The 144,179-nt window shown below is 41.0% G+C and overlaps 3 protein-coding genes across 11 annotated transcripts; 1 reads left to right on the top strand and 2 right to left on the bottom strand.

Moving 5' to 3' along the window:
• Positions 1-12,556: 12,556 nt before the first annotated feature.
• LOC112260605 (microtubule-associated protein RP/EB family member 2) lies at positions 12,557-25,072 on the bottom strand. Of its 3 annotated transcripts, none has more exons than XM_024435853.2 (7): positions 24,967-25,072; positions 17,839-17,966; positions 17,128-17,273; positions 16,696-16,915; positions 14,975-15,138; positions 14,338-14,496; positions 12,557-14,044 (listed from the first exon to the last, which is right to left on the bottom strand). In XM_024435853.2, the coding sequence occupies exons 2-7, from the start codon at positions 17,957-17,959 to the stop codon at positions 13,958-13,960; spliced, it is 897 nt and encodes a 298-aa protein (XP_024291621.1). In that variant the 5' UTR covers positions 17,960-17,966; positions 24,967-25,072; the 3' UTR covers positions 12,557-13,957. The 3 variants fall into 3 exon arrangements, with proteins under 3 accessions (XP_024291621.1, XP_024291620.1, XP_024291622.1); XM_024435852.2 differs by lacking the exon at positions 24,967-25,072 and adding an exon at positions 19,538-19,799; XM_024435854.2 differs by lacking the exon at positions 24,967-25,072 and adding an exon at positions 18,838-18,857.
• A 15,733-nt stretch (positions 25,073-40,805) lies between these two features.
• Positions 40,806-78,743, bottom strand: LOC112260604 (dystrobrevin alpha). 7 transcript variants are annotated; one of them, XM_024435847.2, is made up of 22 exons: positions 78,520-78,743; positions 72,736-72,803; positions 72,329-72,409; positions 71,590-71,803; positions 69,486-69,571; positions 68,744-68,898; positions 68,419-68,524; positions 67,827-67,993; positions 67,329-67,453; positions 66,667-66,675; positions 65,962-66,045; positions 54,734-54,821; positions 54,234-54,328; positions 53,770-53,883; positions 52,340-52,436; positions 51,611-51,631; positions 43,608-43,767; positions 43,420-43,509; positions 43,225-43,324; positions 42,981-43,110; positions 42,827-42,865; positions 40,806-42,651 (listed from the first exon to the last, which is right to left on the bottom strand). In XM_024435847.2, exons 2-21 carry the CDS (start codon positions 72,800-72,802, stop codon positions 42,848-42,850), a joined length of 2,007 nt encoding a protein of 668 aa, XP_024291615.1. In that variant the 5' UTR covers position 72,803; positions 78,520-78,743; the 3' UTR covers positions 40,806-42,651; positions 42,827-42,847. The 7 variants fall into 7 exon arrangements, with proteins under 7 accessions (XP_024291615.1, XP_024291613.1, XP_024291618.1 ...); XM_024435845.2 differs by lacking the exon at positions 78,520-78,743 and adding an exon at positions 76,662-76,898; XM_024435850.2 differs by lacking the exons at positions 43,420-43,509; positions 78,520-78,743 and adding an exon at positions 76,662-76,899.
• Positions 78,744-82,446: 3,703 nt separating this feature from the next.
• LOC112260603 (coiled-coil domain-containing protein 178) lies at positions 82,447-123,025 on the top strand. The gene is made up of 20 exons (XM_024435844.2): positions 82,447-82,655; positions 82,827-82,910; positions 83,713-83,849; positions 83,964-84,022; positions 84,702-84,787; positions 85,048-85,251; positions 85,451-85,671; positions 85,765-85,907; positions 89,078-89,231; positions 89,450-89,545; positions 89,660-89,796; positions 89,912-90,095; positions 90,806-90,868; positions 91,043-91,204; positions 91,305-91,418; positions 91,680-91,825; positions 92,107-92,266; positions 98,046-98,195; positions 118,073-118,207; positions 121,148-123,025. The coding sequence occupies exons 2-20, from the start codon at positions 82,853-82,855 to the stop codon at positions 121,322-121,324; spliced, it is 2,586 nt and encodes an 861-aa protein (XP_024291612.1). The 5' UTR covers positions 82,447-82,655; positions 82,827-82,852; the 3' UTR covers positions 121,325-123,025.
• The last annotated feature ends 21,154 nt before the right edge of the window (positions 123,026-144,179 follow it).

The raw sequence follows: 144,179 nt of genomic DNA, 5'->3' as shown, positions 1-144,179 counted from the left end.
ATTGAAGTTACTCCACAATACTAACCTAAATGACAGAGTGAAAAGAAGGAAGCCTGTACATAATACAAATATTCCAAAACATGCATCCTGTTTGCAATAAGGCACAAAAGTAAAACTGCAAAACATGTGGTAAAGAAATCAACTTAATGTACTGAATACAAAGTATTATGTTTGGGGCAAATCCAACACAACACTTTACTGAGTAACACTCTTCATATATTCAAGGATGGTGGTGGCTGCTTCATGTTATGGGTGTGCTTGTCATCGGCAAAGATTATGGAGTTTTTTAGGATAAAAAGAAACAGAATAGAGCTTAAGCACAGGCAAAATCCTAGAGGAAAACCTGGTTCAGTCTGCTATCCAACAGACACTGGGAGACAAATTCACCTTTCAGCAGGACAATAACCTACAACACAAGGCCAAATATACACTGAATTTGCTTACCAAGACGGTTTTCTGATCCAAGCCCCTACATGTTTTTAAGGTATCTGTAACCAACAGATGCATATCTGTATTCCCAGTCATGTGAAATCCATAGATTAGGGTTTAATGAATTTATTTAAATTGACTGATTTCTTCAGTATACTTACAGAGAGCACCTCAAGAGGCTTGGCACATTTTGACTTGTCAACACTGTAACTGAACATACCCAAAGCCAAATAGTAGAATATTCTGGAACTTTAGAAAACAATGGATTAGGGATTAACACCGGTAACCATCCTGTCCCAGGCCCATTCTTCACATTTTACCAAAAAATTAAATGTCAAGACCCGGGAAATTACAAAGTTAACCCCCCAATGTCACACTAATGCAATTTCACAAAATACACAACAAGCATAGCAGCATTTTGGCAAAAAAAATAAAACAGCATATTATCCAAACAGGTTGTTGGAAGTCTTTAGCCTATCTTATTTACTTTACACAAAGTCGCCATCAATTCAACCCACACTCATAATTGACACTGCCAGGCTGCACATGAGACCCGAATGCTGTTCTTCACATGGTAGAGGGGGTATATGAGGGGTATATGAAGGGGTATTTTGAAAACACAGCATACAGTGCATTTGGAAAATATTCAGACCGTTGACTTTGTCCACATTTTGTTACATTACATTCATCATCAATCTACACATTATACCCCATAACGACAAAAAAACAGGGTATTAGAAATTGTTGATCATTTATAAAATTTAAATAACGGAAATATCACATTTACATAACTATTCAGACCCTTTACTCTGTACGTTGTTGAAGCACATTTCGCAGCGATTACAGCCTCGAGTCTTCTTGGGTTCGCTACAAGCTTGGCACACCTGTATTCAGGGAGTTTCTCCTATACTTCTCTGCAGATCTTCTCAAACTCTGTCAGGTTGGATGGGGAGCGTCGCTGCACAGCTATTTTCAGGTCACTCCGGAGATTTTAGATCAGGTTCATGTCCAGGGTCTGGCCACTCAAGGACATTCAGATCCTTGTCCCAAAGCCACTGAAGCGTTGTCTTGGCTGTGTGCTTAGGGTCGTTGTCCAGTTGGAAGGTGAACCTTCGCCCCAGTCAGACATCCTGAGCACTCTGGAGCAGGTTTTCATCAAGGATCTCGCTGTACTTTGCTCCATACATCTTTTCCTCAATCCTGACTAGTCTCCCAGTCCCTGCCTGTTGAAAAACATCCCCACAGCATGATACTGCCACCACTATGCTTCACTGTAGGGATGGTGCCAGGTTTCCTCCAGACATGAAGCTTGACATTCAGGCCAAAGAGTTCAATCTTGGTTTCATTAGACCAAAGAATCTTGTTTCTCATGGTCTGAGAGTCCTTTAGGTGCCGTTTGGCAAACTCCAAGCGGGCTGTCGTGTGCCTTTTACTGAGGAGTGGCTTCCGTCTGGCCACTCTACCAAAAAGGCCTGATTGGTGGAGTGCTGCAGAGATGGTTGTCCTTCTGGAAGGTTCTCCTATCTCCATGGAGGAACTCTGGAGCTCTGTCAGAGTGACCATTGGGTTTTTGGTCACCTTCTCCCCCGATTGCTCAGTTTGGCCAGGCAGCCAACTTTAGGAAGAGTCTTGGTGGTTCCAAACTTCTTCCATTTAAGAATGATGGAGGACACTGTGTTCTTGGGGACCTTCAATACTGCAGAAATGTTTTGGTACCCTTCCCCAGATCTGTGCCTCAACACAATCCTGTCTCGGAGCTCTATGGACAATTCCTTCAACCTTATGGCTTGGTTTTTGCTCTGACATGCACTGTCAACTGTGGGACCTTATATAGACAGTTGTGAGCTTTTCCAAATAATGTCCAATGAATTGAATGTACCTGGGTTGTTCTGTACAGAATTAGCCTATTTTTGTTTATTGTGAAGAACATGTGTCGGGCCACACACACCTGAATGCACACGACTCCTTTCTATGCGCACCAAAATTACAATATGTTTCTCTGAAATGCCTTGTGGAGGCCTAACACTGTAAGATCGTATTTTATAACTTATCTAGTCATATTGGCGATAGAACACGCTTTCAAATCATGCCCACCTGAACCAGATAGCAATTTATAATGGACTGTTTTTTGGATTGCGTAAACACCAACAGTAATTGTGTGATGGCGGGGATGCAGGGTTGTGTTCCAACGGAAACAACTGCAAGTGTGCTTGCTCTAGTTCCTCAACGGCACAGCTAGGAGAGCTCAAAAAGCACCTTATAGTTGAAGATTGTTGTTTGAGTCATAAAAATGCATTGAAATGTCTTAGGAACTGTGAACACTTCGGAGAGGTGTGTCCACTTGGAGACACCTGTTAGTCCTTTCACACAAATAGAAAATGATTTGTCTTGTAATTTAGTACTTTAAAGAAAACATTATTTGTTATGTTGCACCTACCTCACATTTTCCAGGAATAGTCTTATCATGTTACTGAATGTATCCAGAGTATTTTCAGATTTTGTTATCAACAAATGCGACGGAAAGTACAGTAAATGTAAAATGCACATAAAATGTACAGTGTAATGTTTGGATTCAGTCTTGTGTCAGGTGCACTTTTGTGTCCTCACCTTTGGTCTAATAATTTTCACAATCTCCAAACTGTTCTCTTTCAATTGCTACCATGGTTATGCATATGCTTATCTTAATTATTATTTAAGGAACATTTCAATGTAGCCCTATCCATATAGGCCAATTCCCATGAGTGTAAAGGGTTAAGTGGCTGATTGCTATTTTGGAATGTGCCCTACCCTCTCCCCACATAAACAGTGCTCCATTCAGCAACACCACTGGGACAATTTAGAGCATGACCTGAAGATATAATATACAGTATGCCATTTAGCAGATGCTTTTATCCAAAGCTACATATAGTCATGCGTGCATATATTTTACGTACAGGTGGTCCGGGGAGTTGAACCAACTATCCTGGTGTTGCAAGAGCCATGCACTCCCAACTAAGCTACAAAGGAAAATGCACTATGTTGTACTGTGTTGGTATTGGCCTGCCAGACTTAGACTGTCAGTTTGTTTTTGAATAATCCTCCCAATGGTAGAATGTCTAAAAAGGTCTAACATATAAATATAACTACAGTGCCTTGCGAAAGTATTCGGCCCCCTTGAACTTTGCGACCTTTTGCCACATTTCAGGCTTCAAACATAAAGATATAAAACTGTATTTTTTTGTGAAGAATCAACAACAAGTGGGACACAATCATGAAGTGGACCAACATTTATTGGATATTTCAAACTTTTTTAACAAATCAAAAACTGAAAAATTGGGCGTGCAAAATTATTCAGCCCCTTTACTTTCAGTGCAGCAACCTCTCTCCAGAAGTTCAGTGAGGATCTCTGAATGATCCAATGTTGACCTAAATGACTAATGATGATAAATACAATCCACCTGTGTGTAATCAAGTCTCCATATAAATGCACCTGCACTGTGATAGTCTCAGAGGTCCGTTAAAAGCGCAGAGAGCATCATGAAGAACAAGGAACACACCAGGCAGGTCCGAGATACTGTTGTGAATAAGTTTAAAGCCGGATTTGGATACAAAAAGATTTCCCAAGCTTTAAACATCCCAAGGAGCACTGTGCAAGCGATAATATTGAAATGGAAGGAGTATCAGACCACTGCAAATCTACCAAGACCTGGCCGTCCCTCTAAACTTTCAGCTCATACAAGGAGATGACTGATCAGAGATGCAGCCAAGAGGCCCATGATCACTCTGGATGAACTGCAGAGATCTACAGCTGAGGTGGGAGACTCTGTCCATAGTACAACAATCAGTCGTATATTGCACAAATCTGGCCTTTATGGAAGAGTGGCAAGAAGAAAGCCATTTCTTAAAGATATCCATAAAAGTGTCGTTTAAAGTTTGCCACAAGCCACCTGGGAGACACACCAAACATGTGGAAGAAGGTGCTCTGGTCAGATGAAACCAAAATTGAACTTTTTGGCAACAATGCAAAACGTTATGTTTGGCGTAAAAGCAACACAGCTCATCACCCTGAACACACAATCCCCACTGTCAAACATGGTGGTGGCAGTATCATGGTTTGGGCCTGCTTTTCTTCAGCAGGGACAGGGAAGATGGTTAAAATTGATGGGAAGATGGATGGAGCCAAATACAGGACCATTCTGGAAGAAAACCTGATGGAGTCTGCAAAAGACCTGAGACTGGGACGGAGATTTGTCTTCCAACAAGACAATGATCCAAAACATAAAGCAAAATCTACAATGGAATGGTTCAAAAATAAACATATCCAGGTGTTAGAATGGCCAAGTCAAAGTCCAGACCTGAATCCAATCGAGAATCTGTGGAAAGAACTGAAAACTGCTGTTCACAAATGCTCTCCATCCAACCTCACTGAGCTCGAGCTGTTTTGCAAGGAGGAATGGGAAAAAATGTCAGTCTCTCGATGTGCAAAACTGATAGAGACATACCCCAAGCGACTTACAGCTGTAATCGTAGCAAAAGGTGGCGCTACAAAGTATTAACTTAAGGGGGCTGAATAATTTTGCACGCCCAATTTTTCAGTTTTTGATTTGTTAAAAAAGTTTGAAATATCCAATAAATGTCGTTCCACTTCATGATTGTGTCCCACTTGTTGTTGATTCTTCACAAAAAAATACAGTTTTATATATTTATGTTTGAAGCCTGAAATGTGGCAAAAGGTCGCAAAGTTCAAGGGGGCCGAATACTTTCGCAAGGCACTGTACCTAGACCCTGTTGATGTTAAGATGAAATAGTCATTTTGTCTTAAATGTATAAATGCAAAGTCATGTTTCCTTAAAGGTATATAACAGTGTTGTGTTGTTGTGTACATCCCTGTTTACGTTGTGTCTTGATATGAGCTGCATAGGGCATATGCCAAAAATGTATCAGTTATAGCCTAATGGGGAAACCATGTGGCCCTGCTGACATCTAACATGTGTTACAGGAAACCACTAATTACATGTTGCTATACATGTGCACATGTTTACCATTATGCTCATACTGAGTGAAGGAAGGATATTTACAAATAGATTCAACTGGGATAGATAATGATAAATCCAGCACTGTCACACTGTTATATAAACACAGAAGGAAGAAAACAATGCACTGGAAGGTGCATAGCACCACCTAGTGTCATTGAACATGACTGAAACTTAGAATGCCATTGCCTCTTCATTCACCTCTGTATATTTCTGTGGTCTGTACTGTAAAGTTTGTGTATCATTATGGATTTTTTGAAATAGTATATTTGTCTTAAACCACTATGTGAAATGTCTGCATTTTTATTTATTTAAATAAACATGATTTAAAAAAAATCTAGATGTTTATATATATTTTATCTTACTGTTTTATGTAGCATTGGTAAGTTTTTTTTGAGTAAATCTCTAGTTTACTCACCGTCGTACGTTTAGGTGATGATTATTTTGGTTCCTCAGCGTAGGACTCTGACTCACAGTCAGAGATTTTCCCCACACCGTCCCTCTCATCTTAAATCTTCAGCCTCATCACTATCTATGTCTATAGTCGGAAGCTCATCTAAAAATACAATTTAAAACATTATCATGTGCGGCTGATGAAATGATGAACATACGCAGTATATTCTATTCTTAATTACAAACTTTATTCACTGCAGTACTTGCACTGATGAAGGAGCAGTGATGAATGTTCTCTGAATATCATTCAAAGACAAATACATCATGAAAACAAAATACCAACCACAGATTGTGTCATATGATGAATAAATCCTTGCAAGTGATGCAAGCTGAATGCAAACAGAGCACTATAAACATTGCACCCATGTCTTAAGTTCCTGTTCCAGTGCTGAGCATGCATAGGGCTCTGCTGTAGAACTGAATGGGGGCTGCATGTCTCAGGGTCCAGGTGTGTCCTGAGCCACATTGCTGCTGGGGACGGTGAACGCTGTTGGGCCTGGGCTTCACTGTCAGACAGTTCACTCACTGGAGCTCCAGGTGATGTGCAATGGGTCCTCATCACACAGCACTACATTGGACACACACAGGGGTGGACAAGGTGAAAGACGGTCAGTCTCAAGCGATACAGAGCGATAATGGATTTTCATGAATAATGGATAATAATGATGCATTTTCAAAACAAATGTATAGTAAGCAAGTATAAACACCATGGGACAACGTCATACCACTCAGGAAGGAGACGCGTTCTGTCTCCTAGAGTTGAACGTACTTTGGTGCGAAAATCAATCCCAGGACAACAGCAAAGGACCTTGTGAAGATGCAGGAGGAAACAGGTACAAAAGTATCTATATCCACAGTAAAAAGAGTCCTATATCGACATAACCTGAAAGGCTGCTCAGCAAGGAAGAAGCCACTGGTCCAAAAACGCCATAAAAAGGCCAGACTACGGTTTGCAACTGCACATGGGGACAAAGATCGTACTTTTTGGAGAAATGTCCTCTGGTCTGATGAAACAAAAATAGAACTGTTTGGCCATAATGACAATTGTTATGTTTGGAGGAAAAAGAAGGAGGCTTGGAAGCCGACAAACACCATCCCAACCGTGAAGCACGGGGTGGCAGCATGCCTGGTGCACTTCACAAAATAGTTGGCATCATAAGGAAGGAACATTATGTGGATGTATTGAAGCAACATCTCAAGACATCAGTCAGGAAGTTAAAGCTTGGTTGCAAATGGGTCTTCCAAATGGACAATGACACCAAGCATACTTCCAAAGTTGTGGCAAAATGGCTTAAGGACAACAAAGTCAAGGTATTGGAATGTTCATCACAAAGCCCTGACCTCAATCCTATAGAACATTTGTGGGCAGAACTGAAAAAGCGTGTGCGAGCAAGGCCTACAAACCTGACTCAGTTACACAAGTTCTGTCAGGAAGAATGGGCCAAAATTCACCCAGCATATTGTGGGAAGCTTGTAGAAGGCTACCTGAAACATTTGTCCCAAGTTTTAAAAAATTGAGGCAATGCTACCAAATACTAATTGAGTACATGTAAACTTCTGACCCACTTGGAATGTGATAAAATAAATAAAAGCTGAAATAAATAATTCTCTCTACTATTATTCAGACATTTCACATTCTTAAAATAAAGTGGTGAACCATACCGACCTAAATCAAGTCATTTTTACTGGGATTAAATGTCAGGAATTGTGAATAACTGAGTTTAAATGTGTTTGGCTAAGGTGTATGTAAACTTCCGACTTCAACCGTATATCACAGGAGTGTCCAAAAAGCTGGCTATACATCTTTCCCAGGACTTGGTAGCAGAAGTGGCAGTGATTGAAGGATCTCTCCTCACTTTTCTGACACTAACCACAGAACATACAATTGATGTCCTTGTAATATATTTTGCACCTCCATTTTGCTCTGAAAAATAAATGACCTCCTTTGTAAAATACTGCAAAGTATATAACTAAACCAACCAACTACACTGAAAAAATATAAATGCAACATATAAAGTGTTGGCCCCATGTTTCATGAGCTAAAATAAAAGATATAAGAAATTGTCCATATAGACAAAAAGCGTATTTCTCTCAAATTTGTTCACATCTCTGTTAGTGAGCATTTCTCCTTTGCCAAGATAATCCATCCTCCTGACAGGCAAGCATCCCAGAGTCACCTCTTTACTGTTGATGATAAGACTGGTGTTTTGCGGCCACTATTTAATGAAGTTGCCAGTTGAGGACTTGTGAGGCATCTGTTTCTTAAACTAGACACTCTAATGTGCTTGTCCTCTTGTTCAGTTGTTCACCGGGGCCTCCCACTCATCTTTCTATTCTGATTAGAGCCAGTTTGCGCCTTTTCTGTGAAGGGAGTAGTACACAGCGTTGTACCAGATCTTCAGTTTCTTGGCAATTTCTCGCATGGAATTGCCTTCATTTCTCAGAACAAGATTAAACTAACAAGTTTCAGAAGGTTATTTGTTTCTGGCCATTTTGAGCCTGTAATTGAACGCACAAATGCTGATGCTCCAGATACTCAACTAGTCTAAAGAAGGCCAGTTTTATTGCTTCTTTTTTTTAAATTAAATTGTACCTTTATTTAACCAGGCAAGTCAGTTAAGAACAAAATCTTATTTTCAATGACAGCCTAGGAACAGTGGGTCAACTGCCTGTTCAGGGGCAGAACAACAGATTAGTACCTTGTCAGCTCGGGGGTTTGAGCTAGCAACCTTCCGGTTGCCAGTCCAACGCTCTAACCACTAGGCTACCCTGCCACCCCTCAGACCAACAGTTTTCAGCTGTGCTAACATAATTGCAAAAGAGTTTTCTAATGATCAATTAGCCTTTTAAAATGATACACTTGGATTAGCTAACACAACTTGTCATTGGAACACAGGAATGATGGCTGCTGATAATGGGCTATGTACACCTATGTAGATATTCCATTAAAAAATCTGCTGTTTCCAGCTACAATAGTCATAAACTACATTAACAATGTCTACACTGTATTTCTGATCAATTTTATGTTATTTTAATGGACAAAATTTGCTTTTCTTTCAATAACAAGGACATTTGTAAGTGACCACAAACTTTTGAACGGTAGTGTATGTGAGAATGCTATTCATTGACTACAGCTCAACACCATAGTGCCCTCAAAGCTCATCAATAAGCTAAGGACCCTGGGACTAAACATCTCCCTCTGCAACTGGATCCTGGACTGCCTGACGGGCCGCCCCAGGTCGTAAGGTTGGGTAACAACAAATCCGCCACGTTGATCATCAACACAGGAGCCCCCCAGCGGTGCGTGTTCAGTCCCCTCCTGTTCTCCCTGTTCACTCATGACTGCATGGCAAGGCACGACTCCAACACCATCCTTTAAGTTTGCCGATGACACAACAGTTGTAGGCCTGATCACCGACAACGACGAGACAGCCTATAGGGAGGAGGTCAGAGACCTGGCCATGTGGTGCCAGGACAACAGCCTCTCCTTCAACGTGATAAAGACAAAGGAGATGATTGTAGACTACAGGAAAAAGAGGACCGCGCACGCCTCCATTCTCATCGACAGGGCTGTAGTGGAGCAGGTTGAGAGCTTCAAGTTCCTCCATGTCCACATCACCAACAACTAACATGGTCCAAGCACATCGAGACAGTCATGAAGCAGGCACGACAAAACCTTATCCCCCTCAGGTGACTGATAAGATTTGGCATGAGTTCTCAGATCCTCAAAAGGTTCCACAGCTGCACCATCGAGAGCATCCTGACTGGTTGCATCACTGCCTAGTATGGCAACTGCTCGGCCTTCGACCACAAGGCACTACAGAGTGTAGTGCGTACGGCCCAGTACATCACTGGGGCCAAGCTTCCTGCCATCCAGGACTTCTATACCAGGTGGTGTTTTCAAAGACTCCAGCCACCCTAGTCATAAACTGTTCTCTCTGCTACCGCATGGCAAGCGGTACCGGAGCGCCAAGTCTAGTTCCAAAAGGCTTCTTAACAGCTTCAACCCCCAAGCCATAAGACTCCTGAACAGCTAATCAAATGTCTACCCAGACTATTTGCATTGCCCTCTCCCCCCTCTTCAACACTGGTGCTACTCTCTGTTTATTATCTATGCATAGTCACTTGAACTCTACCTACATGTACACATTACCTCAATTACCTTGACTAACACTTTAGACACTTCTTCACTTTGGTGATATAATGTCACTAAAACAAAATTGATTATCTATGAAAGAATCAATGGAGCATTATTGTCGCCGCGCAATGGAACCAGAGCAAGATAGAGTTAGCCAACAGTTAGCTAGAAAGAAAGCAGACTAGTCAGAGAAAATGACCTTTCCTTGAAAAGTAATGTTGGCAAATAGCTATATGACGTTTTGTGTGAGTGGTATAGGACATGATAGGTCTAATCATACCTCAATTTTGTGAGATATGATAGTTTAGCCAGTAGAACTATATGAAATAGTGCTGAGCGATTAATGCTTTTTGAGGCCGGTTCAGTTTCGCGTTGGCTTATTTAAAAAAATAAAGATTTCCGTATCAATTATTTGAGTTGAATGCTTGTAACACAGAATAAAACAATTAGTAAAAAGTCCCATGATGGTTGTGACTGCCCATTACGGCTTATTACTTATTAACCATTATTTATTCACATTACTTTAATAAAACATTTCTGTCGTTGTGTATATTGCATTTGTTTTATTTATGACTTCATTATTGCATTCCAAGTCATATCATATCTACTGAGCTACTGCTTATGATTTCTGACTAAATCACAATTTTGTCGTTTTTCTAAGTAAATAAGGCATATTTTTATGATTGCTGAATACCAACTTTCAATCACTTAGATAATGTATTTTCAGGTAGGGATACAAAGAAAAAAACGACGAGATTTGTGGGGATACCTCGCAAAGCAACAGCTGTTCCATCATGATAGCGCATTCTTCTGGCTCTTCCTTAGCTGGCATAAAATAAAAACAGAACCTGCAGATGCGCAATGGGATTAAGGTCATTGTAGTTAATAACTACGTTTACTGCTCTAAACTATGTACAATATTGGTCTGTTGGAAACTACAACTCCCCACTAAATCGCAGAGTTCATGATGGATTAGATTTTTCTCTCGAGAAACCAAACTGTGCAATATGCGCATTAAATTTACATTAAACAAACGAACGAAACTGAATTCAAATAATTGAACCGACATCGGTCAATTAGTTGTTTAAAAAACAATTCAGTTAATCGCCCAGCACTAATATGAAATTACCAGCTGGCTGTCCACAATTTTTCTTATTGGCGCACCATTTTCAGGAAGTGGTTACATTTTCTAATGTCCCATCAAATATATTTATAACTAACCCAAGACAGCTCATCTGTGTCGTTTACAGTGGGAGCAAATGAAGCATGGTGGGCAAAACAAGCATGGCAAGCTTGCGAGAACCTATTGGCACGTTGTAGCATGTCTTTGCATTTTTCCGTTAGGGAACGCCTTATCGGTGAAGTGCGCGTGTGCACAAACTCAATTCGACCTTGCTCTCTTTCAAAAACCGCGCAATTTTTTAAAAACGTTGGCCAAGCGTAAAGTCTATAAAACATTGTGCACTGTGCTGTAAATATAAACATTTATTAAGATCAGATGTTTCATCGATGAGAAAATTCACAGACTTCCTCTCACTACCACATTTGGTGGTGAGAAAATGTTCTGAACAGATGCGTCAGTTTTATAGCCCCTGTGACATGTCTGGGTTACCCCTTCTGTTTGTTGTCCCACAACCACGAAGTCATAAACCCTGGCAATTATAGTTTATCTTCTTAAAATCAGATTTTAAACCTAACCTTAAACACACTCGTAACCTTATGCCTTATGCCTATGAAGACCAATAAGCACAATTTTGTTTTCCTGAATTTTTACGATATTGACTTATTGACTTCTGGGAAATGTAGTACTAAAGGTTGGTGACGCACCTTGTACTACAGTCATTTGCTTGTTGAACAGTGCTTACGTTCATTAAATAGAAAATGCTGGAAGCAGTTCGACACTGAAAACCTCCATTATTTGTTGATTTATTTAGGTTTAATTACTTAGTAGGTAAATAGCAAGAGGCTATATATCTACCACTTGTCAGGCTTCTGAGTTTGCAGCAGAGAACTTGGTTCTAAGCTGACAAATGTTAGAGGATTCATTGAGGAAATGTAATTTATGACTTCAATCAACTCTACAGTGCCTTACGGTTAATGCAATACATCATTGTAAATAAGAATGTGTTCTTAACTGACTTGCCTAGTTAAATAAAGGTTAAATAAATAAAAATAAATAGACTGGAACAGAAACACTAGACAAAGTGTACTATTTTGGTGCAAAGCAAACCCAAATGGAGTCGGTTCCTTCAGTAAACACATCAAATAGACAGAGCCTGTTTTGGGCATCAATACCTCATTGACCACTGCACTGCCAAATCCAAATGAACAGTTTTCGTTCCTTACATTTAAAAAATATATATCAACTGTCGCAGTGAATAATATTGAAGGTTGGATATTTGATGGATGATACGACAACATAATGAAAAACTCAATTTGACTGAAAAGGTGAAAGGTTTTATTACAGTAAATCCATTCAAATCTCAGCTTTCAAAACGTAGGTTAAAACATACAAAAACACATCTCACTTAACATAGTTATTTTTTATTATTAAATATTTAAAAAGCAGGTCAAGTTATTCACAAATAAAATGCAAACATGCAACACGTTTTGGGGAATGCATAATGAGTGGGACATCAGAAAAAAATATATATAATTATTGACAGCACATGTTTACATTCCTTTTCATTTACACAATATATGACTAAAGCATTATGGTGCACTGCCAAGTTCAATAAGAATAAATGCAACATTAAAAAAAGGTATACAATGTACGTACTTGGAATATAGTATGTCAAATTACTCAGTGAACTGACTCACAACTTTCCCTAAGACATGTGGTTCAAAAGTCATATGAAAACATCTGAAATATACCTGACTTCCACTGAATATGAAGGTGGTTAGTTGCTGTTAAAACTAAAGTTGAAAATAATGTTCATTGTGGTCATACTAGTCTACACTAAAATGAGCTCCCTTCCCTTATGATACCGAAACAAACTTGTTTCTGTCACTGACGCACCAAATCTGGTGCAAATTAGGCATTTTTGAGTACACTGATTAATTTATCAGAATTCTTAGAATTCATGAAGATAGACAAATTATGACTAGTATGTGACTAACTCACTACTGCTTTTCATTCATGATTCTCATGGACCATACTGCCTCACTTCATGTAGAAAGGCAATATCAAGTCTTCTAAGCTTTAATTATTGTTTTTGTAATTAATTTGTAATTGTGTGAATTGAGAGTCTATGGACATACAGTATTATCCATTCCAGAGTCAAATGTCAGTGCAACATATGGAGGAAGGTTATTTAGGAGATACTACGAGCCCTTCAGGGCATTTTCTTATTGCATTCTCATGATTAATATGGTTGATATGTAATAAAAAAAAATCAAATAAACAATAACTTTGAAACAACGTACATAATGGAAGGATCATGGGACCGACCGAAGCTGGCAACATACATAACACTTGCTGACAGATAAAAACACTATCTGTCCACTCCATACTACAACATTTTGTCACATCTAGAATTTTGGATGACTTATTTTTTTCACCCTTTGTCACTGTCCTTGGAAACTTCTGTGATGTTCTGAACTTGTCTGCATGTGGCAGTATGTAATAACAGCCACCTGCCCACAGCATTTCACAACAGTCACAATAACACACAGAATGTAGAACAGCAGAGGAATATTATATATATATATATATATATATAATAAAATAAACTAGGGTCATGTTTCTTTGCATGAGGTTGTTTCATGTGCTCAGTCTTCAGGAGAACAAAAAAAAATAAACAAACCACGAGGGGAAGAAAATACAAATGAGAAAAAAAAATTAAAACCTGTAACAAAATTCTCACAAAACAAAAGGGCATGGTGTTGTGGTGGGGCCAGGGGCAAGGACAGGGAGTGATGGCAGTCAGTACTCATCCTGCTGATCATCAGGAACATCCTCTTCATGGACCCCTGGATCCACATCTTCTCCATCCACCTCTCCTGCACCTTCCTGAAGGGACACAAGCAGTCATAACAAAATGTCAGGGCCAGAGCCACCATAGGTCTTTTCAAGTAATTAACAGCACCAGCAACCTAAATCAATTGATCAATCAAACAAAGGCCTGTGATTACAAAGAAAATGAGGTCCTTGAACGATTAGCAAAACCTTTGCTATCCAATCCAGTACCAACCTTCTAGAACCTAAAACAAACGTTGCACAACAGCAACCCACACCCAATCGCCTCTGGGAAATTCCTATGAATGATCAATCATTGAAGAGCCAATCAAATACAGCCAACTGACCTGTTCGTCTGCAGAGTACAGAATCTCCATTAGCCGCTCCACGAACTGGGCGCTCTCCTGACCTTGTTCCTGTGCCAGCACTTCCACATCCCGCAGCTTTCCAAAGTAAAAGTCCCTCTCCTTCTCCACACCCTCAAGTGCAAGTTTTAATGTGTTCACCTGTACACAAAATGAGGAAAAGTAGTATTAGTATCATACAGACAAGTTGATATTCCTATCATCTATTTGTTTTACTTCACACACCACAATTTTCTTTGTGTGGAAACTGTTTTGTATAATGATGTGCAGTATTAATGATTTTTCCATTATCAATAAAATACAAAGTTGGACAGCGCACCATCTTAAAAATCTAGCTGTAATACACCACTGTTCCTCTGATCCCCAACTGCTTATTACTTGGATCGTTTTCATGTTTAGGGTTTAACAGTAATCTAATCCTTGGAAAATCAGGATTATGGAATGATCATTCAATGCCGTTTGTAATTACTTGGCATATTGGTTTTGCCAAAAACAATACATACATATCCTTCTTACAAATCTAAACAGGGAGTCCAACTTAGATATATTAAATTGTAATGACGCTGTTGTAGTAACATATATATTAAGTTGTAATTATTCTGTAGTAGTGACTTTATACCTGGTCGTTGAGCCCTGTGACCTGCGCTTCCAGTTCCCGCTCTCCTTTGGCCGGAGTTGTCGTTGGAGTTGCAACTGGGATTCTTTTCGCTGAAGAGGGTCTGGAGGATGGATGGGGGCTGCAGGGGTTTTGTTTCGGAGTTGTTGCACTTGCCCTGGTGGCTCCTGATCACAAAGATGTTAGAAAATGTAAATAATCTGGTCATGTCAGGGTGTTCACACGTGGTCCCTTTCAGCCAATTTTTGTGAACTCCCCTCGGTTTGTTAATTTTTCGTTCAGTGTGAACACTGACTTGCCTAGTTGAATAAAGGTCAAATTTAAAAAAGGAACTCAGACCCTTAAAAGAGCCGCTGAAGTGAACCAAACTAAGACCATCAAGGGGTGGTCTGAGTTCGGTTCGCTTGAATTCCGTGGTCCGGTTCCCGTTTTTAGGGCAATGCGAACCCAAAGCTTCCCAGGTTCGCTACTGCACTACAGTAATGCAACACCGTTTCCCCTGCCATAATCCCTCACATTGGTGCTACAAAAGAGAAAAGATAAGGTTAGTGGAAAAAAATGTGCGCCGTTTTTGGATATTGATTAGCGATTGTCAAGAACGCAGAGAAATTCCAAATTGTGTGGAGTTTTGTACTGACACGACGTTCAGATTATTTGTTTGCACTATGTGATCTATATGCTAAGAAAGCTTCATACGCTGTTTATTTCGTTTGTGGGGTTTGAATAATGTGAGAAGACAACATACTTGGCAATAATCACAAAATAGGATACAAAATCAAGAGACGTGCTATCCGGGATCGTTGGGACGTCACAACTCTGACGTTACCCCATGGAAGTTAACCCTTGCCTTAACTATTTTAAATGTTAAGGTTAGGATTTAGGGTAGGAACGTCCCAAAGAGCCTCGATAGCACTAAGCATAAAATCAACGCTAGCTCTTTTTTATTTATTTAACCTTTATTTAACTAGGCAAGTCATTCGTAAAGGGCCAGTGGCCTATATTGGGTGTAAAATGTTCAATTACAGCATTATTTAATCTGCAGAATTCTTCTGCTATTTATTCTGTTACCAATCATTTTTACATGTTAATATTATCTTCAAATTATAAATCTCATCTTTTAACTAAATGCAATCTATTAGCTTCCAAAAAGTATATCTAGATGTCCAATAACATGATCTGATAGAACGGCTTTGTAAAAACCCAGAGTGCATTGAGTGAATGTTGGAAAAAGATCTTGGTTCCTTTATAAACATAGCAATGTGAATGCGAAGAGGACTCAGACCAGGTCAAGTGAACTGGCAAAAGAGTTGAGTCCTTATTCAAAGGCATGGGTAGTGTGAATACAAAAAGAACACAGTTATTTTGCTTTTTACCTCAGAGTAAAGAGGACTGATATAGGTTCATTAAAGAGGACTATATGTGAAAACACCCTCAGCCAGTTTCTTAATCTACATAAACATGTCTGTTGTCCAGAGGGGTGTCCTACAAAACAGGATCAATGAGTTACCAGGCTAACTTTGATAAACAACCAGAATTAAACAAATGTTCTGGTTCATTAAGAAAGCTAAACTTGTGTGTTTTTGGTTGTTGTCAGTTAGACCATGCTCATTTCAAGCACATCTTTAAAAAACAACAACATTATTTCCTAATATTTAGGCAAGTTATCTGGCTAACACATTGATCCTGCTTTCTATTAGATAGACCCCTCAGGTAGCTGGTCTTACCTGCAGTGGGGGAGCTGGCTGCGTGGTGTTGGGACTTTTTTGGCAGGTTGAAGATCTGCTCACCGGGGTCAGGTGGGGGGATGGCATCCTGACCCTGTCTGGCCTGAAGTGGATCGTAATCCTTACCGTCATAGTTGGCATCAAAGAACCTCTTAAACCACTGGATGAAGTCAAGGTTGTCCTGAAATCTGGCTTTCACAAGCTTCTCCACAGGAATAATCTTTAAAGAGGAGAAGTGGAAATAAATGATCAAGATAAACAATTACCCCAATTATTTTAATAATCTGGACTTCATGTGACTTGACAAATTAGAAGGAAAAAATGAAGGAACTTTGTGTGTGTTCTACCTAATATAGCCTTGCCAATGCAACTAACTGTCATTAGCAGCTACGGTAGGTCACATCAGGACACTACTTGGCCTCATCCTCTCACCTTGTCCACATTCATTCTCTTGAAAGAGGCCTGCAGCAGCTTGAAGTTATGAATGTACTCATGCTCAAATTTAGCCTGGAACTTAACCTTCTTAAGATGGACGCAGCCAGGGAATAGCAAATCCATGAACTGGCAGTAGGCTGCTCCTAGAAGGGAATTGAGATGTGTGACAAAAATTACTGCTTGTTTCTCTTCTGATACAAGTGCAAACTAATTATATTTTTCAGGCACATGCTTGATGGAAATGTTTCTCCGTACTGCCATTAGCAAACCTGTGCACAACACATCCTTTCAATTAAAAGACGTAGACTAGAGACCATGGAATTAGTACCATTAGCACACCTTGCGACAGGACTGTGTGTGGTTCAGGAGAGATTGGATTACTTGGGGTAGCCATGGCATGGTAGGCACAGCAAGTGCGCAAACTAGTTTTATTAATAGCACAGTCCGTCTTCTCTGTCAGAGCAAGGTTAGGTTAGGAGCAAGGTTGGGGTTACACCAGGTTTCTTTGATTATACATATTACTATGCTTAGAGGGTTATCAGCAAAAGTTGGGCATATAAGAGAGGAAAAGAATGGCCATCTGTTTCTCATCCAATACCTATAGTATCATCCTGCATCTCCCTTCTTATGCTAGGCCTATATCCTGAGGTCCTTGGTTCTGGGAGGAAGCACAGTTTGCAGCAGAGTTAAGAGGGTAATTATTCTTACCTGAGGAGAGCTGCTCCACTTTAGTGTAGTTCAGACCGAGAAGATCGTTAACCCAGGCAGTGATATCATGCCTGCTCATAGTCTCCTGGGTTATTGAGGTAGAATATACGTTGACCGCCATCCCCCAACTGCAAAAGACAGGAAGGCATCTCTGTCAGTTATAATTCACTTTCTACAAAACATTACCATCTTGTATCCCTTTTACATAATGGTTAGCCAACATTCTGTACACACAATTGTTGACCAACAGATAAAAACCTGCATATCATTTTCAACTACTGCCATTAAACAGAGATGCAGTAGCAAAGACACACTCATAACAGGAGAGGGCTCAAACAAATATGGAAAAAGCATTCAGGAGAGTATTGAATGAGTGAAGTTTGAGTATAGTTGTACTACAAATCTACATGTGATGAGGAGACATTGCATGAGGATATAAAAAAATGTATCTTCATAATGAAGCTGGCTATTGTGAGTTAAGAAACATCAATGGAGCAGAGTGAAATGAACATGGTGTAAGCTCTCACAGTGCAAACAAATAGCATGAATAGTATAATGTGTGAAACTGTTGATAACCATAGTGATCACAGTAACTTCAAACATGGTCTTTGACGAGTGTAGCCTACATTATGCAAGAACATTGTAAAAGTGCAACAAAATAGCGATTTTCACCGCTTTGGTATTATTTCATTCTAAATGATGAGGCTGGAACACAATGTCAAAATGTAAGACCCGAGTTGTTATCGCACAATTTCATATTCTCAGATGGGTATCAGAAATAAAAAACGGGCCTACTAATGTCTAGTGTTCTATCGCTCCACCATACCAAACACTTAGCTAATAATCTTACATCCCACTGTCACAGATAACAAGAAACAGATAACAAGAAGGGCTGGCCACTTAGCGGCAGACGGACAATGCATTTCCATTACGGTAACAGCTAACGTTAGGCTACAAATTACATCAAGCGCATAATTTATTCCAATGACCCAAACTGACCAAATTTGGACTGAAGTTTCGGTTTCGAACTATCCTCTTTCATTGATTTCGCACTGATAAAAAGGACAGCCGTTCTCGTGTCAACAAAGCGGATGTACTGCTAGCTTTGTTAGCTCATTGGCTATACTTGACCCAGACAGAAGAGCTTATCATTTGAACAGACTGGTTTTATAACCATGTCATATAATACAAGGAATAGCTAAGACAATAAAGGTGCCCCTTTTCCCAGAACACACGATTAGGTAGGGTTTGGACCAACAAAAATAGTATAGCAGCTACTTGCAATTAACGTTATAGTCAAGACAGTGACTATGTATGTGATAATGGAGCAGGCTAACGGGGTAGTCTTTTTGACAACGGTCTTATTTCCAACTCGCCACATAAAATGTGCCGTTTTATCACTGTAAATGTAACGTATTTCGCTTTGGCAGAATTGTTAACTTGCAGAGGCCTCCTCAAAACGATTTAACCCATGATTAAGAAACAGCACGTACATGTTGGATTTGATAATGACAAGTCACCAAGGCAATACATGCACTATTGCACGAGCCGATTCATTGTAACGGAATCGAAATAGCACTAGACCGTGGCATGGAAAACATTCAATGCTCGTGAAACAAATGTTCAGGGTTTTGCAGCAACCTTGTGCTCAAAGCCTTGCTATGAAACCACGCCAACTGCGGCATTTGCACTGATTTACCTGTAGGCGCGCTCTCCTCTCACTGTATTTTTTCTGTAAGGAATGCAGTTGGATCCGTCCGTTGGGATGATGTCGTTGTTATTCTCTCCATTTGGGGACAGTGCTTGGGTGGGACCAGGCATTGGGTCTCTAAAATATTGAACAGATTATCTGCTCTCTCTCTCTCTCTCTATGAAAGGACGATGCAATATAAAGTGACGCACCTCGGGCTCGTTCTCTAGTCTGCTTATTCTTCACAAATCTGTCTCTGGTGACGTCACTGCACCCTAACCAACCACGTGACTGATGGGGTGGCGGTGCGCTTCTTGGAAGGTGGACGGCGAATTCCACTAATATAAACGAAGGAACATAGGGACCCTTTCTCACTCAAACGCAAAATGTTTTGTTTATTTCGTGCCTCGGAGTCAATAGCAATAGTTGGCCTACTTGAAGACATTTAAATGCCAGGCCTTTATTATAAAATTATGCTTCTATATTCTCACTATTTGGGCGAGTGAGAATATAATTGCTTGTTGGATTTAATTTACATAACAATATTAATGGTTATTATATTGCTGAAATGCAGAAGAATAATAGTGGATCTGTGACTGGGACATATAGGACCAATTCTAGTTAATTTTTTTAATTTTGCATACTGGTAAGCAGTTTCATTAATGTTGCACTGAAAACCAACCCTCTGATGGCTAGTGCTGAGTATTAACCAATTTATTTATTTTTGGTTTCCAAAAACAACTAATTGATTGATGTTGGTTCAATTACTTAAATTCCATTTTGTTCTATTTTTCTGTGAGCTCAATACTTTAAATAACATGCCAACAGTCTACATAGTTTAGCTGTGGTAATTAACTACAATAGCCATCATCTATTGCATACCTACTTGTCCAGTGTGTTTATTTTATGCCTGCTACATTAAGTGGGACAGACACTGAGAAGAGAGAAAAATGTGCAATGGAGAAGTATAGTGAGCAGTTGCTTCACAAGGTATCTCTCCCTAAAAATACATTATCCAAGTATTTGATAGTTGGTATTCAGCAGTTATAAAAGTATGCCTTATTTACTTTGAACTACTAAAATAGTGTTGTCAGACAGCATAGGCAGTAGCTCTATAGAGATGAGATGACTTAAAATAAATAATAAAATAAAGTCATTGACAAAAACAAATACAATATGCAGAACTGAAATATTTTATAAAAGTCATGTGAATAAATTATGGTGAATAAGTGATAAGCAGTAATGGGACTTTTAATTTTTTATTCTGTGTTGTTACAGCATTCAACCACATAATGCATAGGGCATTTCACGCAAAAAAAATAGAAACCAAAAACCTGATTTTTAAAAATATTGATAATCGAACTGACCTCAAAAAAGGACTAATCGCTCCTCACTATGGCTTAAAAGGATTGCCTTCTAAAGTGTTGTACTACAATCACAAGTAGCAGAACAAAAGCCTTTGTTGTTAGCCATACTATAAGGTACAGGACCAACCTTGGTCCTGGAGAGCTACTGAGTGTATGCTGGCTTCCGTTCCAACCCAGCACTAACTCTGATTCATCTACTGGTAATAAATAGATTAGTTGAAACATAATACCTGTATATAGGCCAGTTTATCAATTAGCTCAACTGAAACTTGTCATTTTGCTGAGACAGTACCTACCACAACTAATATATATATACACACACACAAGTCAAAATTAGGCTCAGTAGTGTGTGTGGCCTCCACGTGCCTGTATGACCTCACTCATGCTCCCGATGAGGTGGCGGATGGTCTCCTGAGGGATCTCCTCCCAGACCTGGACTAAAGCATCCGCCAACTCCTGGACAGTCTGTGGTGCAACGTGGCGTTGGTGGATGGAGCGAGACATGATGTCCCAGTTAATTTTGAGTGGGACTCCAAATCCAGATCTCCATGGGTTGATAAATTTGATTTCCATTGATAATTTGTGTGATTTTGTTGTCAGCACATTCAACTATGTAAAGAAAAAAGTATTTAATAAGAATATTTAATCCATTCAGATCTAGGATGTGTTATTTTAGTGTTCCCTTTATTTTTTTGAGCAGTGATATATATATATATATATATATATATATATATATATATATATATATATATATATATATATATATAGAGAGAGAGAGAGAGAGAGAGAGAGAGAGAGAGAGAGAGAGAGAGAGAGAGAGGAGAGAGAGAGAGAGAGAGAGAGAGAGAGAGGGCTGCACTGTCCCACTAACACACCACATGGCAGGCTGTACCCCTACTTCCGCCAGATGCCTCTATTAATTCTTACGTCATTTGTCAAGTTGGTGTCCTACTGTAATCTGCCGAGACGGTGAGACACTCGTGTCCCCCGGCGACCAGTTCGTTCGTAAAACATCCTCCATTCAGGTTGCAAATGCGTCGGTTACTTAGTTTCCTCCTTGACTTGATTTAATGGTGCGCCTGTCTAAAAACAAAACTGGGAAAATATACATACACTCTTAATAAAACTCCTTTTCCCACCACCATATTAATGCCACTTCCTGATGTTGCGTACACTGTCCAGCCATGGGTAAACAGACTGTTGAATGCGGTACACAACATCCGGAAGCAGCATTAACCACTAACATGGTGGTGGAAATAGTGTTTTAAGACAGAATGCATATTTTCCTGTTTTTTTTAAACTGGTGGCCCATTAAATCGACTTGAAGTGGAAACCGGCACCTTTTCAGCCTGGTTTAAGATGTACCTTGCTCTAGGGCACAACGGTTGTAGGTTGTATCAGAGATAGTGATGCCAGAAACCTCTGGTTGCCAGTTGACTGATTACTGTGAATCCCGCAAGATTCTTCAAGTGTCAGACGTAAGCCATGATTGCAACCCTCAGATTACCAGCCATTCTCTAACTGCCGCCCTGCCAAACCCTCAGGTGTTAGTGCTGGGCTAGAACAAAAGCCTGCTGGCTTGAGTCTCCATGACAGAAACACACTGTTACAGTCATGCAGAATTTATATACCTCAGGGAACAATAAACCTTTTTATTTTATTTTTGTATACAGTACCAGTCAAAAGTTTGGACACGTACTCATTCAAGGTTTTTTTTATTTTTACTATTTTCTACATTGTAGAATAAAAGTGAAGACATCAAAACAACTAAATAACACATTTGGAATCATGTACTAACCAAAAAAAAGTGTTAGAGATTCTTCAAAGTAGCCACCCTTTGCCTCGATGAAAGCTTTGCACACTCTTGGCATTCTCTCAACCAGCTTCATGAGGTAGTCACCTGGAATGCATTTCAATTAACAGGTGTGCCTTATTAAAAGTTAAATTTGTGGAATTTCATTCCTTCTTAATGCACTGGAGCCAATCAGTTGTGTTGTGACAAGGTAGGGGTGGTATACAGAATATAGCCCTATTTCGTAAAAAGACCAAGTCCATATTATGGCAAGAACAGCTCAAATAAGCAAAGACAAACAACAGTCAATTTCTTTAAGACATGAAGGTCAGTCAACTTGGAACATTAAGAACTTTTAAAGTTCATTCAAGTGCAGTCGCAAAAACCATCAAGTGCTATGATGAGAGGAAGGAAAGGAAGAACCAGAGTTACCTCTGCTGCAGATAAGTTCATTAGAGTTACTAGCTTCAGAAATTGAAGCCCAAATAAATGCTTCACACAGAGTTCAAATAACAGACACATCTCAACATCAACTGTTCAGAGGAGACTGCGTGAATCAGGCCTTCATGGTCAAATTGCTGCAAATAAACCACCACTAAAGGACACCAATAAGAAGAAGAGACTTGCTTGTGCCAAGAAACACAAGCAATGGACATCAGACCAGTGGAAATCTGTCCTTTGGTCTGATGAATACACATTTTTCATTTTTGGTTCCATCCACCTTGTGTTTGTGAGACGCAGAGTAGGTGAACGGATGATCTATACATGTGTAGTTCCCACCGTGAAGCATGGAGGAGGAGATGTGATGGTGTGGGGGTGCTTTGCTGGTGACACCATGTAATTTATTTAGAATTCAAGGGACACTTAACCAGATTGGCTACCATAACACCTCCAGGCTCTGTAAGGGCTATTTGACCAAGGAGAGTGATGAAGTGCTGCATCAGATGACCTGGCCTCAACCCAATTGAGATGTTTGGGATGAGTTGGACTGCAGAGTGAAGGAAAAGCATCCAACAAATTCTCAGCATATGTGGTAACTCCTTCAAGACTGATGGAAAAGCATTCCATGTGAAGCTGGTTGGGAGAATGCCAAGCGTGTGCAAAGCTGTCATAAAGGCAAAGAGGGGCTACTTTGAAGAATCTAAAATATATTTTGATTCGTTTAACACTTTATTGGTTACTACATGATTCCATGTGTGTTATTTCATAGTGTTGATGTCTTCACTATTATTCTACAATGTAGAAAATAGTAAAAATAAAGAAAACCCTTGAATGAACAAGTGTGTCCAAACTTTTGACTGGTATTGTATATGAATGAAATATAAGCCAGCCTGAGTAGTAATCCTTTAACAGTGCACACACTGTTTATTATTGGTACAACTAGAACAGTGTCCTCTGCGCACTGACTGAAGAAATATTCAGTCAGTGTACATATGCCCTCAAGAAAAGCAGGAATGAAAACATTGCCAAAGACACAACATGAAAACTTTCTGATGATTAAACACATAGCTGTTCTCCATCTCAAATCAACACCGGGCAAATATGGATAATGATGACTGCAGAAATCATAACATAAGGAAGAAATGCCAAGTTGAATTGGCCATTTCAGATCTCTTTTGCAGCTGCTTAGGGCATCAGCTGTCTTGGACACCTAGCTGGCTGGTACTGAATTACTGTATTGATTTGCACTGTACCATTGTGGTGCCATGCTGTTCAATGTTGTGTTAAACCAGAGCAGCAGTCAGCACAGTGTACAAATGAAGAAGTTTCTCTCTGGTGGCTGAGACTTGTCAAAGGACTTCATAGCTGAATATCTTTTTTTTTTACAAGCATTATCTTGTTTTTTGATATCCACGTTGTTGTAGAGAGTTTTGGTTACAATTTGCAGTCCCCTTTCTCGCGGGAAGTGGTTCAACTGTGCAAAGTGTCACATACTAAAAAGACACACACAAACCAAAGTGAAAGTGGAGTAGTGAGTGAAACTTCCAAACTAGTAGCTGTCAAACCAAACATAGTTAGCATGCTAGCTAGCTGGCTAATCAATGTATACCGGTAGCTAGCACTACCACGGTAACGTACACTGCTGGACTAGCAAGCTAGCAATAATTACAAGCCCACTTTGACAGAAACCGGTAGCCAACACATACAGTATTAACCACATTACATCGAGTACAATTCAACAATATACTGAGGTGTACAGCCCGCCATACATGTCCTAAAACATGTTCAACAAGTTTGACAAAAAAATTCACATTGCAACCGTAGATTTTTTGACTCACCAGTGAACTCAGATTTCAGGTTATTCGGTGTTCAAAAGCTGCTATTTTCCTGAGTCACCCCACCCTCTTTCCACTCATTGTAGGAGCTGATGACGCCGATAACGTACACATGTTTCATTCGACAAAGAACCAGCGTTGCTGAAGCCGATTGGCTTGATTGTAACATCTGGTGTGATTTCGACCAGTCATAAGGTGATGCGTTGCTCATTGTGTACAACTGACAGCTACTGTACTTGGGCATTGGAGTTGCCTCTGCACTCTCCTTTTTTAGTAACATGAAAATGCATTCCTGCATTCCTTTTAGTATTACACAATAAGACAATATGCAATGTATACAGAGAAAATGCAGTATGTCATTGAATTTCTAATTCTTCTTTTTATACATTTCATTTTTCTTTTAAATTATCCAACTTGAACTTTTGTACTTCAAAAAATGAAGGGGTTCACCTTCAAGATTCCTATACCACATTGGATATGATAAGACTTATCTTGTTTCCAAATGTGCAAAATGAAGCTCTAAGACAAGCAACTTTCATGTGCTTGTTTAAAATGTATAGTATGAGGCTAGGAATACCATATATAGATGTTCCTCATCATAAATCAATCTCTTTGGAGAGAGAAGCTGTGGTCCAGAGCAAAAGGGCTATGATTTGAGGCTTGTAAGGAATTTGGTTTCAGGCCAAAAAGAAAACATTCACCAGAGCTGACTTGGTCAACTAATTTAATATATCAAAATATGTCAAACAAAACAAATGAGATATTCCCACAAGTGTGTGCAAGACATAAGGTCCACAGTTCCTTGGTTGAGATCTTATCTACAAACCATTTCCATTATATGTGTAGGTTAATACGCAGACTTGCTAGAGATTTGAGTCAAAGAGCATATTTCATCATTCAGCATTGACTGTGCTTGACTGCAATAAGTGGTCTGCATACTGAGCTCCTTGATTTGTTTGTAAGAAGCTAACAGTTTAGCAGTTCAGATTTCCCCTTAGCATTTCCCTTAGCACACAGCAATTATATAAGGGGCACTAAAAATATATCTCAGATATTTGGCAAGTCATGATGTATCATTATCGAAATGATGTAGTCTTGGTGCCAGTTCATAGGTACAAATTAAGGTCAATGAATCATCTCCATTAAGAATGCTTTTTAGTCGTTTTTAGAATTTGTATTGTACCCAACTGGTTGGACCACTGCTTGTAGGAACAGCCTGGTTTCAAGACTAGATGTAACATAGTACATGTAAATCCGGGACACTCAAATTAGTAAGATTTGTTATGTTTGGTATGGTTACATAAGACAGAAGGATAAGGCAAAAACAAAAATGTTGGGTAATTAGCAACTTTGGAACTTCTTGCTACTTTGCAACTAAACTCAGGACCATGTATTTCAAAGATAATTAGTAAAAATCCAAATAACTTCACAGATCTTCATTGTAAAGGGTTTAAACACTGTTTCCCATGCTTGTTCAATGAACCATGAAAACTTAGGATACTAAAGAGCCCTTTCTACTAACTCTGAAAAACACCAAAAGAAAGATGCCCAGGGTCCCTGCTCATCTGCGTGAACGTGCCTTAGGTGTGCTGGAAGGAGGCATGAGGACTGCAGATGTGGCCAGGGCAATAAATTGCAATGTCCGTACTGTGAGACGCCTAAGACAGCGCTACAGGGAGACAGGACAGACAGCTGATCATCCTCGCAGTGGCAGACCTCGTGTAACAACACCTGCACAGGATCAGTACATCCGAACATCACACCTGCGGGACAGGTACAGGATGGCAACAACAACTGCCCGAGTTACACCAGGAACGCACAATCCCTCCTCAGTGCTTAAACTGTCCGCATAGGCTGAGAAAGCCTGGACTGAGTGCTTGTAGGCCTGTTGTAAGGCAGGTCCTCACCAGTCATCACCGGCAACAAACGTCGCCTATGGGCACAAACCCACCGTTGCTGGACCAGACAGGACTGGCAAAAAGTGCTCTTCAGCGACCAGTCGTGGTTTTGTCTCACCAGGGGTGATGGTTGGATATGCTTTCATTGTCCAAGGAATGAGCGTTGACACAGAGGCCTGTATTCTGGAGTGGAATCGATTTGGAGGTGAAGGGTCCGTCATGGTCTGGGGCGGTGTGTCACAGCATCATCGGACTGAGCTTGTTGTCATTGTAGGCAATCTCAACGCTGTGCGTTACAGGAACGACATCCTCCTCCCTCACGTAGTACCTTTCCTGCAGGCTCATCCTGACATGATCCTCCAGCATGACAATGCCACCAGCCATACTGCTCATTCTGTGCATGATTTCCTGCAAGACAGGAATGTCAGTGTTCTGCCATGGCCAGCGAAGAGCCCGGATCTCAATCCCATTGAGCACATCTGGGACCTGTTGGATCGGAGGGTGAGGGCTAGGACCATTCCCCCCAGAAATGTCTGTGAATTTGCAGGTGCCTGGTGGAAGAGTGAGGTAACATCTCACACCAAGAACTGGCAAATCTGTTGCAGTCCATGAGGAGGAGATGCACTGCAGTACTTAATGCATCTGGTGGTCACACCAGAGACAGGTTGTTACTTTTGAATTTGACCCCCCCCCCCTCCTTTGTTCAGGGACACATTATTTAATTTATGTTAGTCACATGTTTGTGGAACTTGTTCAGTTTATGTCTCAGTTGTTGAATCTTGTTATGTTCATACAAATATTTACACATGTTAAGTTTGCTGAAAAGAAACGCAGTTGACAGTGGGAGGAAGTTTCTTTTTTTCTGAGTTTACTTAGCATGTTAGCTAACCCTTTAACCTAACTCCTAACCCTATAACCTTAAGCAGAACCTAGGCACCTAGCTAATGTTAGCAACACCATATTAGAAATTGTAACATATCATACATTTAGCAAATTCATAACATATTGTACAAACTGCAATTTGAAATATGTTGTATGAATTGCAATTCGTAACATATGTGAATTGTAATTTTCATAAACATATACAAATTGTAATTCATAACATATCATACGAAATTAATGATGGACACCCACAAATTAATACATACCATATGGTGTATCCTGCCTGTTTGGCCCTGTCCGGGGGTATCATCGGATGGGGCCACAGTGTCTCCTGACCCCTCCTGTCTCAGCCTCCAGTATTTATGCTGCAGTAGTTTATGTGTCGGGGGGCTAGGGTCAGTCTGTTATATCTGGAGTATTTCTCCTGTCTTATCCTGTGTCCTGTGTTGCTCCAGTTTCTACTGTTTCTACCTGCGGCTATGGAACCTTGACCTGTTCACTGTGATTACTATTATGTGACCATGCTGGTCATTTATGAACATTTGAACATCTTGGCCATGTTCTGTTATAATCTCCACCCGGCACAGCCAGAAGAGGACTGGCCACCCCTCATAGCCTGGTTCCTCTCTAGGTTTCTTCCTAGGTTTTTCCTAGCCACCGTGCTTCTACACCTGCATTGCTTGCTGTTTGGGGTTTTAGGCTGGGTTTCTGTACAGCACTTTGATAAATCAGCTGACGTAAGAAGGGCAATATAAATAAATTTGATTTGATATGAAACGTAACAAATCATACCAATTGAAGTCCATTTCCCCCTCGTCACTTAGCCTACTGTTCTGACTTGGTGGTGCACCTGTAGTCTATAGCCTGTTCTAGAGAAATGTCATCATCGAATATTATAAGACCTTGCATTGTTTTCTTATATTCCCACTTTATTTATCCTACAGGACTGACTTGGTGTTCAGGCAGAATACTGTAAGAATAGCCCATGTTCCCATGTTCTGAAATCAGATTTACCAAATTTCTATCAATTTCTACCGACAAATCATCAAACAGGCAAAGCGTCAATACAGGACTAAGATCGAATCATACTACACCGGCTTCGACGCTCGCTGGATGTGGCAGGGCTTGCAAACCATTACAGACTACAAAGGGAAGCACAGCAGAGAGCTGCCCAGTGACACGAGCATACCAGACGAGCTAAACTACTTCTATGCTCGCATCAAGGCAAATAACACTGAAACATGTAGCTGTTCTGGAGAGCTGTGTGATCACGCTCTCCACAGTCGATGTGAGTAAGACCCTAAACAGGTCAACATTCACAAGGCCGCAGGGCCAGACAGATTACCAGGACGTGTACTGCGAGCATGCGCTGACCAACTGGCAAATGTCTTTGCTGACATTTTCAACCTCTCCCTGTCCAAGTCTGTAATATCAACATGTTTTAAGCAGACCAACATAGTCCATGTGCCCAGGAACACTAAGGTAACCTGCCGAAATGACTACCGACCCGTAGCACTCACGTCTGTAGCCATGAAGTGCTTTGAAAGGCTGGTATGGCTCACATCAACACCATTATCCCAGAAACATTAGACCCACTCCAATTTGCAGATCCACAGATGATGCAATCTCTATTGCACTCCACACTGCCCTTTCCCACCTGGACAAAAGGAACACATATGTGAGGATGCTATTCATTCATTACAGCTCAGCGTTCAACACCATAGTGCCCTCAAAGCTCATCAATAAGCTAAGGACCCTGTGACTAAACACCTCCCTCTGCAACTGGATCCTGGACTGCCTGATGGGCTGCCCCCAGTAGCTAAGGGCAGGTAACAACAAATCCGCCAAGCTGATCCTCAACACAGAGGCCCCTCAGGGGTGTGTGCTCAGTCCCCTCCTGTACTCCCTGTTCACTCATGACTGCATGGCCAGGCACGACTCCAACACCATCATTAAGTTTTCCAATGATGCAACAGTGGTAGGCCTGATCAACTACTGCGACGAAACAGCCTATTGGGAGGAAGTCAGAGACCTGGCTGTGTGGTGCCAGGACAACAGCCTCTCCCTCAACCTGATCAAGACAAATGAGATTATTGTGGACTACAAGAAAAGGAGGACCGAGCACACCCCTATTCTCATCGACAGGGCTGTAGTGGAGCAAGTTGAGAGCTTCAAGTTCCTTGGTGTCCACAACACCAACAACTAACATGGTCCCAGCACACAAAGACAGTCGTGAAGAGGGCATGACACAACCTATTCCCCCTCAGGAGACTGAAAAGATTTGTCATGGGTCCTCAGATCCTCAAAAGGTTCTATAGCTGCACCATCGAGAATATCCTGACTGGTTTCATCACTGCCTGGTATGACAACTGCTCAGCCTCCGACCGCAAGGCACTACAGAGGGTAGTGCGTACAGCCCAGTTCATCACTGGGGTCTAGCTTCCTGCTATCCAGGACCTCTATACCAGACGGGGTTAGAGTAAGGCCCTAAAAATTGTCAAAGACCCCAGTCACCGTAGTCATAGACTGCTCTCTCTGCTATTGCACGGCAAGCAGTGCGGAGCGCCAGGTCTAGGTCCAAGAGGCTTCTAAACAGCTTCTACCCCCAAATCATAAGACTCCTGAACATCTAATCAAGTTGCTACCCAGACTACTTGCATTACCCTCCCCCCCATCTTTTACGCCGCTGCTACTCTCTGTTATTATCTATGCATAGTCACTTTAACTCTACCTACATGTACATATTACCTCAACTACCTGGACTAACCAGACTAACCACATTGACTCTGTACCGGTACCCCCTGTATATAGTCTCGCTATTGTTATTTCACTGCTGCTCTTTAATTACTTGTTCCTTTTATTTCTTATTCTTATTCGTATTCATATTTTTAACTGCATTGTTGGTTAATGGCTTGTAAGTAAGCATTTTACTGTAAGGTCTACACCTGTTATATTCGGCGCATGTGACTAATAAAATTGGATTTGATTTGAATTCTGCCGCTGTACATTTCAAAGGTGCTGAACGTATAGTTATTGACTATGTCCATCCTAGCTCGCTCATTAATGTCTTAATGGAAATGACAGATTACCTCTTATTCGCTCGTCCTCCCCTTATGCTATAGTTTTTACATCTCAATTGTCAGTAGAAACCACATTTGTTTAAGCAAGTCAGCCATATCAGCTATGTTTTTTTGAAAAGGCAGTAAATTAGGCTGAATTAACTGTTTCGCTGCCAGACATGGCTCTGCTGATAGTCAGGTGAAGAAGTGGTAAGGATTAGTTCAAAGGTGCTGAAAAGAAAGCTCTGCTGTTGGGGCAGCTTTAGGTAGGCCCTAACAGTTTGTGGGCATATTTGTCACCATTATAGTGCAATTAATGTATTGTTCAGTGTTGTGTAATGGCTTTGCTGGCATGCATCTAAAAAAAATTGGGAAGTTTGCCCCACCAAGATTTACATGCTAAAATCGCTACTGGTTAGGATAAGGGTTAAGGTTAGGGTTAGGATTTAGGGTAGGTACGTCCCAAGGATTGTAGATAACACTAACATGACCTCCGATATAAACAGAGAGGAAGAGGAAGAGAAGCCCAACTCTGGGTAAAATCTGTCTCCCTCCAGCAGGTGACTCGTTGTTTCGGCCAAGCAAGGAGTATGTATGGCTTATTTGCTACATGATATTTATTTGATTGAATGAAAGTTTCGTAATGCTTAAATTGTTGCTAGTGTAATATAAGTAGGACACGTGATGTCCCGGAAAGTTTGATAAACATCCCTTTATGTGGGAGTTGTCTAGAGATGGCTATGCATATCCATGGTGGCTAGTAGCATAGCATCTCTCTCCATTGAATACAGGCGGTTGATGTCAACAACCCTCATTGAAAATTCAAAAAAGGGAGGAGAGACATGCATCTTGTCAGTATGTCCATATTCTTCGATATAAAGTGTTTTTTTCTCAAAGTCTCCGGGATGTCATGTATCTTACTTATATCAGTACACGCATAACAACGTAAGCATTAGGAAAAAGTATATTCGAGCAAAGAAGCCATTACATTTTTTGTTGACCAAATTTGACACCCTCATTGACCTCCATACATAATCTCCTAACTTGGTGAGCTAACGCTAACCCTTTTTCTAATCTTAACCTAATTCTCCTAACTTGCTAGTTAAGTAAGTACTCCTAACCTGTATCCCATCTGGTTAAAACCCTGTTGGTCTCTCGTGACAGACAATATTTGGTTCTGGGGGCTGAGATACTAAATGTTTGTCCCTCTTTGGGTCTTGTCATTAAACCCACGTAACGGAGAGTCGTGGTTGACAAGATGGCAGGTACGTCCCCGAATGGTTGTCGGACTTGGGGATGGAGTCAGGGGAACCCATAGAGGTCGGTAAGAAGGCAGGCAGGAAAAAAAAAAGACTATGGTCCATATTAAGAATAAATATGGAGTCCTGCAGGAAAAAATTTAACATGACAAGAGTGAGGATGAATTAACTATGGTGGCGGGTGCAGTGAAGACCGCCAAGTTCGAGCCTCGTCCTGATGGTGATAAAGATGTTTTTGCCCAGTGCGAGTGAGATGTTTGGAGAATATGGATCCTTGCCTTATGGCTGATCCATATGTGGTGTTAGGTTGGGTGGAGAAGAGGTTGAGCAATGTTGGGTCAGTGAAAGTGACTCAAAGTTGAATCGTGTAGAATTTTTGCATTTCTGCCATCCAGAGGGAGCAAAAAATGTGGGATTTTCTACACAATGCTTCTTATAAAAACAAGAAGTGATGCAGTCAGTCTCTCCTCAACTCTTAGCCAAGAGAGACTGGCACGAATTGTATTTATATCAGCTCTCTGATTACAATGAAGAGCAAGACATGCTGCTCAGTTCGGGCCAGCTGCAGCTTAACTAGGATAGACCTCTCCCCATCTTTACAACCATTGAATCTATATGTTTTGACCATGACAGTTTACAATCTAAGGTAACACCAAGTAATTAAGTCTCTTCAATTTGTTCAACAGCCACACCATTCATTACCAGATTCAGCTGAGGTCTAGAACTTAGGGAATGATTTGTACCAAATATAATTATCTTAGTTTTAGAGATGTTCAGGACCAGTTTATTACTGGCCACCCTTTCCAAAATAGACTGCAACTCTTTGTTAAGGGTTTCAGCAACTTTATTCGTTGTGGTTGCTGATGCGTATTTGGTTAAATCACCAGCATACATGGACACCCATGCTTTGTTCAATGCCAGTGGCAGGTCATTGATAAAAATAGAAAAGAGTAGAGGGCCTAGAGAGTTGCCCTGCATGTGCCCTGCACTTTACATGTTTGACATTAGAGAAGCTTCCATTAAATAAAACCCTTTGAATTCTATTAGATAGATAGCTCTGAATCCACAATATGGCAGAAGTTGAAAAGCCATAACTGTCATGTTCTGACCTTGGTTTATTTTTATGTCTTTGTTTTAGGTTGGTCAGGGTGTGAGTTGGGGTGGGTTGTCTATGTTCTTTTTTCTATGTTATATTTTCTACGTGTTTGGCCTAGTATGGTTCTCAATCAGAGGCAGGTGTCGTTTGTTGTCTCTGATTGAGAATCATACTTAGGTAGCCTGTTTTCCCCATTTTAGTTGTGGGTGATTGTTTTCTGTTTTGTGTCTTCACCAGACAGGACTGGTTCGTTGTCGTTTCGTTCTTTCACTTTGTTGTTTTTTTATTCAGTGTTCAGTTGATTTATTCAATATTAACATGGACACATACCACGCTGCGCATTGGTCCGATCTTGACTACTCCTCGTCAGAGGAGGACGACTTATGTTTCAATAACATATACATCTTTACCACTCTTGGGCAGGAATTACGTTGGCTCTGTAACGTTCGTCGTCTTCCTCTGATGAGGAGTAAGAGAGGTCGGATCAATTTGCAGCGTGGTATGTGTCCATTTTAATAAGACAAACTGAACACTACACAAATACAAAGTGAAATGTGACAGGCTCCCTCCAGGCCTGAGGACAAAAACTTTCCTCTAGGCTCAGATTAAAGATATGACAGATAAGAGTGGCTATAGAGTCAGCTACCATCCTCAGTAGCTTTCCATCTTTTATTTATTTATTTCACCTTTATTTAACCAGGTAGGCAAGTTGAGAACAAGTTCTCATTTACAATTGCGACCTGGCCAAGATAAAGCAAAGCAGTTCGACACATACAACGACACAGAGTTACACATGGAGTAAATCAAACATACAGTCAATAATACAGTATAAACAAGTCTATATACGATGTGAGCAAATGAGGTGAGACAAGGGAGGTAAAGGCAAAAAGAAAGGCCATGGTGGCAAAGTAAATACAATATAGCAAGTAAAACACTGGAATGGTAGATTTGCAGTAGAATAATGTGCAAAGTAGAAATAAAAATAATGGGGTGCAAAGGAGCAAAATAAATAAACAAATAAAATAAATAAATACAGTAGGGAAAGAGGTAGTTGTTTGGGCTAAATTATAGGTGGGCTATGTATGGTGCAGTAATCTGTGAGCTGCTCTGACAGTTGGTGCTTAAAGCTAGTGAGGGAGATAAGTGTTTCCAGTTTCAGAGATTTTTGTAGTTCATTCCAGTCATTGGCAGCAGAGAACTGGAAGGAGAGGCGGCCAAAGAAAGAATTGGTTTTGGGGGTGACCAGAGAGCTATACCTGCTGGAGCGCGTGCTACAGGTGGGTGATGCTATGGTGACCAGCGAGCTGAGATAAGGGGGGACTTTACCTAGCAGGGTCTTGTAGATGACATGGAGCCAGTGGGTTTGGCGACGAGTATGAAGCGAGGGCCAGCCAATGAGAGCGTACAGGCCGCAATGGTGGGTAGTATATGGGGCTTTGGTGACAAAACGGATTGCACTGTGATAGACTGCATCCAATTGGTTGAGTAGGGTATTGGAGGCTATTTTGTAAATGACATCGCCGAAGTCGAGGATTGGTAGGATGGTCTGTTTTACAAGGGTATGTTTGGCAGCATGAGTGAAGGATGCTATGTTGCGAAGTAGGAAGCCAATTCTAGATTTAACTTTGGATTGGAGATGTTTGATGTGGGTCTGGAAGGAGAGTTTACAGTCTAACCAGACACCTAGGTATTTGTAGTTGTCCACGTATTCTAAGTCAGAGCCGTCCAGAGTAGTGATGTTGGGCAGGCGGGCAGGTGCAGGCAGAGATCGGTTGAAGAGCATGCATTTAGTTTTACTTGTATTTAAGAGCAATTGGAGGCCATGGAAGGAGAGTTGTATGGCATTGAAGCATGCCTGGAGGGTTGTTAACACAGTGTCCAAAGAAGGGCCAGAAGTATACAGAATGGTGTCGTCTGCGTAGAGGTGGATCAGAGACTCACCAGCAGCAAGAGCGACATCATTGATGTATACAGAGAAGAGAGTCGGTCCAAGAATTGAACCCTGTGGCACCCCCATAGAGACTGCCAGAGGTCCGGACAGCAGACCCTCCGATTTGACACATTGAACTCTATCAGAGAAGTAGTTGGTGAACCAGGCGAGGCAGTCATTTGAGAAACCAAGGCTGTCGAGTCTGCCGATGAGGATGTGGTGATTGACAAAGTCGAAAGCCTTGGCCAGATCAATGTATACGGCTGCACAGTAATGTTTCTTATCGATGGCGGTTAAGATATCGTTTAGGACCTTGAGCGTGGCTGAGGTGCACCCATGACCAGATCTAAAACCAGATTGCATAGCAGAGAAGGTATGGTGAGATTCGAAATGGTCGGTAATCTGTTTGTTGACTTGGGTTTCGAAGACCTTAGAAAGGCAGGGTAGGATAGATATAGGTCTGTAGCAGTTTGGGTCAAGAGTGTCCCCCCTTTGAAGAGGGGGATGACCGCAGCTGCTTTCTAATCTTTGGGAATCTCAGACGACATGAAAGAGAGGTTGAACAGGCTAGTAATAGGGGTGGCAACAATTTAGGCTTATAATTTTTAGAAAGAAAGGGTCCAGATTGTCTAGCCCGGCTGATTTGTAGGGGTCCAGATTTTGCAGCTATTTCAGAACATCAGCTGACTGGATTTGGGAGAAGGAGAAATGGGGAAGACTTGGGCGAGTTGCTGTGGGGAGAGTGCAGTGCTGTTGACCAGGGTAGGAGTAGCCAGGTGGAAAGCATGGCCAGCCGTAGAAAAATGCTTTTTTAATTCTCAATTATAGTGGATTTATCAGTGGTGACAGTGTTTCCTATCTTCAGTGCAGTGGGCAGCTGGGAGGAGGTGTTCTTATTCTCCATGGACTTTACAGGGTCCCAGAACTTTTTTGAGTTAGTGTTGCAGGAAGCAAATTTCTGCTTGAAAAAGCTAGCCTTGGCTTTTCTAACTGCCTGTGTATAATGGTTTCTAGCTTCCCTGAACTGCTGCATATCACAGGGGCTGTTCGATGCTAATGCAGAACGCCATAGGATGTTTTTGTGTTGGTTAAGGACAGTCAGGTCTGGGGAGAACCAAGGGCTATATCTGTTCCTGGTTCTAAATTTCTTGAATGGGGCATGCTTATTTAAGATGGTTTGGAAGGCATTTTTTTTAAATAACCAGGCATCCTCTACTGACAGGATGAGATCAATATCCTTCCAGGATACCCCGGCCAGGTCGATTAGAAAGGGCTGCTCGCTGAAGTGTTTCAGGGAGCGTTTGACAGTGATGAGTGGAGGTCGTTTGACTGCTGACCCATTACGGATGCAGGCAATGAGGCAGTGATCGCTGAGATCTTGGTTGAAGACAGTAGAGGTGTATTTAGAGGGCAAGTTGGTTAGGATGATATCTATGAGGGTGCCCGTGTTTAAGGCTTTGGGGAGATACCTGGTAGGTTCATTGATCATTTGTGTGAGATTGAGGGCATCAAGCTTAGATTGTAGGATGGCCGGGGTGTTAAGCATGTTCCAGTTTAGGTCGCCTAGCAGCACGAGCTCTGAAGATAGATGGGGGGAAATCAGTTCACATATGGTGTCCAGAGCACAGCTGGGGGCAGAGGGTGGTCTATAGCAGGCGGCAACGGTGAAGTAGAAGTTCAAATTGTTTGGGTACAGACCTGGACAGTAGGACAGAACTCTGCAGGGTATCTTTGCAGTAGATTGCAACACCGCCCCCTTTAGTTCTATCTTGTCTGAAAATGTTGTAGTTTGGGATGAAAATTTCAGAATTTTTGGTGGTCTTCCTAAGCCAGGATTCAGACACAGCTAGAACACCCAGGTTGGCAGAGTGTGCTAAAGCAGTGAATAAAACAAACTTAGGGAGGAGGCTTCTAATGTTAAAATGCATGAAACCAAGGCTATTACGGTTACAGAAGTCATCAAAAGAGAGCGCCTGGGGAATAGGAGTGGAGCTAGGCACTGCAGGGCCTGGATTCACCTCTACATCGTCAGAGGAACAGAGGAGGAGTAGGATAAGGGCACGGCTAAAAGCAATAAGAATTGGTCGTCTAGAACGTCTGGAACAGAGAGTAAAAGGAGGTTTCTGGGGGCGATAAAATAGCTTCAAGGTATAATGTACAGACAGAGGTATGGTAGGATGTGAATACAGTGGAGGTAAACCTAGGTATTGAGTGATGAAGAGAGAGATATTGTCTTTAGAAACATCATTGAAACCAGGAGATGTCATCGCATGTGTGGGTGGTGGAACTAATAGGTTGGATAAGGTATAGTGAGCAGGACTAGAGGCTCTACAGTGAAATAAGCCAATAAACACTAACCAGAACAGCAATGGACAAGGCATATTGACATTAAGGAGAGGCATGCTTAGTCGAGTGATCAAAAGGGTCCAGTGAGTAGTGATGTTGGTTGGGGACACGGCGATTTAGACAGCTAGCCGGGCCATCGGTAGCAAGCTAGCATAGGATGGAGGTCTGTTATTAGCCACCTCGTGCAAATTGTCCGATAGGTCTATTCAGATAGCAGCCGATAAGACAGCTAATGGTTAGCGGACCGCACATGGGCGTTCAGGTAACGTCGCGACGGAGGAGCCAGCCGGATAACTCCCTCGGGTAGATAACGTCGGTAGTCCAGTTGTGAAGGCCCGGTGGGGCTCCGCGTTGGCAGTAAAACGGGTCCGGATAGGTGATTGTAGCCCAGGATTGACTGATGGAACTCTTCAGCTGGCTAGCTCCGGAATAATTTATGTTTGCTCCGGAATTGACGAAAGACGATAGTCACACGGATAGCAGCTAGCTAGCTGCGAGATCCAGGTATAAATGTCCAGAGTTAGCGGTTGAAATCCGGGGACATGGAGAGAAAAATAGGTCCGGTATGTTCCGGTCCGAGCCACGCCGTGCAAAACTGGCGATAGATTTTCGAGCTAAAGGATAGCTGATGACCACAAACCGTGGTTAGCTGAATACTAACGATTAGCCAGTAAAGAAGCTAACTAGCTTCTGATTAGCTTCAGGCTAGCTTCTGGCTAGCTTCTGGATTAGCTTCTGGCTAGCTTCTGGTTAGCTTCTATGGAGGATTACAGATTTGAGGTAAATAATACTTTCTTTTTAAAAAATATATAAATTGGTGAGGTGGGTTGCAGGAGAGTGTTTTGAAGATGAGCTTATGGAAAATAAAAAATATATATAAAAAGGTATGCGAAGAAAGTTGTAAATATATATATATATACGGGACACGACAAGACGAGGACAAAAGACATCTGAACTGCTATGCCATATTGGAGCGAATAATAATAAACATCTAAATTTTCAATGCCAGGAGGATTGTCATTATTGTTCTATAACGATAATTTTTCTACCTCTCCCACACTAACTTTACAACAGTCAAACTTGAACTGCTTTTCTTTCTTATTTGTTTTTCTATGCATGAATACGAAGGCTCACTGTTCATTGTTGGAATTTCTTGCCTAAGTTTGCCCACTTGAAGTAATCATTCAAATAATTGGCAACATCAAATGGTTTTGTGATGAATTAGCCATCTGATTCGATGAAAGATGGAGTTGAATTTGTCTTTCTGATCATGATTTAATTGAAATACTCCAAAGTTTTTTTATATCATTGATCTTGGCTTCATAATAGAGTTTCTTGTTCTTTTTGTTGAGTTTAGTCACATAATTTCTCAATTTGCAGTAAGTCAGCTAGTCAGATGTGCAGCCAGACTTATTAGCCACTCTTCTTTCCACCATACAGTTTTTCAATTCCTCATCAACCCACCGTGCCTTAACAGTTCTAGCAGTCAATTTCTTAATAGGTGCATGTTTATCAATAATTGGAAGAAGCAATTTCATAAATTCATCAAGTGCAGCGTCTGGATGCTCCTTATTAATCACATTAGACCAACAAATATTTTTAACATCTCTTTCTACCATACAGACCAACAAATATTTTTAACATCATCCATGTAAGAGTCACAGCAAAATTGACTGGGGACAAGAACTGTGACATGTTTTTCTCTCCTGAGGCTCTGTTGAAAGGAGTGATAACTGGACTGGCATTAAGGGTTGAGGAGGGTTTGGTGAAGTTGATGATGAAGTTGAAGATTCCCGGTGTCTGTGACAACCACTGTTTGGTGCGACACAGACCCGGTGGAGAGTATGGTGAAACAGAGAAGACACTGCCTGTACTACTGAATATTGATGCAGAGTTTTTGACCAGATAAAGTCAAGTTAGGATGTGCGAGTTATCCCGTGAGAGATTTTGTCCCAAACCCATTGCAGTGTTTTAGATGTCAAGCTTATGGTGTTGCCAGCAGTCTGTAGGAGGGAGATTTCTAGATGTGAGAAGTGTGTAGGAGGACACGAGGCAAAGGAATTTGTAGTAACGGTGGAAAAAGTTGTGTGTGTAAACTGTAGGGTTACGCATGGTGTTGGAGATCAGAGGTGTCCGATGAGCCAAAGACATGTTGAGGTGACCAGGATCAAAGTAGTGCAGAAGGTGTGGTATGCTGAGGCAGTGATGAGAGTAGTCGAGGAAGATTGGTCCAGGGTGAGAGATCCTAAGAGGATCCCCTGTGAGTAGGCCGATGTCAATAGAGAGTGATAGGAATAAAATATGCTTCAGTAAGGTTGGTATTTTTGGCGTTCATGGCCAATCAGAGGATAGATGTTGTGATGGCAGCTGCGGAGAAGTACTTGGGTGTATGCGATTTTACTGCAGAAGAGTTACAAGGTGTTTTGAACGATAGTATTCCCGTCCTCCCAGGCTGTTGATCTGATGTAGGATCAGATAGAGCCAAAGTAGTGGAATAGTGATGAGGTTTTAATGGGTGTAGGGTTAGTTGGTAGGGCATCTTTTCACAAAGTGTAATGAATTCATTCTCCAGAATAGTAGGCTGATATACAGCCAAGAAAGCAGGAGGAGTGATGCACCTATAACATTTGTTTGCGGACCGCCATAATACCAAAGAAGAATATACTTGTTGAACAGCAGGGGGCACTCAAGTCCTACCTAGAGGGAGGAAGACAGAACAATGGAGTGGCATGTCAAGCAAGAGCAGGAGAGCAGAAACAGAGGACAGAGCAGGCAAAGCAGGCAAAGCAATGAAACGATGGTGTCAAGTTTCATAAATAAGTTAGGAGCAAGAAAGCATGAAATGTCATTAGCATTTAAGATTACCTTGGCTGAAATGCTTCGGCAAAGGCCTTTTATTTGGCCCAAGGGGTTATTTGACATACTTTCAGACGTTCAGTACCCAGCTGCTGCGTGCAATTTTTCTACTGATATAAATTCTTAGGGAATCATGTCAACTTGAAGGCTACTTCTGAATTCGACAGAGACCCTATCTTATTGACAGTAGCCAAGGGATACACCTACAGTTTGTGTGAGGTTATACACAAGTAGTGATCTTATCTAGCAATGGTTGTCTGCTCTTTTGTTCTAACTGGGAGGGTGTGTGATGAATTAAATGCAGTGAGCTGGGAGCATTGAACTAGTGACAGATAATAAATTGTGGGGCAGTAAAGCAAACCTATGGGAATTCATAGTGCTATCCTGGAATCCAAACTGATATTCTCAGTTTCATCATTGTTCCAAACAGATATCAGTTTGGATTCCAGGCTACGTAGGTGCCTTTTATAAGCAATGGATAAAAAGAAGAGAAAGAGCTCATAGGCAACAACATTCTCATGTTGTGTCAATTCTTTATTATGCATCATCACCACCATGCAAAATCACTTATACGAACTAGCTTGAAAATCATACTAGATATATTTCACACATTTATTGGCTTGCACCACATATTTTAAAGTGACTGGGTAACATTTACACACAATGAGCTTGGTTACCAAGTGTGTGACTGTGAGTGTATGTTTGTGAGAGATTTGTGTGTGAGTGAGTATAAGAACGCTAATAATTTGGTCAGAACATTTAAATGACAACGCAACTTCAAAATCTATGGTAAAACAGAAGATATTGATTCTTAAACATGGTAAACAAACAATGTCCTCTGTTCTTGCAAGTGTAAACCTTAGAATCTGGAGTGTTATAAACAATGTTGTCCGTTATATGTACTGTACTGTCCATTCTATCTACTATGTACTGTCTACGTACTGTATTCCCTACTCCAATTTCATTTATGTCGTCACATCTTCAAACCTCAAGCAGCTATTAATAAAATAAAATCAACTATAACTCTTAATCAAAGTATAGCTATTAGTTAACAAAATCCTTCAGTAGACAATATCACTTTCCAGCATTAGATGTATCATAGGTTCAGCTTCTTTGTCTTATACTGTCTGATTCTCTTAGTATCACCTAACGGCTTAATACTCCAGGTGGAATTAAATAAAATTTGCAATGTGGCAAACACAACATGCAGAAGAGGGCAAATAACATTGTTCCTCTTCTGTAGTTGTATTACGTAATACAGTACTATTAACTACTAGGCAATACTTGTGGGTGAAATAAACAAAGTGATTTTGACAGTGAATATAAATGTATCAGTGGCTGGAACAATGTTAGCTACAGTACATGCTGCATTGAAGGTCTGACTGTACCCCATCCAAATGTGAGCTAAGCTAACCAGCGAAGGCAAATAAAATGAACTATTTGACAAGCCACTCAATCAAAAAGCTAAACAGTCAAACAACAAATACAAAAGCGATACAACACCAGTATCATTCGAACTGATGGGCCAACCAGGTCATAGCGTCAGACATACTGTAGCTACCCTCTGGGTTATAGACAGTTGTGCCTCAGTTTACACATATACCAAGTTTACTATTTGGTTTAAAAAGCAATCTCACCAGCAATACACCTACAGCAGGGGTGTCAAACATACGGCCCGGCCCGCAGGTCGGAGGGTGTCCAATCTGGCCCGTGGGTGGTTGGAGTAAAAATATACTTTAAAATGAAGAAAAAAAGGACTACAATCTAATCACAACTGTGTAGAAATGATATTGGACCTATACTCATAGTTTCTTGACAGTCCAGCTCGCTAATAAACTATAAACAGTCAGAGAGCATAGAAAATTCCCAAAATGATGGATAGAGGACAATTTTTTGCAAATTTTGACAGCAAGGAAATATTTTAAACAATTCAGTGCGACCCTCCGGACCTCGTTGAAGACCGAATGTGGCCCCAGGGAAAAATGAACTACAGCATATTACTTGCACAATTCTTCAACAACTCATACCCAAAAATAATATGATTTAAAAATCAAATAATTCTCAACAAAGTTATTCGATTTTATGGCACCGGTGGTATAATAGACAGCTGTTTTATTTAATAATCCCTCCATATCGGTTCACAGTATTCACTTAAAAATGCTGTTGGTTTAAAAAATAGATCTTTACATAATATGTTGGATTTAGCAGTGTCATAACTTTGATCCTTCCTCCTTGTCACTTCTTTTTTAGTTTGACTTGCATGCATGTGGACCATCATCTCTCCACAGCCTTCTCTATATGCCTTCGCTTCTCATCCATCTTCCAGTGTTTTTCTATTTTTGTGGCTTTTCATATTGCTTACCTGTTGAGAGGACAGGGAGTTAAATACTCTGCCCATTTGTACTGGAATATAGCGTAGTGAGAAAAAATATATTCCAGGCAGTGAATGAAATAAACACAGAAGATGAATAGTTATTTTTTTGTGCAGTGAACATCAAATGGTAAGAACATGTCAAAAAATGAATTAGTCGTCTTACCAGGAGACTTGTTAAACAAGGTCATTGCTGCAAAGTCACCTGTACCGCACCAAGAAAACAAACAAAATGAAGAGAGAAGAATTCAAGGAATTTATAAGGAATGTGTTTTGAAATGCACTTATTTTCCATAATAATAACTCAAACCATAGGTCACCATATGGGGTTTCTCTTGCTCCCGTCTGTGTTTTAGTAGTTCCCCCATCTTCAGCTCATCCTCCAGCACCTGAACCAAGTCGTTCTCATAGCACTCCTCCTCAACTCCACCAGGGTTCCTGCCACCAAGACTATGGAGGTAAATCCAACATTACCATACTGCAATCTTCTGTATATAATTTTGAGCTTTTATAGAGATTCATACAGCATATCTACACACTGTGCATACTTCATACTGTAGTTACCGTGGTTTAGTGGTCATCTGTGCTAGAAGATCGGAAGTGGGAGAGGAGAACAGTTCATCTGTCTGAGAGTCCATGTTGCTCTCTGATTGACTTCCAGCCTCTGGAGAAGACAAAACACACGCAGCTTTAAAATGCTTGGAGGATATGAAAGGTATATTTTCAAAAGTCAGAGACACAGTGAGACCATAGTATCACCTGAATTGAGCTCTTTAACCAATGAAGACATGGTGTTGGTGATTGAGTCAGCTGCAACAAGGAGGTAATTTCTCAAGTTCCTCCTGGGGCCTGGAGATAGAACCGAGGCTGGTACACACACTGGCATTCCAGAACCTGAGGAGGCTACTGCACTCCTAACTGTAAAGGTGTGTGAGTGTGTGTATTACCCTGAGCGAAGGCCTCCTGCACGTCCCCTCCCACACCCATGAGTGAGTCCTGAGGAGTGTGAGTGGGTGTGGTGCCGGCAGACTCTGACTGGGTTGGCATGGGGATGGACCGACTGACTGTGTGGCTGGGAGACGAGCGGGGGGAGCCAGGTCCCTGAGTCTGAAACAGGAAGCATGGGTTAGCGTGACTCTAGGTGTCACTTCCTGTCACTGTTTCAGTAGTAGCAGTAGTATACCAGTGCAGTAACAACCAGTGATCATCCACATTGATCTATCTAATGTTTGTGGAGCTATTTCTATACTGAATGACTCAGTTATTAGGATTCTCATTAGCTACAGAAGCTACTCTTCCTGGGGTACACATACATGACCTAGTACAGAACAGTAATAGATAAGAAGAACATAAGATATTACATTAAATATAAAATAGGGGCATCCCGAGTGGTGCAGCGGTCTAAGGCACTACATCTCAGTGTTGTGAGTCCTATAGGGCGGCACACAATTGGCCCAGTGTCGTCCGGGTTAGAAGAGGGTTTGGCCGGGGGAGCTTTACTTGGCTCATCGTACTCTAGCGACTCCTTGTGGCAGGCCGGGCTACTGCGAGCTGACCTCGGTCATCGGTTGAACGGTGTTTCTTCCGACACATTGGTGCAGCGGGTGTTAAGAAGCGCGGCTTGGCGGGTCATGTTTTGGAGGACACATAACTCAACCTTTGCCTCTCCCAAGCCAGTTGGGGACTTGCAGCGATGAGACAAGATCGTAATTTGACCCCCCCCGAAAAAAAATATGAGTTATATATATTTGAAAGACAACTAGAGACAACAAACATGCTATTTACACACTATTCATATATAATAATATTATTATATACAGTACAGTTAAATTAGATCTTTAGAAAGAGGAGAGGCGCTGTGGTACAATATGTTTTGTATCTGTTTTTTAAAGATAAACATCTGGTGGCAGAGTATTACATGATGACATGGCTCCATACAAAACTAAATCTGTTTTTGGTTTGGGTACCGTGAAGAAACTCATAGTGGCATGTCTGGTGGGGTATGTATGTCTGTTCAATGTGTATGCAAAAAGATTATTTAAGTGGTTAGCCATTTTCAACACACAAATGATTCTTAAAAAGACTAGAAGAGAAGTCGTCAATTTCTCCTCAACCATGAAAGACTATCATGCATGTTGTTGATGTTAGCTCAGTGTGTGAAGTTAAGGCTAAGGCGTGTTGCTTTGTTTTGAACCAGCTGCAGGGTCTTTCTTTGCTGCACCTGACCATATGGACAGTAATCAAGATCGGACAAGATCAAAGCCTGAACAACTAGTACAGTTGATCTTTGTGTCATAAACTCAAAACATCTTTTAATAACAGACATACCTCTACCTCTTCACAATAACTTAGTCAATATGACTTGACCCTGATAACTGACCATCCAATTTTACTCCTAGGAGTTCAGCTGCTTTGAACCAAATACAATGCTTTTGGTTTTAGATGTATGTAAGACCAGTTTATTGTTAATTACCCATTCTGACACTGACTATAACTCCTAAGAGTCTCATTGAGCTCACTGGCTGTAGGTGCTGATGTGTGGAGTGTGCAATCATCAGCATATAGTCATTTTGGCTTCTTGTAAGACAAGTGGCAAATCATTTGTAAAAAATAGAGTAGAGTAACGGCCCAAGGGAACTGCCCTGAGGGATACCACACTGTACATATCTGACGTTCCAGAAGCTTCCATTGAAGAATACTCTCGGAGTTCTGTTGGATAAGTAACTCTCCAACCATATGATGGCAGATGAAGTAAAGCCATAACAAGTGAACTTTTTCAATAACAAATTATGATCAATAACATCAAAGGCTGCACTGAAATTTTACACTACAGCTACAACTATAATCTTATTATCAGAGTCAGTGCATTATCAGAGTCACAAGTTGAGTGCACTTCCTAATATATGCATGTTGAAAGTCAGTAGTTAACTTAACAAAAAATAGCACTGTATTTGTTCAATCACAATTCTTTCCATCTGTTTACTAAGAACAGACAGAAAACTGAATGGGCGGCTGTAAGAGACAGCAAAGGGTGCTTTATTATTTTTAGGCAGTGAAATTACTCTAGCTTCCTTCCATGCCTGTGGGCACACACTCCTTTAGGCTTTGGCAAAAGGGGTGGTAATACAGTCTGCTACCATTCTTAATATTTCACCATTTAGGTTATTTATACCTGGTGGCTTATCATTATTGATGGATAACAACTGTTTTTCCACCTCTTTTGCACAAAATTGACCAAATTCAAAACAGCAATCATTCTCTTTCATTATTAGATCATCAATACACAAATATGATGGTTCACTGTTCAATGTTGTCATTTCACTTCTCAGTTTGTCCACTTTACCGGTGAAATAGTAATTGAAATGATTGTCTATATAAAAAGGTTTTGTGATAAATGACCCATCAGCTTCAATGAACGATTATTTGGGTTTTCTGCCCATAATGTCATTATTTTTATAATTTATTTTGTTTTGGTAAAATATACAGTACCAGTCAAAAGTTTGAACACAGCTACAAATTTAAGTGTTTTTCTTTATTCTTTACTATTTTCTACACTGTAGAATGATAGTGAATAAATAAAAACTATGAAATTACACATATCGACTCATGTAGTAACCAAAAGAATTTAAAACAAATTTGATTTTAGATTCTTCAAAGTAGCCACCCTTTGCCTTGAGGACAGCTTTGCACACTCTTGACATTCTCTCAACCAGCTTCACCTGGAATGCTGGGATGGGATGGCATATTGCTTCAGAATGCTGTGGTAGCCATGCTGGTTAAATGTGTCTTGAATTCTAAATAAATTACATACAATCTCACCAGCAAAGCACCCCCACACCATCACACCTCCTGCTCCATGCTTCACGGTGGGAACCACACATGCGGAGATCATCCATTCACCTACTCTGCGTCTCGCAATGTCCATTGCTCGTGTTTCTTGGCCCAAGCAAGTCTCTTCTTCTTATTGGTGTTCTTTAGTAGTGGTTTCTTTGCAGCAATTCAACCATGAAGGTCTAATTCACAGTCTCATCTGAACAGTTGATGTTGAGTTGTGTCTGTTACTTGAACTCTGTGAAGCATTTATTTGGCCTACAATTTCTAAGGCTGGTAACTCTAATGAACTTATCCTCTGCAGCAGAGGTAACTCTGGGTCTTCCTTTCCTGTGGCGGTCCTCATGAGGGCCAGTTTCATCATAGCGCTGCATTGGTTTTTGCGACTGCACTTTCAAAGTTCTTGAAATGTTCCGCAATGACTGACCTTCATGTCTTAAAGTAATGACTGGCTGTCGTTTCCTTTTGCTTATTTGAGCTGTTCTTGTGGCCTTGGTCCTTTACAAAATAGGGCTATCTTCTGTATACCACCCCTACCTTGTCACAACACAACTGATTGGCTCAAACACATTAGGTGTTAACAAATAAACTTTTAACAAGGCACACTTGCTAATTGAAATGCATTCCTGGTGACTACCTCATGAAGCTGGTTGAGAGAATGCCAAGATTGTGCAAAGCTGCCATCAAGGCAGCTAAATATATAGAATCTAAAATATATTTAGATTTGTTTAACACTTTTTTGGTGTTTAACCCTAACCCTAATTTCATAGTTTTCATGTCTTCAATATTACTCTACAACGTAGAAAATACTATTACTCTACAACGTAGAATAACTTGAATGAGTAGGTGTGTCCATTTTTTTTTTTACCACTTTCCTCCCCAATTTCGTGGTAGTTACAATCTTGTCCCATGGCTGCAACTCCCTCACAGACTTGCGTCCTCTGAACCTTCTGTTAGGCTAATTGACATCATTTGAGTCAATTGGAGGTGAACCTGTGCAGGTATTTCAAGGCCTACCTTCAAACTCAGTGCATCTTTGCTTGACATCATGGGAAAATCAAAAGAAATCAGCCAAGACCTCAGAAAAAAATGGTAGACCTCCACAAGTCTGATTCATCCTTGGGAGCAATTACAAAACGGCAGAAGGTACCACGTTCATCTGTACAAACAATAGTATGCAAGTATAAACACCATGGGACAACGCAGCCATCATACCGCTCAGGAAGGAGACGTGTTCTGTCGCCAAGAAATGAATGTACTTTGGTGCAAAAAGTGCAAATCAATCCCAGAACAACAGCAAAGGACCTTGTGAAGATGATGGAGGAAACAGGTACAGAAGTATCTAATATCTACAGTAAAACAAGTCATATATCGTCATAACCTGAAAGGCCGCTCAGCAAGGAAGAAGCCACTGCTCCAAAACCGCCATAAAAAAGCCACACTATGGTTTGCAACTGCACATGGGGACATAGATTGTACTTTTTGGAGAAATATCCTCTGGTCTGATGAAACAAAAATAGAACTGTTTGGCCATAATGACCATCAATATGTTTGGAGGAAAAAGGGGGAGGCTTGCAAGCCGAAGAACCCCATCCCAACCGTGAAGTACTGGGGTGGCAGCATCATGTTGTGGGGGTGCTTTGCTGTAGGAGGGACTGGTGCACTTCACAAAATAGATGGCATCATGAGGTAGGAAAATTATGTGGATATATTGAAGCAACATCTCAAGACATCAGTCAGGAAGTTAAAGCTTGGTCGCAAATGGGTCTTCCAAATGGACAATGACCCCAGGCATACTTCCAAAGTTGTGGCAAAATGGCTTCAGGACAACAAAGTCAAGTTGTGGCCATCACAAAGCCCTGACCTCAATCGTATAGAACATTTGTGAGAAGAACTGAAAAAGCATGTGCGAGCAAGGGGGCCTACAAACCTGACTCAGTTACACCAGCTCTGTCAGGAGGAATGGGCCAAAATGCCCCCAACTTATTGTGGGAAGCTTGTAGAAGGCTCCCCGAAACGTTTGACCCAAGTTAAACAATTTACAGGCAATGCTACCAAATACTAATCGAGTGTATGTAAACTTCTGACCCACTGAAATAAATCATTCTCTCTACTATTATTCTGACATTTCACATTCTTAAAATAAAGTGGTGATCCTGACTGACCTAGACAGGACATTTTTACTAAGATTAAATGTCAGGAATTGTGAAAAACTCAGTTGAAATGTATTTGGCTAAGGTGTATGTAAAACTTCCGACTTCAACTGTACATATTTAGTCACAACATTTCTCAATTGACAGTATATGAACCAATCAGCTGAGCAGCCAGACTTGTTTGCCACATTTTTTGCATACTTTCTTTGAACCATAACATTTTCAATTCACAATCTTTCCAGAGGGCTCTAACAGTTCTCAGTTAGTTTCTTAACAGTTGCATGTTTGTCAACAATTGGCAAGAATAATATCACAAATACTCCAAGTGTTTTATCTGGATTCTCTTCCTTTTACACATCAGACCAAAATACCAACATACACTACCGTTCAAAAATTTGGGGTCACATAGAAATGTCTTTGTTTTTGAAAGAAAAGCACATTTTTCTGCCAAGTAAAATAACATCAAATTGATCAGGCATACAGTGTAGACATTGTTAATGTTGTAAATGACTATTGTAGCTGGAAACTGCTGATTTTTTATGGAATATCTACATAGGTGTACAGAGGCCCATTATCAGCAACCATCACTCCTGTGTTCCAATGGCACGTTATGTTAGCTAATCCAAGTTTATCATTTTAAAAGGCTAATTGATCATTAGATAACCCTTTTGCGATTATGTTAGCACAGCTGAAAAACTGGCCTTCTTTAGACTAGTTGAGAATCTGGAGCATCACCATTTGTAGGTTTGATTACAGGCTCAAAATGGCCTTTCTTCTGAACCTAGTCAGTCTATTCTTGTTCTGAGAAATTAAGGCTAGAAATTAAGGCTTCCATGAGAGAAATTGACAAGAAACTGAAGATCTCGTACAATGCTGTGTACCTTCACAGAACAGCGCAAACTGGCTCTAACCAGAATAGAAAGAGGAGTGGGAGGCCCCGGTGCACAATTGAGCAAGAGGACAAGTATTTTAGAGTGCCTAGATTGAGAAACAGACGCCTCACAAGTCTTCAACTGGCAGCTTCATTAAAAAATACCTGCAAGGCCTCCCGGGTGGCGCAGTGGTTAAGGGCGCTGTACTGCAGCGCTAGCTGTGCCACCAGAGACTCTGGGTTCGCGCACAGGCTCTGTCGCAACCAGCCGTGACCGGGAGGTCTGTGGGGCGACACACAATTGGCCTAGCGTCGTCTGGGTTAGGGAGGGTTTGGCCGGTAGGGATATCATTGTCTCATTGCGCACCAGCGACTCCTGTGGTGGGCCAGGCGCACAGTGTTTCCTCCAACACATTGGTGCGGCTGGCTTCCGGGTTGGATGTGCGCTGTGTTAAGAAGCTGGGTTGTGTTTCGGAGGACGCATGACTTTCAACCTTCGTCTCTCCCGAGCCCGTACGGGAGTTGTAGCAATGAGACAAGATAGTAGCTACTAACAATTGGATACCACGAAATTGAGGAGGAAAAGGGGGTAAAAAAAAAGTACCCGCAAAACCACAGTCTCAATGTCAATAGTGAAGAGGCGACTCCGGGATGCTGGCCTTCTAGGCAGTTCCTCCTGAGAAAATATTTTGTATGATCTCTTATAGATAACTTTAGGCCCTTCCTTGTTATTGCCACAATATTATGGTCACTACAGCCAATGGGAACTGATATTGCTTTGGAGCAAATCTCTGCAGCATTGGTGAAGATATAATCAATGCAAGTGGATGTCACAGATCCACCACTATTGGACAACACTCTAGTTGGTTGAGTGATAACCTGAGTCATGTTACAGTCATTACTCACAGTAAGAAGCTTCCTCTTGAGAGGACAACTAGATGATTACCAGTCAATGTTCAGGTCACCAATAAAATACATTTCTCTGATAGCATCAGGGTTCTTATCTAACATCACACACATTCTCCAGATACTAACAGTTTCCACTTGGTGACCTATAGCAGCACCCTAAAAGAAGAGGCTTCAGATGAGGCAGGTGAACCTTCAACCACAGCACTTCTACTTCACTTGTCATGAGATCCTCTCTGAGCTCCCCCTATAGAGATTCCTGTCTTTTCTATAGATGTTATATCCTTGTACTCCTACTGCTGCATCAAAGGTGTGTTATAAGAGGGTCTCAGAAATTGCTAATATATTCATATTATCTAAGATTAGCAAATTACTAATGTCATGAACTTTGTTTATGAGGTTACATATATTTATAAGAGGTAACTTTAACCCTTTCCTGGGTATCTTATGCAAAACTGATAATGATAATAGGTTGTATTTTGAATTATTCTATTTCTGATAATAAGAAAGAAGGAATTCATGGATTTGTTTGCAGATTCTGTTCAGCAGATGCCTCGTCTGGTTTAGCTCGGCTGCAGCAGGGTGCTCTATTCTTTGTGTTGCTACTGCATAGCTTTCTTGCTGGACTGTTGGTCTCTTGTGATTGGGGTGTTGTCCTGTTAGCATGGGGGGTAGCTGGGTGGGTGGAATTCATGAAGTTATGAATCTCCATAGGTCTGTATGGGGAACATAAAGTAGGGATTGTAGTTTTGGTCAGGAAAACCTCAGGGCCCTACTCCTCATCACTGCGTGAAACCTCTAAGAGTTGTGTCAGTAATAGCATAATTCCAAAATTGTTAATTATAATATTATAAGACCCAGTAATGGAGCAAAAATTGCTAAAGTTCAGGCCAATAGAAGTTTCTGCTGAAAAAGCTGTTATGTTAAGCATGTTTATCCAAAAACACATCCATGGTTGGTGAGCAACAAACATTGAGCACGTGCCATAATGCATTTTAGGTCCATTTAACAGCACTTTATATAAAGTCAAAATTATTTAGATATCTAACATGCTGTTAGTTCATCTGACTGCCGCATTTTCAGTTCCCATGAGAACTGATCAAATATTGTCAGCAAAACCACAAACATCACATTCAGAAGTTTCTTTGTAAGAAGCGTTAGTTATTTTAGATTTCACTGACAAACTTACAGCTTGCTTCCTTTCCTCCTCCTGTTGAGAGAAACGTTATTCATGTACTGTCCCAAAAGCACACAATAGTAAAATCAATCAATGAAGACAATTTCTTTCATATTAAAAACCTATTGGGATTTTCTCCCAATTGGTAGGCTTTAGCAAGTCTGATGCTAGCATGGTTATGCTAGATGGGGCTAACTGGTTTAGCATTGATCCCTTCATTGGAGTGATTAGATTGATAGCCTTACCATTTAAGTCAGTACAGTAAGCAGTTTATGTAAGGCTTCTTAAACCCTTTCTCCATTGACTGTTGTTGTGTCTGACTGACTAAATTGTATCCTATATCCAGTTTTATGTTGTGAGTTATGTTGTTTGTATGTTGTCAGTACATATGATCAAAACACTGTCCTTAGCAGAATGACCAGTAGAAGGTCTGGAAAAGGTTATATCTCAAACATTTTAACATGAAGAAACTGGGGAACACAAACACATTTTTTGTAAAGAGACGTATGGATTATGGTAAGAAGATGAGAAAGGAATACTTGTCAAACCAGAGCAACTCAGGATTTACTTAAGATATGGAAACTTCCTTATGATGAAGCCCCAGTGACATTTGAAGAAGTGCTCTCTCTAGTGGTGGGATAATGAAAAGTGTGTTGGATTTTCTACCCTTCTCATTAGCAGGCCAACATTACAGTAGAAATGAAACGGTATGGCTTGAAACTGTGTGGCTTTCTCACACACCTTCAGCAGCAGCATCAGCTGCTCCAGCTGTACCATGAGTTCCCTGCGACTCTCCTGCAGAGCAGACATCCTCTGCTCCAGCTCATCTTTGCGTTGCCTGGTAGAGGGGAAAAAAACATAATAAACTCAGCAAAAAAAGAAACGTCCCTTTTTCAGGACCCTGTCTTTCAAAGATAATTTGTAAAAATCCAAATAACTTCACAGATCTTCATTGTAAAGGGTTTAAACACCGTTTCCCATGCTTGTTCAATGAACCATAAACAATTAATGAACATGCACCCGTGGAACGGTCTTTAAGACACTAACAGCTTACAGACGGTAGGCAATTAAGGTCACTTGCACAGCATCGGTACATCCGAACATCACACCTGTGAGACAGGTACAAGATGGCAACAACAACTGCCCGAGTTACACCAGGAACGCACAACCCCCCCCCCATCAGTGTTCAGACTGTCTACAAGACTGTCAGACTGTCTACAGGCTGAGAGAGGCTGGACTGAGGGCTTGTAGGCCTGTTGTGAGGCAGGTCCTCACCAGACATCACCGGCAACAACGTCGCCTATGGGCACAAATCCACCGTCGCTGGACCAGACAGGACTGGCAAAAAGTGCTCTTCACTGACAACTCACGGTTTTGTCTCACCAGGGGTGATGGTCGGATTCGCGTTTATTGTCGAAGGAATGAGCGTTACACCAAGGCCTGTAGTCTGGAGCGAGATCGATTTGGAGGTGGAGGGTCTGTCATGGTCTGGGACGGTGTGTCACAGCATCATCGGACTGAGCTTGTTGTCATTGTATGCAATCTCAACGCTGTGCGTTACAGGGAAGACATCCTGCTCCCTCATCCTCCTCCCTTCTTGCAGGCTCATCCTGACATGAAACCCCAGCATGACAATGCCTCCAGTCATACTGCTTGTTCTGTGCATGATTTCCTGCAAGACAGGAATGTCAGTGTTCTGCCATGGCTAGTGAAGAGCGGAGATCTCAATCCCATTGAGCACATCTGGGACCTGTGGGATCAGAGGGTGAGGGCTAGGGCCATTCCGTCCAGAAATGTCCGGGAACTTGCAGATGCCTCGTGAAAGAGTGGGGTAACATCTCACAGCAAGAACTGGCAAATCTGGTGCAGTCCATGAGGAGGAGATGCACTGCAGTACTTAATGTAGCTGGTGGCCACAGAGACCCTCCCTTTGTTCAGGGACTCATTATTCAATTTTTGTTAATCACATGTCTGTGGAACTTTGTGTCAGTTTGTGTCTCAGTTGTTGAATCTTGTTATGTTCATACAAATAATAACACGTTAAGTTTGCTGAAAATAAACACAGTTGACAGTGAGAGGACGTTTCTTTTTTTGCTGAGTCTATATACAAATTTAATTGTCCATTTAAATGGTCACAGATTGTTTTGTAGAAGAATTTGAGATGGGTCTACCTGAGAAGCCGTAGCTCGGCCAGCAGAGTGGGGTTCTGTTGGGACGTGCATGTGGGAGGCTGTGAGGCCTGCTCGTGCTGCACTCTCAGACGCTGGATCTCCTGCAAGATCTCTCTGTGACACACACAAACACAGGCCAGTTGAAGCTAGTATGTCACATATGTAGGCTTTCTGAAGTAGTTTTGTTTGTGTGATTTAGATGGTGTGATGGATTACAGGGGGTCTACCAGCTAGCTTGACGACATTAAGACTTGAGTTGCTTTTGTATTTTTCTGGTACTACAATGCAAACTGGGCTACAGCCCATTTGAATAACTATCAACCACAGTTTGTGTGGGAAGCACATTGAGTACCACATTAAATAATCTATCACATTCCTTTCATGTAATTTGGCACGATGGCAGGGCTGGAAAGAATAGGTGAACAGAGAGAGAAAAGCAAATCCAGATGGAAACCATCCCTGACCTGTTTTTGCTCTCTAGCTCAGCAATAAGCTGCCTCTGCTGCTTGTTGGCATCCAGAGAGAAAGAGATGTCGTTGGGGACCCTCTGCTGCTGTTGCTGTAAGACACAAGACATAATCATTAAACACGGGGACACATGATATTATCATTACACACAGGGACACATACCATTATCATTACAAATGGGGACATTATGACATCATCATTACACACAGGGACACATGACATTATCATTACACACAGACACATTACATTATCTACAGTACTGAGGTCATCTGGCTGATGTTATTTCCTTATACACTACTACATAGCAGAGACATAAGCAGTCACAGCGAACACTGATGGGTCAAGATTACAGGCACAAGCGCTTCCTGAATGGGTAACCTGACTACGGAAAACAGGCATTTGGAAAACAGGCATGTGTATTCGTGCTGGGCACATGTCAGGATGCTATTCATGGTATTTTCTCCCACTATGACCTCAGATGGCATGTGTGTCTCACCGCGGCGGCTGCGTCAGAGGCCAGTCTAGAAGCGTAGCGGGCGATGAGACTGTGCTCTTCCTCCTGGTGGGAACTGCTCTCCAGCAAACTAATCAACAGGTGGAGAGAGGAGGGGAGACAGTCATCTGTCATCAACATATTTACTGCAGTGAGGTAACTAGACACACAGACACAAAATATGGCTGCCAAATATAAAGAGTAATTCTGCACTTACTTACATTACTGTACATCAATTTCAAATGATAATTGGAACAGTATCTGTATGATTGGTGAGTTAATTATAATGTATTTACATGCAAACTGGAGAGTAGTTTGTATTGACTCCCATGTCAATTGTTGATGCTATTTACAGATAAAACTATAAAAAGGTTCTCGGCTGCACATTTTTGGGCCAAAATCACAGTCATGTTGCTGAAGCCACACACGCACACGCACACACACTATAAGCACTAAGGAACAACATTCAGCTTATACAAATGCTAAGGAAAGTTACATGCAGTTGAATCTGTAAGTATTTTCCATCTGCAGAAAGATCTCTAAGATGATGCTACTACAGAGTCCACAGAGGCAGAGCAAAGCAGGAGAGAAGAGCAGCACGGACCCAAGCAGATGATTCCTACTAATCTTAGCACCCTCACAAAATAGTCCTTTCAGATGGATACTTCAGTAAACGGTCAGTAGCTTCCATTGGATAATTTTGTAAAGGTCTGAGTTTCCTTTCAGAGAAATGAACAACATTTCGGGTAGAAATAGTTGAGATTTATCATACAGCATTTGTTGAAACTCATAAAGACGCATTAAAGTCCAAGAAACAACATCCAATCAATGTATTTACTGTAACAGTCCAAGATGTTATAATAAAGGACAAACATAAACACAGATATTCTCTACAAATAACTGATTACTGCCACAGCAAAGAAGGAAACACAGCAAAGTCTAATCTGTCATCATAAGCACATTAAAATGACAATTCTAGGGCAAGAAACTAGGTTTTCACTATATGAAGAGCAAAACAAATGCAACTTTGTACAGCCCTGTAACAACTTCATGAGCAAAATAGCGTTGATTTAGCCTTCCAACACCTATTGCTTTAGTAACAGCTCGCGAAAGCAGTATGGTTTATGAAAAGTGTTTAGCTACATTACTGTATGCCAACTTTTAAAAGACAAGTCAATGGATTGTGAATGCACATACAATGGCTTGCGAAAGTATTCACCCCCTTGGCATTGTTCCTATATTGTTGCCTTACAACATGGAATTAAAATGAATATTTTGGGGGTTTGTATCATTTGATTTACACAACATGCCTACCACTTTGAAGATGCAAAATATTATTTATTGTGAAACAAACATCTTGCAATCCAAGATGGCGTAGCAGTCAGACGTCTTTGTCTTGTCTCGTCCCATGTGTATATATCTTTTTCTTCGCATTCTTTTTAATATTTTTTCCTAAACCTCAACTTCAAAATACTCTCCTGCAACCCGCCTCACCCAATGTGGTGTGGATCTGTTTTTTTTCCCTAAAGTATTTCTATTTACCTCCAAACTGGAATACCTCAACTGAAGCCAGCTAGCTAACTAGCTACCATCTATCAGTCAGCTAACCCCTGCTAGCAGTCATCAGCTAACCTTTAGCTCGGAAATCTCTCTCCAGTTTGTACAACGCGTTTCAAACCAGAGCATACCGGACCTATTTTTCTCTCCATATCCCTGAATTCCTACCACAAACTCTGAACCTTTTCATCTGGATCATCACAGCTAGCTAATCGCAACGGTTGACTATTCCTGGCTAACGTTTCCGTCCCTGAGCTAGCACCAACTAGCCTGGGGCTAGCCCATGCTAGACCCATCTCCCGGCTCACTCCTGGGCTACAATATCCGGACCCCTTCTACTGCCGGTACGGGGCATGGAACCCCGCCGATCCTCTACGACTGGAATACCAACATAATCTGCCCAAGGATTCCAACAGGCCCCTCAGGCACGACGCCCACTGAAGGCCCATTCTGCTAACCTGTTAGGCCTGCTAGCTACCTAGAGCTACTTGGAACCCTCCTAACTCCACGACTGGTCTATCGATGTCACCGCACGATGAGGCAAAAACAGACTTACCCCCATCGCGACGTCCCCCAAAGGCCAACTTGCTAGCCCCGGTCAACTAACTGCTAGCTTGCCTGCCCCGGTCTGCTAACTGCTGGCCCCTGCTAACTGCTTGCCTGCTAACCCGGTCTGCTAACTGCTAGCTTGCCAGCCCCGGTCTGCTAACTGCTAGCTTGTTTAGCCCCGGCCTACTAACTGTTAGCGTGTTAGCATCGGCCTGCTAACTGTCTGAATCGCCGTGTTCCCAGTCAGCCCAAACACTCACTGGACCCATATGTTCACCTGGCTACGCATGCCTCTCTCTAATATCAATATGCCTCGTCCATTACTGTCCTGGTTAGTGATTACTTTCTTATTTCACTGTAGAGCCTCTAGCCCTGCTCAATATGCCTTAACCAACCATGTTGTTCCACCTCCTACATATGCGATGACATCACCTGGTTTAAACATCTCTAGAGACTATATCTCTCTCATTATTACTCAATGCCTAGGTTTGCCTCCAATGTACTCACATCCTACCTTACCTTTGTCTGTACACTATGCCTTGAATCTATGCTATCGTGCCCAGAAACCTGCTCCTTTTACTCTCTGTTCCGAACGTGCTAGACGGCCAGTTCGTATAGCATTTAGCCGTACCCTTATCCTACTTCTCCTCTGTTCCTCTGGTGATGTAGAGGTTAATCCAGGTCCTGCAGTGCCTAGCTCCATTCCCACTCTCCAGGTGCTCTCATTTGCATGTTAACATTAGAAGCCTACTCCCTAAGTTTGTTTTACTCACTGATTTAGCCCACACTGCCAACCCGGATGTCTTAGCAGTGTCTGAATCCTGGCTTAGGAAAACCACCAAAAACCCTGAAATCTCCATCGCTAACTATAACATTTTTCGCCAAAATAGAACTGCCAAAGGGGGCGGTCTTGCAATCTACTGCAAAGATAGCCTGTCTGTAACCAAACAATTCAAGCTTCTACTTCTAAAAATTCCTCTTTCCAGAAACAAGTCTCTCACTGTTTCCGCTTGCTATAGACCTCTTTCCACCTGGCTACCCCTACCCCGGTCAACTGCCCGACACCCTCCACAGCAACCCGCCAAAGCCCCCACCATTTCTCCCTTACCCAAATCCAGATAGCTGAGGTTCTGAAAGAGCTGCAAAATCTGGACCCTTACAAATCAGCCATGCTAGACAATCTGGACCCTCTCTTTCTAAAATTATCTGCCGAAATTGTTGCAACCCCTATTACTAGCCTTTTCAACCTCTCTTTCGTATCGTCTGAGATTCCCAAAGATTGGAAAGCTGCCGCGGTCATCCCCCTCTTCAAAGGGGGTGACACTCTAGACCCAACCTGCTACAGACCTATATCTATCCTACCCTGTCTTTCTAAGGTCTTCGAAAGCCAAGATAACAAACAGATTACCGACCATTTCGAATCCCACCGTACCTTTTCCGCTATGCAATCTGGTTTCAGAGCTGGTCATGGGTGCACCTCAGCCACGCTCAAGGTCCTAAACGACATCATAATTGCCATTGATAAGAGACATTACTGTGCAGCCGTATTCATCGACTTGGCCAAGGCTTTCGACTCTGTCAATCACCACATTCTTATTTGGTTTCTCAAATGATTGCCTCGCCTGGTCCACCAACTACTTCTCTGATAGAGTTCAGTGTGTCAAATCGGAGGGCCTGTTGTCCGGACCTCTGGCAGTCTCTATGGGGGTGCCACAGGGTTCAATCCTCAGGCCGACTCTTCTCTGTATACATCAATGATGTTGCTCTTCTGCTGGTGATTCTCTGGTACACCTCTACGTAGACGACACCATTCTGTATACTTCTGGCCCCTCTTTGGACACTGTGTTAACTAACCTCCAGACGAGCTTCAATGCCATACAACTCTCCTTCCATGGCCTCCAACTGCTCTTAAACGCAAGTAAAACGAAATGCATGCTATTCAACCGATCACTGCCCGCACCTGCTCGCCCATCCAGCATCACTACTCTGGGCAGCTCTGACTTACGTGGACAACTACAAATACCTAGGTGTCTGGTTGGACTGTAAACTCTCCTTCCAGACTCACATTAAGCATCTCCAATCCAAAATTAAATCTAGAATTGGCTTCCTATATCGCGGAACAAAGCATCCTTCACTCATGCTGCCAAACATACCCTCGTAAAACTGACCATACTACCGATCCTCGACTTCAGTGATGTCATCTATAAAATAGCCTCCAACACTCTACTCAACAAACTGGATGCAGTCTATCACAGTGCCTTCCGTTTTGTCACCAAAGCCCCATACACTACCCACCATTGCGACCTGTACGCACTAGTTGGTTGGCCTTCGCTTCATACTCGTCGCCAAACCCACCGGCTACAGGTTATCTACAAGTCTCTGCTAGGTAAAGCCCCGCCTTATCTCAGCTCACTGGTCACCATAGCAGCACCCACTCGTAGCACGCGCTCCAGCAGGTATAACTCACTGGTCACCCCTAAGCCAATTCCTCCTTTGGTCGTCTTTCCTTCCAGTTCTCTGCTGCCAATGACTGGAATGAACTGCAAAAATCTCCCTCACTAGCTTTAAGCACCAGCTGTCAGAGCAGCTCACAGATCACTGCACCTGTACATAGCCCATCTGTAAACAGCCCATCTATCTACTTACCTCACCCCATACAGTATTTATTTATCTTGCTCCCCAGTATCTCTACTTGCACATTCATCTTCTGCACATCTACCATTCCAGTGTTTAATTGCTATATTGTAATTACTTCGCCACCATGGCCTATTTATTGCCTTAACTCCCTTATCTTACCTCATTTGCACTCAGTGTATATAGACTTTTTGTTTTCTTTAGTTCTACTGTATTATTGACTATGTTTTGTTTATTCCATGTGTAACTCTGTGTTGTTGTATGTGTAGAATTGCTATGCTTTATCTTGGCCAGGTCGCAGTTGCTAATGAGAACTTGTTCTCAACTAGCCTACCTGGTTAAATAAAGGTGGAATAAAAAGGTTTATAGCATTTATGGCTGCAAGTCTCTTGGGGTATGTCTCTATAAGCTTGGCATATCTAGCCACTGGGATTTTTGCCCATTCTTCAAGGCAAAACTGCTCCAGCTCCTTCAAGTTGGATGGGTTCGGCTGGTGTACAGCAATCTTCAAGTCATACCACAGATTCTCAATTGGATTGAGGTCTGGGCTTTGACTAGGCCATTCCAAGACATTTAAATGTTTCCCCTTAAATCACTCAAGTGTTGCTTTCGCAGTATGTTTAGGGCCATTGTCCTGCTGGAAGGTGAACCTCTGTCCCAGTCTCAAATCTCTGGAAAACTCAAACAGGTTTCCCTCAAGATTTTCCCTGTATTTAGCTCCATCCATCATTCCTTCATTTCTGACCAGTTTCCCAGTCCCTGTTGATGAAAAACATCCCCACAGTGAAGCATGGTGGTGCCAGCGTCCTGCGGTTAGTCAAGGTCATTTGTACATGTAGGTATAGGTAAAGTGACTATGCATAGATAATAGACAGTGCATAGCAGCAGTGTAAAAACAAATGGCGGGGGGGTCAATGTAAATAGTCCGGGTGGCCATTTGATTGAATGTTCAGCAGTCTTATGGCTTGTGGTTAGAAGCTCTTAAGGAGTCTTTTAGTCCTAGACTTGGCACTCCGGTACCTCTTGCCATGCGGAAGCAGAGAGAACAGTCTATGACAATTCTTTTGTGTCTTCCTCTGACACAGACTAGTTAAAAGGTCCTGGATGGCAGGAAGCTTGCCACCAGTGATATACTGGGCCTTACGCACTACCCTCTGTAGCGCCTTACGGTCAGATGCCGAGCCATTAGGGTTGCACATTTTGGGGGAAATTCATAGGTGGAAACTTTCCGTGGGAATTAACGGGAATTAAGGGGAATATTTGCAAATTATATTGATATCATTTAAATGTAAATGTTTTTTGCATTGGATATATTTACCATATCATATGGAGACAGAAACATAAACACTTTACCTTATCATAATTTTTTAAAAACTATTTAGTTACGAATGAAACTTTAATTAAATGAGTTGACTCTTCACATGGGATGATTTCACTGAACAACAAAAGAAAGGGAATATTTAATGATCCCCAATGATGCATCGCATCTCCCAAAAACGTTACCAACATACATCTGTAAAATGATAATCTAGAAACTAAAGCTTTGGTTGTCTTCCTCTCCGGCTTCCATGTCTTCTCCCTGGACCTCCTCAATATACACCTCTTGAATATCAGACTCTGAGGCCTCATCTTCACTATCACTTTCCGACCTTGTTGAGGATGGTTTGTTGTCAGGCTCAAAAAGCCTCAAATTTGCCCTGATGGCCACCAATTTTTCAACCCTTGTATTGGTCAGCATGCTTTGATGTGTGTGTTCCCAAACAAGAACAAGTTGCGCTCTGAGGCAGCTGATGTTGGTGGGATTCGGAGGATGACAGAGTCAACAGGAGAAAGAGCCTCAGATCCACGAAGTCCCTTCCACCGGCCGGCTGATGAGATACAGTGGCTTGCGAAAGTATTCACCCCCCCCCTTGGCATTTTTCCTATTTTGTTGCCTTACAACCTGGATTAAAATAGAGTTTTTGAGGGTTTGTATCATTTGATTTACACAACATGCCTACCACTTTGAAGATACAAAATAATTTTTTTTGTGAAAAAAGAAGAAGAAATAAGACAAAAAAACAGAACTTGAGCGTGCATAACTATTCACCCTCCCAAAGTCAATGGATGGGTTCCGCTGGTGTACAGCAATCTTTAAGTCATACCACAGATTCTCAATTGGATTGAGGTATGGGCTTTGACTAAGCCATTCCAAGACATCTAAATGTTTCCCCTTAAACCACCCGAGTGTTGCTTTAGCAGTATGCTTAGGGTCATTGTCCTGCTGGAAGGTGAACCTCTGTCCCAGTCTCAAATCTCTGGAAGACTGAAACAGGTTTCCCTCAAGAATTTCCCTGTATTTAGCAACATCCATAATTTCTTCAATTCTGACCAGTTTCACAGTCCCTGCTGATGGAAAAACATCCCAACAGCATGATGCTGCCACCACCATGCTTCACTGTGGCGATGGTATCTCGGGGTGATGTGAGGTATTGGGTTTGAACCAGACATAGCGTTTTCCTTGATGGCCAAAAAGCTACATTTTTGTCTTATCGACCAGAGTACCTTCTTCTAAATGTTTGGGGAGTCTGCCACATGCCTTTTGGTGAACACCAAACGTGTTTGCTTATTTTTTTCTCAAAAAAGCAAAGGCTTTTTTTCTGGCCACTTTTCTGTAAAGCCCAGCTCTGTGGAGTGTACAGCTTAAAGTGGTCCTATGGACATTAATGCCCTCCATGTCTGGTCCGTGAGTTTTGTTGGGCGGCCCTGTCTTGGAAGGTTTGTTGTGGTGCCATATTCTTTCCATATACTTTCCATTCTTTCCACTAATTATGTGACTTCTGAAAGTAATTGGTTGCACCAGATCTTATTTCGGGGCTTCATAGCAGAGGGGGTGAATACATATGCACGCACAACTTCACGTTTTTTAATTTTTTAAAAACAAGTTATTTTTTAAATTTCACCTCACCAATTTGGACTATTTTGTGTATGTTCATTACATGAAATCCAAATAAAAACCTATTTAAATTGCAGGTTGTAATGCAACAAAATAGGAAAAATGCCAAGGGGAATGAATACTTTTGCAAGGCACTGTACTTCCTTTATTCAGTTTGATGTGAGTAGTGTATGCAGTATTAAGGCTTGTAGCTAAATAAAAAAAGGGAGAACAGTGCCAGGGGTGGTGTAAATACTGTGTGAATACTGTAGCTAGTAGTTACCCACTGTGTTTACTTTACAGACAGAGGAATCCACACTAATCATGACGTGGGGTTGTTTTGCATGAGATTCACATACAGCCCAATGAGAACAGCCAGTCTGTTGGGCACATCAAGGCTGTAGTTTAACCTGGAACAGTGTAGGGTTTCAGAACACAAATGACACACATGATGAGAACAGGGAGGGGAAGAGAGTACTGGGCAAGGACAGGTCTGGAGAGAGCAATATGTCTTGTCTCCGTCATTGAATGAGTCAAAAGATGACAACAAAGCTGTGTTATGCTATCCCTTTGGGATACATCTGTTGAATTCTCCTGTGAAACAATTACTATAGATATGAATGTGATACTGAACCTGTACTGCCTTTTTAAAATAATCTACAGTACACAGACAGAAAAAAATAGGCATTTATATCTTGTATCATAATCTCCTTATAGGAAATTTATCTAAATAGTCAGTGGGTTTTCAACAGTGAAAGTATTGTAAGTAAATGAATGTCAAAACTTTAATATGTCACTGGTTTGACATTTACAAAAATTCACAAGTAACCTATAGCTCCAAGATGCAGAGCCTAGTCATGCACGAACTACCACTCTGTCTAATAACGCTAATGATTTCAATAAGCATTTCAAGATTGAATGAGTGATTTTTGCTAAGTACTGTTTGCTTACTACACTCCCAAGACCAAAACCCAACGTTAACCACGTTGTCAACAGCCCTGAAATGCCAGAAGAAGAGAACATGCCCCCATTTAACCTCTACTAATCATCACATCCACGCAAGGTACTATGGATCAGCATGATTAGGGCTGTGGCGGTCATGACATTTTGTCAGCCGGTGATTGTCAAGCAGTCTCAACTGTAGTCTCAAGGTAATTGACCGTTAATTAACATAAACACATTTAGCATCTTCTGTCTTCCACGCATAGCCTACAAGCTACTGATGCTGACCTGTGGAACAACACCTGTGGAACATTTTTAAAAGTAAAAGAAAATCCATGTAATATAGCCTACACCATCACAATAAATCTATTATTTATTTTAGAGAGGTCTAAAGAAACATCATATGAAGAAAATGTAGTTTGCCTGTGATAATAAATTATCACTCTTTGAGAATAACTTATCCAGACGGGAGATGCGCATCACTTCGTAGTGGCATCTTTTTTTCCTTTTGAAAAATATTTTGTTCTATTACATCAAGTTTTTTTTTTACTATAAAATAGGTGTCTTGACTGTGATAAGAGCTCGGGAAATAAGAGTGTCTGCTAAATTAAAAAAGCAAGGCTATGCCATTGCACGGTCACAGGTTTCTACAAGCAAGAGCAACTGCTGAGGTTACTGCCTTTTTGAAGATTGTGTTCAACGATATAATATAACTAGTTGATATCAAGGATTCAATAAATGTATCTTAAATTGCACTTGCTTTTTTATTGACAGAATATATATGGGGCAATTTAGCAATAAGGATTTGATATTTGTAATGGACATGATAAATTTTGCATCGTCGAGCTCTATTGGCTTAGGCCTATATATAGATAAATGCGGACATATTTCTTCTAGTGCAGGCCGTGAGTTCTAAAAATATATAATTTTTTAAATGTAAATACTTGAACAGTCAAACAATGTCAAATGCCCATCCCTAGAAGGTTCATATCTTTACAAACCTGGCTCTATGAATGTGGTCCGTGTTTAAACCAATGGAGCCTTTGTCTCATCGAGGGCAGGTGCAGTTCCTATATGTAGAGATGGAGGACTCACTGACGCCAGAAAACTATGTGTGTAACTTCTCCTGTAACTTTCCTTGGTTCTACCTGGCTCGCTCAGTCAAATCAAATGTTATTGGTCACATACACATATTTAGCAGATGTTATTGCGGGTGTAGCAAAATGCTTGTGTTCCTAGCTCCAAAAGTGCAGTAATATCTAACAATACACAACAATACACACAAATCTAAAGTGTGTGTGTGCGCGTGTATCTACCGTGTACTTATATTATTCCTGAGTCCAAAGGGAAAAGGAACTGTAGTTGTATGTCATTCATTGTAAAAAATTACAGAGAGTGATTTAGTTAAGTACATGTTCAGTACACTGAAAACAGAAAAAAGGAACTTGAGAGAGAGACTCAAAGCTAATATTAATGACTTGCAGCAGTTACTCTCTCTCCAGGTAATGTGGGACACCTATGAAAAGCATTGTAATAGATACTCTACCCTAATGAACGGTTAATGGTCTTTACTATGCATACACCATCTAGCATATTTCAGATATATCCTTGAGTATCACTTTGTTAACACATAGGAAATCAGAAGAGGGACTGATTCCACTGCAGTGTATGCTCTATAATGACTATGTCTGAATCTGAAGAAGCACCATATTCCCTACAATAGAGCACTTCTTTAGACCAGTCCTGGCCGTAGTCAAAAGTAGTGCACTATATACTGTAGGGAATAGCATGCCATTTCGGACCCAGCCTCAATCCATTTGAATTAGTTCACGTACGCATTTGAGCCACCTGTCATGCCCTGATCTGTTTCACCTGTCCTTGTGCTTGTATCCAACCCCTCCAGGTGTCACCCATCTCTCCCACTTATCTCTGGGTACTTATACCTGTGTTTTCTGTCTGTCTGTGCCAGTTCATCTTGTTTGTCAAGCTTACCGGCGTTTGTCCTGTCAGCTCCTGTCTTTCCCAGACTATTTTTTTCTCGTCCTCCTGGTTGTTGACCCTTGCCTGTCCTGACCCTGTACCCACCCGCCGGACCACTCTGCCTGTCTCTGAGCCTGCCTGCCGTCCTGTACCTTTGCTCCTACTCTGGATTATCGACCATTGCCTGCCTTGACCTGTCGTTTGCCTGCCCCTGTTGTTACAATAAACATTATTACTTCACACAGTCTGCACTTGGTCTTACCTTGATCCCTGTTACCACCAAACCATTCTCCAAGGCAGTACGCCTGCTTGGGTCACTTACCCCCTTCCTTTCAACAGATCTGAAGCAGCCCTAGCCAACATTTTTTTCTGCTCAACTTCATTATTCTTGGTACTATAAGGCAGCTATTTACACCAGACAAAAGAGTGAGACAACACAAACCTCCACAAATTAGCTGCATATATCCAAAAATGTTTAGAAAAATAAAGATTGGTTAGTAGGATTCATACTGACGTGTGGATTTTAAGGGAGCTTAAAAGTGTTCATGTTCATGACAAATATGTACAGTTAGGTAACCTAACTTGATTCTGTCTTTAAAAATTCTGTATACCCGGCATTATTGCAGACTTTCTGACTGATATATCAGATACTCACTTCTTAGTGGAGTAAGGGTTCCCTGATGTGGGCATGGAGTGGGAGAGCATGAAGTCATTGGTGCTATTCAATGGTCTGGGAGGCCTGTAGTGCAGGAGACAAACATGATCATGTTCAAACAGTCATCATCAAATGGAAGAGAAGCAACTGTCGCATAAATGTTTGTGTGTGTGTGTGTGTGTGTGTGTGTGTGTGCGTGCGTGCGTTCCTGCGTGCGTGCGTGCGTGTGTGTGTGTGTGCGCATCGAGATCTCAGAGGGCCGAAAGAGCATTGAATGGGGCTGGGGAGTCGGAACACAATAGCTGCAGTTTTTGATTGTGACACATCACATAAAGAATGTGTGCGTGTGGATTTCCTCCTCACTCATCCGAAGGTCATTAACTCCTCATAATCTTATTGTTTACATGACCTAAAAAGGTATTCACATGTGGTGCAAAGGAGGGACAGAATAATTGATGCAGAAACCTGTAGTGAACTGCACACAAGTTTGTTGTGCTAAAATTAAGGTGCCACTTTGAGGAATTACAGGGCATAGTATATAAGGATTGACCCTGGAGGATCAACATGATCCGATTAAACAACAGACAAAAGAATATGGCACTAGCTACTAGTAATATAATACACTACCTTCTATAGTACTTGATCTAATTAAAAGGAATAGCAGCATATTCTACATATTCTAGCAAGTATTCAAAGCAAACTTACCAAGTGTCTCTATTTTGCAGCAAGAAAAGAACAAAGAGATAAGTTACAATCACCTATGCATGCACTACAATGGCCACAGTGAGTGGCACAACTGAATTCACTTTCACATGAAAATAATCTACGTAGGTGTCAAAATCAACATTTGTCTCAGATTCTCAGACCTTAGAATGCATTGCCACTCTTTTCCACAGCTTAGACATCTGACTAGGGTTGCTAAATTTTGGGAAATTTCAATAAATTCCCTGGTTTTCCAGAAATCCTGGTTGGAGGCTTACATTTCCTGCTTATTCTCTCCTGATTCCGGGTATCTTCCAACAGGTATTTCGGGAAAACCAGGACATTTATTGAAAGTTCCCGGAATATAGCAACCCTACATATGACTTGGCTTAGCTGTTAAGGGTTGGAAAAGTAATGCATCAAATATATACTGTAGCACTAAAGGACCGTGGCTTCATATTGACATTGTTCATTTCCAGAACACACACAAAGAAAAATGGAGCAAAGATGAAACATCTGTTTTTACCAATTGTGGTTATTACTTTGGGGATACAGGGCTGTAGTATGGGATTATGGGATGGATCTGAAATTGACAGGAATTTAATAGGATGACTGTGGTCTTGAATACAAGTGATACTGTATGAATAGAATAGCTCCATACTTACACAATGTGGGCTAGGTTCAGAGGTTTTTCTGGCATGTCAGGAAACATGGGGTGTAAAGGTTCTCTGCTAGATGCACAGCTCAGTGATTTGCTGAGAGCATTAGATAACTTCTTAGCAGGCGATTTCTGGGAGAAACACAAACATACGCTAGGTATGATTTCAGAGGGCAAGAAGAGGTACTTAAAACAGAGTAATTACTTTCAAAATATCATATAGGATTAGATGCCACTGACCAAAATGTCACAGCACATACAGTACAATCCATATATAAAATGCATTTCTCCACTGCCTATCCATATCAGTTAAATGTATCTGGCCACATGTAGAACATCAGAGATCAAGGGAAATACACTGCATGTAATATTCCTTGCCACAGGTGAGGGAATCAAATCACACTTTCATCATCCATCCCTATAGCACTGTAATGTGTTGGGTGAAGCTGAGCAGAAATCGCTGGCTGGCGTCCCCCTCCTCTCCCCACCCCGTCACCCCCCTTACCCATGACGTGTACTCCTTCATTTGGTGCTGGTTGCTATGGGAACCGCTGGCATGCCCCCTCCAGAAGCAGTCCTGACAGAGCTGGTAATTATGACATTGTTGGCAGCGGTAGCGGAAGCCCATTATACTCTCACTGTGGCAGTAGGAGCACTCGACCGGGTGAAACACTGCAGGGGCGGAGGGGGCAAGGTGGGGGGGCACACACACCAACATGTGCATTCAAGTCCACATACACACAAGGGCGTACATATACACATACACCCCAAACGTTGTTAATACAAACACAAATTGGTTTGCAACTGATATCTTTATATAAGACAACAGCACTGGGTCTCTCAGACAGCATTCTTCAAATAAAGGAGTGTGTTCTGTGAACATCAGTGTGTGTGTGAGACTAATGACTAATTTTGTACCTTGTCAATCACGAGGGATTGGGCGGGGTGATGTGATGGTGGAAGGGTGTGTATGTGTGTGTGTGTTTGCGCAAGTGTGTCTACTATGTGGTGACTCAATGTGATGGTGTGAGACAAAATTCATACCCAGTGCTACCCAGGAACGTGTTAAATATGCCGTGGTGGCGGTGATGGCTCACCATTCTCCACATTAGCCAAGCGATGCATGAGTGGTAACCACACCAGACACTGAGGAGGAGGATCTGACATCATCGTGTCCAGGAATGTGTTGAGGGAGACCTTTTTCTGTCGACATGCAGTAGAGAGGACAGAGTTACACATCACATACAGGTTATGCATATGGGGTAGCTAGTACTACAAGGAAAATATAGTTTTATAAAGGATGTTTTATACACAATTACAACATCCATCAGGTCTCTATACCTATAGTGTGTTATTCATTCATTCATTCATTGATTTACTTGAAAATGTATGTTAATTTTCAGTGTAGATGGGGACTCTTACCTGCTGTGCAAAGCAGGTTCTTGTGGATTGCTCAGTATAGCCAAAGGAAGGCCCCTCAAAAACAGTCATTGGCAATTTGAGAACCTCCCTCAGAAACTGGTCGAATTGGGAGTACACCATTATGCCACCAGGGTCTGATATCTGTGAAAAAATATCTGTGAAGAAAATGGGAGGGGAGGCATTACTGCAAAATATATATAAATAATTTATCAAATTAATTGTCAGCTGTCACCATTGTTAGCTAATTGCAGCATTAGACAGTGCAATCATGCTGTGTATTGCATTTACAAAGAACAAAAACAAATTAAAGCTGTGTAGCAATACATAGTAATTACCACAAAACATAAGCTAAAATACCCTAACCTTCCATTTATTTTTCCCATGAGTTGCTGCGGCTGTCTGATGCACTAGATTTGGTGGATTATGTAATAAACCCTATCCTTCAGATTATAAATAATGACTTCTCCCAGCCGTGGAGAGTTAAGGGCCACTGTTCTCTTTTTCATCTAGGAACAATAGTGCAGGCATACAGACTTCAAGGGAAAAACCCACTGGAAACACATTTTGTTGTATTACTAAATTCCTCAATAGAGAGAGACTTCACTGACTAAACACATTTTAAATTGTTCAGGATAACTATTAATAAGTTAACAAAAAGCTAACATTGACAATTCATTCTCTGCAAATGGTTAATTCTCTCTCTAATGTATTATTCTTAACAAAGATGAACAGGTGAGCTTACATCTTAATTTATCCAAAATCTTTCCTCCGCAGATGGTTGCTAGGGCCATCTTCACAACAAAGACAGACATTTTTCCGAGGCCTTCCCTAAAAGAGGAAATGTGTTTAGTATTTGTGTACTTGTATAATTTGAACAGGTCAAGAATATACAGTTTAAGAATAATACTTGCAATGATTTAAACACTTTAACATTAAAAGGATACTCCAGAGTCAGATGAACTCGTCAATACCATTTTTATGTCCCTGTGTGCAGTTTGGAGGAAGTTGCTAACTAGTGTTAGCATAACTGCTAACTAGCATTAGCATAACTGCTAACTACAATATATATACAAAAGTACATGGACAACCCTTCAAATCAGTGGATTCAGCTATATCAGCCACACCTGTTGCTGACAGGTGTATATAATTGAGCACACAGCCATGCAATATCTATAGACAAACATACTGAAGAGCGCAGTGACCTGGCACAGTATTAGGATTTTTTTTTAAATTTTATTTTTCATAAATCGTCTGTCCTCGGTTCCAAACTTCCTCTGGAAGCAACATCAGCACAAGAACTGTTCGTCGAGAGCTTCATGAAATGGGTTTCCATGGCAGAGCACCCCACACAAGCCTAAGATCACCATGCGCAATGCCAAGCGAAGGGCTGGAGTGGTGTAAAGTTCGCCGCCATTGGACTCTGGAGCAGTGGAAACACGCTCTATGAAGTGATGAATTACGCTTCACAATCTGACAGTCCGATGACAAATCTGGGTTAGGCGGATGCCAGGAGAACGCTACCTGCCCCAATGCATAGTGCCAACTGTAACGTTTGGTGGGAGGAGGAATAATGACCTGGGGTTGTTTTTCATGGTTTGGGCTAGGCCCCTTAGTTCCAGTGAAGGGAAATCTTAACGCTACACCATAAAATTATATTCTAGATGATTCTGTGCTTCCAACTTTGTGGCAACAGTTTGGGAAAGGCCCTTTCCTGTTTCAGCATGACAATGCCCCCGTGCACAAAGCGAGGTCCATACAGAAATGGTTTGTCGAGATCGGTGTGGAAGAACTTGACTGGCCTGCACAGAGCCCTGACCTCAACCCCATCGAATACCTTTGGGATGAATTGGAATGCCGATTGCGAGCCAGGCCTAATCACCCAACATCAGTGCCTGACCTCACTAATGCTCTTGTGGCTAAATGGAAGCAAGTCTCTACAGCAATGTTCCAACATCTAGTGGAAAGCCTTCCCAGAAGAGTGGAGGCTGTTATAGCAGCAAAGGGGGGGGGACCAACTCCATATTAATTCCCATAATTTTGGAATGAGATATTCGACGAGCTTGTTTCCACAAACCTTTGGTCATGTAGTGTAGCATTAGAGAAATGACTGGATGTCTATGGTAACTGCTAGCATGCTAGTAAATACCATAGAATTCCAGTCATTGCACTAACCGTAGTTAGCATTTGTTCACAAAACTATGTTTAACTTCCTTCATACTGGATTCAGAAACCTAAAAATGGTATCCATGAGTTCATCTGACTCTGGGGAAGTAAATAAAGTGCTTCATTGCCAAAATCCTTAGTATCCCTTAAAGTTGTTCTTATACCTGTGCAACCTGCCTGGAACGGTAGGTAGCCTAGTGGTTAGTGTTGGGCCGGTAACCGAAAGGTTGCTACATCAAATCCCTGAGCTGACAAGGTAAAAATGTGTCATTCTGCCCCTGACCAAGGCAGTTAACCCACTGTTCCTAGGCTGTAAATAAGACTTTGTTCTTAACTGACTTGCCTAGTTAAATAAATAAAAAATAATGCTTAAAACAAGCAAAAAGTGCCCAATTGCATTTATCTTCACTATGTAATTTTTACTGTTTCCTTTCTCTTGTCTTTCATCAGAAGTAAAGATGAATCAATGGCACAAGAACATTGTGAGACCATTGCATCGTTATAACAACATTCAGTCTGGACTTCCATACTCCCATGAAAGACCTTGTGTACTGTGGACAGATTGATCACCTATCAACACTTCCCTTCAATTAAATGACACACACACACAAACAGAGAAAAAAACGTCCCATCATCATGCTCAGTGAACGTCCCACAGTAATGAGGTGATGGTGGATACTCACGGGTCATAGGCAGCCAGGAGAAAGTTGAGTAGCAGACTGATGGACTGTTCCACATTGATCTGGTGTGTGGTGGGCATGCGCTTGTTGAGCTGGTAGAAGATGGTCGATAGTATTGCTTCCAGGCGAGCCACAGTGAACTCTGTGTTAAGGTCCATGGTGTTCAGGCCGTTCTCTCTGAACGCCTCGATCACGTTCCAGATGTCCACCAAATGGACTGTAAAAGAACATAATGGAGTAGAATCCAATAGAAATGCATGTACACTGTTCTCTTTTAGCGGTTATTTTTTAGAGACAACTTTACAACTATTACTATCAAACACAGGATATCACACCATACTCACGACTATTACTATCAAACACAGGATATCACACCATACTCACGACTATTACTATCAAACGCAGGATATCACACCATACTCACGACTATTACTATCAAACACAGGATATCACACCATACTCACGACTATTACTATCAAACAGGATATCACACCATACTCACAACTATTATTATCAAACATAGGATATCACACCATACTCACAACTATTACTATCAAACATAGGATATCACAACATACTCACAACTATTACTATCAAACATAGGATATCACACCATACTCACAACTATTACTATCAAACATAGGATATCACACCATACTCACAACTATTACTATCAAACATAGGATATCACAACATACTCACAACTATTACTATCAAACATAGGATATCACACCATACTCACGATTGCATTTCTTCTGAACGAATCTGAGTTTGCAAGCAGTTCTATATGTGGACAATCTTATGGAATCCAACTCTTGTGCCCCTGAAGGAAAAATACATGAAACGTGAAAGGCAATATGAAAGACAGTAACACAGGAAGGCTGCTGAGGATAGACTGTGCGGAGCTCTTGGGAGAAAAGTGTTGCTCATAGGCTATTCATGTGGACCTTAACACTAGATGTCTGTCTAGTTTTCCAAATGAACGCTGTTCTTCTGTGTAGGCCTATACTGGATGCTAATGATATTAATATTTAATAGAAGTAACCTAGTAAATGACTTGGTAAATGTCATTAATAACATTATTATGAATACTATAGTTATAATACTTGGAATGTGTGTCTCTCTTTAGTGATGGCCCTGGACACTTACGCATCTCTGCGAACAGTTGTCGTCTCTCCGCCATGATGTCGCCACTCCTCCCACGATCTTCAATCATTCTGATCAGAAGGAGAGGAAAACTGAGTGACTATTCATTAGTAATGACTTAGCAGGATTACACCTACTGGGCCATGGCAGTTTACTTTCTAATAGTGATACATTTGTAATGGATGAATGTGTGCAGCAAAATATAGTGCTTCCCAGGTAATCATTTTGCCATTTGAATACATGAATGTAACACTACTAACTCAACAGCTTGTTAGTAGTTGTAGTATTATTCACATAGTAGTGCTACTGCTCAGCTGTAACTTCTATCATGTACTGTATGTCCTACGGTCCTACTGACTCGATGCATTTAGCAAGCCCTCAGTACAGAGTTAAACACACTATTCAACAAGCGCAACACTATCCCCTTGGCTATCACCACCATTACACTCTACATACTGTATCATCATCCACTTGATGTCACTATCCACACACTATTTTCTAAATTCACTTCATTGCCTGAATCCGAACAAGATACTGTATCAGTAGTTCCAAGAGGCCATCACGAAACATCATCTGTAAAATTATTGACACTTAGGGTCATTTTTTTTCATCAATGCTGAGCATTTTGTACCTCCTCACACTGCCCATCTTCCCTTGAATAAATGGTGGCATGCATGACCAGTGTTTCCTCTATATTTATTTAAATTGTGGCAGCCACTCCAAACAATATGATGTCAAATGTTTTCATTGTAAACCTAAATGACTAAAAGTAAATATACTGTACAGTATGTAGAACAGATAATGGAGCTATGCATTTTAAATAAGGTAATATTTGTGAACTAACAAAACTGTCCAGTGTTTCCAGGTTCCTATGAAATATTACCTATAATTACCTACAATATGAGTGAAATAGTTTTCCTTCCAAAAACTGGTAGCTAAGTATGTTAAAAAGCAGATGTTCTATGTCGGAATGGTATGGGTGTATCCCAACAACAGAATGGTATGGGTGTACCCCAACAACAGAATGGTATGGGTGTACCCCAACAACAGAATGGTATGGGTGTACCCCAACAACAGAATGGTATGGGTGTACCCCAACAACAGAATGGTATGGGTGTACCCCAACAACAGAATGGTATGGGTGTACCCCAACAACAGAATGGTATGGGTGTACCCCAACAACAGAATGGTATGGGTGTACCCCAACAACAGAATGGTATGGGTGTACCCCAACAACAGAATGGTATGGGTGTACCCCAACAACAGAATGGTATGGGTGTACCCCAACAACAGAATGGTATGGGTGTACCCCAACAACAGAATGGTATGGGTGTACCCCAACAACAGAATGGTATGGGTGTACCCCAACAACAGAATGGTGTGGGTTTACCCCAACAACAGAATTGTTATGGGTGTACCCCAACAACAGAATGGTGTGGGTATACACCAACAACAGAATGGTATGGGTGTACCCCAACAACAGAATGGCATGGGTGTACCCCAACAACAGAATGGTATGGGTGTACCCCAACAACAGAATGTTGTGGGCATATACCAGTCATTAAAAATATTAATACAGTAGACCACTGATTGGCCAGCTCATCCTCCCCAAGACCACTGATTGGCCAGCTCATCTTTCTCAGTAGTATGACATCATATTCTATAGCCTTGGTCACACTGCAGGACTTAATGCTCAAATCCGTTTTGTTTTTCATATCCGTTTTGGAATATCGACTGTCCAAATGGCAAATTTACAAGTGGAAAATGGGATTTGTGTGTGTTCAGATAGCAGTTATTTGCTAACATGGCTACTCTAGTGGTGTAGGCTGATTGGTGGTGGTGCTTGTGCTTCCTCAACTCAGAAGTTATGTTGCAAGCTAAGGTGACAACAATGCCTGCCATGGACGTTTCCCATTTGCTTAGAATGTTCAAAATCAAAGTATAAGAACACTTTTAAAGCCTCAAAGGATAAGATGATCCAACTTTCAAAATGAGTTATTTTTGTCTAGCCACAGCAGTCAACTATCTAGCTAGGTAGCGGTTTAGCTTTCTAGCACATTAACTCATTTGTTTGTAAACAATGAACAAGCTAGTTAGCTACCACATGTTCTTGTCAAACTGTCAACAGAGTAACTAGCAAGCAACAAGATATACCAAATAACAGTCTAAAACCCACTTTAGGGCAAATAAATCAGTTTTGACTGGTCAGACACAAGCCGTATGGCCAGGAATCAAATTTTTATCTGATTTCAAAAGAACCTACGAAAGTGGTTTGAAATGTGGCTTGAAATATACAATTCCATGTGCTTTTTGGCTGTTCGGGAATGCAGGAAAAAGAACAGATTCAAGTAGGATATGCCAAAAAATAGGATTTGAGTCAATTCAAACTGCCATGTGAACAAGGCTTAAGAGAAAACAGCAAGCATTTTTTAAACGGTCTGTTTAAGATGCAAGTTTGAGATGGGGTTCGTCTCCAATTTATGCTTTGGCCACAAATGCGAGTATAGGTTGAGTCAACAATATTATTTGGGTATGAGTTAACAGAATATGAACTTTTAAAAGTTAGATTTTCACTGGACAGTTACTTCAAAAGTCCAAATGTGTAGAATTGCAGGAAATTAGCTTTAACTGAAAATGTTCTCTCAGGACCATGATTTTTTGTTGTTGTAGAATTACAGGAAACTAGATTTAAAACTGTAAAATATTATCTCTGCCCCATGGTAAAATGTGTAGAATTGCAGGAAATTAGCTTTAAAACAGCAAAAACCAGTCTGTGCAGCCAAGAGGGACTCTAAAATCCTAGGGGAAACACTGATGACAGATAGGTTCTTACCGGTTGACCTTCAGGACACACTAAAACATGTAAGTATGCAAACAAAAGTCAGGGCATTGAAAAACTTGAGTGAGACAAGGAAGAGTGTTTCACAGGGGGCAGAGTGGCAGAGTGAGCGAACGCTCACACCATGCCTCGCTGCACTGTCCAAGGCTGTCTAATACACATAGTCATGTGCTAAGTTGCCATAGTAACAAAGAATCTCGTCACTCCATTGTCCATTTAAAAAAAAAAAATAGGGTGCAATGTCTTCATATCCCCTTAGAGTGGTCCAAGTTTGTGGAGCAATGTTTTTCACCACCCTCTCGTCATACATCTTCTCTTGAAGATCTAACAGGCACCATTAATGTTTGAATCAGGATTTGAATACATTGTAATTACAAATAGAATAAAACTAGGATAGAACTTGTCAATTATACAATGAGAACAGAAATTATAAACAACTTTGACTCATTACACTCGTTCTACTAAGACTGGCCAATTTTCAACAAATAAGACTTTAGAATTTATATAATTGAAAGTGATAAATATGCTAATATTATGCAGGAACTTCCAAATGTTTCATTACAAAGTCTAATTCAAGGTACTGTACACATAAACAAAGATGACAACTATTTTTCTGCACACAGATCCTTTTCTGCAGAGTTACGCCCTCTATGGTAACACTGGGTAAAATTGGTTACAAAAATACTGAATTCATTAGACACGGTATTTATACAATAAAGATGACCGTAAACAAAAATGATCTGTCTGTAATGTAAAGTTTGAGTTGAAGTAAGTAACAACAATGTAAAACACTTTTCAGTTAATAATTCATGAATCATCCAAGAGCAATCTACGGTTGATGTCTCATATACAGTAGTACAGAAACACATAACTAACTAATAATAACATGTTAACATACTCAAACTCCCTTTTCATATCACAAAAGTAACAGAGACAAGTTCTTGTGCTAAGTATTTGTCCTTACAAAGGCTATTTTTAAACTGTGTAATAAATAGCTAAGATTGACACAAACTACTATTCCCCTGGTGAAGATTGAAAACTACAAGCAACACAAATCAGGAGATTACAAACTTGTCAATGTTGAACGTACCCTTCAGAATGTACCATGTTCCTCTGCTTCCTTCTCCTTCTCCTTGTCTGTCTGTGTGCTACTCCAAAGGTTTGTCTTTCTTAACAACTGTACAGAGTATGAAGCCCTCTCTACCAGGCAAGCATGACAACAAAAGCAGCCAGCCTCAGTTGGATGGTGGTTAGCTTAGCTACAGTCAGATATCTGAAATTAGAAACGGTCAGGACACAGCTTGTGCTGCTGCCTCTATCTTTAACTTCAAATGAGCAGGCTCCACATTCTTGTACAGATTTGCTGGCTCTCCAGTTGCAGTCCCTTCCAACCTCTCGCTTGGCGCCTGCCCAGCAAGCATTACTCTTGCTCTGTGCCAGTGTCAAATACACTTGCAGTATTAGAAAATAACTGCCCTGAAACGAGCAAATCATTGTACACCATAAACTAAACATTGCAGATAACATGTAACTCTCCACCTCTGCCAGAATCAAACTGAGGATATAAAGTCAGTTTCTCTCAGCGTTATTAAAATGATCACATTTGTCGCTGCAGGGGATATATACTCTCTTGCCCAGTTATTAACTGAGTTCCAGGCCCACTGAACCATTCCCTTATAAGTCCCTTATTTATATTATGGCTCTATTTTTACCACAGGCGAAGAAAGAAAAGCACAGGAGACTGTGGTGTTTTTCATGTATATTCTTAAACTACTTGGATCAGGTTGTCATACAGTATTTCTGGGACACGAGCAGTTGCTTGAGTTGTGACCCTGCATATGCCCATAGCAGACTGAGTCATAAGCTACATATTGCGGCTGTTCATGTATTTACTTTCATCCACTGATTGCCCAGTGTTATTTTTACATCATTAGAATATAATTGATGTTGGCACCTGATTTCCAACCACAGTGTAGAGCTGGGTGTAGAGCTGTCTACTTTGTTCAGTTATGAAGTTAACTGTACAGAAATCACCAACAAAAACGCCCATCACATATTGAAATGGTGTATTTATAGCAGCCTATATAGTCAGTTAATAAGAACTCTAAACAGTCTTATGTTGTCTGTCTGGGAGTCTATTACACTGGACACTGCATGTCTCTGAGTTGCCCCAGTCAGTTATCTGCTCGTGGGGCCTCTGGCCTGGGCAGACAGCACTGAACTGGTACAACTCAGAGACATTGCAAAGAGGCCAAGGGTCATGGCTCCACAAGACAAAAACTCACGAGTGTTCTTGACGTGTTTATGGTTGTTGTTCCTAAATAGAACTGTGTGGTTCCTGAACTGACACTGTGTTCCAACGTGAACTCCTTGATGGAGGAAAAAAAACTGATACTGGCAACTTTATACTGGTGATTAGTGAAGCTGCTTCAGGTCATCTCTGCAACAGAAACAACTGGATGGGTAGGAAATGTATACGCTCTATACCAAACTGTTGGTTAATGATGCCATTACAGTTTTACAACCAGCTATGATGGCCATGTCAATGACTAGATTCTTTTATCTAGAATGCATCATGCTCAGCTCTAGTGTATTTCAGAAAGAATTGAGAAACAGTATGATATTTCAATGTTTTTGTCAAACACACATGATGAGTGAAGAAAGGCAACAGGCAGCAGATGACAGATTTATATGCACATCGATTGCAAAATAACCTGTATCCCTTTAACGACAGAAGCATCCCTACAAATGAGCGACATAACGGTGTCATTTTTACAACATCCAAATAGTCAATAGTTTAACCCTATTAATTGGCATGCATTTTGCCTCGTGATACATTTTTTTTCTCGATCTCACTAGTTCCCACTACACAGTAACTTGGATTTTAAACGAGTGATAATGTCGTTTCACTACCGATGTTGCAGTGCATTTGTGCTGTCTATACTTACCAGGACATCGAGACATGGTCATAAAACTGCATTGTTTACCTCCAGGAATTGAAGTGTCAGCCGTATCCATATATATGATTACGATTCATTTAGATCAATTCACCATTACACCTAGAACGCTGCTAATCCTATTATTACGAACGCTTTTTGCAGTGGTGCTGTATTCGAAATGTTCGCGTAACGTTAGCACTACCCAACATTTGCTTCGAGTATGTGGCCTCTGCCGATGACGTAATGCGGAATCTCTTAACTTGCGCCAGTGTACTCTTAACAAATATTGAAGTTGACAAAAGAAACATATAAACACATAATGATTCAACCCACTATGACTACAATGCACAGGAAGTATACGTGCCGTGTCTGGAAACAATCCCCATCAGATTGTTTTATTATTATCATTATTCAAAAGTTTGGGGACACAGAAATGTCCTTGTTTTTGAAATGGAAGCGCATTTTTTGTCCATTAAAATAACATCAAATTGATCAGAAATACAGACATTGTTAATGTTGTAAATGACTATTGTAGCCGGAAACGGCAGATTTTTTTAATGGAATATATATATGCTTACAGAGGCCCATTATCAGCAACCATCACTCCTGTGTTCCAATGGCACATTGTGTTAGCTAATTCAAGTTTATCATTTTAAAAGGCTAATTGGTCATTTGAAAACCCTTTTGCAATTATGTTAGCACAGCTGAAAACTGTTGTTCTGATTAAAGAAGCAATAAAATTGGCCTTCTTTAGACTGGTTGAGTATCTGGAGCATCAGCATTTGTGGGTTCGATTACAGGCTCAAAATGGCCAAAAACAAAGACCTTTCTTCTGAACCTAGTCAGTCTATTCTTTTTCTGAGAAATGAAGGCTATTCCATGCAAGAAATTGCCAAGAAACTGAAGATCTCGAACAACGCTGTGTACTACTCCCTTCACAGAACAGCGCAAACTGGCCCTAACCAGAATAGAAAGAGGAGTGGGAGGCCCCGGTGCACAACTGAGCAAGAAGACAAGTACATTAGTGTCTAGTTTGAGAAACAGACGCCTCACAAGTTCTCAACTGGCAGCTTCATTAAATAGCACCCGCAAAACACCAGTCTCAACGTCAACAGGGATGAGGCGACTCTGGGATGCTGGCCTTCTAGGCAGAGTTGCAAAGAAAAATCTATATCTCAGACTGACCAATAAAAATAAAAGATTAAGATGGGCAAAATAACACAGACACTGGACAGGGGAACTCAGCCTAGAAGGCCAGCATCCCGGAGTCGCCTCTTCACTGTTGACGTTGAGACTTGTGTTTTGCGGATACTATTTAATGAAGTTGCCAGTTGAGGACTTGTGAGGTGTCTGTTTCTCAAACTAGACACTCGAATGTACTTGTCCTCTTGTTCAGTTGTGCACTGGGGCCTCCCACTTATTGCTTCTTTAATCAGAACAACAGTTTTCAGCTGTGCTAACATAATTGCAAAAGGGTTTTCTAATGATCAATTAACCTTTTAAAATGATAAACTTGGATTAGTTAACACAATGTTCCATTGGAACACAGGAGTGATGGTTGCTGATAATGGGCCTCTGTACACCTATGTAGATATTCCATAAAAAATCAGCAGTTTCCAGCTACAATAGTAATTTAAAACATTAATGATGTCTACACTGTATTTCTGATCAATTTGATGTTATTTTAATGGACAACAAATGTGCTTTTCTTTCAAAAACAAGGACATTTCTAGGTGACCCCAAACTTTTGAACGGTAGTGTGTATATATATAAATATATACAGTACCAGTCAAAAGTTTGGACACACCTACTCATTATTTTTTAAATTATTTTTACTATTTTCTACATTGTAGAATAATAGTGAAGATATCCACACTATGAAATAACACATATGGAATCAGGGAGTAACCAAAAAAAGTGATAGCCAGATAGCCTTAATATCCAGATAGCCTTCATCCTTTAAGCTAATCCTTCCCCTAACCCTAACCTTAAACTTTTAGCTAACCCTAACCCTTTAACCTAACTCCTAAACTTAGCCAAATGTCTCAGATTTATGTACAGAATAACACAAAATGCTCTGAGATCAGGTTTCCAATTTAGGCAGATGTTAGAGGGCCTCTGCTTTGATGTCAGAGGGCCTCTGCTTCAGCACAGCAACCAGTGCATCAAATCACCAACAGGCTGCTGAACAGCTTCTATCCCCAAGCCATAAGACTGCTAAATAGCTAACAAAATGGCTACAAGAACTGAGTTTTTTATTTTATTTATTTCACCTTTATTTAACCAGGTAGGCCAGTTGAGAACAAGTTCTCATTTACAACTGCGACCTGGCCAAGATAAAGCAAAGCAGTGCGACACACAACAGAGTTACACATGGGATTGTTGACCCTTGTATTTTATATTTAAGTCTCTATGCACACTCACAGGACTCTACACACTCATGAACACTGACACTCCAACACACACACACACACACACACACACACACACACACACACACACACACACTTAATTTGATCACACACACACACTCACATACAATAATCATAAACGCTGCTGCTACTTTGTTTATCATATATCCTGATGTCTATTACTGCAATATCCCTGCACATTGTAAATATGGAATTGGAACTGACCCTGTATATAGCTTACTTACTTATTGTGTTCTTCTAATTCTTTGTATGTGTGTGTTTTTGTTCTGCCTTATGTTATTTTTAGTACTACATTGATATTGATTACTGCATTGTTGGGTTAAGAAAGACATTTCACTGTACTTGTGCACGTGACATTACAACTTGAAACTTTACTTAAGAATGTGTTTGTTTCATATGGTTGTTTTGCTTTTCATCTTTTGTCCTACTGGGCACACACTGGTTGAATCAATTTCAAGGAAATTACGTGGAACCAACGTGGAATAGACGTTGAATTGACGTCTGTGCCAGTGGGGTGTAATTGATGTGTTTATAGATATGTATAGTGTAATTGTTGTTTATTGGTGTGTTCATGCAGAGCTCATGTGCGAAAGAGACCGCGGTCTCAGCATGACTCCCTGCTTAAATTAAGGTTAAAAAACAACCTAAAAAATAAATGGTGGCTGTGTCGAGTGGAGTGAACTTGAGACAGCTGAGGCAGCAGAGGTATGTATTGTGTTTAATAGCTTACTGTTTTTTTTTTTTGGGGGGGTGAGAGAGCATGCAGTTTTATTCACGTAACACTTTAGTCTGTTAGACCTTTGATATTGAATCCCTGTTGAATATTGTGTTTGTATCCAGTTAAGGTCTTATTGACCCCTTATTGACCCTGCCCTATCTTAGAACCTGTCTCACAGATCTAAGAATGGTAGGCATACAATGTCTGCTCCTTATTTTGTTTAACTTCTAGAGCATTCAATTGTGCTTTAAGTGGAAATGGCATTGATTGCCAGTAGGAAGTGACATGTATTGTGTTGGTATCTCATCAATTAATGATCAACAAACAGCTCATTTTTATGTTGTACTTGTAATGAAGGCATGTGCAATTGCTGCTTAAGCACAAATGTGATGCCCCATTGTCCTTTCATTCATAGGCTAACTTGCTTCATGACTCGTTTCTACAACAAGCCTTACTTACCCTAGTATAATTACATGTGTTATTCCTCTAGTCAGCCAAACAGTTTCACTGGGAAACTTCATGCAACCTATCATCCTAAAATGTTGTTATAGTGTCTCAAAATGTCTAGACTTTAGCCTAACCTTGGTGAAAACGTTCCTCTGAATTAATACAACGCATAATATGTCCCACTAACTTAGATGACAGACGAGCAATGCCTGTGCCATGCAAAGGGCCTCGAGAAGCCGTGAGGGGTTATTATTTGTCATATTATAAAGTACAGTGAACAAACCTCTACTACTGCTCTTGAATGCAACCCTTTGCTTGTTGCTTAGCAACCATGTGACACGGGAAGTTTACGCAGGCATTCAACACGGAATGGAATCACAAGGGGACATTACAACTCCTTTCTTGTAACTTTCTGGTCATAAAATAAAGTTAGTTGAACATTTCATCGGATATATTGTTTCCAGATAACGTATCAGTGGTAGTTACAGTAGGATGAATCAGGATGTTACAATTTTAAAAGAACGAAGGCCTATCCATTCTGGGAACAAGTAAGTTGATAGCCAACTCGCTCACGTTTCGACTTTCTTCCATGCCATAACATAAGACATGACACACAGCTTTGCCATTAGTTTGCACAGTGGCGAGATGTAAAGGTAGCAAATAAGTGATTTAATTTCACCAACATTGATCTAACTAACAATAATTTGTTTTTTGCATAGTATTGTGGAGATTGTATATTGCGACAATGCCTGAAGTTGAACCACTCAGATTTCCATCAAGGGAGGACGGGCCAAGTTTACAAGGTTTGAATTAAATTTTGCACAAACAATAACCCCCTCACACACCTAAACACTTGAAAGGCAATTGAAACAGAAAAGAGATACAGGTGGTAGCATTGTTATACAATGGAAATACTGTCTGTCATCGCACATTGTCTTGCTTCTAAAGAGACACTTGAGACAGATTGCCACAACAGCAGGTAATGTTCTCTCACATTACAGTCCATGACAAAAGGTGAAAGTCGCCCACTTGCTTAATCATATTTCATATGAGCGCTCCAGCTGCAGCATCATCTTACATAGAGTAGGCTATGTTGTGCCTTGGAAGCACTGGCCTAAAGTGTATGTTAGACTGAGTAGGATATCTGTTTCAATATTGTGCATTTAGGCCAGGAGCCATACTGCAGCCAGGTGGCACCCTTCCACCGCTAAGCCTATATTGTCCTTTAGTCTGCCACAGGAGGCTCAAATTAGGCTTCCCTGGCCCTTGGCCTATTCCCTGATGCTTACAATACAGTGATTGGTTATATGGACATTTATGGGTGATAGTGGAAATTACATAAGATCATTGTCTTATTGTCATAACACTGTGTACAGTAAGTCTCTTTCACACAAAGTGGAATATGTGTCCGATATACTATATTTTTGTGTCGGATTTTAAGGGATACAAATGTCATATTAATGATTCCTTATGTTATACTGTCATACTGTTGTTTGTATGTATCATATTTATGGAAAGCAGTTATGTGTTTTTGGCTTTTCATCAAGCCATCCCCAAATTATCATGAATTTGATTTATGGCTGGTCATTTCTGATATCTTTTAAGATCAGGTAGATCTTCAAGCAGTGTGCCCCAGCAGACGTCGCAGTTGTGCCCTGGTTAACACCCCCTCGCCGTGCGTCAACAAAGCTGTTTGCCATATTCAGGAGCTGAAGAGGAAAGTGGAGAACTGGTGTCAACAGGTAAGATTCAAAGTGTGATCATGCAAAAAAGCTTTTTGAGTTAATTATTATGAGTTAAAAATATGACGAAAAAAAATACATTTCTGTCATTTGTCTGCCTGTCTCCTCTACCAGTCAGGAAATGTTCAGCATCAGATGTCTCATGAAAAACAGCAAAAAAGCAAAACTTTTAGGTAAGATGTATCTTTTTGGTCCTATGTTATATCCTATGTGTCACCTCCAACTCCAACCCATTCAAAGTCCGATTTTCCCTAACCCCAAAATCTAAACTTAACCCTAACTCCTAACCCTAACATTTAACCCCTAACTAAACACGCTAGAAATAGCCTTTTTCCTTGTGGGGACCAAAAAAATGTCCCCTGTTGGTCAAACTTTTGTTTGTTTACTATTCCTGTGGGGAATAGTTTAACACGTCCACAACAACCCATTAACAAACCCACACAAGCACACACATGCACATTGACTCACACACAAATATACACACACACCCACACAAACACAGTCAACGTTGGTGTTCTATTATATACTATTGTCAACTGCGTGACCAAGACACAATATTTGTAAATACAGTCGTACTGGACATAGCACATTCATGATCTATACTGATCTATTACTTGTTATTTTTAACTTGACTCTTATTATTGATATTTATTATTGATTATTGTACTGTAATGTTGAGGGAGTTAGCACACAAGCATTTTGCTGCACCTTTCAAACCTTCTTTAAACTGTGTACCTGATGAATACAGTTTGATAAAAAAATGTATTAGTCTTCATTTAAAGCTTTACATTTACAGCAATGAATGTTCCTATTTCTTCAGGTCTGTGAAGAAATGTGTTCCATGTTTTCCAGATTGAATTCCATTGAATCTGTGTCTTCAATGATACCTACAGAGTTATACATCGAAGGCATTGGACTAAGTGCAAGAGGTGAAAGAGGTGAATATTTTTTATTTGTTTATTTATTTTCTCAAATGAGAGGGATACAGTGGCATCTATCTATAATGGCATCTATAACATGCGCACTATTTTGAATCAACCATATACAGTACAGCCCCTATTGTTTTCAGATGCTTTCTGTACTATGAGTCCACTTGTAGTTTATTTTATTTTAGCTTAGGTCATCTGACAATTACCAATATTTTTCAACAGATAAGGCTACTGGTATATTATACGAGCATCTCTCTTCCTTCATACAGAGGGTGACCTGTTGTCTCCGCTGCGTAAGGAAACCACGGACATCCTGGTAGAAGTAGTGTATCTGATTGAACGTCTGGAAGCTGATCGCCAGGATACAGAGGAGGCTCTACAGTCGGAGAAGAAGAGAAGGAGAACTTTAGGGAGGAAAATGTATAGTATTTCACTGTGGAAGCAGCAGGAGTTCCCTGTAGCTGTCCAGAAAGGTCAGTCAGTGGCAAAAGACAAAGATCCCTTAAAGAAAGGTCATTCATGTTGTTATCACTCTTTTATTAGGAGTATTATTTTGCAACACTTGTTGTTGAAGACAAAATAAACTGTAATCTAGTAGGTTTGGTAAGTTCTTTATATATTGCTTATAGTGCAACTTTACTTGAAACCTGGATATGTGCTGTTTCTCTCCAGAGCATGAGGCCTGTACCAGAGACATCAGTGAATTGAAATGGCATCTGAAATTGAGAAGAGATAAACTTCACCAAGTGACAGATAGATTGATCAAGACAGAAGTTCTGAATCAGCGGTTAAATGAGGACATTGATTTCATCAAGAAAAATGGGCCTCTGGTGAAGGAAAAACTGCAGCTGGAGAGCGATTTCATGATCCAAATTAATACGGCTCAACATAAGGTACTGTTCACAATTAATTTTGTTCAAGTTTTTTTCTACACTGTTATTATCACATATATATTGCATATATTTATATATATATATTTATTTTAGGCCCTCGAGACATTTTCAAAGACCTTCAGTGAACTGAAGAGTTTTCAAGAAGAGATGAGAAAGGAAGAACTGAAAGCAGATGAGGATAGAGGATTGATGTTCAATGAACTTAAGGGCATCAGGAATCTGCTAAATGACAGACTGTGAGTACAGTATACAGAATATTAAATAGTATTACAGTGTCACGCCTGCTCCCACTCCCTCTCTCTGGCACTCAAGGGCGCCAGGCTGCCCTTCATTATGCACACCTATCACCATCATTACGCACATCAGCGCTTCATTGGACTCACCTGGACTCCTTACTTTGTTGATTGCTTCCTCTATATCTACAGGCGAAGTCGGAAGTTTACATACACCTTAGCCAAATACATTTAAACTCAGTTTTTCACAATTCCTGACATTTAATCCTAGTAAAAATTCCCTGTCTTAGGTCAGTTATGCTCACCACTTTATTTTAAGAATGTGAAATGTCAGAATAATAGTAGAGAGAATGATTTATTTCAACATTTATTTTTTCCATCAGATCCCCATACACTCAATTAGTATTTGGTAGCATTGCCTTTAAATTGTTTAACTTGGGTCAAACGTTTTGGGAAGCCTTCCACAAGTTTCCCACAATAAGTTGGGTGAATTTTGGCCCATTCCTCCTGACAGAGCTGGTGTAACTGAGTCAGGTTTATAGGCCTCCTTGCTCGCACATGCTTTTTCAGTTCTGTTCACAGATTTTCTATAGGATTGAGGTCAGGGCTTTGTGATAACCACTCTAATACCTTGACTTTGTTGTCCTTAAGCCATTTTGCCACAACTTTGGAAGTATCCTTGGGGTCATTGTCCATTTGGAAGATCCATTTGCGACCAAGCTTTAACTTCCTGACTGATGTCTTGAGTGTTGCTTCAATATATCCACATAATTTTCCTACCTCATGTTGCCATCTATTTTGTGAAGTGCACCAGTCCCTCCTACAGCAAAGCACCCCCACAACATGATGCTGCCACCCCGGTACTTCACGGTTGGGATGGGGTTCTTCGGCTTGCAAGCCTCCCCCTTTTCCTCCAAACATATTGATGGTCATTATGGCCAAATAGTTCTATTTTTGTTTCATCAGACCAGAGGATATTTCTCCAAAAAGTACAATCTTTGTCCCCATGTGCAGTTGCAAACCATAGTGTGGCTTTTTTATGGCGGTTTTGGAGCAGTGGCTTCTTCCTTGCTGAGCGGCCTTTCAGGTTATGACGATATATGACTCGTTTTACTGTAGATATAGATACTTCTGTACCTGTTTCCTCCATCATCTTCACAAGGTCCTTTGCTGTTGTTCTGGGATTGATTTTCGCACCAAAGTACGTTCATCTCTAGGAGACAGAATGTGTCTCCTTCCTGAGTGGTATGACGGCTGTGTGGTCCCATGGTGTTTATACTTGCATACTATTATTTGTACAAATAAACGTGGTGCCTTCAGGCGTTTGGAAATTGCTCCCAAGGATGAACCAGACTTGTGGAGGTCTACAACTTGTTTTTCTGAGGTCTTGGCTGATTTCTTTTGAGTTTCCCATAATGTCAAGCAAAGAGGCACTGAGTTTGAAGGTAGGCCTTGAAATACATCCACAGGTACACCTCCAATTGACTCAAATTATGTCAATTAGCCTATCAGAAGCTTTTAAAGCCATGACACCATTTTCTGGAATTTTCCAAAATGTTTATAGGCCCTTTTACTTCCGGTGAAACTGGAGGGCGTGCACTTCAAATAAATAATCCTAAAAATTATGGATATTAAACATTAAACATATACGTGTCTTATATCGGTTGAAAGCTTAATTTCTTGTTAATCTAACTGCACTGTCCGATTTACAGTAGCTATTACAGCGAAAACATGCCATGCGATTGTTTGTGGACAGCGCCCCATTTCAAAATATTTTTCCACCGGCACAGGTTTCAGAAATTCACAAATAGCGATTAAATATTCACTTACTTTTTGAAAATCTTCCTCTGATTTGTCACCCAAAGGGTCCTAGCTATAACATGTAGTGTCGTTTTTTTAGATGAAATCCTTCTTTATATCACAAAAAGGGAGTTTAGTTGGCGCCATCGATTTGAGTAGTCCACTCGTTCAACATGCAGAGAAAGGAATCCGAAAATCTACCCCTAAACTTTGTTTCAACAAGTTAAAATACGTTTCTATTTACTCCTCATGTACCCTAAAATGTAATCAAACTATAATATTTATACGGAAAGAAGTATGTTCAATAGGAAACCAATTTTAGCAGGTCTTCATGGTGCGCCCAAACACACATTTCCAAGACTATGTCCTTGTCCTAAAACTAATATTTCTTATTTGTTTTTGAAGTTACAAGCCTGAAACCTTGAACATAGACTGCTGACACCCTGTGCAAGCCATAGGAATTGCATCCAGGGGGTTAATTGTCAGTATGACCTTATTCTTGTTATTGTAAGAGGATGGTCTCTCAAAAACATTATTGTTCGTTTTTCTTTGGATTTTCCCCTACCATATCTATTGTGTTATTCTCTTACATTATTTTAACCTTTCCACAAACTTCAAAGTGTTTTCTTTCCAATGGTACCAATTATATGCATATCCTTGCTTCAGCGCCTGAGCAACAGGCAGTTTACTTTGGGCACGTCATTCAGGCAGAAATTGAGAAAAAAGGGGCCTAGCCCTAATTAAAGGCACAGTCAACTTAGTGTATGTAAACTTCTGACCCACTGGAATTGTAATAAGTGAAATAATCTGTCTGTAAACAATTGTTCGAAAAATTACTTGTGTCATGCACAAAGTAGATGTCCTGACCGACTTGCCAAAGCGATAGTTTGTTAACAATTAATTTGTGGAGTGGTTGAAAAACAAGTTTTAATGACTCCAACATAATTGTATGTAAACTTCCAACTTTAACTGTATCTGTTCCTCAGTTTGATCCCTGTGTCAGCATTAACGTCGTTTTGTTTCACCTATCCAGACGCTGTCCGTGTTTTGTTTCATGTTTGTTATGTATTAAATGTTCACTCCCTGTACCTTCTTCTCATCTCCCAGCGTCTGTCCTCACATACAGTATCTGATAGTTACCCAACGTTTTTTTTAGGTTAAAAGGAACCAGAAGGAACCAAAGGAATAATTGTCCAAGTAATCTGTCCTGTTAAATCTCAAATATCTCTGTAATCACATGGTAACTTAACCTGACAGTGTTGTTATAAAGTACTTACAACTGTTGCGCCATGCTTGCAGTTTGCGCAATTAGACATAAATGCAAAGTTTATGAATAATTTCACTTCAAAAGATGATTGTATTATTTTGTCCAGAACTGAGTTCCAGCAGCTGATAGATTATTGGGATGGCTACTGCATTACATTGAAGGAGACAGAGGAGAGGGTAGCTTTGAAGGAGGAGGAGTGGGGAGACATGTCACAACATATCCCTGTGCTAGAGGTGCAGGAGACTGCAGTCAATGATCTGGTGAGTACTGTACTGTGCTAACTGTGTACTGTATGTTACGTCAGCACATGTGAGCCAGTCTTTAACTTAAATGATTTTCACCACTGTGAACAACTGCATTTATCATAATTACTGAATGAACAAATTAATGAGGAATTTTACTTAAGGAATATGCTGAAACATGCACCAATGTTCCTTACACATTGAGAATACAATGTATAGTTATTTTTTGGTCACAGGTTGTGGAGTTGAACATATTTATTGAGGTTGAAGGTAGAAAAATTGCACAATTAAAGGAAGAGATTTCAGAGCTGCAGAAAGAAGTCCATGCAACTGTAAGTGATGATAGTTATTGTTGACGTTGAATATTTCTCACAATACTTTATTTATTGCATACGACTTATTGCATATTTATTGCTTCCTAACGTTGCATCCGGGGCATATTCCAGAGACTTGCAGGTGAAGCGGCGGTCTCTCACTCCGAGGAGGTGTTCTGTAAGAAGCATCAGGACATCTTGGCTCTCCATGAGGAAAACAAAGAGTATGAACTAGAGACTGAGGACTACAGTAACACGATCTATGAGAGGTACTGTATGTAATTTGTGTGTGTGTGCATACTTACGTATGTGTGTGTGTGTATGCATACTTACATAGCTGTGTGTGTGTGCATACTTACGTGTGTGTGTGTGTCCATCCATCAGTGAGCAGGCAGTGAAGCAGCTTCAGAAGGAGAGGAAGCGCATGCTACAGAAGATCAGTGTGAATGAGGAACAGAGAGAAGAGGCCAAGGAGGAGTTGTCCCAGGTGGCAGCAATGCACGCTAACACCAAGGTCAACCTGGAGGAGCTGGAGCAGCAGACCTTCATGGAGGAGCAGAGGATGAGGGTCCGTGTGGAAAGAGACATGCACTTAACTCGACATCCATACACTTTTACCTGTAGTATGATCAAGGCTACAGATGTAAGATCTTAATTTGCAATGCAGGACATTTAAAACTTGTGGTGTATTTGAGGTTTAAAAAGGCTTGTGAGGTTTGTACTGTATTGTATTTCCACTTTGAGATTTCAGACTTGATTTTCCCTTATGAAAAATGTATCAACCACTACAAAAATGTCCATGAATTATAATCCACAGAATCATTTACATTTCTTGTCGCTGCAGGATTAATTTCCCGCTATAGCAAACTGGCTCAAATGAAGATCTTACATCTGTAGAGATCCATGCACTCTTACCTGTAGTACCATGCTCATAACACATAGAGATCCATTTTATCAGAATTTATGAGGGTAAGTTAGAAAGACACTGATTTATAAATGAATCCTACATGAGGTTGCATATCCTCATTGACACAAGTGTTTGATGTTTAGATTCAAATTCCGTTAGATATTGTCAATCACATAATCTGCATTAGTTGTCGGTGAGAGAAGCACATGCTTTTAGAGATTCATCCATGCTTGGAGTCTCTATCAAGGTGGGTTTGTGAAAAGAGCCCTTGCAGATAGACATTCAGATATGCACTAGTAGATTCATGTACCATGATGAAGTGGGCTTCTTTACTAGTGTTACTGATGCAACACATATACATATCTCCTCAGAAAGTGATTGAGAACCTGAAGAAAGACATGATGAGCGAGATGAAAGCCATGGCCATTCTGAAGGTAAATCTCTTCTGTCTGTCTTCTGTAGAGTTTTGACTTTCACGGTTGGTTCTGCCAAGCATCTTTTTACAATCAGCTGTGTTCTAAAACCAGTAATCTCGTGAGACTGATTTTGGAAGGTGATATGATTCCTTGTGTACAACAGTTTTGTTACATTTTTAAACTGTATTTTAGGATACATTAACAACATTTAAAGCAGAATTACACCAGGAGCAAAACAACACAGAAAACGCCAGATGGGAACTTCATAAGGAATTTGAAGAGGTGTCATCAGCTACAAAACAACTGGAAATTGAAATGGAAAAACTGAGAAAGATTTACAATGATAAATCTGAGGTAATCTAACATTTTATGTTCAGTTTACTGTTTTTCAAACATTTTAGTGAGAAATGTTGAGTGTTTTAAATTCAATTGATTATTAATTTCTCTGTTTCAGAAAATTGAACGTTTAAGGGAGAAACTCTGTGATATTCTAACAGAACACAAAAACACTACAAATTGTCTGGAAAAGGAAAGGAACCTGAAACTTGACCATCTAAATACAGTCAAGGTAAGATAAAGCAAGGATTTACACACAGTCACCATATTTTAAAAAAATGGTGAGAAATGTAATTGATATTAGCACAACACATTTCATGATATAATGTATTACACCTAATACACACACATGATTTACAAGTGATAGTGTAATATATTTGAAATCACAAGGCGGGTGGTGGGACTTAATAAAAGTTATTGATGTTGAAATCATGCTGCCAAGTTTCATTGTGGAGCATGGTTCATTCATTTCAATCTTGTTTATTGTTGACAGGAATTACACCAAGATGTTACCAAGAGGTTTGACCACACCTCGAGCAGAATCACAGTCCTCACTGCTAAGTCCAAAGAGTACAGAACAGGGTCTGACAGGATGGAGGAAACAGCAGCCACAATGCCAGATGTCATTGAAGAACTACAGTAAGAATCTCTCCTCTCTTCACAACCATCCTCTGTTCTGCCAATATAATATAATAGGACTTCTACCCTATCTAGAGTATTTAGAATGTATTATCATTGTAAGCCTGCTGCACCAGAGACCCTGGAAAGCTTGAATGTATTAGTTTGATTCATGCTGTTCTCAGAGCGTGAAGCGTCACCATTAACTTTGAAGCCTTGGCTTTTCCATCATTGATATTAGCACAGGAATCAGCTTGGTATTATTCCAAATCAATTGATTGCCGTTCACCTGTATTTATCAGGTCCGTCTTTGATGCCGTAGAGTTCAAAAACCAAACAGCTACGTTGATCATGAACACCTTAGAACGTGATATCACCAACTGTCAACAACGGATTGAGCAAGCAGTGCAAACTCACACTACTCTATTCACAACCAGACAGCAAAAAATGGAGGAAACCAAGGTAAAACACTGGGTCATTTGGTTAATACAAGGTGGTTTGGTTTATGTTGTACTCATTTTATTGGATGTTAGTGTTACTGGTATTCCTCATACAGCTAATCTTACTGGAATTGAGACCATGTACAGTAACATTTAGGTAGGCTAAAAATATTTGTTAGTTTTCAAACATGCCCATTGGCAATTGTCTTCAAAGTGGTATATTGGTAACAAACACAAGAGAATGTCTGAAAGGGTCCTCAGCTTATTGTGTAGTTATTTGTGGATTAGTGTCACTAGAATTACTCGCTACAATCCGTTGTGAGAAGACCACAACAGCATCCTAAGCAATTAGAATTACAAGCCAAGGTCAATCGTGTTGTGTTTTTTAAAGAAGTGTCAACTAACTGTTGGAAAGTATTTTTCCAAACTGATAACCAACTGAACACAGACTTCAATTCATGTACCAATTCATGGTTCAATGGAATTTCATTGAAATGACTTGAAAACAACGTTGATTCACCCAGTTTGTGCCCAGTGGGAAGGCCTCTCCTGTATTGGTGAATCTTTCTTGGTTGGACATTTGCTGTATTCAGTTACCTGTATGTTTAATCATCATATTAATTTAAACACAAGCCTATTCTTCCCAACCTCACACCATTGACAAAACACATTTTTACCAATGTAATGTTTTTTGTATTCACCTCAAAATGAGTGTAAAAAATCTCTGTGCTGTACATTATTTTATATTTAAGCCTTGTTTTAAAGTGGCAATCAGCAGTTGAAAGAATAACCAAGGGTGTCCCCGCTCCTGTTTCGGTAAAAAGGTGAGGAATGGGACTGGAGAAATGTTACCACTCTCAAATTCATAGACAGAGCTATGGATGCAAGGAGTGATCATCAATGAGATCAACATTATAGTTTTAACCATGTTTAGAGGCTATAGAGTTTGTTTACATTTACTTTGTTTACAAACATTGCAGTTAAACAAGCTTATATTTTGGGTTCTGATGGGGTAAGACAGTTGAATTAAGCTCATGAGGCATTTATCAGTTATATTCTTCAAGAAACTTATAGGTATATATCATTCATTTATGAGTCCAAAAATGGATGTAGCAACTGCAGATTGCCCCTTTAATGGGAGAGCCCAATTTATTGTAAGGTTTTCATCTGCAGCATGCAGGATTATCAGCCCAGCCACCGCCTCGTGGCTGATGGGAGTCTCACATGGCTTATCTAATGTGAAATCGCCATGTGGTATAGAGTTTCATTAAACGGTGATCAAGAATGCATTAGTTCAAAACAAGAAAAGGCAATGGAGCTAGGCCGCCATGCATCCGCGAGTGCAGCAACTTTAAAGAAGTTGTTGGCGTGAGACAATTTAAGAATTAGGAAGTCTTCCTCATAGACACAAGTCCCATTAGCCTGATAAAAAGCAATCATGCAAAAATAGCTTTAGCCTTTTTCACTTGAAAAAATGTAATGGAAACAACAATAGGCCTATCGCCCCTCTCACCAAATAAAAAGATCAAGAGGACTGTTAAGTTAGAAGGAAATTGGTTAATTTGATCATTATGTTCATTAGGTCCTATATAACTACTGCTGTACACAGTTTCTATTCATATACTGTCCATACTTTCTATACGCGTTCTGAAATGTATTAACTTCTTTCTTTTTACTTTTTGGATTATGTGCGTAATCGTTTTGTATTGCTAGGTATTATTACTGCACTGTTGGAGCTAGAAACACAAGCTGCAAATCGCACCTGCAATAACATCTGCAAATATGTATACGCGACCAATACACTTCGATTTGATTTGAATATACAGCACACACATAATGTCCACATTAGCATAACGTAATAAGCACACTAAGCATTTGGAAACTGCCGTGCGTGACTCAGAGAACGAATAAACACAGTAATGACTGGACACATTGAGATATCAAATTACACAGGAGAAAGATGCTGACCTCATATTATCATTGGAAGGCCCCAGAGGTCACCATGGATGTTGACTGTTGGGATGTTAACTGTCAGGTAGAGCACATTAGTATTGCTAACAGCTCAGAGGAGGCTTGTGTTTGTGTGTGGGGAGACACTAAGGGGACTTTTTGACCTGCATCCCATTGACAGTCCAACTAGCCAAAATCTATAACTAACCCTTACCTTAACACTAACCTTAACAAAACCCTTAACCCTAATCTTAACCTAATTTTCACCAAAACACTGTTGTGTATCCACAAACAGTTCCATTCAACTCATGAAGTCGCCCCATACACTGAGTCAATTGAAATTAAATTAATCAAAATCAGCTGAAGTCCAGTTATTCAGCAGGTACAGTGCCTTCAGAAAGTATTCATTTTCCCCACATTTTGTTGTGTTACAGCCTGAATTTAAAATAGATTTAATTTAGATTTTGTGTCACTGGCCTACACACAATACCGCATAATGTCAATGTGGAATTATGGTTTTCAAAATTGTTACAAATTAATTAAAAATGAAAAGCTGAAATGTCTTGAGTCAATAAGTATTCAACACCTTTCTTATGGCAAGCCTAAATAAGTTCAGGAGTAAAAATGTGCTTAACAAGTCACATAATAAGTAGCATGGACTCACTCTGTTTACAATAATAGTGTTTAACATTATCTCATCTCTGTACCCCACACATACAATTACCTGTAAGTGTAAGGAAAGACGCTGGGAGACTAGAAGCAAGTACAGGGAGTGAACATTTAATAAATAACGGACATGAAACAGAACACGGACAGCGTCTGGACAGGGGAAACAAAACAACATTAATGCTGACGGGATCAAACTGAGGAACAGACAGATATAGAGGGGTCAATCGACAAAGTGAAGGAGTCCAGGTGAGTCCAATGAAACGCTGATGTGCGTAATGATGGTGACAGGTGTGCATAATGATGGGCAGCCTGGCGCCTTCGAGCGCCAGAGAGGGGGAGCGGGAGCAGACGTGACAGTAAGGTCCCTCAGCCGAGCAGTGAATTTCGAACACAGATTCAACCATAAAGACCAGGAAGGTTTTCCAATGCCTCACAAAGAAAGGCACCTATTGGTAGATGTGTAAAAAATTTAAAAAGCAGACATTGAATATTGCTTTGAGGATGATGAAGTTATTAATTACACTTTAGATGGTGTATCAATACACCCAGTCACTACAAAGATACAGGCGTCCTTCCTAACTTAGTTGCCGGAGAGGAAGGAAACCTCTTAGGGATTTCACCAGGAGGCCAATGGTGACTATAAAACAGTTACAGAGTTTAAGGGCTGTGATAGGAGAAAACTGAGAACAGATCAACAACATTGTATTTACTCCACAGTACTAACCTAATTAACAGAGTGAAAAGAAAGAAGCCTGTGCAGAATACAAATATTCCAGAACATGCACTCTGTTTACAACAAGGCACTAAAGTAATACTGCAAAAATGTGGCAAAGCAATTCACTTTTTGTCCTAACTACAAAGTGTTGTGTTTGGAGCAAATTCAATACAACACATTACTGAGTACCACTCTCCATGTTTTCAAGCATAGTGGTGGCTGCATCATGTCATCGGTATGCTTGTAATCAAGGACTGGGGAGTTTTTCAGGGTAAAAACAAATACAGAATGGAGCTAAGCACAGGCAAAATCCAAGAGGAAACCCTGGTTTGTCTGCTTTCCAACAGACACAGCAGGACATTAACTTACAACACAAGGCCAAATCTACACTGGAGTTGCTTGCCAAGAAGACAGTAAATAAAAAAATATATACAGTATATATGGGGGATTGGAAATTATGCAGACAATTACATTGATAGAATCCACAATCTATCTGTAATTTTGCAATTTTATAGCTGAGTTACAGTTTTGACATAAATCTGCTTTGACATCTATTGTCACAACCTGGTCTGTTTCACCTGACCTTGTCTCCACCCCCCCTCCAGGTGTCGCCCATCTTCCACATTATCCCCTGTGTATTTATACCTGTGTTTTCTGTCTGTCTGTGCCAGTTCGTCTTGTTTGCCAAGTCAAACAGCGTTTTTCTACTAGCTCCTGTTTTTTTTTACCCGTCTCTGTTTTTCTCATCCTCCTGGTTCTGACCTTTGCCTGTTCTGACTCTGAGTCTGCCTGCCTGACCATTCTGCCTGCCCCTGACCTCGAGCCTGCCTGCCGCCCTGTACCGTTTTGGACTCTGACCTGGTTATGAACTCTTGCCTGTCCCCGACCTCCATTTTGCCTACCCCTTGGACTATAATAAATATCAGAACTCAAACCATCTGCCTCTTGTGTCTGCATCTGGGTCTTGCCTTGTGTCGTTATATTATACCAAGACTCTAGCAATGATCAACAACCAATTTGACAGAACTTTAAGAATTTTGAAAATAATAATGAGCAAATATTGTACAATCCCGGTGTGCAAAGCTCTTAGAGACTTATCCAGAAAGACTCACAGCTATAATCAGTGCCAAAAGTATTTCTAACATATATGGACTCTGGTGTGAATACTCTAAATTAGATATTTCTGTATTTATTTTTCAATAAATTAGCTAAAATTCTAAAAACACGTTTTCACTTTGTCATTATGGGGTATTGTGTGCAGATGGATGAGAATGTTTTTATTTATTTAATCCATTTTGAATTCAGGCTGCAACACGACAAAATGTGGAATAAGTCAATGGGTATGAATACTTTCGGAAGGCACTGTGAATGTCTGTCATGATCTCCAAACCCAAACGTTTCCAAAGCGTTTCCACCACCAACATAGTGTCTTCCTTCATTAATGTAATCAAGCAGCTAGCTGGCGTTCTGTGTAGTTGTCACCGTGGATAAAGTAAACAACGCAACCAACTACAGACTTCTTATGGGCAATGAAGTGTAATTCGTTCCATTTACACTTCAGATAACAGCAGCCATCAGATGGGCTTAGTCAGAAGTGCTGCATGCCTTGCCTGCTGTAATTAAAACTGGAATCAATAGAAAGCATTTGTCATGTTTACAGCCCCCCCTCCCCTCTTTCTGCTGGGTTAAACTCATCACCTTAGTGCTGCTGCTGTTGTGTTTTACTGCAGAGACACACTTCATTATGTTCCTTCGTTCTGCAGGTACAGCACAGTACAGTCGAGACCACCAGGATACAGCAGCACAATGATCAAATACTCTGGGAATGAATGGGGTTGAGACTTGAGAAGAGGGCAGGCAGAGAGAGAGACAGTTACTCAGTCATTGTTATTTATTTGATTTCCAGAATAGTGTCCAGTCAGTGTTTGTCTGTACTTGTCCCTGTGTGCCCTAGATTGTAAGACTCACACATCCAGTAGTATGCACACACATATAGTCTCACACACGTGTACTTGTTCCCCCTACTAAATAACCTATGACAAAATGTTATTGTAAATTCATTTTAAGCCTGTCATAATTATGAGTATACAGTATGCCCTAAATACATACTGTACATCTATGGATTCACTCCCAGGCCTGGGACAATGATCCATGGCTTTGATCGCTCATACAGTAGCTGACATTCAACATGTACTGTATACAGTGCAGTATAACTGCTGCTTCAGCATGTATTGTTCCTTGGTAGGACTGTAAGCAGCTCTCCTCCACTAGGGGTTGATGGAACCAACCACCATGATGGACCTCCTCAGTCATACTGTGCTGCAACCTGCCATGTCTCCTCAATATTTTCTGACTGTGGACCACACTCATAAGTCCTGTCAGGTGCTTAAAATTGTCAGGACACCTTGTTATCAATATATGTGAAACCTTGTAACTGAACGTGCGTTTGTATGTGTATGTGTTGTAGTCCGACCTAAAGGTAGCCCTAAGAGAGAACGTTGAGTTGGCCCACGAGTACAGAGCCCTTCAGAATGTCCTGATGATCGTCAAGCAGGGGGCTGTTGGGGTGTTTGACAAGAGGAATCGAGCAGAGGCATCTTTTTATGATCACAAACAGGTAGGCTCTCTACTGAACGTGTCTACTTCCTAATGTTATAAAATTATAGAGCTTTACATATTGAATCATAATCACTATCATTGAATCATACATTTAAATTATTATATGATATGATATTATGTTAAATTATATTATATCCAGTTTGCCATTTGATTGGAATGTTTCTTAGCATGGTCAGTAATTTTCAGATTGTTTTAGTTGGGTAACCAATGAGATGACTGTTGTAATCTGATCTTGATGAGATAACCTTAGTGTAGGAGGATGATGGATGTGATATAGTAGTATTTCTGCCCAGGGGGAGATTAGAGAGAGGATAGGTGGATGTAATTCATGCAAACGCATAAAGACTAAGCTCACTATACAGGTGTTCCAAGGTGACATGTTTCATTATGTTTGTTCACTAGGTTGTCCAATGGGTTAGGTGTCCAATGGGCTAGGTATCCAATGGGCTAGGTTGGCCAATGGGCTAGGTGTCCAATGGGCTAGGTTGGCCAATGGGCTAGGTTGGCCAATGGGCTAGGTTGGCCAATGGGCTAGGTATCCAATGGGCTAGGTTGGCCAATGGGCTAGGTGTCCAATGGGCTAGGTATCCAATGGGCTAGGTTGGCCAATGGGCTAGGTTGGCCATTGGGCTAGGTTGGCCAATGGGCTAGGTGTCCAATGGGCTAGGTTGGCCAATGGGCTAGGTTGGCCAATGGGCTAGGTTGGCCAATGGGCTAGGTTGGCCAATGGGCTAGGTGTCCAATGGGCTAGGTTGGCCAATGGGCTAGGGTGTCCAATGGGCTAGGTTGGCCAATGGGCTAGGTTGGCCAATGGGCTAGGTGGCCAATGGGCTAGGTGTCCAATGGGCTAGTTTGGCCAATGGACTAGGTTGGCAATGGGCTAGGTTGGCCAATGGACTAGGTTGGCCAATGGGCTAGGTACCCCAATGGGCTAGGTTGGCCAATGGGCTAGGTTGTCCAATGGGCTAGGTTGTCAAATGGGCTAGGTTGTCCAATGGGCTAGGTTGGCCAATGGGCTAGGTTGGCCAATGGGCTAGGTGTCCAATGGGCTAGGTTGGCCAATGGGCTAGGTTGTCCAATGGGCTTGGTTGTCCAATGGGCTAGGTTGTCCAATGGGCTAGGTTGTCCAATGGGCTAGTTTGGCCAATGGGCTAGTTTGGCCAATGGGCTAGGTTGTCCAATGGGCTAGGTTGTCCAATGGGCTAGGTTGGCCAATGGGCTAGGTTGGCCAATGGGAGGGAGACACATAGCAGGCACATAGTCAATAATAGAAAAAGACAATACACTCTCAATGCTAATACTCCCAAAGGTCTTAAATGAAAACTACAGAACTGCGTATACTCCTAAAGGTGTTGAATGAAAACTACAGAACAACGTATACTCCTAAAGGTGTTGAATGAAAACTACAGAACAACGTATACTCCTAAAGGTGTTGAATGAAAACTACAGAACAACGTATACTCCTAAAGGTGTTGAATGAAAACTACAGAACAACGTATACTCCTAAAGGTGTTGAATGAAAACTACAGAACAACGTATACTCCTAAAGGTCTTAAATTAAAACTACAGAACAACGTATACTCCTAAAGGTGTTGAATGAAAACTACAGAACAACGTATACTCCTAAAGGTGTTGAATGAAAACTACAGAACAACGTATACTCCTAAAGGTGTTGAATGAAAACTACAGAACAACGTATACTCCTAAAGGTGTTGAATGAAAACTACAGAACAACGTATACTCCTAAAGGTGTTGAATGAAAACTACAGAACAACGTATACTCCTAAAGGTGTTGAATGAAAACTACAGAACAACGTATACTCCTAAAGGTGTTGAATGAAAACTACAGAACAACGTATACTCCTAAAGGTGTTGAATGAAAACTACAGAACAACATATACTCCTAAAGGTGTTGAATGAAAACTACAGAACAACGTATACTCCTAAAGGTGTTGAATGAAAACTACAGAACAACGTATACTACCTAAAGGTGTTGAATGAAAACTACAGAACAACGTATACTCCTAAAGGTGTTGAATGAAAACTACAGAACAACGTATACTCCTAAAGGTGTTGAATGAAAACTACAGAACAACGTATACTCCTAAAGGTGTTGAATGAAAACTACAGAACAACGTATACTCCTAAAGGTGTTGAATGAAAACTACAGAACAACGTATACTCCTAAAGGTGTTGAATGAAAACTACAGAACAACGTATACTCCTAAAGGTGTTGAATGAAAACTACAGAACAACGTATACTCCTAAAGGTGTTGAATGAAAACTACAGAACAACGTATACTCCTAAAGGTGTTGAATGAAAACTACAGAACAACGTATACTCCTAAAGGTGTTGAATGAAAACTACAGAACAACGTATACTCCTAAAGGTGTTGAATGAAAACTACAGAACAACGTATACTCCTAAAGGTGTTGAATGAAAACTACAGAACAACGTATACTCCTAAAGGTGTTGAATGAAAACTACAGAACAACGTATACTCCTAAAGGTGTTGAATGAAAACTACAGAACAACGTATACTGTTGAATGAAAACTACAGAACAACGTATACTCCTAAAGGTGTTGAATGAAAACTACAGAACAACGTATACTCCTAAAGGTGTTGAATGAAAACTACAGAACAACGTATACTCCTAAAGGTGTTGAATGAAAACTACAGAACAACGTATACTCCTAAAGGTGTTGAATGAAAACTACAGAACAACGTATACTCCTAAAGGTGTTGAATGAAAACTACAGAACAACGTATACTCCTAAAGGTGTTGAATGAAAACTACAGAACAACGTATACTCCTAAAGGTGTTGAATGAAAACTACAGAACAACGTATACTCCTAAAGGTGTGTGAAAACTGAATGAAAACTACAGAACAACGTATACTCCTAAAGGTGTTGAATGAAAACTACAGAACAACGTATACTCCTAAAGGTGTTGAATGAAAACTACAGAACAACGTATACTCCTAAAGGTGTTGAATGAAAACTACAGAACAACGTATACTCCTAAAGGTGTTGAATGAAAACTACAGAACAACATATACTCCTAAAGGTGTTGAATGAAAACTACAGAACAACGTATACTCCTAAAGGTGTTGAATGAAAACTACAGAACAACGTATACTCCTAAAGGTGTTGAATGAAAACTACAGAACAACGTATACTCCTAAAGGTGTTGAATGAAAACTACAGAACAACGTATACTCCTAAAGGTGTTGAATGAAAACTACAGAACAACGTATACTCCTAAAGGTGTTGAATGAAAACTACAGAACAACGTATACTCCTAAAGGTGTTGAATGAAAACTACAGAACAACGAACAAAGGTGTTGAATGAAAACTACAGAACAACGTATAAAAGGTGTTGAATGAAAACTACAGAACAACGTATACTCCTAAAGGTGTTGAATGAAAACTACAGAACAACGTATACTCCTAAAGGTGTTGAATGAAAACTACAGAACAACGTATACTCCTAAAGGTGTTGAATGAAAACTACAGAACAACGTATACTCCTAAAGGTGTTGAATGAAAACTACAGAACAACGTATACTCCTAAAGGTGTTGAATGAAAACTACAGAACAACGTATACTCCTAAAGGTGTTGAATGAAAACTACAGAACAACGTATACTCCTAAAGGTGTTGAATGAAAACTACAGAACAACGTATACTCCTAAAGGTGTTGAATGAAAACTACAGAACAACGTATACTCCTAAAGGTGTTGAATGAAAACTACAGAACAACGTATACTCCTAAAGGTGTTGAATGAAAACTACAGAACAACGTATACTCCTAAAGGTGTTGAATGAAAACTACAGAACAACGTATACTCCTAAAGGTGTTGAATGAAAACTACAGAACAACGTAAAAAGGTGTTGAATGAAAACTACAGAACTACAGAACAAAACTACAGATAACTCCTAAAGGTGTTGAATGAAAACTACAGAACAACGTATACTCCTAAAGGTGTTGAATGAAAACTACAGAACAACGTATACTCCTAAAGGTGTTGAATGAAAACTACAGAACAACGTATACTCCTAAAGGTGTTGAATGAAAACTACAGAACAACGTATACTCCTAAAGGTGTTGAATGAAAACTACAGAACAACGTATACTCCTAAAGGTGTTGAATGAAAACTACAGAACAACGTATACTCCTAAAGGTGTTGAATGAAAACTACAGAACAACGGTGTTGAATGAAAACTAACTCCTAAAGGTGTTGAATGAAAACTACAGAACAACGTATACTCCTAAAGGTGTTGAATGAAAACTACAGAACAACGTATACTCCTAAAGGTGTTGAATGAAAACTACAGAACAACGTATACTCCTAAAGGTGTTGAATGAAAACTACAAAGGTGTTGAATGAAAACTACAGAACAACGTATACTCCTAAAGGTGTTGAATGAAAACTACAGAACAACGTATACTCCTAAAGGTGTTGAATGAAAACTACAGAACAACGTATACTCCTAAAGGTGTTGAATGAAAACTACAGAACAACGTATACTCCTAAAGGTGTTGAATGAAAACTACAGAACAACGTATACTCCTAAAGGTGTTGAATGAAAACTACAGAACAACGTATACTCCTAAAGGTGTTGAATGAAAACTACAGAACAACGTATACTCCTAAAGGTGTTGAATGAAAACTACAGAACAACGTATACTCCTAAAGGTGTTGAATGAAAACTACAGAACAACGTATACTCCTAAAGGTGTTGAATGAAAACTACAGAACAACGTATACTCCTAAAGGTGTTGAATGAAAACTACAGAACAACGTATACTCCTAAAGGTGTTGAATGAAAACTACAGAACAACGTATACTCCTAAAGGTGTTGAATGAAAACTACAGAACAACGTATACTCCTAAAGGTGTTGAATGAAAACTACAGAACAACGTAAAAAGGTGTTGAATGAAAACTACAGAACAACGTATACTCCTAAAGGTGTTGAATGAAAACTACAGAACAACGTATACTCCTAAAGGTGTTGAATGAAAACTACAGAACAACGTATACTCCTAAAGGTGTTGAATGAAAACTACAGAACAACGTATACTCCTAAAGGTGTTGAATGAAAACTACAGAACAACGTATACTCCTAAAGGTGTTGAATGAAAACTACAGAACAACGTATACTCCTAAAGGTGTTGAATGAAAACTACAGAACAACGTATACTCCTAAAGGTGTTGAATGAAAACTATACAAAGGTGTTGAATGAAAACAAGAACAACGTATACTCCTAAAGGTGTTGAATGAAAACTACAGAACAACGTATACTCCTAAAGGTGTTGAATGAAAACTACAGAACAACGTATACTCCTAAAGGTGTTGAATGAAAACTACAGAACAACGTATACTCCTAAAGGTGTTGAATGAAAACTACAGAACAACGTATACTCCTAAAGGTGTTGAATGAAAACTACAGAACAACGTATACTCCTAAAGGTGTTGAATGAAAACTACAGAACAACGTATACTCCTAAAGGTGTTGAATGAAAACTACAGAACAACTCCTAAAGGTATACTCAGAACTAAAGGTGTTGAATGAAAACTACAGAACAACGTGTTGAATGAAAACTCAGAACAACGTAAAGGTGTTGAATGAAAACTACAGAACAACGTATACTCCTAAAGGTGTTGAATGAAAACTACAGAACAACGTATACTCCTAAAGGTGTTGAATGAAAACTACAGAACAACGTATACTCCTAAAGGTGTTGAATGAAAACTACAGAACAACGTATACTCCTAAGAACAACGTATACTCCTAAAGGTGTTGAATGAAAACTACAGAACAACGTATACTCCTAAAGGTGTTGAATGAAAACTACAGAACAACGGTGTTGAATGAAAACTACAGAACAACGTATACCCTAAAGGTGTTGAATGAAAACTACAGAACAACGTATACTCCTAAAGGTGTTGAATGAAAACTACAGAACAACGTATACTCCTAAAGGTGTTGAATGAAAACTACAGAACAACGTATACTCCTAAAGGTGTTGAATGAAAACTACAGAACAACGTATACTCCTAAAGGTGTTGAATGAAAACTACAGAACAACGTATACTCCTAAAGGTGTTGAATGAAAACTACAGAACAACGTATACTCCTAAAGGTGTTGAATGAAAACTACAGAACAACGTATACTCCTAAAGGTGTTGAATGAAAACTACAGAACAACGTATACTCCTAAAGGTGTTGAATGAAAACTACAGAACAACGTATACTCCTAAAGGTGTTGAATGAAAACTACAGAACAACGTATACTCCTAAAGGTGTTGAATGAAAACTACAGAACAACGTAAAAAGGTGTTGAATGAAAACTACAGAACAACGTATACTCTAAAGGTGTTGAATGAAAACTACAGAACAACGTATACTCCTAAAGGTGTTGAATGAAAACTACAGAACAACGTATACTCCTAAAGGTGTTGAATGAAAACTACAGAACAACGTATACTCCTAAAGGTGTTGAATGAAAACTACAGAACAACGTATACTCCTAAAGGTGTTGAATGAAAACTACAGAACAACGTATACTCCTAAAGGTGTTGAATGAAAACTACAGAACAACGTATACTCCTAAAGGTGTTGAATGAAAACTACAGAACAACGTATACTCCTAAAGGTGTTGAATGAAAACTACAGAACAACGTATACTCCTAAAGGTGTTGAATGAAAACTACAGAACAACGTATACTCCTAAAGGTGTTGAATGAAAACTACAGAACAACGTATACTCCTAAAGGTGTTGAATGAAAACTACAGAACAACGTATACTCCTAAAGGTGTTGAATGAAAACTACAGAACAACGTATACTCCTAAAGGTGTTGAATGAAAACTACAGAACAACGTTGAATGAAAACTACAGAACAACGTAAAGGTGTTGAATGAAAACTACAGAACAACGTGGTGTTGAATGAAACTACAGAACAACGTATACTCCTAAAGGTGTTGAATGAAAACTACAGAACAACGTATACTCCTAAAGGTGTTGAATGAAAACTACAGAACAACGTATACTCCTAAAGGTGTTGAATGAAAACTACAGAACAACGTATACTCCTAAAGGTGTTGAATGAAAACTACAGAACAACGTATACTCCTAAAGGTGTTGAATGAAAACTACAGAACAACGTATACTCCTAAAGGTGTTGAATGAAAACTACAGAACAACGTATACTCCTAAAGGTGTTGAATGAAAACTACAGAACAACGTATACTCCTAAAGGTGTTGAATGAAAACTACAGAACAACGTATACTCCTAAAGGTGTTGAATGAAAACTACAGAACAACGTATACTCCTAAAGGTGTTGAATGAAAACTACAGAACAACGTATACTCCTAAAGGTGTTGAATGAAAACTACAGAACAACGTATACTCCTAAAGGTGTTGAATGAAAACTACAGAACAACGTATACTCCTAAAGGTGTTGAATGAAAACTACAGAACAACGTATACTCCTAAAGGTGTTGAATGAAAACTACAGAACAACGTATACTCCTAAAGGTGTTGAATGAAAACTACAGAACAACGTATACTCCTAAAGGTGTTGAATGAAAACTACAGAACAACGTATACTCCTAAAGTGTTGAATGAAAACTACAGAACAACGTATACTCCTAAAGGTGTTGAATGAAAACTACAGAACAACGTGTTGAATGGTGTTGAATGAAAACTACAGAACAACGTATACTCCTAAAGGTGTTGAATGAAAACTACAGAACAACGTATACTCCTAAAGGTGTTGAATGAAAACTACAGAACAACGTATACTCCTAAAGGTGTTGAATGAAAACTACAGAACAACGTATACTCCTAAAGGTGTTGAATGAAAACTACAGAACAACGGTGTTGAATGAAAACTACAGAACAACGTAAAAAGGTGTTGAATGAAAACTACAGAACAACGTATACTCCTAAAGGTGTTGAATGAAAACTACAGAACAACGTATACTCCTAAAGGTGTTGAATGAAAACTACAGAACAACGTATACTCCTAAAGGTGTTGAATGAAAACTACAGAACAACGTATACTCCTAAAGGTGTTGAATGAAAACTACAGAACAACGTATACTCCTAAAGGTGTTGAATGAAAACTACAGAACAACGTATACTCCTAAAGGTGTTGAATGAAAACTACAGAACAACGTATACTCCTAAAGGTGTTGAATGAAAACTACAGAACAACGTATACTCCTAAAGGTGTTGAATGAAAACTACAGAACAACGTATACTCCTAAAGGTGTTGAATGAAAACTACAGAACAACGTATACTCCTAAAGGTGTTGAATGAAAACTACAGAACAACGTATACTCCTAAAGGTGTTGAATGAAAACTACAGAACAACGTATACTCCTAAAGGTGTTGAATGAAAACTACAGAACAACGTATACTCCTAAAGGTGTTGAATGAAAACTACAGAACAACGTATACTCCTAAAGGTGTTGAATGAAAACTACAGAACAACGTATAAAGGTGTTGAATGAAAACTACAGAACAACGTATACTCTAAAGGTGTTGAATGAAAACTACAGAACAACGTATACTCCTAAAGGTGTTGAATGAAAACTACAGAACAACGTATACTCCTAAAGGTGTTGAATGAAAACTACAGAACAACGTATACTCCTAAAGGTGTGAATTGAATGAAAACTACAGAACAACGTATACTCCTAAAGGTGTTGAATGAAAACTACAGAACAACGTATACTCCTAAAGGTGTTGAATGAAAACTACAGAACAACGTATACTCCTAAAGGTGTTGAATGAAAACTACAGAACAACGTATACTCCTAAAGGTGTTGAATGAAAACTACAGAACAACGTATACTCCTAAAGGTGTTGAATGAAAACTACAGAACAACGTATACTCCTAAAGGTGTTGAATGAAAACTACAGAACAACGTATACTCCTAAAGGTGTTGAATGAAAACTACAGAACAACGTATACTCTACAGAACAACGTAAAAAGGTGTTGAATGAAAACTACAGAACAACGTATAAAACTCCTAAAGGTGTTGAATGAAAACTACAGAACAACGTATACTCCTAAAGGTGTTGAATGAAAACTACAGAACAACGTATACTCCTAAAGGTGTTGAATGAAAACTACAGAACAACGTATACTCCTAAAGGTGTTGAATGAAAACTACAGAACAACGTATACTCCTAAAGGTGTTGAATGAAAACTAGAACAACGTATACTCCTAAAGAATGAAAACTACAGAACAACGTATACTCCTAAAGGTGTTGAATGAAAACTACAGAACAACGTAACTCCTAAAGGTGTTGAATGAAAACGTATACTCCTAAAGGTGTTGAATGAAAACTACAGAACAACGTATACTCCTAAAGGTGTTGAATGAAAACTACAGAACAACGTATACTCTAAAGGTGTTGAATGAAAACTACAGAACAACGTATACTCCTAAAGGTGTTGAATGAAAACTACAGAACAACGGGTGTTGAATGAAAACTACAGAACAACGTATACTCCTAAAGGTGTTGAATGAAAACTACAGAACAACGTATACTCCTAAAGGTGTTGAATGAAAACTACAGAACAACGTATACTACAGAACTAAAGGTGTTGAAAACTGAAAACTATACAAAGGTGTTGAATGAAAACTACAGAACAACGTATACTCCTAAAGGTGTTGAATGAAAACTACAGAACAACGTATACTCCTAAAGGTGTTGAATGAAAACTACAGAACAACGTATACTCCTAAAGGTGTTGAATGAAAACTACAGAACAACGTATACTCCTAAAGGTGTTGAATGAAAACTACAGAACAACGTATACTCCTAAAGGTGTTGAATGAAAACTACAGAACAACGTATACTCCTAAAGGTGTTGAATGAAAACTACAGAACAACGTATACTCCTAAAGGTGTTGAATGAAAACTACAGAACAACGTATACTCCTAAAGGTGTTGAATGAAAACTACAGAACAACGTATACTCCTAAAGGTGTTGAATGAAAACTACAGAACAACATATACTCCTAAAGGTGTTGAATGAAAACTACAGAACAACGTATACTCCTAAAGGTGTTGAATGAAAACTACAGAACAACGTATACTCCTAAAGGTGTTGAATGAAAACTACAGAACAACGTATACTCCTAAAGGTGTTGAATGAAAACTGAATGGTGTTGAAAAAACTACAGAACAACGTATACTCCTAAAGGTGTTGAATGAAAACTACAGAACAACGTATACTCCTAAAGGTGTTGAATGAAAACTACAGAACAACGTATACTCCTAAAGGTGTTGAATGAAAACTACAGAACAACGTATACTAAAGGTGTTGAATGAAAACTACAAAGGTGTTGAATGAAAACTACAGAACAACGTATACTCCTAAAGGTGTTGAATGAAAACTACAGAACAACGTATACTCCTAAAGGTGTTGAATGAAAACTACAGAACAACGTATACTCCTAAAGGTGTTGAATGAAAACTACAGAACAACGTATACTCCTAAAGGTGTTGAATGAAAACTACAGAACAACAACGGTGTTGAATGAAAACTACAGAACAACGTCCTAAAGGTGTTGAATGAAAACTACAGAACAACGTATACTCCTAAAGGTGTTGAATGAAAACTACAGAACAACGTATACTCCTAAAGGTGTTGAATGAAAACTACAGAACAACGTATAAAACTCCTAAAGGTGTTGAATGAAAACTACAGAACAACGTGTTGAATAAAACTCCTAAAGGTGTTGAATGAAAACTACAGAACAACGTATACTCCTAAAGGTGTTGAATGAAAACTACAGAACAACGTATACTCCTAAAGGTGTTGAATGAAAACTACAGAACAACGTATACTCCTAAAGGTGTTGAATGAAAACTACAGAACAACGTATACTCCTAAAGGTGTTGAATGAAAACTACAGAACAACGTATACTCCTAAAGGTGTTGAATGAAAACTACAGAACAACGTATACTCCTAAAGGTGTTGAATGAAAACTACAGAACAACGTATACTCCTAAAGGTGTTGAATGAAAACTACAGAACAACGTATACTCCTAAAGGTGTTGAATGAAAACTAAAGGTGTTGAATGAAAACAGAACAACGTTGAATAAAACTACAGAACTAAAGGTGTTGAATGAAAACTACAGAACAACGTATACAAAGAATGAAAACTACAGAACAACGTATACTCCTAAAGGTGTTGAATGAAAACTACAGAACAACGTATACTCTAAAGGTGTTGAATGAAAACTACAGAACAACGTATACTCCTAAAGGTGTTGAATGAAAACTACAGAACAACGTATACTCCTAAAGGTGTTGAATGAAAACTACAGAACAACGTATACTCCTAAAGGTGTTGAATGAAAACTACAGAACAACGTATACTCCTAAAGGTGTTGAATGAAAACTACAGAACAACGTATACTCCTAAAGGTGTTGAATGAAAACTACAGAACAACGTATACTCCTAAAGGTGTTGAATGAAAACTACAGAACAACGTATACTCCTAAAGGTGTTGAATGAAAACTACAGAACAACGTATACTCCTAAAGGTGTTGAATGAAAACTACAGAACAACAACGTATACTCCTAAAGGTGTTGAATGAAAACTACAGAACAACGTATACTCCTAAAGGTGTTGAATGAAAACTACAGAACAACGTATACTCCTAAAGGTGTTGAATGAAAACTACAGAACAACGTATACTCCTAAAGGTGTTGAATGAAAACTACAGAACAACGTATACTCCTAAAGGTGTTGAATGAAAACTACAGAACAACGTATACTCCTAAAGGTGTTGAATGAAAACTACAGAACAACGTATACTCCTAAAGGTGTTGAATGAAAACTACAGAACAACGTATACTCCTAAAGGTGTTGAATGAAAACTACAGAACAACGTATACTCCTAAAGGTGTTGAATGAAAACTACAGAACAACGTAAAAAGGTGTTGAATGAAAACTACAGAACAACGTATAAAACTCCTAAAGGTGTTGAATGAAAACTACAGAACAACGTATACTCCTAAAGGTGTTGAATGAAAACTACAGAACAACGTATACTCCTAAAGGTGTTGAATGAAAACTACAGAACAACGTATACTCCTAAAGGTGTTGAATGAAAACTACAGAACAACGTATACTCCTAAAAAGGTGTTGAATGAAAACTACAGAACAACGTATACTCCTAAATGAAAACTGAACAACGTTGGTGTTGAATGAAAACTACAGAACAACAGAACAACATATACTCCTAAAGGTGTTGAATGAAAACTACAGAACAACGTATACTCCTAAAGGTGTTGAATGAAAACTACAGAACAACATATACTCCTAAAGGTGTTGAATGAAAACTACAGAACAACGTATACTCCTAAAGGTGTTGAATGAAAACTACAGAACAACGTATACTCCTAAAGGTGTTGAATGAAAACTACAGAACAACGTATACTCCTAAAGGTGTTGAATGAAAACTACAGAACAACGTATACTCCTAAAGGTGTTGAATGAAAACTACAGAACAACGTATACTCCTAAAGGTGTTGAATGAAAACTCCCTAAAGGTGTTGAATGAAAACTACAGAACAACGTATACTCCTAAAGGTGTTGAATGAAAACTACAGAACAACGTATACTCCTAAAGGTGTTGAATGAAAACTACAGAACAACGTATACTCCTAAAGGTGTTGAATGAAAACTACAGAACAACGTAACGTATACTCCTAAAGGTGTTGAATGAAAACTACAGAACAACGTATACTCCTAAAGGTGTTGAATGAAAACTACAGAACAACGTATACTCCTAAAGGTGTTGAATGAAAACTACAGAACAACGTATACTCCTAAAGGTGTTGAATGAAAACTACAGAACAACGTATAAAGGTGTTGAATGAAAACTACAGAACAACTAAAAAGGTGTTGAATGAAAACTACAGAACAACGTATACTCCTAAAGGTGTTGAATGAAAACTACAGAACAACGTATACTCCTAAAGGTGTTGAATGAAAACTACAGAACAACGTATACTCCTAAAGGTGTTGAATGAAAACTACAGAACAACGTATACTCCTAAAGGTGTTGAATGAAAACTACAGAACAACGTATACTCCTAAAGGTGTTGAATGAAAACTACAGAACAACGTATACTCCTAAAGGTGTTGAATGAAAACTACAGAACAACGTAAAAGGTGTTGAATGAAAACTACAGAACAACGTATACTCCTAAAGGTGTTGAATGAAAACTACAAAGAACTAAGAACAACGTATACTCCTAAAGGTGTTGAATGAAAACTACAGAACAACGTATACTCCTAAAGGTGTTGAATGAAAACTACAGAACAACGTATACTCCTAAAGGTGTTGAATGAAAACTACAGAACAACGTATACTCCTAAAGGTGTTGAATGAAAACTACAGAACAACGTATAAAGGTGTTGAATGAAAACTACAGAACAACGTAAAGGTGTTGAATGAAAACTACAGAACAACGTATACTCCTAAAGGTGTTGAATGAAAACTACAGAACAACGTATACTCCTAAAGGTGTTGAATGAAAACTACAGAACAACGTATACTCCTAAAGGTGTTGAATGAAAACTACAGAACAACGTATACTCCTAAAGGTGTTGAATGAAAACTACAGAACAACGTATACTCAGAACAACTAAAGGTGTTGAATGAAAACTACAGAACAACGTATACTCCTAAAGGTGTTGAATGAAAACTACAGAACAACGTATACTCCTAAAGGTGTTGAATGAAAACTACAGAACAACGTATACTCCTAAAGGTGTTGAATGAAAACTACAGAACAACGTAAAAAGGTGTTGAATGAAAACTACAGAACAACGTATACTCCTAAAGGTGTTGAATGAAAACTACAGAACAACGTATACTCCTAAAGGTGTTGAATGAAAACTACAGAACAACGTATACTCCTAAAGGTGTTGAATGAAAACTACAGAACAACGTATACTCCTAAAGGTGTTGAATGAAAACTACAGAACAACGTATACTCCTAAAGGTGTTGAATGAAAACTACAGAACAACGTATACTCCTAAAGGTGTTGAATGAAAACTACAGAACAACGTATACTCCTAAAGGTGTTGAATGAAAACTAACAGAACAACGTATAAAACTCCTAAAGGTGTTGAATGAAAACTACAGAACAACGTATACTCCTAAAGGTGTTGAATGAAAACTACAGAACAACGTATACTCCTAAAGGTGTTGAATGAAAACTACAGAACAACGTAAAAAGGTGTTGAATGAAAACTACAGAACAACGTATACTCCTAAAGGTGTTGAATGAAAACTACAGAACAACGTATCCTAAAGGTGTTGAATGAAAACTACAGAACAACGTATACTCCTAAAGGTGTTGAATGAAAACTACAGAACAACGTATACTCCTAAAGGTGTTGAATGAAAACTACAGAACAACGTATACTCCTAAAGGTGTTGAATGAAAACTACAGAACAACGTATACTCCTAAAGGTGTTGAATGAAAACTACAGAACAACGTATACTCCTAAAGGTGTTGAATGAAAACTACAGAACAACGTATACTCCTAAAGGTGTTGAATGAAAACTACAGAACAACGTATACTCCTAAAGGTGTTGAATGAAAACTACAGAACAACGTATACTCCTAAAGGTGTTGAATGAAAACTACAGAACAACGTATACTCCTAAAGGTGTTGAATGAAAACTACAGAACAACGTATACTCCTAAAGGTGTTGAATGAAAACTACAGAACAACGTATACTCCTAAAGGTGTTGAATGAAAACTACAGAACAACGTATACTCCTAAAGGTGTTGAATGAAAACTACAGAACAACGTATACTCCTAAAGGTGTTGAATGAAAACTACAGAACAACGTATACTCCTAAAGGTGTTGAATGAAAACTATACTCCTAAAGGTGTTGAATGAAAACTACAGAACAACGTATACTCCTAAAGGTGTTGAATGAAAACTACAGAACAACGTATACTCCTAAAGGTGTTGAATGAAAACTACAGAACAACGTATACTCCTAAAGGTGTTGAATGAAAACTACAGAACAACGTATACTCCTAAAGGTGTTGAATGAAAACTACAGAACAACGTATACTCCTAAAGGTGTTGAATGAAAACTACAGAACAACGTATACTCCTAAAGGTGTTGAATGAAAACTACAGAACAACGTATACTCCTAAAGGTGTTGAATGAAAACTACAGAACAACGTATACTCCTAAAGGTGTTGAATGAAAACTACAGAACAACGTATACTCCTAAAGGTGTTGAATGAAAACTACAGAACAACGTATACTCCTAAAGGTGTTGAATGAAAACTACAGAACAACGTATACTCCTAAAGGTGTTGAATGAAAACTACAGAACAACGTATACTCCTAAAGGTGTTGAATGAAAACTACAGAACAACGTATACTCCTAAAGGTGTTGAATGAAAACTACAGAACAACGTATACTCCTAAAGGTGTTGAATGAAAACTACAGAACAACGTATACTCCTAAAGGTGTTGAATGAAAACTACAGAACAACGTATACTCCTAAAGGTGTTGAATGAAAACTACAGAACAACGTATACTCCTAAAGGTGTTGAATGAAAACTACAGAACAACGTATACTCCTAAAGGTGTTGAATGAAAACTACAGAACAACGTATACTCCAGAACAACGTAAAGGTGTTGAATGAAAACTACAGAACAACGTATACTCCTAAAGGTGTTGAATGAAAACTACAGAACAACGTATACTCCTAAAGGTGTTGAATGAAAACTACAGAACAACGTATACTCCTAAAGGTGTTGAATGAAAACTACAGAACAACGTATACTCCTAAAGGTGTTGAATGAAAACTACAGAACAACGTATACCTAAAGGTGTTGAATGAAAACTACAGAACAACGTATACTCCAACGTAAAAAGGTGTTGAATGAAAACTACAGAACAACGTATACTCCTAAAGGTGTTGAATGAAAACTACAGAACAACGTATACTCCTAAAGGTGTTGAATGAAAACTACAGAACAACGTATACTCCTAAAGGTGTTGAATGAAAACTACAGAACAACGTATACTCCTAAAGGTGTTGAATGAAAACTACAGAACAACGTATACTCCTAAAGGTGTTGAATGAAAACTACAGAACAACGTATACTCCTAAAGGTGTTGAATGAAAACTACAGAACAACGTATACTCCTAAAGGTGTTGAATGAAAACTACAGAACAACGTATACTCCTAAAGGTGTTGAATGAAAACTACAGAACAACGTATACTCCTAAAGGTGTTGAATGAAAACTACAGAACAACGTATACTCCTAAAGGTGTTGAATGAAAACTACAGAACAACGTATACTCCTAAAGGTGTTGAATGAAAACTACAGAACAACGTATACTCCTAAAGGTGTTGAATGAAAACTACAGAACAACGTATACTCCTAAAGGTGTTGAATGAAAACTACAGAACAACGGTAATAAAACTCCTAAAGGTGTTGAATGAAAACTACAGAACAACGTATACTCCTAAAGGTGTTGAATGAAAACTACAGAACAACGTATACTCCTAAAGGTGTTGAATGAAAACTACAGAACAACGTGTTAAAGGTGAATGAAAACTACAGAACAACGTATACTCCTAAAGGTGTTGAATGAAAACTAGAACAGAACAAAGGTGTTGAATCTACAGAACAACGTAAAGGTGTTGAATGAAAACTACAGAACAACGTATACTCCTAAAGGTGTTGAATGAAAACTACAGAACAACGTATACTCCTAAAGGTGTTGAATGAAAACTACAGAACAACGTATACTCCTAAAGGTGTTGAATGAAAACTACAGAACAACGTATACTCCTAAAGGTGTTGAATGAAAACTACAGAACAACATATACTCCTAAAGGTGTTGAATGAAAACTACAGAACAACGTATACTCCTAAAGGTGTTGAATGAAAACTACAGAACAACGTATACTCCTAAAGGTGTTGAATGAAAACTACAGAACAACGTATACTCCTAAAGGTGTTGAATGAAAACTACAGAACAACGTAAAAGGTGTTGAATGAAAACTACAGAACAACGTATACTCCTAAAGGTGTTGAATGAAAACTACAGAACAACGTATACTCCTAAAGGTGTTGAATGAAAACTACAGAACAACGTATACTCCTAAAGGTGTTGAATGAAAACTACAGAACAACGTATACTCCTAAAGGTGTTGAATGAAAACTACAGAACAAAGGTGTTGAATACAAAGGTGTTGAATGAAAACTACAGAACAACGTATACTCCTAAAGGTGTTGAATGAAAACTACAGAACAACATATACTCCTAAAGGTGTTGAATGAAAACTACAGAACAACGTATACTCCTAAAGGTGTTGAATGAAAACTACAGAACAACGTATACTCCTAAAGGTGTTGAATGAAAACTACAGAACAACGTATACTCCTAAAGGTGTTGAATGAAAACTACAGAACAGAACAACGTATACTCCTAAAGGTGTTGAATGAAAACTACAGAACAACGTATACTCCTAAAGGTGTTGAATGAAAACTACAGAACAACGTATACTCCTAAAGGTGTTGAATGAAAACTACAGAACAACATATACTCCTAAAGGTGTTGAATGAAAACTACAGAACAACGTATACTCCTAAAGGTGTTGAATGAAAACTACAGAACAACGTATACTCCTAAAGGTGTTGAATGAAAACTACAGAACAACGTATACTCCTAAAGGTCTTAAATGAAAACTACAGAACAACGTATACTCCTAAAGGAGTTGAATGAAAACTACAGAACAACATATACTCCTAAAGGTGTTGAATGAAAACTACAGAACAACGTATACTCCTAAAGGTGTTGAATGAAAACTACAGAACAACGTATACTCCTAAAGGTGTTGAATAAAACTACAGAACAACGTATACTCCTAAAGGTGTTGAATAGTTGTGAGAGAAGCTACAGAAAACAACATTTCAACCGTTACGGTTTTTATGGTCCGGGACGCAATTTAACTTTGATCTTAAAAGAAATTGCAGATGAAGACCATATTCTATAGCCTAAACAGGACATAAAACATGCACTGCTTCAGGCAATAAGCAATAGACATTATTTGTTTCTCCAAAATGACTAATACCTTTACTTGAGCAATTCCTCATCTGACTGAATGAATGTTATCAAGTAAAAAATGCAGAAATAAAATCCTGTGGGCAGGATTCTCCACGCTCGTGATCAAAGCCTGATTTTCTTTTACTCTGTATTTAGCCTTCCTTAACCATTTCTGTTTGTTTCAGCTCTAGACATAGACATTTAGTACAGAACCACCTACCAACATCTCTCATTTTCTCATTCTAAATAGAAACAGATTTAATGTAATGTAATTCCTTTTAGTTTTTTGGTTTCTGATTTGCATATCCCTCTGACAATCTAATTTCTATCAGTTGTTATTCTCAATACCCAATGTTACAGGGTTTTATTCATAGTGGCTAACTAACCTGCTTCTGTCCCAGAGAAGAAAGACTAGCTTCAAAGGACCCAGCACACTGGTGGGATCATATCATAGCACTCATGTTTTGACAGCCCATAGCAATACTGTGTACTGGAATGACTTGGTTCACTCCAAACATGGAAGAAGCTCTCAGTTGTTTGAAGAGCCTGTAAAATGTTTGATATTCAGCAGAGGGAGCCAATGGAAGCTCCTGCTAAGGCGCTCTACTGGCCTGACTCATCAAGCCAAGGTTTATAGGCTTTGGCCTGTTATAATACAAACGTAGTTAGCACCATAGTAATAAGACATTGTACACAAAGATACATTCTGAATGTATTGCATTTGTTATTAGTTGACATTATACAGTAAGTTACAATGTTACAATTGGTACATTTTTTAATCATCTGCACATAGCTGAATGCTTCAATGTTCCAACCCAACACTTTCCTCAAATTTTAGGCAATATCAAAATACCTTTTTTTGTATAATGGTTACCTACCATACCTACCCCCATCTACTAGGATAGCACTAACCTAAAAGTGGTTTTCAATTGCGATGTGTTATTTCTCCTCCAGTAGCACCAGTTACCTTATGGTTCATTTAAGTGGCCTCATCACTGCATGTAAGCATTGTTTTGTTTATGTGGATGGAGCTCTCAACACAGGTTTTTACGCTATGAAGAGAATTCCTGTTATTGTCTGTCCTTCAGCAGTAGATGGCTGAGCTAATTCGCTTTAGTTTCTCTATGCACTGGGGAACACATTGCCAAGCAATGATAAGCTTTGCAGGAAGAAAGCAGAGATGGAGGGAGAAAAAGCAATGGCATCTATCAGAATTGAAAGAAACCCCTTTGCTTGAAACTGTGTTCAAATAATAAAGCAAGCGAGCATCATGTCTTTCCAATAGACTAGGAATAATTTCTAGTTTCGGTGGGGGGTTCATGACTCTGTGTGTATGTGTAAAATATGTCTTGAGGGGATTGATATAAAGTTAAACTGGGTGAAGTAGAAATATTTTACTCATCAGCTTTGCAGTCACAGAGTTTGCCTCAGCTAGAACAAAACTGCTGAAGCATTTAGAGAAAATTAACCCCCCATCCTGGCAGCCAGATGTGACTGGATTCTGATGACTGCACACGAGTGGGCAGAGAAACCAAGAGACTGTGAAATTCCTGTCAGGCCTGTGTACTGCAGAATGGGCTATTGACTGCTTTCTCTATTCCCCTCCATCATTCTTCTTGAACACTGCCATTAATTTCCTCTCCTGCCTTACCAATTCCTTTTTCTCTCTTCTCTCTTCCCTTCCTTCTTTCTCCCTGTCTGCCCCCTCCTAGATTTCTTTGTTGCAGAAGAGGATGCACAAAGCTGTGGTGAAATACTTCAGACAACGCAGCCTCTATAGCCAGGCTGAACTGGCCCGCTTCCAGACCCTCTCTAACGAGAACAACCAGAAAATAAAAACTGTCCAGGTATGTATGTTTCACAGGATGAATCCACACACATACAACATTACAACCATTCCAGTTCAATGGGGTTTTCTTCAATTCTCCAATCCGCCTGCCTAGTCCTGCAGTATATCACAATCATTTTTTTAAGTGTTGGGAAGATTCATGGGATGAGTAGATTTTATTAATTTAATGGGAGTATAATAATTTATGACAGCATAATGACTTCATGTAATGCCTTCATGTAATGCTGAGCATGTGTGGCATCCCAAAGTTAAAACATGTTGAGCTGAGCGTCATGCCTCCATTGGCAGGGAACTAACCAGTCCACTAACCCACAGTAAAACATTCACCGGTCACCACAGCCGTCTGTAGCGTCATCACACTACAGTTATTAAACACGCCACCATCACCCTTTCTCCATATATCCAGTCGTCACAACGCCGGCACAGTGACGTGATTGACGATGTTTCGGTGCGAGTGCCTATGACATGCTGCGACCCGGCATTTGAAGCTAGCCCTTTCTCCTCTCCAGAGAACTATACATTCACTCTGTTAGGGTGCATATTTATTCACTACATTACGTTTGGCTGTGTGGCTGCCTTATGTTTATTGTGTTGTTACTACTGGATAACTATCTATGGTACAACTACAAACCCTCCTGTGTTCCTAGGTTGAATAACCCCGAGCTACCTTTCTCATGTTTTGCTGAAAAAGTAGTAGGCACGTAATTCTAAATCTGCAGGGGTGCATGGAGAAGTGGAGATCTTCAATTACTGGATAATGGGTGGCTAATATGTGGTGAGATGTGAGAGGAGGTCAAAGCGGACAGAAGGAGAGTGATGAATCTTTATCAAATGTCCTGTCCTGTAGCACCCTCACCAAACATCATAGTGTAGCAAGCAGGTGCCATCCAACCATGAACCATTCACATTCTCTCACCCATTATATTTTTTATACAGAGGTGTTTACATTCAGCATTGTTTCCTTGCCCCTGCTTTCTATCCAGGTGTGACAGCCAGCCACGTCTATCGGCTTTTCCCAAGCTAGCACTACCATTACCTATGTCACAGTCCCACACACTTAGACAATACAAGTTTTGTCTAGGTCTTCATTGCAATTCAAATTATAATTCAACTGATTTGATTCGATCAGACTTCTTCCCAGATAGAATTGTTTTGACATAATTTCAGACCCTCTGTGTCTAGTCTTCTCTACACAGTGAGCAATAACACATTCAGTCATTATTTCCCTATCCATCCATTCCTTCCCCCTTTGTATTGCCGACATGCTTTTTGATTGGTCTTATCCAGCCAGACATTACAGCCAGTCAGTCAGGGAGGGAGGGAGCAGTCATGTCTCCCAGGTCTAGCCCCGAAGAGAGGAGGGGAGGCCCTAGGCAGCTGAACACAGAGCAGAGGGTAGAGCAGAGCAGGGAGGAGTGGAGCATGGAGGAGGAGGAGGGAGGAGCTATCAGGGAGCTGCAGAGTGTGAAGGACAAAAGAGCTAGTGTATTGAAGCGCAGCGCACCGTCACCCGTCACAGCCCAGCACAGGGTCCCTCAGAGCAGAGCAGCTACTCACATTAAACCCCCAACCCGGCTCCTGCAGACTAGAGCAGGCTTTACTACGCACTACGCACAGCTTCCTTACTAAGCTTCCTTACTCAGGGTCCTTAGAATAGTGCACACCCCTTCGAAAGACCCCTTAGAGTAGTGCACACTTTAAGCACAACGACCCTCTAAGTAGTGCACACTTTAAGCACAACGACCCTCAGAGTAGTGCACACTTTAAGCACAACGACCCTCAGAGTAGTACACACTTTAAGCACAACGATCCTCTAAGTAGTGCACACTTACAAATAAAGCAGTGCATACTTTAAGCACAACGACCCTCTAAGTAGTACACACTTACAAATAAAGCAGTGCATACTTTTAACAGAAAGCCCCTCCGAGTAACGTTCATGTTAAAACCAAAGCCCCTCAGTGATGCATATTTTACATACTGATGGTGATGGCCTCATAGCAGTTCCCACTTCGCACCAACAGAACAAAACATAATGAAACAAATGTACCAAAATGGAGTCTTCATGGACTGAATCCTGCTGGGTACTATACTAATCCATCCACCTATTTGGCAGAAGATCAGAAAAGTCAGGTCTGCACTTCCACCACCAAGGCGTCAGGTCTGCACTTCCACCACACTAGCATTATGAAGCCAAATGTAACTTATTTTCTTGCTTTGCAGTAGCTTCAGAGGAGGAGGCAATGGGCGGTGTGGGATGGTGGGTGTGTGTGGTGGTGGGGGCGCTGTCATCCTGTAACACCGCTGCCAGAACTGGCAGTTGAGTTTTTGTGTTCTGCCAGTTTACACCAGGGATGGCATAATTGACAATGGCTAACAGCGGCGAGGCTCACAGTGCAGAGTGCTTGTTGAATGGCCAGTAATGATAGTAGCAGACGCCCACTAGCCCCAGTCTCCAGGGACAGTAATCCAAGATCCTGTTTCTGATATAATTGTTAGTCAGAGAATTTCTGCATGGCTAGGCCGGTTCAGATTCCCAAGTTGGTTGACAGTGCAAGGCAGTTTAATAGAAAAACTGGATGCTGAGATTTTTAAAACACAGGCGCACTGAACCTGGACCATGGTTCAACCAGGAGCCTCTCTCTCTTATACTTGTTCTCGCTCTCTCCTTCCACAAAATAAAGAACAAGACCCTGGGCGTAACTTACTCTCACTATCTCTAGACAGTACGTCGAGCAAGCAGCAAGTAGTGAAACAGACAGAGAACGGAGAAAGCATCACATCAACACTAGAGTTGTCTTTGTCTACTGTATGTCTGTCGTCAAAGCTGCTGCTCTCCCTCTCTAATCTCCCCGACTTAACGTCGTCTGACTACTGTCGTCACTCTGTTTTCTTAATTAGAATGTATTCATTGATTCTATTTGCTCTCTTATTCAAACAGGAGGAGTTGTCAGAAGCAATCCGGCGCATTTCTGCCTTTCTGCACTCTCTGGCAGATGACTCAACAACCAGTGAGGATGCTCCGACGATGGAGACAGCAGCAGGGAACAAACAAGCGGGTCTGGATGCCATTGGGTTGAACAAGAAGAAGATGCCTACAGTTCAGATAACAGTGTAATTGGACATTCACCTGGTGCCAGACAACTTACTTACCCCAGCACGCTTCACTCACTCACTATCTCCCCCCCCCCTCTCTCTCTCTCTCTCTCTCTCTCTCTCTCTCTCTCTCTCTCTCACCAGCAGCAGATCCATAACAATGAAACAGGTGACTTTCATGCTGCTGCCAGGACTGATCTAATTTTAGCAGGGTGAATGATTGCAATTGGCTTTGCCTCATCAGATAATTAATCTATGTCACCATTAATTGGAAAAGAGAATAATTACAGGCAGTGTTGACAGAAATTCTAAGCTTCTCCAGATTTGGAGATCTAATCAGGACTACTAAAACCCACCGTGACCTTAACTACCACTTAGTACACTACCTCGACCACCCGGACCAATGTCCGAGCAAAACACTTCCTCTCAGGAGACAAGCACACTTGTTGTTGTTTCATTTTTTTTATCCCTCTCTCATTTTCTCTCTCCCTCTTCTAGAAAGCTGTCTCCCTCAATCACTTTTCAATATTCAATCTTAATTTTGTGGAAGTTTAGCATTTTCAATGAGCTGGAGATGAATGATTAATGAATAAATTTAAATGCTTCATTTTGTCCATGGATCATTAGTTAAGTCCTTTGTGGGAAGGACCTGAGAAAGGAGTGAACATTATTGAGACATTAGCCTGGAGCATTCCAGGGGTAAATAGTGTGCACATTACAAAAGGATGTTGTGTAGCGGGGTGCAGTAGCCAACTGGCTTTCTAACGGAAGAACCCCCAGGTAACGCTGCTTTCAATTTGCCACATCTCACCTGAATCACACGTAGTATTTATTTGGAAGAGAAAACAAATGTTTATTATTTCATCAAGCATTCATCAAACATTAAGCATTGCTTCATAGGCCCAATAATGAGGTGACACATTAATATTTATTAAACACACTTCAAAAGTTTTTATTTTCCTCTTTCATAAATATTAGTGATACAAGTATTATTACCACAGCATTGTTTATATTTTGATTATTGTGATGGGCCAATTTCAGACTATGGCTGAAATGGACTATTAAGCTATGGAGATGGCCATTGGATTCATGTAAGATCTGTTCTCGCCAAGATGTTATTGAACTCACCTCAAGTAGTGACAGTGATTTCCTATCAGGTCACTCAGCCAGGTGATAGATATTGTTGGTCCGGGTCTGCAGTCTTCTGGTTGATAGAGACGTTTGTATGTTGATGACACCGAGGCCTATTCCCTCCCTTCCAGGGCAGAGAGGGACAGTATGAAACAACAAGCTGAGAGAGGGAGACAGTATCTCAGTTTCCATCCAATTGGCGAAAGATTTTCATGCGAATTTTCAAAAATCTGCATAAAGAAAATATGTTAAAAAGTTCAATCAGTTTCCTTCACATTTTCAACTCTGTTGCATTAAAGTAGAACATTTGCCTGCTCTGGTCTAAGCACTTGCTCTCTAGTCAACAACTCGCAGAAACAGGTGGTCTAGGCCTACATGACGAGATTATTATGGATAAGAGCCAGAATATTTTTATTTGTCAAACGGCATCATCATGTTACCAGAATCAGACCATCGATATTTATTGAAAATGAGCATCAAGATTACCGTGCACTTTCTCCACCCTGTGAAGTTCATCATAAATGATTGAATCTGTAGCCTAATAAACTGCTTGGTTTCCCCGAGTCCTAGTGTTTGAACCACACAACATATTGCATGACTCCCAAGTTTCCTTCGATATGATGATTATTTTATCAATATTTATGCGTAAAGGCATTTCCACTTCCATTTCTCGCATAATTCATTTTACAGATAAAAAGATGTAAAACAAAGGAATTATCTGTTGCCATTTATAAAATTGTACGGAAACTTCCTGTTTCTATCACAGCTGTGTTTAAAAAAAAAATACAGTATGACTTTACTCACATAAAAACTATGGATGGAAATGTTGTTATTGAAATCACCATTGACTTTAGCAACACATGCTCCATTTCCACTGCCATGCCATAGAATAGCATCTTATTGAATCACCTGGTAGTCAAGTTGGCCTTATGAAAGTGTGTGTTTACTATGATCATTTTGACCTTTTGACTGTAAAGACCAGTAGTTTAAAGATGTTCCTGTTTGGGGAATAAGGCACTCTAGGTGCACTTTATTTTTTTTAAATTTATATTTCACCTTTATTTAACCAGATAGGCTAGTTGAGAATAAGTTCTCATTTACAACTGCGACCTGGCCAAGATAAAGCATAGCAGTGTGAACAGACAACAACACAGAGTTACACATGGAGTAAACAATAAACAAGTCAATAACACAGTAGAAAAAAAAAATAGTCTATATACATTGTGTGAAAAAGGCATGAGGAGGTAGGCGAATAATTACAATTTTGCAGATTAACACTGGAGTGATAAATTATCAGATGGTCATGTGCAGGTAGAGATACTGGTGTGCAAAAGAGCAGAAAAGTAAATAAATAAAAACAGTTGGGGATGAGGTAGGTAAATTGGGTGGGCTATTTACCGATGGACTATGTACAGCTGCAGCGATCGGTTAGCTGCTCAGATAGCAGCTGTTTAAAGTTAGTGAGGAAGATAAAAAGTCTCCAACTTCAGCGATTTTTGCAATTCGTTCCAGTCACAGGCAGCAGGGAACTGGAAGGAAAGGCGGCCAAATGAGGTGTTGGCTTTAGGGATGATCAGTGAGATACACCTGCTGGAGCACGTGCTACGGGTGGATGTTGCCATCGTGACCAGTGAACTGAGATAAGGCGGAGCTTTACCTAGCATGGACTTGTAGATGACCTGGAGCCAGTGGGTCTGGCGACGAATATGTAGCGAGGGCCAGCCAACTAGAGCTTACAGGTCGCAGTGATGGGTGGTATAGGTGCTTTAGTAACAAAACGGATGGCACTGTGATAAACTGCATCCAGTTTGCTGAGTAGAGTATTGGAAGCTATTTTGTAGATGACATCGCCAAAGTCGAGGATCGGTAGGATAGTCAGTTTTACTAGGGTAAGTTTGGCGGCGTGAGTGAAGGAGGCTTTGTTGCGGAATAGAAAGCCGACTCTAGATTTGATTTTAGATTGGAGATGTTTGATATGAGTCTGTAAGGAGAGTTTACAGTCTAGCCAGACGCCTAGGTACTTATAGATGTCCACATATTCTAGGTCGGAACCATCCAGGGTGGTGATGCTAGTCGGGCGTGCGGGTGCAGGCAGCGAACGGTTGAAAAGCATGCATTTGGTTTTACTAGCGTTTAAGAGCAGTTGGAGGCCACGGAAGGAGTGTTGTATGGCATTGAAGCTCGTTTGGAGGTTAGATAGCACAGTGTCCAAGGAAGGGCCAGAAGTATACAGAATGGTGTCGTCTGCATAGAGGTGGATCAGGGAATCAGCCGCAGCAAGAGCAACATCATTGATATATACAGAGAAAAGAGTCGGCCAGAGAATTTAACCCTGTGGCACCCCCATAGAGACTGCCAGAGGACCGGACAACATGCCCTCCGATTTGACACACTGAACTCTGTCTGCAAAGTAGTTGGTGAACCAGGCAAAGCAGTCATTAGAAAAACCGAGGCTACTGAGTCTGCCGATAAGAATATGGTGATTGACAGAGTCGAAAGCCTTGGCCAGGTCGATGAAGACGGCTGCACAGTACTGTCTTTTATCGATGGCGGTTATGATATCGTTTAGTACCTTGAGCGTGGCTGAGGTGCACCCGTGACCGGCTCGGAAACCAGATTGCACAGCGGAGAAGGTACGGTGGGATTCGAGATGGTCAGTGATCTGTTTGTTGACTTGGCTTTCGAAGACCTTAGATAGGCAGAGCAGGATGGATATTGGTCTGCAACAGTTTGGGTCCAGGGTGTCTCCCCCTTTGAAGAGGGGGATGACTGCGGCAGCTTTCCAATCCTTGGGGATCTCAGACGATATGAAAGAGAGGTTGAACAGGCTGGTAATAGGGGTTGCGACAATGGCGGCGGATAGTTTCAGAAATAGAGGGTCCAGATTGTCAAGCCCAGCTGATTTGTACGGGTCCAGGTTTTGCAGCTCTTTCAGAACATCTGCTATCTGGATTTGGGTAAAGGAGAAGCTGGGGAGGCTTAGGCAAGTAGCTGCGGGGGGGGGGGAGCTGTTGGCCGAGGTTGGAGTAGCATGGAAGAGGAAGGCATGGCCAGCCGTTGAGAAATGCTTGTTGAAGTTTTCGATTATCATGGATTTATCGGTGGTGACCGTGTTACCTAGCCTCAGTGCAGTGGGCAGCTGGGAGGAGGTGCTCTTGTTCTCCATGGACTTTACAGTGTCCCGGAACTTTTTGGAGTTAGAGCTACAGGATGCAAATTTCTGCTTGAAAAAGCTGGCCTTTGTTTTCCTGACTGACTGCGTGTATTGGTTCCTGACTTCCCTGAACAGTTGCATATCGCGGGGACTATTCGATGCTATTGCAGTCCGCCACAGGATGTTTTTGTGCTGGTCGAGGGCAGTCAGGTCTGGAGTGAACCAAGGGCTATATCTGTTCTTAGTTCTGCATTTTTTGAACGGAGCATGCTTATCTAAGATGGTGAGGAAGTTACATTTAAAGAATGGCCAGGCATCCTCAACTGACGGGATGAGGTCAATATCCTTCCAGGATACCCGGGCTAGGTCGATTAGAAAGACCTGCCCGCAGAAGTGTTTTAGGGAGCGTTTGACAGTGATGAGGGGTGATCGTTTGACTGCGGACCCGTAGCAGATACAGGCAATGAGGCAGTGATCGCTGAGATCCTGGTTGAAGACAGTGGAGGTATATTTGGAGGGCCAGTTGGTCAGGATAACGTCTATGAGGGTGCCCTTGTATACAGATGTAGGGTTGTACCTGGTGGGTTCCTTGATGATTTGTGTGAGATTGAGGGCATCTAGCTTAGATTGTAGGACTGCCCGGGTGTTAAGCATATCCCAGTTTAGGTCACCTAAACTCTGATGCTAGATGGGAGGCGATCAATTCACAAATGGTGTCCAGGGCACAGCTGGGAGCTGAGGGGGGTCGGTAGCAGGCGGCAACAGTGAGAGACTTATTTCTGAAGAGAGGAATTTTTAAAATTAGTAGTTCGAACTGTTTGGGTATGGACCTGGAAAGTATGACATTACTTTGCAGGCTATCTCTGCAGTAGACTGCAACTCCTCCCCCTTTGGCAGTTCTATCTTGACGGAAAATGTTGTAGTTGGGTATGGAAATCTCCGAAATTTTGGTGGCCTTCCTAAGCCAGGATTCAGACACGGCAAGGACATCAGGGTTGGCTGAGTGTGCTAAAGCAGTGAGTAAAACAAACTTAGGGAGGAGGCTTCTGATGTTGACATGCAATGAAGCCAAGGCTTTTTCGATCACAGAAGTGAACAAATGAGGGTGCCTGGGGACATGCAGGCCTGGGTTTACCTCCACATCACCCGCAGAACAGAGGAGGAGTAGCATGAGGGTGCGGCTAAAGGCTATCAAAACTGGTCGCCTAGAGCATTGGGGACAAAGAATAAAGGGAGCACATTTCTGGGCATGGTAGAATATATTCAGGGCATAATGCGCAGACAGGGGTATGGTGGGGTGCGGGTACAACGGAGGTAAGCCCAGGCACTGGGTGATGATAAGAGAGGTTGTATCTCTGGACATGCTGGTTGTAATGGGTGAGGTCACCGCATGTGTGGGAGGTGGGACAAAGGAGGTATCAGAGGTATGAAGAGTGGAACTAGGGGCTCCATTGTAAACTAAAACAATGATAACTAACCTGAACAACAGTATACAAGGCATATTGACATTTGAGTGAGACACACAGCGAGGCATAAAGTAATGTGGAAGGACCACCAGAGGGCAGGCTGGGCTCATGGATAGTAGCCCAACAAGGCATGGGAGACAAGGTAACCAGAGGCAATTAAGCACAGCTGACGGTACTAATGACATACTCTCCTTCCCCTATAAGAGAGAGAATGGAACCAGCAGAGAGGGGGGGGGGAAACTATCTCTGGAAGCTGGCCACCGAGAGAGAGGAGCTATCCAGGAAGAACCACTAAGACGGTGACAATCCCGTGACTTTTTGTTGTAGTTTAAAGATAATCCTATTGTGTTCCTGTTTCATCTGGAGAAGAAGTATGTTTTTCCTTGGAAGATTTTCATTGATTATGTTGGAGTGTTTTGTGTTGACCCAATGCCCTCAATAGAGAACTGTGTTCAATCAAGAAGACCTACTCCTGACTCGTTTATTCCACCTTCCCGCTTTAGAGTGACGCCCAATTACTTGGTCCGCTCACATTGGTGGAGAATGTGGGCATTAGGTGGACGAGTGACACAAGGATAAGTGATTAAATCAAGATTCTTCCAGTAGACCCGGAGAAACCATTCAAGAACGATGGATAACGCCCTACTACAACAATTGATCACGGCACAGCAGACAACCATAGAACTCCTGCAACAACAGCTGAGCCGACGAGAAGAACCTAGAGTTAAGCCAAGAGTGGCTGCTCACGCCATCTTACCTCGTCTCTCCAAGGAGGATGATATTGAGGCCTTCCTCATGACCTTCGAAAGGACGGCCACCTTGGAAGAGTGGCCGCCCACAGAATGGGCGAGCGCATTAGCCCCTCTTTTGACCGGGGTGGCTCAGGAAGCCTATTTTGACCTGGATTCCCGCGAAGCTGCGGACTATGGGTGACTAAAAACCGAGATCCTGTCCCGGTACCAGCTGACTGCCAGAGATAGGGCTGTAAAGTTCCATCAATGGACCTATACAGCTGATCAACCCGTCCGTGCCCAGATCTTCGCATTAATACGACTGACGAAACAGTGGCTAGAACCTGGAAAGGGAGTAGGACATGTGATAGAGACTCTCGTAGTGGACAAGATATTGAGAGAATTACCCAGTGACTTAAAAAGGGTTGTGGGGCAAGCCAACCCATTGTCAGCCGACGACATAGCCCAGGCGGTGGAAACATATCGGTCTACAGGGGGGTTGTTAAAAAGTGACAAGGAGGAACGGAAGGAGTCTTCCAATCCCGTACCACGACTCACCCCGGCGCGCCCGCCACCGAAACGTCCAAGCCTCCCCCGGAGGTGGGAGAAGTCAGCCACCACACAGCAGGGTCGGTGTTATAAATGTCAATCTCCCAACCATTATGCCCCACAATGTCCTAGCAAGGATGAGCCCATGGTCACGGAGTCATCACTGCCTACCCCCACACATCCCGTTTTGAGGGGGCAGGATCAACACTGTTGGTTAGCAGAGATAGCCCCAGCCTCAGAGATTCCGGTGCGAGTCAAAGGACAAGATGTGGTAGCTATTCTGCTATTCTCGACTCGGGAAGTATGGTTACGTTAGTAGAGGAGCGGATGGTGACCTCCGCAACACTGCTACCAGACAAAGTAGCCGTATCCTGTATCCATGGAGACACCCACTATTACCCCACTGTGAATCTGCCTATTCTCACTCCAAAAGGAAGGTGTACAGTCAGGGCAGGGAAAGTGCCCCAGCTGAAGGTGCCATTATTGATCGGGAGAGACTGTCCCCTATATAAGGAGCTTCGGCAGATGACGTTATGCACGGGAAGAAGGGGGACAGGAAAGAAGAGAAAATCCAAGCCCGAGGTAGTAGTCCTACAAGGAGACGTAGCCGCGTCCTCGTCCTCTGCAGCAGAGGAAGAAATAGCGACCCAACGTTTACGACAGATATTCCAGGAAACCACCGATGAAGACACATGTGAAGGGTTATACACAACGCAGGAAGGAAGGAGCAACCAGGCGCTAAGTGATATATTTGAAGCTCCATCCGAGGAGGGAACCTGGAAGGGATTCTCCTCGGCCACCCCTGATGGGGATGTGGAACATCCTCCACATCCCTCTACCGAGGTCGACCTGCCCCAGGAATTAAAGGGACAGTTCGGCACCTCGCAGCATAGAGACCCAGACCTAAGGGAGGCCATGAAGAAGGTGAAGGTGATCGACGGGAGGAACGTTGACGGATCAGGTGAGCCCCCTCTTCCTTACTATGCAATCAGGCGGGGTCTCTTATACTGGGTCGTACGACGAAGGGGGGAAAACCAGGAATTACTAATGGTGCCCAGGCCATACAGGGATACAGTTCTACAGTTAGCCCATTCCCACGTCCTAGGAGGACACCTGGCACGAGACAAGACTATTGACAGAATCATGCAGAGATTCTATTGGCCCCGGGTCACCCGGGATGTGGCCAGGTATTGTAGGACGTGTGATCAATGTCAACGTACAGCCCCACGGCCACACCTACGTAACCCTTTGATTCCTCTCCCCATCATAGAGACTCCCTTTGAACGCATAGCTATGGACCTCGTAGGACCCCTCCCAAAATCCGCCAGATGACACGAGTACATCCTAGTGGTTATAGATTACGCTACCAAGTTCCCGGAGGCCATACCCCTGTGTAACATGTCGTCAAAGGGAATTGCCAAGGAGTTATTCCTGATGTTCTCTCGTGTGGGCCTCCCCAAGACTATCTTAACCGATCAAGGAACCCCGTTCATGTCCCGGTTGATGAAGGACTTGTGTCAGTTATATCAGGTTCAACAGATACGTACAAGCATATTCCACCCTCAAACAGACGGGTTGTGTGAACGCTTGAACAAAACGATTAAAAGCATGTTGAGAAAAGTGGTGTCCCGAGACGGGAAAAACTGGGACATGCTTCTCCCACACTTAATGTTTGCCCTGCGAGAAGTACCCCAGGCATCCACTGGATTCTCTCCGTTTGAATTGCTCTATGGCAGACCCTGTCGAGGAATCCTCGACTTAGCCAAGGAGACCTGGGAGACCCAACCATGCCCCTTTCGATCCACAATAGAACACGTTACCCTGATGAGAGACCGCCTGTCAGCAGTGTGGCCCATAGTCAAGGAGCATATGGAGAAGGCCCAAAGGACCCAAGGCCGGGCCTATGATAAGTCTGCGACCCCCGTGAGAGTCACCGTGGGAGAGAAAGTGATGGTGCTTGTGCCCACGGCCAAACATCGCTTGCTGGCGCAGTGGAGGGGGCCCTACGAGGTAATGAAAAGGGTCTCACCGGTCAATTACCTCATCAAGCAACCTGACAGGAGGAAGAAGGTCCAACTCTATCACATAAACCTGCTGAAGACATACCATGGACGAGAGGAGGAGGTGGCTTTGATGGCCCTGGAGGGCAAAGGAAAAGAGGAGGCTCTACCACAGGTGCGCCGTGGCCAAACTCTCCTACCGGAGCAGTCAAGACAGCTAGACAAGCTGATTATCAACTTCGGTCGAATATTCTCTCCATTCCCAGGACAAACAGATGTCCTGTTCCACCATATCTACACTGAACCCGGCAAGAAGGTACATATCCGCCCTTACAGGATTCCTGAGGCTCGCCGAGTCATCGCTAAGAAAGAGGTGAGGGAGATGTTGAGGATGGGCGTGATCGAGCCCTCGACGAGTGAGTGGTCCAGTCCCATAGTCCTGGTCCCCAAATCCGATGGTAGTATGAGACTCTGCAATGACTTTAGGGGTGTGAATGCCATCTCTACATTCGATGCGTATCCCATGCCCCGCGTGGATGAACTCTTGGAGCACTTAGGAAAGGCCAAGTTCATCACTACCCTGGATTTGACGAAGGGATATTGGCAAGTGCCGGTGGCTCCGGAGGATCGCCCAAAGACTGCCTTCGCCACCCCAGAGGGGCTTTTCCAGTATGTGAGGATGCCCTTCGGACTGCACGGTGCCGCTGCAACTTTCCAACGCCTCATGGATGCCATTCTACGGCCCCATCAAGAGTATGCAGCGGCGTACATAGACGATGTGGTCATCCACAGCGAGGACTGGGATAGTCACCTCCTGCGATTACGGGCTGTGCTCGTGAGTTTGGAAGCCACAGGGTTGACAGCCAATCCAAATAAATGCTGCCTGGGCCTGTCCGAAGCGGAATACCTGGGGTACACCGTGGGGAATGGGAAAATACGCCCACAGGCAGAGAAGACCAGGGCAATTCGTGACTGGCCTCGACCCCGGACCAAGCGAAACGTTCGGGCCTTCTTAGGGATAACAGGATATTATCGCCGTTTTATCCCGGGATATGCAACCATTGCCAATCCCCTCACAAACCTTATCAGGAAAAACCTGCCAAACCAGGTAGAGTGGAAAGACGAGACGGAAGAGGCCTTTCAATTGCGTTCTACAGGCTCCGGACTTCTCACAAGAGTTCATTGTGCAGGTCGACGCCTCGGATAGAGGGCTCGGGGTCGTACTAGCTCAGGTTAAAGGTGAAGCAGAGAAGCTGATTCTCTTCATTAGTAGGAAGCTCAGCGATCGGGAACAGAGGTATGCGACCGTAGAGAAAGAGGCCTTAGCCATCAAGTGGGCCCTCGATTATCTCCGGTACTACCTACTGGGTCGGAGGTTTGCATTAGTTACTGACCATGCGCCCCTCACGTGGATGGCTGGTAAGAGAAACAATAACAACAGAATAGCCAGATGGTTTTTGTCTTTACAACCGTTCTCTTTCCATGTCATCCACAGGGCCGGATCGAGGAACGGGAATGCAGACGCACTGTCCCGACGCGACCAAGACGGTGCGTCTGGCGCCCGACCCTCCGGTTCGGTCCTGGGGGGGAAGGTATGTGGAAGGACCACCAGAGGGCAGGCTGGGCTCATGGATAGTAGCCCAACAAGGCATGGGAGACAAGGTAACCAGAGGCAATTAAGCACAGCTGACGGTACTAATGACATACTCTCCTTCCCTATAAGAGAGAGAATGGAACCAGCAGAGAGGGGGGGGAACTATCTCTGGAAGATGGCCACCGAGAGAGAGGAGCTATCCAGGAAGAACCACTAAGACAGTGACAATCCCGTGACTTTTTGTTGTAGTTTAAAGATAATCCTATTGTGTTCCTGTTTCATCTGGAGAAGAAGATGTATGTTTTTCCTTGGAAGATTTTCATTGATTATGTTGGAGTGTTTTGTGTTGACCCAATGCCCTCAATAGAGAACTGTGTTCAATCAAGAAAACCTACTCCTGACTCGTTTATTCCACCTTCCCGCTTTAGAGTGACGCCCAATTACTTGGTCCGCTCAACAGTAATCACAGGTGTTGATTGGGAGAGCTAGCTAAAACAACAGGTGAGACAACAACAGCTAATCAGCTAACACAACAACAGCAGGTAAAATGACGATGATTAGGCAGAGAGGGTCGGATTAACTACACACAGAGCCTGAGTTCGCGGCTGGGGCCGACAGATAAAAAATAAATAAACAGAATGGAGTACCGTGATTAATAGACAGTCCAGCAGGCATCAGCTAGGTAGCCAAGTGATCATAGTGTCCAGGGGGCAGCAGTAGATGGAACAGGAAACCCACCACTACGCTAGCAGGCGACAAGGCGTTTAAAGTTAGTAGCCCTCCGACGGAGGCCGGTTGAAGGCACAGCGGATGGAGTATTCGTCGGCAGACCAGTCGTGGTGGTGCGGCGGGGCGCCGTGTCGACAGAGAATCCAAGCCAGATGGCAAAAGAGGTATTGTAGAATTACTAAACTGGTATCCAGCTCTTTCCCCCAAAACACCTTGAGGAAATAGGAGCATTTAGAAAAATGCACTGACTCTGCTACAGATGTATGATCCTAATTTGAGCCTGTTTGCTTCAAAAGCCTTTTTAAACGTCAAATACACTACACGTTTTAAAGTTCTTCTGCAACAGGGTGATCAAATCAAGATCCTACATCTGTATCTCTTAAACATTATAGCAATATCTCAAATTTAGGCTACTTCCCAAAACATTAATCTCATTTCCTTGCATCAAATCAATCCCCCATAATAAATGACACAGAACCAGAGCTGGCTGTCATCACATTTGTCTGGAGACAAGACTAGGTAAACACACCTGAATGTTGCTACTTGTTAGTGGGTGTACTGATGTGTACGTGTATGTGTGTGTGTGTGTGTGTGTGTGTACTACTGTAGTGTGTGGAGATATTGATGTAAAAATTGCTAGGCCTACTGTACAGTATTTTATGTTTATTACATGTTATACACACTGGTGTTATTATGTAAAGTCTATGATGAGTAAACAGAATTCAGAACATGTGTCACAAACAACACAGCGGGCATACACTGAACAGTACCTCTGGTATTTCATTGTAATCATTTGTGACATGCCAGTCAGTGAAGGGGCTTTCACTATAGCACACAGACAGGTTGTACAGATATTGTGGTAGGACCTGATTTACAGGTTATCTATTACTGGGTGTTTGTTTGAATCATGGATAATGGGGGTCAGTTTGCTACCTGTACCCTAGAGCCGTCATCTCTAGTTGTTTGTGAAAGAGAAGAAGTTGAAGATGAAAAACTATTCAGCATATTTGACAGTATGCTTAAAAAAAATTGACCAGGTAAATTGACATAGAACACATTCTCATTTACAGTAACGACCTGGGAAATAGTTACAGGGGAGTGGAGATAAATGAGACAATTGGAAGCTGGGGATGATTAAGTGGCCATGATGATAAGTGCCATGGTCTTTTTAGTGACCACAGAGAGTCAGGATACCCGTTTAATGTCCCATTTGAAAGACAGTACGCTACACAGGGCAATGTCCCTAGTCACTGCCCTTGGGCATTGGGTTATTATAATTTTTAGACAAGAGGAAAGAGTGCCTCCTACTGGCCCTCCAACACCACTTCCATACAAAGTACAGTAAATATATACAATGTACATTTGAATGTTGCTTAAAAAAGTATGTATTTATTGTTAAAGCCAACGTGTTTCCGTGCAAGCCTTCATCAGGGTATTTACAGAAAGAGCACAATAAGGATTTATGTACTTTTCAAAATGGCCAGAGTTGGGAGCCAAAAGGGTTCTATGTGGAACCAAAATGGGTTATCCTATGGGGACAGCTGAAGAACACTTTTGGAACCCTTTTTTCTTAGAGTAGAGAATTGAGCCATGGGGGCAAAGGAATAATAGAGTGGAGAGAGGTACTACTGTGTCTAACATATCAATGAGGAAGACACTGCTTTCTTTTAGTGGACACAACAAGGATAGGGCCTGGACTTGACAAAGAGATGACCAAATAGTACTGTGAAGGTTCCTAGATTAACTGTTTCAAACTTTTAGTCGTGCAGACAGTGGAGCTAAGCAGGGTTGTCAGTTTCTGTCTTCCCATCGTCTCAGTGGGAAACCATTTACAAATTGTCATTTTTCGTTTCTTAGACCAGTGTTTCCCAACTCCGGTCCTCGAGTTCCCCCAATAGCACACCTTTTTGTTGTATCCCCGGACAAAAATACCTGAATCCACTTGTCAAGGGCTTGATGATTAGTTGACAAGTAGAATCTGGTGTGCTTGCCTGGGGCCACAACAAAATTACGCACTGTTGGGGGTACTCTAGGACCGGAGTTGGGAAACACTGTACGACTTAGACAACTGAAGATTGGATAGTACACAAGTTTCCATTCATTGATACTAATACCAATCTTGTATGACTATCAATATATTCATATTTTGAGAATAATTGTGAAATCTGCATACAAGCTTTGTAGGCTACTTTTTTCATTGTGTGGTAACCACATGGAAAACATGCCAAATAAAAATGATCACGGAAATAATACTACTGTTCCCTGTGTTTACACACTCCTTTGATTTCCAAGACATTTATCTTAACAGGATAGTAATTTGTGAATGTCTGTGACATTGTGGCTAGCTAGCATGATAATAAATCCATGGCTTGGAACATTTTTTAGTTAATTAGAGTCAATCAATCCAAACTTTGCTCACTTACCGATGTGAACCCAAAGTATAATGAGCAGAAATCAGCATGGTGATTGGAAAACACAAATTACAGCTGTTAAAGAGAACCCCATCCACTCTTTCTGTTGATGCCAAGTCCTGCTGTGAGGATTTAAACATGGTGTGACATTCTTTTAATGGATGTTGGAAGGAAAAAAAGTGATCCACAACCATTTTTTTAATAAACCTTTCAAAATGTCCCATGGTAAAACTGCATGCCGATATTGGTTGGCTGATGAACACATTACAAGTAATCCTTTGATTTTATATAGGAAAGGCTTTATCTGCATGAAGTGTAATGGCAACTCTTACCACAACCCCTCAAACGTTATGTCTTGTGTGTTGATATTGTGATTGTGTGCTTGTACTTTGAGCGTGTGTTATATTTATGTCCTATATTTCTGTGTTGTGTCTGTCTATGCTCTGCTCTTATGTGTGATTGTACCTATGCGCCTGTATGTACAGCACCATGCCTCTGTGATGGTCAGTGGTGACCCTGCTTGAGTTGCTGGAAATTGTATGTACTGTACTGTATATTTATGGTCAGGCTGTATTCATATGTTCCTGCCATCCACCAGAGCCACAGCATTAGCTATGTAATGGTGTGAGTAATAATCTGGTAATAACCTGATGTTATTAATGAGCTCTTGTAATGGGATTTATATCCATTCTATGGACTGGAAACCAGACTGCACAGGCATGTCTGTCCATGGTGTGGACTGTGCATCATCAACTATGATGACCTCACAGACTGCTGACTACATCATCAGCTATAATGACCTCACAGACTGTGTGGTGACTATATCATCAACTATGATTACCTCACAGACTGTGGTGACTACATTTAATATATATGTATGTATTTAACTAGGCAAGTCAGTTAAGAAAAAAATATAATTTTACAATGGTGGCCTACCAGAAGGCAAAAGGCCTCCTGCGGGGTCGTGGGCTGGGATTAAAAATGATTTTTTTTATTTGTATAAAAAGGACAAAACACACATCACGACAAAAGAGACGCCACAGCACTACATAAAGAGAGAACTAAGACAACAACATCATCAGCTATGATGACCTCACAAACTGTGTGGGGACTACATCAACAGCTATGATGACTTCACAGACTGTTTGGTGACTACATCATCAGCTATGATGACTTCACAGACTGTGTGGTGACTACATCATTAGCTATGATGACCTCACGGACTGTGTGGTGACTACATCATTAGCTATGATGAGCTCACGGACTGTGGTGACTACATCATTAGCTATGATGACCTCATGGACTGTGTGGTGACTACATCATTAGCTATGATGACCTCACGGACTGTGTGATGACTTCATCATTAGTTATGATGACCTCATGGACTGTGTGGTGACTACATCATTAGCTATGATGACCTCACGGACTGTGTGGTGACTACATCATTAGCTATGATGACCTCATGGACTGTGTGGTGACTACATCATTGGCTATGATGACCTCATGGACTGTGTGGTGACTACATCATTAGCTATGATGACCTCACGGACTATGTGGTGACTACATCATTAGCTATGATGACCTCATGGACTGTGTGGTGACTACATCATTAGTTATAACCTCACGTGTAGCTGGAGGTAGTAGTTTCCTTCCTCTCGACAATTGTTCTAAATGGGAGAGCTTATGTTCTTGAGCTCATGTCGCCGGGGTCGGTAACAGCGGCTTGCCATTGTATTAATTATTGTCAAAGGAATCCAAGGGGAGTCGATAATACAGAATGCACTGGTTGGCCCCTGTTTGTTTCACTTGTCAGTGGAGTGAATAATTGGGAGTGCTGACCATATTAGACACAGAGAATTTTCTAGAAGATACGACTGCGAGAGTCAGAAACAAAAGTAGTGGCAAATATTCAAAGGCTTGGTAGGTCCTTGTTGCCAAGGGAATTTACTATGGGAGTTATATTTTATATGAATACACCAGTTCTATGCTGTATCTCAGCCTAACGCAGTCGGCTTTGAGATACCAAATGATGCGATACATCCCCTTTCATACTACTATGGTATTCATTGACATTCATACTGTAAATTAAATTATTGATTATATAATATGGTTAAAAAGTATGCATAATTTTTTTTTAAAATGGAATACACCATTTGCTTTGTTGATACCACAATTTCTTTGGACACCTAAAAAAATCACACTTTCAAGGCTCAACAGCATTGATACAATTTGGGTTGTGGTAGTGGGGGGGAGATGGTAATACAATGGGGCTCATCTCCCAATTCTCCCAAGGAATAACTATCAGTCATGCAACAGCAGCTCCAGCATCCCTAGGTGACCGCGCCAGTGAGCCTGTGCTCGCTCCACCGCACCCCACTCCACGCCTGCTGCCACCCTGAAGGTAGATGCATCACGCTGGGGAGACGCTGGGGATACATCGGCACCCCCTTACTCCCCCCAGCCCCCACACAGTTCTCTACTCTAGACTACTACCACCATGGTTTGGCTTGCCCCCCTGTGCCCAGTCCTCCACACCTTGGTGTCTTCTCCAGTCTCCCCCACACCTCTTCCTGTCCCAGTAGTCCAGCTAGCCGCTCCCAAGGTGAGTCTTCCCTCCCTCCGTACAACTTTCCCTGTTCCCTCCCTCTCTCCCTCCTCTATTGCTCATCCACTCTCCTTTGTCATTTGAGAATAGAATGCCTCAGTCACTTACACACACACACACACAAACACACACACACACACACACACACACACACACACACACACACACACACACACACGCACACGCACACACACACACGTATGCTTCTGTGCTCAGTCTGGAGGGGACACCGCCTGTTCATCCCTCTGCTCACCTCCCGGCTGCTGGCTGACTCTGTGAGCCTTGTCTGTGTCTGTGGTGCCTACACTATGCCATGTCTCTGTGGTACCTACACTACGCCATGTGTCTGTGGTGCCTACACTACGCCATGTGTCTGTGGTGCCTACATTACGCTATGTGTCTATGGTGCCTACATTACGCCCTGTGTCCATGTCTGTGGTGCCTACACTACGTCATGTGTTTGTGGTGCCTACATTACGCCATGGTTCTGTGGTGCCTACACTACGGCATGTGTCTGTGGTGCCTACATTACGCCATGGTTCTCTGGTGCCTACACTACGCCATGTGTCTGTGGTGCCTACTTTATGCCATGGTTATGTGGTGCCTATAATACGCCATGTGTCTGTGGTGCCTACATTACGCCATGGTTATGTGTCTGTGGTGCCTACACTAGGCCATGTGTCTGTGGTGCCTACATTAAGCATGATTATGTGTCTGTGGTGCCTACACTAGGTCATGTGTCTGTGGTGCCTACATTACGCCATGGTTATGTGTCTGTGGGGCCCACACTACGCCATGTGTCTGTGGTGCCTACATTACGCCACGGTTCTGTGGTGCCTACACTACGCCATGTGTCTATGGTGCCTACACCACGTCATGTGTCTGTGGTGCCTACACTACGCCATGTGTCTGTGGTGCCTAGACTACGCTATGTGTCTGTGGTGCCTACACTACACCATGTGTCTGTGCTGCCTAGACTACGCCATGTGTCTGTGGTGCCTACACTACGTCATGTGTCTGTGGTGCCTACACTACGTCATGTGTCTGTGGTGCCTACACTACGCCATGTGTCTGTGGTGCCTAGACTACGCCATGTGTTTGTGGTGCCTACACTACATCATGTGTCTGTGGTGCCCACACTACGTCATGTGTCTGTGGTGCCTACACCAAGTCATGTGTCTGTGGTGCCTACACCAAGTCATGTGTCTGTGGTGCCTACACTACGTCATGTGTCTGTGGTGCCTACACTACGTCATGTGTCTGTGGTGCCTACACTACGTCATGTGTCTGTGGTGCCTACACTACGTCATGTGTCTGTGGTGCCTACATTACGCCACGGTTCTGTGGTGCCTACACTACGCCATGTGTCTATGGTGCCTACACCACGTCATGTGTCTGTGGTGCCTACACTATGCCATGTGTCTGTGGTGCCTAGACTACGCTATGTGTCTGTGGTGCCTACACTACACCATGTGTCTGTGCTGCCTAGACTACGCCATGTGTCTGTGGTGCCTACACTACGTCATGTGTCTGTGGTGCCTACACTACGTCATGTGTCTGTGGTGCCTACACTACGCCATGTGTCTGTGGTGCCTAGACTACGCCATGTGTTTGTGGTGCCTACACTACATCATGTGTCTGTGGTGCCCACACTACGTCATGTGTCTGTGGTGCCTACACCAAGTCATGTGTCTGTGGTGCCTACACCAAGTCATGTGTCTGTGGTGCCTACACTACGTCATGTGTCTGTGGTGCCTACACTACGTCATGTGTCTGTGGTGCCTACACTACGTCATGTGTCTGTGGTGCCTACACTACGTCATGTGTCTGTGGTGCCTACACTACGTCAAACGGCAACCAATAAGAGCACAATAATTAATACAAAGTAGACTTTGGATGAGTACTAACACTAACTTTGAACTGAACGGAAGCTGAAGGGAAGCTGAAGGGAAGCTGTACTGTAGACATGTTGATAATTCACAAGGGTTATGGTCTACATGGTAGAGGACTTTATCATGTCATTTAGTGCAACGCTTTAGTTCTCCTTACAGTGAATAATTAGCAACTGGTGCTATACAGACAACAGCACCTTTCACTCTATAAACAATGAATCTCCTTCCTATGGTTAACAGTTCAGGCAAATAACGGGCCTTATCGATAAACTGAATTTAATAAATGGACTGATTTTGTCTCCAGCAAACTCCACCTGCTTTATGACTAGACTGTGCAGAGGACAGATGATTCAACTGGTAAACTAGTGTCTGAGACAGTTAACAATGAATAGGGTTCTGGAGCAGTGAACTGGATTTGTACCCCACTACATCGTCAAGTTTTTAAATTCACACTAACAATATAACTTCAGTTGTGAAGCTCTAATCAGATTTAATGAAAGGATACAGTGAGAGATTAAATGAAGAGGTAAAGAGCTTGAGGTTACAGTAGACAGGTTCAGAGGTAATTTGAGTTAACAGTAGACAGGTTCAGGGGTAATTTGAGTTAACAGTAGACAGGTTCAGGGGTAATTTGAGTTAACAGTAGACAGGTGCAGGGGTAATTTGAGTTAACAGTAGACAGGTGCAGGGGTAATTTGAGTTAACAGTAGAAGGTGCAGGGGTAATTTGAGTTAACAGTAGACAGGTTCAGGGGTAATTTGAGTTAACAGTAGACAGGTTCAGGGGTCATTTGAATTAACAGTAGAATGGTTCAGGGGTAATTTGAGTTAACAGTAGACAGGTTCAGGGGTAATTTGAATTAACAGTAGAATGGTTCAGGGGTAATTTGAGTTAACAGTAGACAGGTTCAGGGGTAATTTGAGTTTACAGTAGACAGGTTCAGGGGTAATTTGAGTTTACAGTAGACAAAGGTGCAGGGGAAATGTGAGGTTACAATAGACAGGTGCAGGGGTCATTTGAGGTTACAGTAGACAGGTGCAAGGGGAATGTGAGTTTACAGAAGGCAGGTGCAGGTGTCAAATTGAGAGTACAGTACACAGGTTCAGGTGTAATTTGAGTTTACAGTAGACAGGTGCACGGGTAAATTGAGTTTACAAAAGACATCAGGTGCAGGGGTAATTTGAGTTACAGTAGACAGGTGCAGGGGTCAATTTGAGATTAAGGTACACATGTGCAAGGGTAATATGAGTTTACAGTAGACATCAGGTGCAGAGGAAATGCGAGTTTACAGAAGACAGGTGCAACGGTAATTTGAGTTTACAGTAGAAAGGTGCAGGGGTTTTTCAGGGTCCAGTAGACATCAGGTGCAGGGGTAATTGGAGGTTACAGTAGACATAAGTGCAGGGGTAATTTGAGTTTACAGTTGTCATCAGGTGCAGGGGTAATTGAAGGTTACAGTAGACAGGTGGAGGGGACAATTTGAGATTACAATACACAGGTTCAGGGGAAATTTGAGGTTCCAGTAGACGTCAGGTGCAGAGGTAATGCGAGTTTACAGAAGACAGGTGCAGGGGTCATTTGAGTTTACAGAAGAAAGGTGCAGGGGAAATTTGAGGTTCCTGAAGACATCAGGTGCAGGAGTGTTTTGAGGTTCCAGAAGACATCAGGTGCAGGAGTGTTTTGAGGTTCCAGAAGACATCAGGTGCAGGGGTAATTTGAGGATCCAGAAGACATCAGGTGCAGGAGTGTTTTGAGGTTCCAGAAGACATCTAGTGCAGGGGTAAATTGAGTTTACAGTACACAGGTGCAGGGGTAATTTGAGTTTACAGTAGACAGGTGCAGGGGTAAATTGAGTTTGCAGTAGACAGGTGAAGGGGTAAATTGAGTTTACAGTACACAGGTGCAGGGGTAAATTGAGTTTACAGTAGACAGGTGAAGGGGTAAATTGAGTTTGCAGTAGACAGGTGAAGGGGTTATGTGAGTTTACAGTAGACAGGTGCAGGGGTAAATTGAGTTTGCAGTAGACAGGTGCAGGGGTAAATTGAGTTTGCAGTAGACAGGTGCAGGGGTAAATTGAGTTTACAGTACACAGGTGCAGGGGTAAATTGAGTTTACAGTTGACAGGTGAAGGGGTAAATTGAGTTTGCAGTAGACAGGTGAAGGGGTTATGTGAGTTTACAGTAGACAGGTGAAGGGGTTATGTGAGTTTACAGTAGACAGGTGCAGTGGTGATTAGAGCTTACAGTAGACACCAGGTGCAGGGGTAATTTGAGGATACAGTATATTTCAGCTGCAGGGGTAAATTTAGTTTACAGTAGACAGGTGCAGGGGTAAATTGAGGATACAGTATATTTCAGCTGCAGGGGTAAATTGAGTTTGTAGTAGACAGGTGCAGGGGTAATTTGAGGATACAGTATATTTCAGGTGCAGGTGTAAATTTAGTTTACAGTAGACAGGTGCAGGGGTAAATTGAGTTTGTAGTAGACAGGTGCAGGGGTAATTTGAGGATACAGTATATTTCAGGTGCAGGTGTAAATTTAGTTTACAGTAGACAGGTGCAGGGGTAAATTGAGTTTGTAGTAGACAGGTGCAGGGGTAATTTGAGGATACAGTATATTTCAGGTGCAGGGGTAATTTGAGTTTACAGTACACAGGTACAGGTGTAAATTGAGTTTACAGTTGACAGGTGCAGGGGTAATTTGAGGATACAGTATATTTCAGGTGCAGGGGTAATTTGAGTTTACAGTAGACAGGTGCAGGGGTAAATTGAGTTTGGGGTAAACAGGTGAAGGGGTTATGTGAGTTTACAGTAGACAGGTGCAGTGGTGATTTGAGATTACAATACACAGGTTCAGGGGAAATGTGAGGTTCCAGAAGACATCAGGTGCAGGGGTAATTTGAGGATCCAGAAGACATCAGGTGCAGGAGTGTTTTGAGGTTCCAGAAGACATCAGGTGCAGGGGTAAATTGAGTTTACAGTACACAGGTGCAGGGGTAATTGGAGTTTACAGTAGACAAGTGCAGGGGTAAATTGAGTTTGTAGTAGACAGGTGCAGGGGTAATTTGAGGATTCAGTATATTTCAGGTGCAGGGGTAATTTGAGTTTACAGTTGACAGGTGCAGGGGTAATTTGAGGTTACAGTTGACATCAGGTGCAGTGGAAATTTGAGATTACAGTAGACATAAGGTGCAGGGGTAATTTGAGTTTACAGTTGACAGGTGCAGGGGTCAATTGAGTTTACAGTAGACAGGTGCAGGGGTAAATTGAGTTTGTAGTAGACAGGTGAAGGGGTTATGTGAGTTTACAGTAGACATCAGGTGCAGTGGTGATTTGAGATTACAATACACAGGTTCAGGGGAAATGTGAGGTTCCAGAAGACATCAGGTGCAGGGGTAATTTGAGTTTACAGTACACAGGTGCAGGGGTAAATTGAGTTTACAGTAGACAGGTGCAGGGGTAATTTGAGTTTACAGTAGACAGGTGCAGGGGTAAATTGAGTTTACAGTACACAGGTGCAGGGGTAAATTGAGTTTACAGTAGACAGGTGCAGGGGTAATTTGAGTTTACAGTAGACAGGTGAAGGGGTTATGTGAGTTTACAGTAGACAGGTGTAGTGGTGATTAGAGATTACAGTAGACATCAGGTGCAGGGGTAATTTGAGGATATAGTATATTTCAGGTGCAGGTGTAAATTGAGTTTACAATTAACAGTGGCAGGGGAAATTTGAGTGTATGTTAGACAGGTGCAGGGGTAATTTGAGGTTACAGTAGACATCAGGTGCAGGGGTAATTTGAGGTTACAGTAGACAGTTGCAGGGCTAATTATAGTTTACAGTAGACAAAGGTGCAGGGGACATTTGAGGTTACAGTAGACAGGTGCAGGTGTAATTTGAGATTACAGTAGACAGGTGCAGGGGTCATTTCAGTTTACAGTAGACAGGTGTTGGGGTTACGTGAGTTTACAGTAGATACCAGGTGCATGGGGTAATTTTAATTTACAGTAGACAGGTGCAGGGGTAATTATAGTTTACAGTAGACAAAGGTCCAGGGAAATTTGAGTTTACAGTACATATGTGCAGGGGTAATTTGAGGATCCAGAAGACATCAGGTGTAGGGGGAATTTGAGTTAACAGTAGACAGGTGGAGGGGACAATTTGAGATTACAATACACAGGTTCAGGGGAAATGTGAGGTTACAGAAGACATCAGGTGCAAGAGTATTTTGAGGTTCCAGAAGACATCAGGCGCAGGGGTAATTTGAGTTTACAAAAGACATTAGGTGCAGGCGTAATTTGAGGTTACAGTTGACATCAGGTGCAGTGGAAATTTGAGATTACAGTAGACATAAGGTGCAGGGGTAATTTGAGTTTACAGTTGACAGGTGCAGGGGTAAATTGAGTTTGCAGTTGACAGGTGCAGGGGTAAATTGAGTTTACAGTAGACAGGTGCAGGGGTAAATTGAGTTTGTAGTAGACAGGTGAAGGGGTTATGTGAGTTTACAGTAGACAGGTGCAGTGGTGATTTGAGATTATAATACACAGGTTCAGGGGACATGTGAGGTTCCAGAAGACATCGGGTGCAGGGGTAATTTGAGTTTACAGTAGACAGGTGCAGGG

The sequence above is a fragment of the Oncorhynchus tshawytscha genome, linkage group LG10 (genome assembly GCF_018296145.1).
Source record: "Oncorhynchus tshawytscha isolate Ot180627B linkage group LG10, Otsh_v2.0, whole genome shotgun sequence".
Taxonomy (NCBI): Eukaryota; Metazoa; Chordata; class Actinopteri; order Salmoniformes; family Salmonidae; genus Oncorhynchus; species Oncorhynchus tshawytscha.
The sequence above is the reverse complement of the archived record's forward strand: the minus strand, read 5'-3'. Positions and strand labels throughout refer to the sequence as shown.

Excerpts from the sequence above, each read along its gene's own strand:
- LOC112260604 (XM_024435845.2), bottom strand. Across the intron at positions 67,994-68,418 it reads CTTGGCTAATGTGGAGAATG|TGTTTCACCCGGTCGAGTGC; the intron begins GTGAGCCATCAC and ends CCGCCCCTGCAG. Across the intron at positions 43,768-51,610 it reads AGGAGGAAAGGAAGCAAGCT|ACTCAGGGACCTGGCTCCCC; the intron begins GTAAGTTTGTCA and ends TTCCTGTTTCAG.
- LOC112260603 (XM_024435844.2), top strand. The coding sequence starts at position 82,853 with ATGCCTGAAGTTGAACCACTCAGATTTCCATCAAGGGAGGACGGGCCA. Across the intron at positions 85,252-85,450 it reads CCCTGTAGCTGTCCAGAAAG|AGCATGAGGCCTGTACCAGA; the intron begins GTCAGTCAGTGG and ends GTTTCTCTCCAG. Across the intron at positions 85,908-89,077 it reads AATCTGCTAAATGACAGACT|AACTGAGTTCCAGCAGCTGA; the intron begins GTGAGTACAGTA and ends TATTTTGTCCAG.
- LOC112260605 (XM_024435852.2), bottom strand. The coding sequence starts at position 19,659 with ATGCCTGGTCCCACCCAAGCACTGTCCCCAAATGGAGAGAATAACAAC. Across the intron at positions 17,967-19,537 it reads AGAGGAGAGCGCGCCTACAG|TTGGGGGATGGCGGTCAACG; the intron begins GTAAATCAGTGC and ends TGTCTTTTGCAG. Across the intron at positions 17,274-17,838 it reads AGTGGAGCAGCTCTCCTCAG|GAGCAGCCTACTGCCAGTTC; the intron begins GTAAGAATAATT and ends ATTCCCTTCTAG.